The sequence below is a fragment of the Serinus canaria genome, chromosome Z, assembly GCF_022539315.1.
Source record: "Serinus canaria isolate serCan28SL12 chromosome Z, serCan2020, whole genome shotgun sequence".
Lineage (NCBI taxonomy): Eukaryota > Metazoa > Chordata > Aves > Passeriformes > Fringillidae > Serinus > Serinus canaria.
In genome coordinates this window covers 75135466-75274964 of record NC_066343.1, presented here as the reverse complement: position 1 = coordinate 75274964, position 139499 = coordinate 75135466, and the positions used below count along the sequence as shown (strand labels likewise).

At 51.9% G+C, this 139499-nt stretch overlaps 4 protein-coding genes and 3 long non-coding RNA genes across 48 annotated transcripts; 3 read left to right on the top strand and 4 right to left on the bottom strand.

Moving 5' to 3' along the window:
* Positions 1–21331: 21331 nt before the first annotated feature.
* WDR7 (WD repeat domain 7) lies at positions 21332–59397 on the bottom strand. Of its 25 annotated transcripts, none has more exons than XR_007780409.1 (29): positions 59267–59397; positions 54784–54952; positions 54016–54122; positions 53517–53595; positions 53224–53398; positions 52576–52652; positions 52193–52312; positions 51721–51866; positions 51233–51335; positions 50978–51119; positions 50448–50696; positions 49784–50004; positions 49083–49278; positions 48096–48310; positions 46143–46906; positions 45339–45427; positions 44033–44151; positions 43379–43502; positions 42750–42863; positions 37112–37333; positions 35271–35457; positions 32035–32152; positions 31320–31469; positions 30992–31074; positions 29209–29308; positions 24433–24537; positions 22915–23642; positions 22815–22834; positions 21332–22635 (listed from the first exon to the last, which is right to left on the bottom strand). XR_007780409.1 is itself a non-coding variant. In XM_050986606.1 (28 exons), the coding sequence occupies exons 2-28, from the start codon at positions 54937–54939 to the stop codon at positions 23439–23441; spliced, it is 4446 nt and encodes a 1481-aa protein (XP_050842563.1). In that variant the 5' UTR covers positions 54940–54952; positions 59267–59397; the 3' UTR covers positions 21332–23438. The 25 variants fall into 25 exon arrangements, 5 of the variants coding, with proteins under 5 accessions (XP_050842563.1, XP_050842559.1, XP_050842558.1 ...); XR_007780406.1 differs by having other exon boundaries at positions 21332–22714; positions 22815–22854; positions 22935–23642; XR_007780410.1 differs by having other exon boundaries at positions 22935–23642.
* Positions 59398–60076: 679 nt separating this feature from the next.
* On the top strand, positions 60077–65038 carry TXNL1 (thioredoxin like 1). The gene is made up of 8 exons (XM_009099653.4): positions 60077–60300; positions 61422–61518; positions 61825–61998; positions 62244–62366; positions 62737–62806; positions 63318–63490; positions 63707–63811; positions 64791–65038. The coding sequence occupies exons 1-8, from the start codon at positions 60203–60205 to the stop codon at positions 64818–64820; spliced, it is 870 nt and encodes a 289-aa protein (XP_009097901.3). The 5' UTR covers positions 60077–60202; the 3' UTR covers positions 64821–65038.
* A 138-nt stretch (positions 65039–65176) lies between these two features.
* LOC127061015 (uncharacterized) lies at positions 65177–66684 on the bottom strand. The gene is made up of 3 exons (XR_007780412.1): positions 66558–66684; positions 65967–66200; positions 65177–65904 (listed from the first exon to the last, which is right to left on the bottom strand). It is a non-coding gene; the product is annotated as an uncharacterized LOC127061015 (long non-coding RNA).
* On the top strand, positions 66545–68550 carry LOC127061016 (uncharacterized). The gene is made up of 2 exons (XR_007780413.1): positions 66545–66685; positions 66862–68550. It is a non-coding gene; the product is annotated as an uncharacterized LOC127061016 (long non-coding RNA).
* Positions 68551–69647: 1097 nt separating this feature from the next.
* On the bottom strand, positions 69648–72928 carry LOC127061092 (uncharacterized). The gene is made up of 3 exons (XR_007780545.1): positions 72484–72928; positions 71976–72099; positions 69648–71673 (listed from the first exon to the last, which is right to left on the bottom strand). It is a non-coding gene; the product is annotated as an uncharacterized LOC127061092 (long non-coding RNA).
* Positions 72929–73075: 147 nt separating this feature from the next.
* LOC115485154 (skin secretory protein xP2-like) lies at positions 73076–75423 on the top strand. Of its 18 annotated transcripts, none has more exons than XM_050987349.1 (7): positions 73076–73258; positions 73317–73378; positions 74094–74213; positions 74277–74396; positions 74455–74691; positions 74751–74813; positions 75056–75423. In XM_050987349.1, exons 2-7 carry the CDS (start codon positions 73348–73350, stop codon positions 75421–75423), a joined length of 939 nt encoding a protein of 312 aa, XP_050843306.1. In that variant the 5' UTR covers positions 73076–73258; positions 73317–73347. The 18 variants fall into 18 exon arrangements, 17 of the variants coding, with proteins under 17 accessions (XP_050843306.1, XP_050843308.1, XP_050843300.1 ...); XM_050987351.1 differs by having other exon boundaries at positions 74036–74213; positions 74335–74396; XM_050987343.1 differs by having other exon boundaries at positions 74036–74213.
* An 881-nt stretch (positions 75424–76304) lies between these two features.
* On the bottom strand, positions 76305–110432 carry LOC127061099 (uncharacterized). The gene is made up of 7 exons (XM_050987379.1): positions 110361–110432; positions 109657–109941; positions 109268–109501; positions 109112–109228; positions 108602–109043; positions 81177–81389; positions 76305–76342 (listed from the first exon to the last, which is right to left on the bottom strand). Exons 1-7 carry the CDS (start codon positions 110430–110432, stop codon positions 76305–76307), a joined length of 1401 nt encoding a protein of 466 aa, XP_050843336.1.
* Positions 110433–139499: the final 29067 nt, after the last annotated feature.

Sequence of the window (139499 nt, the reverse complement as noted above, 5' to 3'; positions counted from 1 at the left end):
GTTCCTGCTGATGCAGCGCCGGGGTCACTAAATGCTTTGTTGAATGCCTGCCCGCGTGTGCCTAAGTGCTTTCAGCCTGGGTGGCTGCTGAATCGGGTTTCCTGGGACAATTATTTTGAACATAAGTACCCAAAGTCTGCTAGAGTCCTTTTCTAAGTGCTTACGTTATTTTGTTTTAAAAACCTGGCATTGCATCCTTATCCCTGTGGTCAGAGCCGTCGTAGAGATGTACTTATTTTAATTATATTTGGAAAAATGCTTGCTGGGCACAACTGGCACGTTTCTCCTCCTGACTCTAAAACGTGCAGTGATTTCTCTCAGCCTGTGAGCTCTCACCCTTCTGGCAGTGCCAGGAGCCCGCCGAGCCCCAGACATGAGGTCACATCCCATCAGGAATCTTTGGGAACTCAGTCCCAACTCTCCGTGGGAGACAATGGGAATAATCCTGGTGTGCCCATGAGGAGGGATTGGGGTGTGTGTTGCTACCTCCTGCACTCACTGCTGCTCTTAGTGCAGGACAAGGGTTAGTTAAGCCAGGCCTGGCAAGGCCGGCTGCTGAAGGAGTTGCTGGGGGCTCAGGAGAGCACAGCTGTCCCTGGAACAGGGAAATTGCCAATTTTCAGGTTATTATTCACTCTTCACCCAGTTAAACCACCAGGAATTTACTAAAGGCTTCAGGATTTAAGCTCATTATTTCTTTAGTAGTTTATTACATTTTAAAACCATCCCACCACCTGTTTTTTTGTGCTGCATTAATATCTCCCATGCCAATTGCTTCACCTCCTTCCCAAGGAAACTGGAGAGATCCCTGAGTGGAGAGCCGGTTCCAGAGGCTCCTCTTTGTAGTGGAGAGAGAGGTGATGAGCCCAGCCATGTGCCCAGCACTGCAGGGCTGGAGGGCACCACGGGGATGCGTGGCACTGCAGGGACTCGTGGCACTGCCACTGGCCCAGGCTGCTGCCGTGGCCCCCGTGGGCTGGCACACGGCCGGATCCCTCGGGATGTGTCTGCCTGTCCGTGGCAGCCAGCCCCAGCAAGGACAGCCAACCCACTGTGGAAAATCCTAATGAAAGAGCTAAAGCTGGGAAGAGTGTGGAGCGATTAGTGGTGTGCATGCAGCTGAGCTTCCTGCAGATTACTCGTCTTTAGACTTAATCCTCCGCGCTGGAAAAAATCCCAAATCTCTTCATTTTTTTATGGAGTGATTATCATAGACTGCGGAATGATTGTGTAAAAATTAATCCTGGGGGATGAGATCAGGTTTGGAGCTGCAGTGTGGTGCTGGCCAGAAGCTGGTAAACAAACCTCTCCCAGAGTGAGGGCATTAAGCTCCAGTGGCTCCCTTGTTTTCCCTGCTCTTTACCCAGAGCTCCAGCTGGGTGCAGGGGCAGCACATCATGGGGTGGCCAGGGGTGCCCACAGGCCCAGGTGCCAAAACCTTTCCCCCCTGAGGTGGGAGGGGACCGTGGAGTGGGCAGGGGGCTGTGGCAGGACAGATGGGGACGTGGGGCCGTGCCCACAGCCCCAGCTCCAGGCGCTCATCCATCCTCAGGGCTCGGGTTCAAGAAGGTGCTTAAGCCCAGCATTAGGAGAGCACGCCATCCCCATCCCGCTGCCAAGTGTGATGGATCTGTAACTATTCTGAAGCCATCCATGAATATTGCATGTGGATCCACTTATTGGAGCCTCCCTTGCATGGCTGCCCGAGCCTGGTTTAATGTTGGGCTGTCAGGAAATGCAAGCCAGGGAGGAATAATTGGGGATCAGCCCTTTTGGTGCCAGCAGGCAAGGGTGGGAGGGGAGAGGCTGGGAGTGAACCAGGGGATACTGCCAGGGATGGGGCTCTGGGCTGATCTAAATCCCTGCCTCAGGTGTTCGATCCCTGAAGCGAACAGCACATGGCTTTGGGGGAGCTGCCTGCTGCCAGAGCCCTGGGCAGGAGCAAAGGGACAGGGACCACCTGCTCAGCCCTGTCTGGAGCCACTGGAGGGAGAGGTGACACAGACTTGGAATATTGCTTGCAGACCATGTTTCTCCAAGGCAAAAGCAGAGCTAGGGCACCCAGGCCGTGCTGCTGTGGTGGCAGAGCACACGGGATGAACAAGGTCAGAAGTGCTGGTGGGAAAGCAGCCCGAGAGGGGACTCTGCAGTGATTCACTCAGTCAGGAGTGGCACATTAAGCCTGGGTTAATTTTATGCATTAATCAACAAGAGAGGGAAGGTTTTACTTTTACTGGAGGGCCGGCGTCCCTCCCATTTACACCGCACGGCTCCATTGATTTCATTAGGATCTGCCAGGCAGCAATGAGAGCGGAACTTGGCCCCCTTAATTAAGACGACTGTTGCTAAAGGCAGAATGATGGAAAATAATTAACCCTGTAAAAAAACCACACGATGCTGAGAAGGAGAAATACATAATTTAGGAATCAGGAGGCCATTATGCAATATTAATTGCAGACAGCATGTCTGAACAGCACGACACACGGTGAGTCGTGCCACTCCTCACAGGGCTGCTGGAGAGGCCAATCTCGCTCTTGATGTCCAACTAAGAGCCCCAAAGTTGCCTCTCTGGAATGCATGGTGGGGTCTGGGTGCATTTGGGGGCCCAGGGTGTGCTCAGGAGAGCCAGTAGGGAGCTGCTGTCTCCACTCCCAGAGCTCCACAAATACGCTGCTTCTGCTGGTGGATGCTCAACCAATTTCATTAATTAAAGTTCTAATTGTGCTAAGGGAGCTTTGACCTCCTAGGAGGACCCTTGCCCTTCTTGGCCAAGAAAATTGGATTATTCCTCCTGGTGCTGATTGTGAGAGCCTTCTCTGCTGCTAAAATATTCTCTCTACTTCCTAATCAAATGACTTAAAAAGGCCAAACACAGAACTTTCAACAGCAATAGCAAACACACCCATTTATTAAAGCAGACACAAGAAGCAGCAATTCCATAAGCAATTTCTGGAGAAGGCTATAAATGCAAAGGGAAGGTCCACTTGTCCCTGGTGACACTTTAGGGGCTGGATACTGGGCTGTGAAGCTCCTCTGAACAGAAAAGGAACCAGCAATGCCCTGGAGATCGGGATGTCGGTCAGCCCAGGGCTGGGATAGCAGCAGGAGCAGCTGGATAATTTCTGAAATCTCTGAAATCTCCTCTTCCAGGTCTTCCTGCTGCTGCTGCTCCCATCATGTGCCCAGCTGTGTCAGTCCGTGGGGGTGGTGCAGAGTGAGGGCAGCAGGAGGCCCAGCTCCCTCAGGTGTGCACACCTGGCCAGTGGAGCAGACAGGATCGTGCCCAGGCCCTCCCCAGCAGAGCTCAGCGCTCCCCCCAGCACCACATGGGGCCTCTGCCCTTCAGCCCCCTCTCCTTAGACACTAAATCAAGGAATTATTTCCTAACTGACTGTAATTTTATTTTCTAGCTCTCGCTAATGATCTCTTTGTGTAATGTATCATAAATTACTTACAGCAAGATTTTTCTTTTACTTAGAATGGGTAAAAAATCGGCATTGGCTCCAGCCTGTGCCCCCCGTGCCCACACCGTACTGGATTTTTCCAGCTGAAGCTCAGCTACTCTCAAGCCCTAATTTTGCAGATAAACAGCTTCTATTTCATTAAATGAGCTCTGCACAGAATGTTTATCTTAGTTATTTCCAGAAAATTAATTCATAGGGCTTAATCTGTTTAGCATCTGATTAATGGGATTTTTAATCACCCATAATAATGATAATAACAGGCTTAAAGTAATAACCCAGGCAAAGGTGTGTATTTGTCTTTGCTCTGCCCGTTGTCCTGACAGCCATCAGTGCTGCACAATAACTGCAGATATTTGGCATTGTTCCTTTCAGATCTATTGATCAGGTGGGAAAACCAGGCCTATTTTGAATCCCTCTCATTAAACAACGTTTGTAAAAGCACCTGTTATCAGAGAGGGAGTTTGGGAGGCAGCACTGGAGGCTCCTGGAGCCAAACTGCACCAAACTGCTCCCTGCTGGCACACAAATGCCATTAAGCCCTGTCTCTGATAATTAAACACCTGCTGCATGACACCTAAAATCAGACTTGTTACCAGACATGGCAAGGGGCTCAACAGGGGTGTGTTGGAGTGAGGGTGTAGTGGGACAGTGACCCTGACCCTGCTGTGGCAGAGATGTTCAGGTCTGTAGTGTTTCATGGTGGGTATCTGAATCCCATTGTTGATCTGAGTGCCACATCCCCTGCTGCCATCCTCAGGGTCCCACCTGGCTATGAGCAGAGCACTGATACCAAACCCAGCTCTCTGCAGATGTGGGCAGGGCTCACCCTCCTCCTGTTGGGATTTATTCCTTTCTGTGCTGCTGCTGCTGCAGAGTGGCAGTGGCTGCTGTCCTGGCTGGGGCACCCTTCACCTTTTTGAAGGGAGAAACGCCTTTTGTGCCTCACAGAGACACAAAGCTGACTGGGTTTGGCTCTGGCAGGTGAGCAGGTCAGGGCACAGGCTGCAGCACTTCCCAGGGAGGGATCAATACCCAGCCAGCCGTGCTCCCGCTCTGAACGGGGAGAAACACGGACAGGCACGTGCTGGGGGAGGCAAAAGGCATCCTCTGCCTCTCCTCAGGCTCCTTCCCTCTTCCCAGCTGAAATTGGAAAGAAATGGATCGATCTTTGACTCTTTTCGGGGTGAGGGGAAATTGCAGAATGAAGATGACTTGAAAGAATGAGATGGATGAGAGTAACTGGAGCTCATCCTCCCCGGGAGAGGAAAATGCAGCACAAATGATGATGTTAGCCATCCATCCATCGGTCAGGGGCTTTATTCTGAGGTCCATCATGGGGGGACTGCAGCAGATCCCCCCATGCTGTGCCCTGCTGGGGCTCCCAGGGTCCTGGGGAGGAGAGGACAGCCACACCAGGCTGTGGGGAGAGGCTTGGAGCCACCTGGGCTAGGGGAAGGTGGCCCTGCCCATGGCAGGGGGTGGCACTGCGTAGGCTTTAAGACTTCTTCCAAATCAAACCACTCTGGGATTCTGTGGTTTCCCATGCCTGGGAATCCTCCTCCACACCAGAGGCAAAGCTCCAGGGCATCACCAGGCCCAGAGGTGAAGCAAGACCTGCCTCCCTTTCCCCAGCTTTTTTCCATGAGGATTCCTATTTGCCCATCAGAGACAGGTTCCCAACAGAAGCTTTCCCAGCTGTGCCACAGATGGGTGTCCCCATCACCGTGTCACTCTCCAGACCCTGAGCTCTCTGAGGCAGTGCTGGGGCAGGGGGATTCCCTGGGGGAGCAAACGCCCATGCCTAGGCACAGACCAGCTCCCCCCAGCTCCTGCCAAAGGGAGGGATGAGCTCTCCCTGGCACAGCAGTTATAAATTCCCAGCATAGCAGGTTCCAGGCTGATTGCCTTTCCTGACGGAGTCTCTCTGTAAATGAGGCTTTTCACAGATGACAGATAGAGCTGCTCCTGCGGAGCATAAATCCTGGCAGCCCAAAGTGCCGCCACAGCCTGTTTAACAGCCTGCTTCCCCCGGCCCCGAGTGCAGCTCCTCGGGATGACACAGCGCTCCGATGGCAATTCCTCATCAATTAGCCCTGTCGGCACCGCTGGGCCCCGCCGCCGCTCGGCTGAGCCGGGCACTGACCCTGCTCCGGGACAAACCTCCTCCGAGGATGGCTCCCCTCCTTGCTGCGGGCCATTCCCCTTGGCTGCCAGCTTCCCCGCCACATCTTCCTCCCCCTCGTCCTCTCTCTCCTTGCAGGCTCTCCCATGTGCCGTTTATCCCTGTTCCCGACCTCTGGAGCAGATGGCACTGCGGGGTCACGGAGCTGCCCGGGATGTGCTGGGGTCTGTGCTGTGAATCCCAACCAGGGCACCCATGGCAGGAGCACAGGGATGTCCCAGTGCAGGAACTGGCACAGGGATGCTCAGCACAGGTATGTTCTGGTGCAGGCATTGGCACAGGGATGTTCTGGTGCAGGAATGCTCCATGCTGTGCCCTGTGCCAGACTCGCATCAGGGAGCACCAGGGAAGTGCCAGGGAAGGACACAGGGCCCAACCATGGTGGTCTGAAGGTCTGTCCCTTCCTCAGCTGTACTGATTTACCCTGTGCCACACAGGCTGGATCAGGAGGCAGCTCCCTGCAGCCTCTCTCCTTAACCACAAATCCCAGCCCAGCTGGAGCCCCTCGCACGCCGATGCTGAGCCCACTGCTGAGGCCTCATGTGGAGGAATCAATTTTGCCAGCCACCCAAGGTACTTCTTCCAGGAGAAACTCGAAATTTGTGAAGGAGCACAAACATTTAGGCCATCCCGTCCCTTTCCCAAGGCAGCCGGTTCCTGCTGTTGAGCCATCGGCATTCCGGCCGAGGCGGGAGCAGCCCGGCTGTGCTCATTACTCTGCTCCCAGATGAACAGTAAGTCTCTGGAACAGTACTTACAGCCTGTAATAATATTACTGCTCGCTCTGCTACATGGTCCCTCAGTCATTTTTTCAATTAAAAAAGGCCCAATGCTCTATTAACCTTTTGCCTGCTCCTCCATCCTTCATCTGCCGGCGGCCAGGATCGCAGCCGTGTGTTAAAGAAGGCATAGATTACTGTAAAGCAGCGTCGAGCCCTCTGTCATGGCCACGATGAAGTGTCATTTGTTCATTTAAAAATATGAGCCAGTTTATCAAATTCCCCACCTCTGAACCGGTGCTGCAATCTCTTTGTTACCCGTGCAGGAGGCAGGCGGAGCTAAGCCAGCCGGCCTGCCGGGGCTGCGGGCCCGTGGCCGGGGCTGGCAGGGCTCCTGACGCCCCTTCTGCCATGGCCGGGTGTGTTCCGCCCCCAAATCCTCCAGCAGCAAGGGCCGGCAGCTCGAGTGAATGCTATAAACAAATACAACCATTTCCATGGCCCTGGCGCAGGGATGGCAGGGAGGAGCTGCTGTTCCCGGCTCTCCCGTGCCTGTGGCCGTGTGTCCCATCCCACTCTGCACCTGGAAAACTTCAGCCCGTTCAGCTTCCTTGGGGTTTTCCTGGACCCAGGGAAGGTGCTGCCGCCTGGGGGTGCACCCGATGTCCCACCACTGCCAAACATGCTGGGTTTTATCTCATCCCCATTTATTTCTGATTTGCTGCTTTTATTCCTCTCTCAAGGCACCGGCTACTGGCTCTAGCTACAGGGACTTGTTAGACAAGAGCCCCGGATGCTCCAGTTTGATTTCCAGGATCCACAAATAACAGTGTACAACACATTATTTGCTAGAAATTACCTGAAGCTCAGCCCTCTGGAGCTCACTGTGCTGTGCAGAAAAGAGACCCTGTTCCAATCAATATCCTTTCCACGGTCTCTGCCCGTCCACTGGCCATTATTTCACTGGGTTTATTTTGCTTACAGTCCCAGCTGCATCAATGTAAGAGCTCCAAGTGGCTTGGAGGTGGGTTTGGAGCTCTAACCCTCTCCCTGGCAAGGTTACATGTCCTGGAAAAAGATGATATCCATACAAACTGATTCAGAGAAGTCGAGCAAAAATGCCTGTCTCTGTCCCAGCAGTGGAGAGAGCAAAAGACCAGAGAATTTGCAGCATCATCTCTATTTTGGGCAGCACCCACATCCACCCCCTTTCCTTCCCAGCGATGTGTGAAATGGCTGGGATTAGCTGGGAGCCAAACCAGCCAGGGTAAATGGGGCTAACTCCATATGAATATTGCTATTGAGCTTTATCCTGCAGTGCCACACTGAATTCATACACTGCTCATTTACCAAAGGCCTTGGAATTTCACTCCCTAATCCCACTTGCACCCAAGAGATGTGCCTGTGTCAGTGGGGAAGGGCTTGCACAGCTTCCCCCAGCTCCAGTCTGGGGGTTCTTTCCTTATGGAGCAGCCTCAGGTTAAAGGTGCCTTGTTATCCCCTCATTTCTCCTGCACAAGTTCCCATATCCAGCTATCAGGGCATTTTCCTCTCTTTCCTTGATGAGCTAAACATGTCAGGCTCTTTCAGCTGGTTGCTGTGCAGTGTCTTTCTGGCTGCAGGTAATTTTTATGGCTATTTTCTCTTCTCTCCCCAGTTTCCAGCATCCTCTCGAGCCCTGAGTACCACAACAGGCTGTAGCACTGCAATATCTGGCTACAAGTGCCCCATGCTGAGGCAGGAGCAGCTCTCCTCCGCCTCACCTGCATTTACCCAGGGCTTCCATTAGCCCACTTTCCCACAGCAGCTTTTTGGGTATCATGTTCCATTATTTATTTGAGGACAAACACCTAAAAGCTGGATGTTTTTCAGAGCTGTTGCTCCCGGAGCGGTCTCCTCTGAGGTGTCCCCCCAGGACACAGCAGGTGACACTGGATCTCCAGCTGCAGCTTTTCCTGGTGCCCCCCAGCTCCTCCAGCCTCCCCTGCTCCTCTGTTTGCTGCTCCTGCTTCTCCCTGCATCCCTGCAAGCGTTCAGGATGGGAGCTCTAGTGGAAGGTGTCCCTGCTCACGGCATGGGGTGGGACTGGATTTTCTGCAGGGTCCCTCCCAAGCCAAACCAGCCCCTCCCAGCCCCGGGATGCCCGGCTCCTTTCCTGGGCTGTGTCCCGTCTCGCTCGTAATCTCTCTCTCCCCGAGAGTTTATGTGGATTAGCAGGTCCCGTTGTGTTATCCTTGAACCTCGCTGATCCCCCAAGGACGGCTCTAATGGGATTGTGCCACCTTTTCCAGGCTGGATGTGCTTCCTGTCCCTGCCACAGGCTGCTCCCGGTGCCCGCGGGCTCTCCCTCTCCCAGCCGTGCTGATCTCCCTCCTTTCCCTTCTTGGCCCCCAGATTTATTATTCTACAGTGATTGCGTTGAATTGCATTTGAAATCAATTAGCACAGGTACTCAGAGATGAATGTTCATGCTCTGAAAAAAGGTGATGAAAACATACCATTTAAATAGAAATCAATTTCCCTTTCATGTATATCTTCCTAGCTGCTGCCCGAAATTAATAGTTTTTAGATATTTGTGTGGGAGAGGAGAGGCTCCCCTCGTAAAGCACTTCCCTCTCCTCCTCCTCCTCCTCCTCCCCCCGGCTCCCGGGCTCTCCCACGCCGCTTCCCTCTCCGCCACAGGGGCTGCCGAGCAGGAGCAGCTCGGCGAGGAGCGGCTGCAATTTCGTCCTCCCTGCTCATCTTTTCGGGCCATCATTAGCCACTTCTCCATGGGAAACTCTTTAACTGGAGCACGGATAAACAGCGGGGCCGCAGCGCAGGGACCCCAGGCAGTGCCGGATCTCCATCTCAAGCCCGAGCGCCAATTACCCTCCCAGGGAGAGCGAGGCGGGGATCAAGGGATGGTCCCTCCGGAGCCGGGCCGGCGCCGTCCGCCCCGGCACTGCCGAGCACGGGGGAGCCCCCGGACCCCAGCAGCCCCAGGCACCCCTAAACGGGCTGGGGTCCCACCTTGGCTCAGCTCCGGTGCCACTCGGGCTTCAAGCTGGGGACAAAAGCCGGGAAAAATGCCCAGAAACAAAAGCACCTCTTTGTTCAGGGCTGCTCTGAGTGAGGAGCCCGGAGACCCGGCTGAGCTGAGGGTACCCCTGCCGCTGCAGCCTGGCCTTGGTGGCTGTACTCATCCTTGCCTTTCCAGCCACCCCAGTAAGATGTGCCTGGAACTCTGTCCCACTGAAATGCCACAACTATCCCAAAGCCCAAATAAGTGCATGAGCCAGCTAAAAAGAAAAAAAAATTGCTTTTCTTGCTAAACTTTTCTGGAAAATTGTGACCACAGGATCCTTGTCTCGTGCTCTGCAGATCCCCTGAAGGAGGAATTTCCCCTGGGCTAAAGCAGCTCTGAGCAGTCAGGAGATGACCTTTGATAGGGTGCCCTAAAACTGACCTGTCCCCTCAACCCTGGCTCTTAATGCCAAGGGTCTTCCCAGCCTGCTTGTCCACAGGGACCAGCACTTTAATGCCATAATCATTTCATTTATTATCTTCTTTAGGCTACAAAATCTAATCCCCAAATTTAGGCAAGCATCTGTCCCCCTCATTTCCCACAAGGCACCAAATTATCGCTCAGCCCCTCTGCTACGCCCTGATCCCTTCAATCTGGGTTTCTATCAGTGTTATTATTAATCTCCTCCTCCAATCATTTTCCTCACCATCTGCTTTCCAGCAGGACTCCCGTGCTTAGGGGAGGACCCTGAGCCCTGGGACTCCCTGCTCTAATCCTGGCCGTGGCAGTGAGGCGGTGGCCACCCCGAAGGAGCCGCTCCCGTGACCTCCTTGTGTCCCAGGGTGGAAGTGGGGCAGCAGGAAAGCTGAGGTGCTGCACTGCTGCTGGCCTCTCACGGGGAAATGCAGTGCAGGGGCCAATTAGGTCAATATTTTTAGGAAATGGGGGCAGTTCTCCCAATGGGGAAGTGGTGAGGTGTCCTGGAGAGGCTGTGGGATCCCAGGCTGGAGGTCTGGGCCTGCTGTGGGACTAGGGCTGATCCAGGTGCTCAGGAGCAAGCCCCGTGTTGGGATTATTGTCTGTGGGATGATGCATCTCCAGCTCTGAGCTCTTCCCTGCTCATTCCATTCTCACCTTGGATGAGCTGGAGAATTGATGTTTCCCATCCACTCTGGATGCCTCTGGACCCCCTCCCGCACCCTCAGGGCAGCAGCAGCAGCAGGCAGCCACTCTCTTGGGACAGAGGCACATTCCCTGATCCTTGAACCGGGCTGTGCCCATGTGGTCGGGCAGAGATGCCCCAGGGTCCCCTTTCCCTGTGCCAGGACCCCCATCCAGCCTCTGGCAGCAGCTCAGGAGTGCTAAAGGCACGGGGACACCTTGCAGTCAATGCCCTCATTTACATGTTTCATTTTTAGATGTTTCTGAACTCTGCCTGTGAATTCTCTATGAGAAATCAGGTTTTCAGCTCAGCCCCTGGTTGCACAGGTCAGGAATAAAACCCCTTCACATCCTCTGTGTTTCTGGTCTCCAGGTATTGATCGCCGTCTCCATTTTCCCCGCTCTCGGCTTGATTCCTGCCACTGCCTATTTTTGGTTTATGCTTCCTGCCAGCAGATCCTTCTGGAGCTTTTCTCAGGCTCCTGCTTTGCCTCCCACCGGCCCTGCAGCATCTCCAGCCCCCCCAGGCCCTCCTGGCTGGCTCCCCGTGGCCCCAGCCCTGCTCCTGCTCTGTGCCCATGGAGGGGCTTTGGGAGGTTGGGATCGGGTTTGTAGTTACAGCACATGTTCATATTTTAACGCAGAGATTTCATTCACCTCCCAACCAACCCCTCTGCTTTGCTAGGATTTGTATCCCACTCTTATTTTTAGATCTAGATATTTGCTAAAAGTATAGATTTTCACCCTTCTCTCGGGCTGGCAATCACTCTGTGTGGGTAGGACTGCAAATCGGAGTTATTAAATCTTTACATATCCAGGACACCATGCTACAGGCTTATTTGGGGTTCTGTTTGCTAGCAGGGTGTAAATAGAGTCTGAGGTATCCAAATCCCTGTCCTCCACCCCATCCATTTGTTTTGCCGTGACTGTGATCTCTTTGATTTCCCAATTTTTCCCTCCCTGTGTTATTTGTTACCCTCTCAGACGAATGCAGGCTGGCAGGCTCAGAAATCAATTCAGCACCGGAGTTTCAGTCTCAGAAGAGCTGTGTGGGGATGGCTGCCACCTTCCCAGGATGGCTGCTGACAGAAGATAAATCGCCGTGGATTTTTTGCCAACGTGCCATATTTCAAACTCATAATCAGTCCAGCATCACCCTGGGCTTCCTTCAGCAGCTCCTTCCCACCGCGGGTGATTTATGGCCCCGGGTAGCGACACCAATTGTACATTTCTAATCCTCTCTTGTATAATTTCTCTTTGCTGCATTTCCTTAATTACCCTCTTTCTGACCTTCCTTTTCCTTCCTTACCCTGCTTCCAGCTTGCTCCTGGGCTTCCTTGCCCTCGCTTGACTCCTTCATTTAATTCACGGTGTGAACGGGGTTTATGAGCCCCTCAGCCCTGGTGACATTGGGGTTTTGGGGTGGCGTGTTCCTGAGGCTGGAGCAGAGGTGGGAGCAGCCCCTTGCCAAGCTGGATTAGGGCACATTGCCTGGAAAAGCAGCACAGCAAAGGAGGTGGACAATCTCTCCTTTGGGCTGTTGAAACCATCCCAACATCCCTTCCCTGTGTGTGAAGGACTCCTGGTCCCAGCGCTGGCATTTGTCACCTCTGCTGTCAGCAATTCCAAACAGTGAAAGCCATGGAGGCATCCCCTGTGCAGGGGATCTGGGACAAAGCACCCTCTGGTCCCAGTGCTGCAGGGACACAAATCCATGGCCAGGTGCCAGCTCTGGCATCCTGGAACAAGAAGGGCATAGAGGAATTACAGAACCTCTACAGGCTGGGAAAGCCCTCCAAGTTCATTGAGACCAAACGTTCCCCCAGCACGGCCAGGGCCACCACTGACCCATGTCCCCAAGTGCCACCTCCCCAAAGCTTTAAATCCCTCCAGGGATGGGGATGCCACTCTGGGAAGTGCTGGCTGGGCTGGGGCCTGAGGGCAGAGGGAAAGCACAACAGTTAACTTTAAGCAATCACTGGAACATCTTCTTCATAATTAATAAATGGGAGATGTTACTGCAGCTAATCAATAAAGTTGTTAGAGGGAATTGATCGCAGGGGGAACTCTTTTTGTGGGTACAATTTTTCACCTCTGTGGAACAAAGGGCTCCCCGGGGTGCTCTCACTGTGATGGGCACCGGGAGCCTGACCCAAACAGCCAACGAGGGAGAGAGGATCAATTAATTAATTAATTAGTTCATTAACACCCTGAGAGCCAGCGGTGGGGCAGAGACGGGTGGCTGTGCACGTGCCACTCCTGGGGTGACGTGGGGCACACTCAGTCCGTGCCACTTGTGCCAGCACCCCTGGAATGCTCACGGCAGGATGTTTTCCCAGCTCCCTCTTGGCTGGGTCAGCTTTTCCGTGACAATCCCCAGTGCCAGGCAGGAACTATCTATCCCTCTAGCAGGGGCTTTATGGGGTGATAATGAGCACAAAAAACCCTGGGACTGACGCTTGACCTGAAAGGATTTGCCTTGGGAGATGAAATTTAAAGAGCTTGTTTTGGATTCTCTGCTCGTTCGGGGTTTTTTACTGGTTTGGGGTTTTTTTAAGTGGTTTGTTCCTTTTCCACTGGAGAAGCCGTTTGTGCCCCGGCGTGTTTGGCTCCTGAACAATTCGATGTCATCTCTGCATCCTCAGCTGGAGCTCCGTGGCCCGGGCTCCCAGCCGCTCCTGTTCTCACACGGCAGCCCAGGCCCGAGCCCGGGGCAGGGAGGGACAACCCGGACATGCTCCCGGGGACAGGGCAGGGGCCGGCAGGGACAGCTGTGCTGCCCCACGGCAGGGCCATGGGCACTGCGGCCGTTCCTGCTGGCCTCGAGCACTTCCAGGATAGGCCATTGATGAAATCCAGGTGAATATTCTTGGCTGTACGTGCCCCAGGTGGCCGGTGCCAAGCCGCAGGGCGCAGCAGGCACTGACCGGGATGTCCCCGGAGCGGCAGCCGCGCTTCCCGGGCAGCCAGCGCAGCCAGTTATTGCTTGTAATTAACTCCAGCGAGCAAATCTCCTCTAAATCAATCACAGCCTGACTAATAAATAAATCTTGGCTCAATCACTACCTGTAGAATGTGTAGGCAAGGGCGGGTGTCTCTGATTTACCGCTTCCTTGTGCTGGGCTGGGGAATCACGGACTGCCGGCAGGAGGGACACGGGGATCCGAGTGTGATGCATTATTTAAAACTTCAGAGATAATAAAATTCTGGAGGAGACTAGCCCATTAGCTCAGCGTCCCCATTGACATTTCTCCCACTGTATTAGGCGCTGTGTTAATGATTTTATATTCCCTTCTGACTCCCCACTCATTTTTCTTTGTCTTTTTCTCATTTTAGCGGGGCAGTGGGACATGTTCCACGGTGACATCCTCCGTGGCCCCTCGGAGCAGAGCACGCACCCCTGGTTTGACTGAGCTCCTCTGCACCCCGCAGGTACCAGCTCAGCATCACACGTGCCTTTGCAATTCCCGGGCCGTGTCCCTTAATCTAATGGCTAATTCCAGGAATCTGTCACTCCGTAATGGGCTGTGCCCCCCGGGATGCGCCAGGCTCTGGTGCTGAGACGCTGAGCAGGGAGGATCCCGTGGGGTCTCAGATGAGAGGGAAGCTGGCTAGAGTTCCCTCATTAGCTCATTAACTCACTAATTGTGGGGTATTTGTAAAACCCAGAAAATGTCCTGGAAATGGAGGGAAAGGAGGGAGTCGCCCAGCCAGGAGACTCGGTGGGAGGTGGCACCTGGACCCAAAGCCGTGGATGTGCTTTGCAGGGGAAAGGAGCTGGGTGACCCCGGCCCGTGGTGAGAAACCCGGTGGAGCCGGGCGCATTTGCCAGCCAGGGAATGCCACGGCTCAGGTGGTGCGGGGTGGAGGAGCAGAGCAGGGGCAGGAGCCGCTGGAAGGGACTGTGTCCCCTCAGACAATGCAGCCTCCACTCATATATTTTTCATCTCAGTCGAGGGTACAGTGTCAGCCGATGACCTTTGTCACACCCCAGTGCTTTCTGGGATGTAAATTAGGGCCTTTTTTCCCCCCCATCTGGACAGATAAGACGGACTCTGACTCGCCCGTCTCGGAAGCCGATATTTATTGTGAGCCCACCGCTCCTCTCAGCAGGTGGACAAAGATAATACTGTCATTATGTGCTCAGAAAATGCTTTGTAAAATTTGGTAAAGTCCGCTAGATAACATCTGCCTCGAGGACCGCTCCGCTGTAAACAGGCCTTGGAAAAATAGCACCCACTGCTTCTCCCCGGGAATATCGATTTTTGGTGTTGGAAAGGGTCAAATTCAAATCGGCGGCACAAAGAGCGGCTGCAGCTCCCGCTTTTCACAAAGAACAAAGTGCTGCGGCGGCGGGAGCGGCGCAGGGCCGGGCCGGCGCCTTTCCCACGGGAGCGGGCAGCTGCTGCCCGCGGGGACCGTCCTGTCCCGCAGCGTCCCGCCGGGAGCCGCGGGCAGCCCGGCCCGGGGGCTGCGAGGGGCCCCGGAACAAGGCGGCCGCACCTGAGCCTCGGCCCGGCACGGGGAGCTCCGTGCAGCGCCGCTCCGGGGCTGGGCTGGGCGGGACGGGAGGAGGGAGGGCTGCCCTGGCTGCCCCTGCACCTCCCTGGCAGCCGGCTGGTGACAGGGACATTCCGCCGAGGGCTTTCCCCGTCCTGCCGGGGCAGAGGAGTGTGGGCATCAGAGGTGCTGGAACCTCAGAGCGGTGCGGTGTGCCCCAGGTGTGTCCCGTCATCCCCTGGCACCCGCACTGGGCACCTCTGCTGTGTCCCAGCAGGGAACAAACCCCAGCCAGCGCCCCAGGCACGCTCCTCCAGCAGAGGGACTCAGCATTTCCCAAATCCCTCCTTGCTGTGTGCAAACCAAGCCCCTGACTCGCAGCACCACCCGGCAGCAGAGGGTCCTGGAGCACTGACAGCATCGAGTCAGCCCTGGAAATTCAGCAGCCGAGCTCTTGTCCCCCAGGAGTGCCTTGGACACAGCTCTTGCTCTAACGGGAAGCAAAAGCCTCGGCAGCAGAAAAGAAAATGCAGGAGTGGCACAGGCTGTTGGAAGGGAAGGGTTTTACCCCAGGAGCACGTGGCAGCTCCAAATCCCCTCCATCCCCAGGGCATTATTTATTCATATTCCCCGTGTACAGACCGGGGGGCTCGGGCAGACACAATCGATGGAGAGCACAAAAAGGGAACCTGGGATGGGGGCCGGGCTGGGGAGGGAGGGGATCTTGCACAGCAGGCCCTGGAAGCAGGATGTGCTATCCAGGGAGGAACATCCCTGGGCAGGGCAGGGCAGGGCAGGGCATCCCCATGGCACAAGCAAAGGAGAAAAGGAGGTTCAGGAGGGACCTCCTGGCTCTCCACAGCTCCCTGACAGCAGGGTAGAGCTGGGTGGGCATCGGGCTCTGCTTCCAGGGACAGGAGGAGAGCTGGAGGAGCAAGGACATGGCCTTGGATCGTTTGGGCCTCCCCTGCCGGTGAGAAGTGGGCTGGGCCCTGCCCACAGGATGGGGAGATGATGCTCTGTGGTTACACACAGGAGGGAGCTGGCACCTTGTAAGGGAAAAAGAAACGTGCTTCCCACTTCATGAAATGTAACTGGAGGCTTTGGAAAAGCCAGTGGGCTCCATTTATGGCTTTGGGATGGCTTTGAGAGCCAGATCCTGCTGGGAGCCCGTTTGGGTTAGAGCTGCTTGTTCAGCACATGGGGTGGTTTTTGTTTTTGTTGTGTGAGAATTAGCACACAGCACTCAAACCCCCATTTTCCAGAGGAGGCTGCTCCAGACATGCAGGGATGCAGGTGAGTGGCTGGAGCAGGCAGGAGGAAGGCAGGGTGACAGTGAGGACACACTGGGGTGTGCCCCTTGCTGAGTGGGTTTTGGCCCCTTAGGGCAGCTGTGCACAGCTGTGTGTGACAGGGACAGCCTCCCTGTCCCTGTGGGTGCACACCCAGGGAATCTGCACCTCTGATCCTGAGAGCTATCCCGCACAGCTTCATCCTCCATCCCTGTGCCCTGGTTCTATCCCAGCAGGTGCTGGGTGCTCTGAGCCTGGCTGCATCCCTCACTCCCTCCCTGGATGGATGTGGGAACAGCAGCTCCCAGAGATGGTCCATCTTTCACCTCCAAATCCCCAGCACTGCAGCCACAGAGCCAGAGAGGGGCTTTAAGCTGGTTCAAAATCCATCTCCCAGCTCATTATTATGCCGGGCAATTTTTCATTCATCGGGAATCCACGGCAGCATTTTAATGTGAGAAGCTCCCTGCTCTGTTTCTCTTCCCCTGAAGAAAAATAGCTTAATTTCTGCAGTTTGATAGATTTTCCTGAGCCTTCAAAAGGTAGAGAAAGACTCTTGAAAATCGGTCGTTGAACTATCCACAGGCATTTTATAATGGCCGTAAATAGGCCTGGACTGAATAGCTCTCCAGGCATCAGCTTGAATGGTGTCCTTGACACTGTTATTATTATCCCCACGGAGAAAAAAGGGAAAAAAGAAAGGGAAAGAAAGTCTGGGAGCCTCTCCACACTGCAGTTGGTGTGTCTCTAGGCTGGAAGAGCTAAATCCCCCCCGCTGGATCTACACCCCCGGAGATGTGCTGGTTTTCACCTCCCAGAATTGTCATAAATTTCATGGAATTTCCTGCATAAAAGAAAAATCAATGAGCTTGAGAAATTTTGCAAACTCTGGAGCAAATGAAGTACAAGAAGTTTATGGGAATTTATTTTTTGCCTTTTTGCCCCTTTGCCCACCTAAATCTGTGGCTGCTTTCCATCAGGGAATTACTTTTGTAACTTCCAAGCTGTTGTGTCCCACTGCTCTTTGCTGGCGAGCAGCTTCAGCAGCCTCAGCCTCTGACCCCCAGTTTTGGGGGGTTACTTTTCAGGGTGACCATTTTCAGCACCACAGAGCAGCTCGAGAAGTTTCCAAATCCCATTTGGACCCTTCCTCGCTGCACCTTCACCACACCTGTCCTTCTCACCTTAGATCCTGTGGGATTGTGTCACCAGAGACACTGCAGAAAGGCTCCAGGTTAATCAGCAAGAACAATTTTCTCAGCTTAAATAGGGTGCTTTCATTTCTTGAAAGCCACTCTGATTTTTCCAGCCCCCTCACAAGGCAAAAATAGCGTGTCCTAGAAATGTCACTGGCGTATGGATTCCTCCATATGGAAGAAGAGCTCGGTGAGGGGCCGTGTCTCTCCTGGAGCAGCCTCAGAGCCCTCCCCGTGGGGTGATGTTCTGCCAGGCTGGGGGCTGAGCTGGAAGTCACAGAATTCTGGGATGGGTTGGGTTGGGAAGGAGCTCAGAGCCCATCCAGTGCCAGCTCTGCCATGGCAGGGACACCTCCCACTGTCCCAGGGTGCTCCAAGCCCTGTCCAGCCTGGCCTGGGACACTGCCAGGGATCCAGGGGCAGCCACAGCTGCTCTGGGCACCCAGTTCCCTCCCCTTCCTCTGGGGGCTAAACCAGAATAAATAAATCTGCATTTTACCCCTTGGCCCGTGCTCAAACACAGGAAACAGCTCAGCCTGGGGCTGGACTCGGTCCCCGCTGTGGGAACAGAGGAGAGCACGGCACTGCTGCTCTGCCAGTGCTGCTTCATCCACCGCTGCGTCCTCGGGGTGCCCTGCATGCCCTGGGTCCCCGCAGGTCGCCAGCAGCTCCCCGGGGCTGGCTGCCCCTCCTGGCGCTCGGCAGGGCTGGCAGCGCAGCCGCCCTTCCCGGCACCGCGGCGCTAATTGCTCGGCTTCGTCAGGGAGCGACAGCCGCGCTCCCTCCGCGCCGCTCCCCGGGGGCTCCTCTGCCGCCTTTCCTGGAAGTGTTTCCTCCTCCTCCCCTGCAGTTCCGCCTCCATCCATTATTGATGCCAGGGGTGCGAGTGCCGCCGCCAGCGCTGGAGCCCCCCCTCCCCTTCCTAAATCCACTGCTGTCCCAGGGAGGTGGCTCGGGACGCATTTTAAGCCCTGCCAACCTCCTGGCTTGCCGGGAAACCCAAAGTCCCCGACCCAAACTCTATATTTAATGCCCCCAGCCCACCCAGTGGTTACATAATTCCCAGCTCAGGGCTCGGGGCAGCAATGAGCACCCGGAGTTTTTAATTGTCTGCCTCCTCCCCGGCAGTGCAGGAGAACAGACAGAGCAGGCACGAAATGAATCCCACAAAACCACAGCTGACAGGTTTAAAAATCTATTTTCCTGCAAGGATCTACGGGAAGGACGGGTGATTAATGAAGACTATGAAGAAAAGGTTTTATCCAGCAGATTAATTTCAACGGGTGTTTAAATCCTTAGCAGAGGTGGACAAGATGCTCCGAGGAGCAGCTGGGGGGGCTCCCTGGGCACCTTCCCAGCAGGGCACGGCATTCCAGCCAGCCAAGGATCCACGTCCCCCCAGCAGTGCCTGCCTGTCCTTGTCCCCCTCAGGCACCTCCTTTGGCTGAGTTTGGGTGCAAGAATGCAGTGTTTTACCAAAAAAGGGGAATATCTGTTACCCCCCACATGTGTTTCCCCTGCAGGGACACCAAGGAGAGCAGCAGAAGGAATTTGGCATAGATGGAGGTTGACCATTTCCAGCTCCCACGTTCAGGAGCAATTCATTATCCAAACCTCCAGTTTGACAGAAAAAGGTGTTTAATCTCTTTTAATCCCTCAGGACCCAGACCTCTGAGCTGGAAGCCACGACCTCCCACATCCCACGGGACAGGCCCCAGGCACAGAGGATTCCCTGTATCCCAGAAGTGCTGCCCAGGGAAGCTTTGCTGCCAGCTGCCTCTGCAGGTGGGCTCCAGATCCATCCTGGAAGGAGGTGAGCTGCACCCTGCCGAGTCCCGGCACGGTTTGGAAAGGACCTTCAAGACCATCCAGTCCTGCTGGGCTGCTGGCACAGGCAGGTCTCCCACAGAGAATAAATCCCAGCACTGCAGAGGGAATGCATAAGCTGTCCCTGACAGGCAGTGTGTGGTTCTGAGTCCGTGAGTCCCCTTTATTCTCCTTCCCAGTGCCCCCCATCTGTGTCTGACAGAATTCCATTAGGAGCTGTGTCCCTGCCCGTGGCAGGGGCTGGAACTGAGCTTTAAGGTCCCTTCCAGCCCAAAACCACTCCAGGACTCCAGGATTCTGTACCCCCCTCCCACAGCCGGTGCTCCAGGAGCAGCTGATGGCTCTGCACAAGTGAAACCCACAGAAAATTGACTCTGAAAGGAGCAATCACAGCAGAGGCGGCTGCAGCCCTTCCCATTTCCCCTGGCAGAGCTTCCCCCGGGACCGTGTGCGCCTGACCCTAAACCTTCCCCATTTTCCAAGCCAATGCACTTGATGGGAACTGATCTCTGTGCTCCCCACGGCTCCCCTGGCATGCCCGGGCTGGGACACGGCCGCTTTCGGCTTGGCTGAGTCCTGACTCCACTGCACAGATTGGATTGGGGCTCTGCCTTCATTTGCTCCCAGTCCTTGCAGGCATCCTCACCTATGGAGCACGGGCTGCTCTGTCCTGTTCTGCTCTCCTCGGGAGGACAGGAATTTCCCTGTCTCCTACAGAACAGAACTCTGTGCTGGACAAAAGCCCAGGAGGGCCAAGGAACCCCTCTGGCACCCTGGGACCATCCCTCTCCCCATCCTCTGCCTCCTCCCACCAGCAGCACCACCCTCACTGTTTGCTCCTGGACTAAAGGGCATTTTAAGCCGTTTTCTGTCTGAATCCATTGTTTTATAAAAAAGCCAAATCAAACCTTGCAAGGGGTGAAGATTCTAGCATCACTTCCAAGCTGGAAGCATCGGTTTCCTTTCACCGTGTTGTAAACTGTGAGTAGCTCTGCAGGAGCGAGTAAATGCCTGTTTAAGGTTATTTACATCAATAAATAAATATTTACCCCTTTTTAAGCATCTCCAGCCCTTGCAAACAGGTTTCCAATTTACAAAAATCAATTAAAATCTGATATTAGAATGCACCAGCCCACGGTGATGTTCCCGGAGATGTCACTCAGCCTCCATTCCAAGCCTCACATCAGCATTCCAAAAGCTCTGCTGCTGAAAGAGCAGAAAGTTTCACCTTTTAATTTTTCATAGCGGATTAATTTTTAATTTTCAGACATCAGAGAGAGGGGGAAGTTCCCCAGGAGCCTCTCCCGCTTCAAAGCGCGCTCCAGGCAACCGCTGCATCCAGTGTCAATTTATCACACCAGAGGCTCCCTTCCAGATTTTTCCTGAGGTTTTTTTTGTTGTTGTTGTTCAGACAAAAGTATGAATGCTGAAGTTTCCTACAGGCTGGGAACAGCAGCAAAGCCTCTTCTGCTGCCTGCTCAGCTCAGCTGGAGGAGCAGAAGGGCCGTGGCTGCTCCAGCTCTGTAGGGAGGCGCTTCACTGCTCCGAGCCGAGGCTGCAGCCAGGGAGCCTCTGCAGGCACTGCCTCTGCCCATCCCTCCCTGGATCCCCCTGGCACTGCCCACCCAGCCTCAGGGATCAGGGATCACACATCCACACAGTTCCTGTGGGGTTTGAGTTTGGAGTCTGAGCAGGTAATTCCCGACCTGCTCTGGAGTGTCCCATGGCACAAGGCCTTCCTCTGCTGGCTGCCATGCCCTAGGAGCAGTGGGCAGCCCAGATTCCAGATTCCAGCACAGTCAGTGCTTCAGTGCACTTAATTCCTCTGGGGAATTAGGTCCCCAGAGCTGCACAGGGACTGGGGACAAGGCAGGGAACGAGGACCCAAACCATCCCGGGGTTCTGCTCTCATCCCAAAGGAAATGGGGGAGATTCCTGATGAGGGGGCAAAGAACCATCAGCAGGAGATCACCGACACCCATGCACGTTTCAGTCCAGTTTTATTCCACAAGCATATTTACACCAGGAATGTTGATCCACAGAGGGCAGGGACTGGTGGAGAAGCAGACACTGGGACCATCCCAGGGTGACTTCTTCCCCCCCTCTCATCCAGGGACACCTCCACAGGCACAGGGATGAGGCCAAGCAGCGCCAGGGACACGCAAAGCTGGCAGCAGGGATGGGCAACAGCCCTGGCACACAGCCACCTCCAGCAGCTTGAGTTCAACCCTCCTCAGGCCCTGAGCCCCCTGGCTGGAACTCTGCTGGAACAGCACAGAGATATGGAGCTTCTGGGCTGGCTGCAAATCCCACCTGGGCACTACACACATCACCCAAAGCAGAACAAAACACATTCATTTCCTCTTTTGGAGCCATGTGAAAAATGAATTCCTTCGTTTTTGGAACAAGTACCATGATTAGCTTAGGAGGTAGTGCCAGCCTCAGGTCTGAGCTCTGCGGCCAAGGAAAAGCTGCACAAACAGAGATACTGAAATAAAAGGATTTGAGAGATTTTTTTTCTCTTTGCCATGAGCAGAAACCAGAAAATTTCACACAGAATATTCCACAGAATTAGATATGTAAGAAGGAAACACAGTCACAGCGAGTGTCACACAGGAATATTCCTACTGAAGGAAATATTTCAGTACATCCAGTCAATAATTCATTTTTTCCACAATTTGGATCATTTTTTCCATTCAAAATGGCCCCCTTTGTCCTTTACTTAAATAAATACCTGCACCGGTGGCAAAAACCACCTTTCTATATAAATACTGCTTTTTTCCAAGTCTGCCATTGAACAGGATTTTTAAATTATTTATTTACACGTGGACTCTCATTTTTCCTTCAGCCTGGGCACAGCAGCACTTCCAATCCCCTCAGGAAGGAGCCTCCACCCCTTGGGATCGGCCCAGGCCACGGCCCCACATTCCAGCCCCATTCCCAGGCAGGTCCCTGGCTCGGGGGGCAGCGTTCCGCGGTCACCAGCAGCACGTCCATGTAAACACGAGCCTTTTTGGTAAACACTGACATTCGGGGAGGCTCCGCAGGGAAAAGGGCTCGGGTGATATCCAGCGCCGAGGGGCCGGGCTCAGCCGGCTTCGGGAGGAGCTGCTCCTGCTCCCGCTGTGCCGGGCACGCTCGGAGCGGAGCGGGGCGGCCCCCGCGCCCTCCTCCTGCTGGAGGCACGGCCAGGCTGTCAGTGCCACCAGCCGGCCGGCAGAGATGGGCCGGGCCCTCAGACCCGGGCTGGGCTCCCTCACATCCCGGCTGAGCCCCTCAGATCCCAGCTGGGCCCTCAGATCCCACCTGAGCCCCTCAGACCCTGGCTGAGCCCCTCAGATCCCGGCTGGGCCCCTCAGATCCCACCTGAGCCCCTCAGATCCCACCTGAGCCCCTCAGATCCTGGCTGGGCCCCTCAGATCCTGGCTGAACCCCTCAGATCCCGGCTGGGCCCCTCAGATCCCACCTGAGCCCCTCAGACCCTGGCTGAGCCCCTCAGATCCCGGCTGGGCCCCTCAGATCCCAGCTGAGCCCCTCAGATCCCGGCTGGGCCCCTCAGATCCCACCTGAGCCCCTCAGATCCCACCTGAGCCCCTCAGATCCTGGCTGGGCCCCTCAGATCCCACCTGAGCCCCTCAGATCCTGGCTGAACCCCTCAGATTCCGGCTGAACCCATCAGATCCTGGCTGGGCCCCTCAGATCCCGGCTGGGCCCCTCAGATCCCACCTGAGCCCTTCAGATCCCAGCTGAGTCCCTCAGACCCTGGCAGGCCCCTCCCAGGTCCCAGTGCTCCCTGGCACGGTTCTGGCATGGCTCTTGGTGCCCAGCAGGCTCACCCAGACCATGAAGTGGTGCTCCCTGCCCAGCCCAGCCCAGGCTCACCCAGACCATGAAGCGGCGCTCCCAGCCCAGCCCAGGCTCACCCAGACCATTCAGCCATGCTCCCAGCCCTGTACCCAAGCTCACCTAGACCATGAAGCGGTGCTCCCAGCCCAGCCCAGGCTCACCCAGACCATTCAGCCATGCTCCCAGCCCTGTACCCAAGCTCACCTAGACCATGAAGCGGTGCTCCCAGCCCTGCCAGGCTCACCTAGACCATGAAGCGGTGCTCCCTGCCGTCGTGGGCCATGAGGATGATGTTGCGGTTGGAGGTCCAGATGAGGCGGGCCAGGCGCAGCGCGGTGTGCGAGCCGGGCGAGGCCGGCTGCACCGGCGGCACCTGGTAGGTCTTGACGCAGCGCAGCTGGGGTGCGGAGTTGAGCATGCCGATGCTCCCCAGGAGGGAGGTGTTCATCTGGGGGACACAGCCCGGCCCTGGGGTCAGCAGTCCCCGCAGCCCGGAGAGCACGGCAGCGGGCTCTGACACTGCCGTGCGGCCCGGCAGGAGGCTGCACTGAGGATCAGGGGGTGCTCTGGCTGGGAAGGCACCTCGGAGCTCACCCAGTCCCACCCAGCCATCCTCACCAGGTTCTCCGAGCCCTGTCTAACCTGGCCTTGGACACCCCCAGGGATCTGCTGGCTTCCACTCTTGGGAAACAGGCCGAGCACTGCTGGTGCCAGCTCCAAACTCTCCATGCCCCCACGTGCATGGCAAGCCTGGGGTTTCTGTGCCCAGCAAGCCCTGGCAAAGCCCGGGGTGTTTCACTGCCACGCCCGGAATCCCTGTCCCAGGCACCCTTGTCCTGGCTCTCCCGTGTCAGGGTGTAAATCACGGCATCCGCGCGAGCCCCGCTGACATTTTCACCATTTAAATCATCTTGAGTAATAACCCTTTTAGGATGACTAATGCTCCTGATTTTCCTGCATTAATAATCGTGCCAAACAGGACACGGAAGGGAAAAATCACCAGCGCACGAGGTCACATCTGAGAACTGCCCGGAGGTTGTTTAACCCCTTGTGTCTGGGCTGGGAGGGATCTCCAGGATCGCCTCATTCCACACCCTGCCATGGGCAGGGTCACCTTCCACCACCCCAGGCTGCTCCCAGCCCTGTCCCGCTGTCACCTTCCCTCCCTGGGGATTTTTTCCCTGCTGGAGCCCCTCAATGGCTGAAAAGAAGGGATAGAACCCCCGAGGTGTCCTCACCTGCCAGAAGCAGAGGTGGCTGTCAGAGTTGGAGTAGGTGGCCAGGTACCGGCCGTCGGGGGCGAACGCCACGGCAGTGATGGGTCCCTTGTGGCCATGGATAGTCTGGGAACGGGGCACACAACAGCACTGTGGCACAGCCACCAGCTGGCAGCCACACAACAGGAGCCCCCCACGGAAATGTCTTCCCAGAGAGCTCCTCTCCCACTGCAGCTCCCCCAGAAAGCATCAAAAAGCCCAGGTTTGCATTAAACCCAGGATGCCACATGATATTGTCCTGGAACAGCCCATTCCCCCCTGGATCAGCACTACCAAACCCCATTAGCAGTGCCCATGCCCGGGTTATTAAAAGCCCTGCTGGGTGTGTGCACCTGGAATGAGGCTGAGATATTAACAATCCATTAAGATATTCATTTATTCCTGGTGGGAAAGGTGAGGGAACCCCAGACCTCTCTCTCTCTAATGGGATCCCCACAGTTAATTAGTTTTAGCCCCATCCCACTCTTTAGCACTTAACAAGCACGGAGCACTTGTCAATAAAATATGTTTTGGTGAGACAAAGGTAGAAATCAATAGGAGCAGCACACTTGTTGCTCTTTTTACTCCTGGAACACGTTCCAAGAAGTACAAACCCTTCAGGGAATCCAGCTGCTTTGTTATTTAAAGGAAGTGCTTCTCTAATTGATGCTAATCCTTCCCAGCCAGGATTTTTGTGCTCTGAGCTTGTGTTTTCCACCAGGAGGTGAAGCAGCTGCTTCCAGCTTCCTTCTGCCTAGGGCTGGAAGGGGAAGGGAACTCTCCTGGGAGCCTCCTGCACCACAGCATCCACTCCCAACAGTTATCCCAACAGCCCAACTCCAAGGCCAGTGCTTGGGAAAGTCTCCACTGAACTGCACTGTGCCACTAAAGGTGATGTGAAAATCCCACACTGAATCAATCTTATATTAATAAGTATTTAAAATTAATATTTTAAATTGATAATGCCCTGCTGGAGACACCCACTGATATCTGATCCCCTTCATTATCTGATAATTCTGAATTCCAGGGGTTCCTTCCATAGAAGGGGCAAACCTGCAGCAGTGGGAAAGCAGCAGTGGCTGGCAGTGCCAGCCTGGGACCCCTGGCAGGGGACACCCAGGGGAGGTGACTGTGACCCTGCCCAGGGCACAGGGACACCCAGGGCACAGGGACAGCCCCTTTAATCATTTGGTTTCATAAATGAATCCATGAAAATCCCTTCCTCTGTTGTTTCCATGTTTAGAAAAGGCCTTTATCCAACTGAGGGTACACTCAGGAATTCCCTGTTCTCTGAAATTTCAGGATGTGCTTTCCATGAGCAGGAAATGCAGGTGTGGAGGGAGTGCAGGACAAACACCTTTAAAGCACTGCTTTCAAGAACATCTTTTATCCTGTCATTAATTAAGGCGAGCCACAATTCATTCCAAATGGAATATTAAATCCTTTTCTGCCCTCCACATAAATCAAACTTTGCCAAGGCATTCAGGACTGAAATAAAATCAGCCCTGCACAATCCAATTAATGCTCGGATTGCTGGGATTTTAATTCTGGAAGGACCCAGGACCAAACAGTATTGATTCCAGCCCAGGCTTAAAAGTAGTTTTTGCTTTGAAATAAACCCAAAATAACTTATGTTTCTCTTTAATCTTCCCGTGCAAATGACCCAGGTTTTAGGTACAGAAATTACATTTATTTCTGAAATGCAGCTCTAAATATTTATGATGAACCCCAAGATTTAATCAACACAATTGGAATATTTCAGAGTCTCTCCTTATAGACCCAAGTATGGTCATAAAGGAAAAGAAGATCATGAAAGGAATTAATTGGGGGATTTTGGGCCAGACTCTGGCACTCAGCAAGAATTTACCTGGGAAAATAGGAATATTTTCCCATCATCCCAAAAGCAACTATCAGGTATCCTAAAATTCATTACCTGCAATGTCTCTCTTTAGCGTTTAATTTGATATAAAACAGCATTTTTAGCACAGCATTTTCCTGTGTTACTGCACCTTTAAGTGCAGGATTTTTACCTGTGTGTAATAATTAGGAATCTTACACAAAATATTAAAAATGTGGTTGGAACTTAACATTATTTTAGTGTTTAACTGGGCAAACAGAGCTCGTGCTCAACGATACCTTAATCCCGTTGCCTAATCCTTTTAGTATGGTTATCGAGGAATTCTAGCTGCAATTATTAATCCAAGGGTTTATTTTGGGATAAAAATTGCCATCGGTGCTTAATCCCGTGGCCGTGGGGTTCCGAGGCGGGCAAACAAAGGGCACATTTCCAGGTGGAGCCGCTGCTTTCCAATTCCCTGCGCAGCATCAATTATCTTTATCAAATCCCAGATCTCATCTCAGCCCCGATCAAGATGGAGCCCCGCCGGAGCAGGACTGCCAGAGCCAGGGAGAAGCTGGGGAGGGAGGAAGGAAGGGATCAATAGTCATCATCGCATTGTGCTGCAGCTCAGGGAAGCTCCACCTTCTTTTTGGGAAGCGGCCGAGTTTAACCTCTGCCTCACCTGAGCCCGGGGCTGTGCTCAGGGCAGGAGGGACTGGGAGAGCCGGCTGAGCCCAGGGACAGCCCGGGCCAGGGATCTGTCCCTGTGCTCCGGGATAAAACACCAGGATAAAATCCTACTGAACCTGGTGGGGAAATGGATCCCCAGCCAGCAGGGACAGCCTCACACAGAGCCCTGACCTCCCACCTGTCCAGGTGTTCCAAGAACCTGCCCCAAACCCACTGCTGCTCCAGCTGGGAAAGCACTGCATGGATCCCACAGCAAACACTGCTGCTGCTCATTCCCAAAATTACAATGGAGTGAGCCTGGGAGGAATTCTGAGCTTCAGAATGCAATCCCTCCAACCTCTGCAGGGCAACGGGTGAGGGGGAATATGGAGGGGGAATATGGAGGGGGAATATGAGGGGGAATATGGAGGGGGAATATGAGGGGGAATATGGAAGGGGATGTGAGGGGGAATATGGAGGGGGAATATGTGAGGGGGGATATGGAGTAGGATTGTGTGAGGGGGAATATGGAGCAGAAATATGGAGGGGGAACATGGAGCAGGATTGTGTGAGGGGCAATATGGAGGGGGAATGTGTGAGGGCAAATATGGAGCAGGAATGTGTGAGGGGGAACATGTCAGGGGGAATATGAGGGGAAATATGGAGCAGGATTTGGAGGGGGAATATGGAGAGGAATATAGAAGGCTGCTGCCGTGGCCATGTGGGATAGCACCTGAACTCAGGGCATGGATCCTCCTTGGAATGGGGGACAAACCTGGCTTCCAGCTGGCTCCCAGAGGGAGAAGCCCTGCTGAGGATGGGCTGGGAGAAGAAGCCCTGCTGAGGATGGGCTGGCTCCCAGAGGGAGAAGCCCTGCTGAGGCCAGGCTGGCTCCCAGAGGGAGAAGCCCTGCTGAGGATGGGCTGGCTCCCAGAGGGAGAAGCCCTGCTGAGGATGGGCTGGCTCCCAGAGGGAGAAGCCCTGCTGAGGATGGGCTGGCTCCCAGAGGGAGAAGCCCTGCTGAGGATGGGCTGGCTCCCAGAGGGAGAAGCCCTGCTGAGGCCAGGCTGGCTCCCAGAGGGAGAAGCCCTGCTGAGGATGGGCTGGCTCCCAGAGGGAGAAGCCCTGCTGAGGCCGGGCTGGCTCCCAGAGGGAGAAGCCCTGCTGAGGATGGGCTGGCTCCCAGAGGGAGAAGCCCTGCTGAGGCCGGGCTGGCTCCCAGAGGGAGAAGCCCTGCTGAGGCCGGGCTGGCTCCCAGGCAGTTTATCAGGAGCGTCATGGAGACGGGTGAGGAGCGGAGCCATCGCAGCAGCGGCCCCGGGTCAATACCCTGCGAGCTGCAGTGGGAATGAATAATCAGCAGCCAGCCCTGGGAGCTGCCAGCAGCTGAAGGACAGATCAATGGCCAAGGGAAGGGCACTGCCCGGCCCCAGCCACCCCAAGGAGCCAGCAGTGCCCTGTGCCATGTGGGGACAGCAGCCACACCCGGGGAGGGCTCACAAACTCAGGTCATGGGAGGAGGGGCAGAGAGAACCTGCTTTGGATGTGGAGTTATGGAAAAATAGAGTCAGTGTTTGCATTTGCAGTAGTCATAATGCAGTCTACTAACACAGTAAATTTTACTGAGGGGAAACCCCATCCTAGATAAATGCTGATTTATTTTTTGTTAATAAGGGGGATTTTTGATATCCATCATCCTGTTGATCATTCCAAGTAATTTCTCAGTCACTTCCTACAACCACCTTTCTCAAAAAAATTAAAATTACCTGGAAGGGGAAATTACACAGCTTTTTCAGCTGCACCATCCTCAAGTTATTCCATGTTTTTGAGCAGCCAGAAAAATCTGCCATTGTGAGAAACTACGTGTAAAATTGGACTTGGAGGCAGGAATCTGTATCCAACAGAGGGTGCTCATGAATAATAACCCTGAAAAGGACCCGTCCTACTTATCCTGGGGGTCCCTTTGGTCACCCCCAGCCCTGTTTTCCACGGTTAATTATTCAGAAAAGTAAGGAACTGTGAACATTGCCCAGCACAGACTAAACAATTCAGAATTTTTGTGGAAACACCCCCCAGACTTTAGCCCAGGAGACAAGGCTGAGGTTTGAATCCAGTGCCAGGGACGGGAGGCAACAGCACTCGCTGTCCTTCAGTCCTGCTGTTCCCTGGGTGTTCCCCTGGTGCCCAGCAGCTCAGCACACTGCCCTGAGCGGGTGCCCCCTCCCAGGGGTGCCCCCAGCCCTGCTCACCTGGCACTTGCCCGTGCGGATGTCGTAGAGTGCCACGGAGCCGTGCCGCGCTCCCACGGCGATGCGGTGGCTGCGCTCGTAGTAACTCACCATGTAGAACCTGGGGACAGCAACGGGCACAGGCTGGCACACCACCCTCACCTGGGTGCCATGGCATGGGGCTGGCACACCACACTCATTTAGGATCCCAGTGGGTAATTAACTAAGGGCTGGAACTGAGAGGTGATTTAAAGATCCACTCTCTGCTGGTTTAACACCTGGCATTCCACAAAAGCAGCTGATGGTTGGTATGTTACCATGGAACCTGATGAGATTTATCCATCAGATTGATCTATTTCTTTGGGAATAATCTATGGGATAGCCAGCAGCTCCCTGGATGGCCATGGGCGTGCCCTCCCTGTGCTGGCACACCTCAGTACAACTGGTGAAGTGCCCATCCCACACCCTGTGTGGCTGAGGGCATTCCCGTGCCAGTCAAACAGAAAGGAAGGGAAGTGGAAGGAGAAATAAGCAAACTCATCAATTTTTGATGGGCATAAAGGAAAGGGAAGAGGGGGATTGGCCATCCCACACTCTCTGCTCCAATAACACCCTTGGGGTAAAGGCTGCAATAGCCCTGACACCCAGTGTGACCATGGAGCATTTACTGCAATTCCAACAACTGCAAAATCCATGGCATATCAACACTTCGAAACCCAGGAGACACTAAATCCTAATTGCAAATCCAAACCCTTGGGGATATCCCTGTGCCTTATCACAGGAGAGCAGACCTGTGCAAGTGCCAGCTGCATTCCGAACCATGCTGGAATTTTGCAGCTACATTTTCCTCTTCCAAAATGCACCAGAAGTACCTGGAATCAGTCTCAAAACCCGAATTGCTGAGCACATTTAGGGCTTCAAACAGCCACCTTTCAGACTTGTGGTTCCTGGGGATCCCCAGTGCCACAGCAACTGCAATGCTCTGCAGGATGGCAGCTGGCAAGGCAAGCAGGACGAAACACAGGGAAAACCAGGAAAGAATAAAAGAGAAGGAAGAGACTCCCTGGTTTTTGTGCAGGGAAAAGGGCAAATGCAGCTCAGCTGCAGCTTTGTGTGGCGGTGTGTCCCTCCCTGAGGTGTGACCGTCCTTCCCTCAGTCTGCTCTCGCTGTTCTTTGGTCAGGGATTGGCCACACACGTGTTCCAGCCCAGCACAGGGAAGGCTGGGGTGTCAGAGGGAGCCACCATGGGATGCCAGAGAGTGCTTCCCCTGGGATCTCTGCACAGAAATCCCCCCCTTGCTGGGGCCTGCTGGCAATTTCTCCATCTCTGGGTGCTGGATCACTTTTACACTGGCTATAACCAGGAAATATCACCAGAGAATTTAAAATGGCTATAAATATACACAGCAATAGGGAGATTGGGCACTAATTCCCATTCATCCTTCCCTTGATGTTTTAAGGGAAGCCACTTAAAGCATCAGGAAGGAGGAAGATCATCTCCATCAGGATCCAACCTGGCAACAGGATAATTGTTCTTTCTGTGAAACTATTCCATATTTTAATAGGTTATTAAATTAAAATGTAATGGCTGACAGGTGATTATTAGAATTTATTGGCCGGACCAGTTTAAGAGGATGGCTGGGATATTTATTCACATTTAAAGATACTGGAAATGCTCCCATTTCATAAATCACCTTTTACTCTTTCTTGTGTCACCTAAAAGACTGTTTCACTCTTCATTAAGAAATATATCCCGCTGGTAATCCTATCATTCACTTCAGTATTCCCAGAGGAAGAGCTCACCTGCAGATGGCTGGAAAACATTCCTGAAGACCCTTCTTCTTAACTAAAGATCCTTCCAGGCAGTACATGATGATGTCCATCACCTTGGAAACAAAAATTACCATCAGCTGACAATCAAGGTCTGAAGGTCATCCCATCCCAAGTTCCAGCAGATCAGGTTGTTCCAAGCTGTGTCCAGCCTGGCTTTGACCTCTTTTTGCTTGGGATAATTTCCCCCACAACGTGATTTATGTCATGCAATTTAAAGTTTGGGAAATATAAAGCAAATCCTTTCTACTCCCAAAGCCCACATGGAAAGCAGCTCCTGGAGTGGAGTCAGCCTCCTCACCTCCACCAGCAGGTCCACGACGTCGGAGGGCATCTTGTCGATGAGGATCTCGATGACGCGCAGGATCTCGCCCTTGGCGCGGGCCAGCGTGCTGGTGTGGATGTTCTGCTGCGACTGCGTGTTGGCCGCCAGCGCCGTGTGCCTGTGCACCTGGGGGAGGAGCAGGGCACCACTGGCACCTGGGAACAGCCTCCAGACCAGCGGGGCTGCCCTTGAGCCCAGCACCTCCATGGTCACCAGGACCAGCGGGGCTGCCCTTGAGCCCAGCACCTCCATGGTCACCAGGAGCAGCAGGGCTGCCCTTGAGCCCAGCACCTCCATGGCCACCAGGACCAGCAGAGCTGCCCTTGAGCCCAGCACCTCCATGGCCACCAGGACCAGCAGGGCTGCCCTTGAGCCCATCACCTCCATGGCCACCAGGAGCAGCAGAGCTGCCCTTGAGCCCAGCACCTCCATGGCCACCAGGACCAGCGGGGCTGCCCTTGAGCCCAGCACCTCCATGGTCACCAGGAACAGCGGGGCTGGCCTTGAGCCCAGCACCTCCATGGCCACCAGGACCAGCAGAGCTGCCCTTGAGCCCAGCACCTCCACAGTCCCCACCAAGCCCTGTGTGTCCCCGAGCTCAGCTGGGCTCTGGCGCACGCCGAGCTCCCAGCCCCGCCCCGAGCTGCCCACCCTGCCCAGCCCGAGGAAAGCCCCCGGAGGCCCCGCTCACCTCCTTGGCGATGGTGGTGATGAAGGCGGGCGGGCGGGCGGTGGCGATCAGGGACAGCGCGTGGCGAGCCGAGCGCGCCGAGTCGGCCGCGGGGCTCAGGGGCAGCCCCATTGTGATGCTAAACGGGAGCGCACAAAGGCAGGGACAAAGGGAAGGCGCGTTAGAAATATAGAGTGAAAAGATTAGAACCAGCTTATAATGTCAGTTCAAGGTCACCGGGAGCACTCCGGCAGTTCCAATATAATGGACTCCCAACAAAGAGCGGTGATTAGGAGTCAGGGTGTTCCAGCATCAACCCCAAATCGAATAATTAACCATGAAGATTGAAAACAGTGAGTGCATCTGTCCAAAGTGGGCAAAAGGCCTTGTTAACAAATTATCTGTATGTGCTGAATACATATCACCCCACGGAGGCCCACGGCGTCCTCCCAAGGATTTATGGTTTGGTCTTTTACAGTATTTTAAACACAGCCTGAAAAATCCCCTGGCCAGAGTAATTCTCCTTAATTCGAGGCTTTTACTCGCTGTGACAAGATAAAAGCAAAAAGCAATAAGGTGGTAAGTACCCAGTCTCTGCAAAAATAAAATCTCTACGTGCCCTGCACATTATCCAAAAATTCCCCAAAATGTAGGAGCATGGAATCACAGGCTGGTTTGGGTTGGAAGGGGTTTTAAGGATCATCTATCCCACTCCCTGCCACGGGCAGGGACACCTTCCACTGCCCCAGGTTGCTCCAAGCCCTGTCCAACCCGGCCTTGAACATTCCAGGGATGGGGCAGTCACTTATTTTTCTGGATAACCTGTGGAAGGGGTTCCTCCTTCTTCCCTGTGCTCTCTGACTGATTTTTTTTTGGGAAGAGAATAGCAGGAGTTTATAATCCCAACCATTCCCATCACTGCACCAATTAGAATTCCCAAATGTGAAACTAAACAAAGTCTCTACCACAAGGTGATGATGTCCCCTTTGGCCTTTCCTTGGAAAACCACATTGAAAAGTAACTTCCAGACTCCTGTGCAGGTGTTCCATGAAAAAGGGACAAGCCAGGGAAGGAGTATCCCAGTTAACTTGCGGAGGAGGTTCCCAAAGGCAGCAAACCCCTCGTGCCTGTCTCACTCTCCCAAGGCTCTGTGTCACAGCAGCAGGATGGAACACAAAGTGTGTATTTTCCTGGAAAGCAACAGGCTTTTAGGGAGTTCCTTCCCTTGGAAGGATGTGACAGGGGAGAGCTTGGGTCAGCCCTGCCAGGGGACATTGCAGCCAGGACAAAAGCACCAGGGTCAGACAGATAAAATGTATGGATTGATCCTAAGGTGATGTGCTAATCTGTTCACAGCAGAGAAAAGCCCAGAGAAGCTGTGGCTGCCCCATCCCTGGAATTGTTCCAGGCCAGGCCGGATGGGACCCAGAGCAACCTGGACAAGAGGAAGGTGGAGCAGGATGGTTCCTGCCCATGGCAGGGGGTGGAACGGGATGATCCTAAAACACCCCCAACCCGAACCATGGCATGAAAATCTGTGTGAAATGCAGCTCAACTCAGAAAGCAAAAACACAGCCAAGACATCAGAGCCTCCAAGTGCTGGGAAAACTCTTTATCCTCCCAGCTGAGCAGTGTCCCTTGGCACAGCCTAACCAGGGAACCAGGGCGAGCGGAGGAGTTCCGAGCACCTGAGTTTTGCCTAACAGCTCGGATATTCCCTTGATTCAGCAGGGAAAAAAGAACCCCACTCGTTTTCCTGGTCAATAAATGTGATTTCTTCTTTTCCATCTAAAAGCAGAAGCTTGACATAAAAGCTCTTTAATAAAACCTCCGGGAGAGGCGCCGGCAGCTGTGTGCCGTTATTGTGTCCGCGGCAAATCCGGCACAAAGCGGGAGCTCAGCGGGGCTCCGCCAGGGTGAGATCCACACTTAACCCCTGCCCACATTGTTGCTCCATTTCTTTCCATCTCCCTCCATCCTGGATCTGTCAGGAATGTAACAGGCCATTTTCAATCTAAATCTTGTTATGGATTAATAAGCAAACGCTTTCGCGCTTATTATGCAATTTATCATGAGGAAAATTGCGCCGGGCTCCTCAAGGCTCCACGCTGATCCCTTCATTTATTCCCTGCTCTTTGCAGGGAGAGCCAGACTAATCTTCCTGACAGCTCAGGGTGGAATCAGCCCAGCACAAGGACTCGCTGAAGAGCTGTGGGCACTCGGTCCTGAAGTTGGGATTTAGGAGGGGCTCTGGGAAGGGACGAGGTGGTGGTGCCTCCTGTCACACTACAAGGCATAACTGCAATTCTGACAGAAAACAATGGTAATCCAATTTGTCCATATTTCTCCTGCCAACACAGGCCAAGGATCCCTTCTTTGTATGCTGAGGAAATTAAAACTTACATAAAATGGGCTTAGAACAATGTCAGAGCCCTCAAGGCTGATGGGTGTGGAAACACATTTCTGGGATTGAAGCAGCCCTGGGTGGCTCCTTATTGCAGGTGCCATTTGTCAGAACCCAGGACATCCCTCTAGCTCCCCTGGATGGCTTGAGCCCCTGCCAGGGGGCTCAGAGACCTTGGCACAGAGCCCAAGACCCCTGTGCCTTCGATTTCAGCCCATGGAGAAAACAATTACCAGCTTTGTACAAGCCACAAGAGTTTGAGTAGAATGTTAGTGAATTTATCACCGGGTGAAAATGTAGAGTTTTGGGGTTTTTAGAACGGGGGTTCAGGAGGCAAGATGGAGGGATTTGGGTGTGTCTTGTCCTTCTTCTTGGCCTCCATCTTCTGGGTGATGGTGGCACTTTTGGAGTGGTTTAGAGCAGAAGCTCACTGTCTAACACAGGTGATGGGTATTGGGAAGTTACTGTGACTAATGTACACATAGATTTTAGTGTAAGATAACGCTGCCTCTGAGGTGGGCAGTGTGCCTCAGCCTCACCTGCCAGACAGACCTCAGCAGGTCAGAGAAAGAATGTAATAAATAAAAAATAACCAACAACCTTGAGAACAAGAGCCAAGGAATCCTGACTCCTTCTTTGGCTGCTGGGCTGGGAACAGAGACTCTCTAACAGATCTCGGGGTCACCCTGACCACAGAGACCCCCGAGACCATTTCAATTCTGTGTTTGACAAGGACCATTTCACGGAATCCTATCCTGGTCTGCCTTGAAAGGAACCTTAAGGTTCCAGGCCTTGTCCCTTTGCAATATCCACCTCTCCCTGCCCCCCTGCCAGGGGCTGGCACGGTACCCACTTGGCCAGCTGCTTCTCGGCGTCGGCGCAGAGCTCGAGCAGCCCCATGAGCACGGCCGACACGTCCATGTAGGGCTCCCAGACGGTGAAGCCGCGGCCGATGAGGTCGATGGCGGTGCGGCGGATGGTGCTGTGCGCCGGGAGCCGCGCGCTGGGCGGCTGCAGCAGCAGGAACGTCAGCGCCTTGCCTGCCAGGGGTGGTCAGAGGGGATGGCATGGAGGTCAGAGAGGATGGCACGTGCCCCATGGGCACCCAGGGTCAGCCCTGCCATGGGCACGACGCCTTCCCCCAGCCCAGCCCGCCCCAAGCCCTGCCCGTGGCCAACTGCACCCAACACAGCACTGTCACTACCTAGGAACTAACAGGAAATGTATTTTGGGGGCAAAACCAGAAGTGGAATCCTAAATCTTGATCCAGGCTCTGCACATTTTGCAAGTATTTATTAATGTTTAATTGAACAGCCTGCTCTTAAATAAAAGCAATTACTTACCCGTGAATGGGGGAGGGCAGCGCTCGACGATAATTTATCGTTATCTCTCCATCATTATTTATTACCCCTCAATAGTGCTTCTCGTGGTAAAGATAATTGCTGATTTTATCAGGTTTTTCCTCACCTGTCCTCAACAAGTTGCTTGTTTTGTTTATTAAACAAGCCTCCTGTTGTTTTTAGGAAAAGCCAACAGAGTTTTTCTGGTTAATTCACACCAACCAATCCCGATCCATGTGAAACAGCTTCCAAAATTCCTTCCTGTCCTGCCACCGGCTTGATTTTCTGCCTCCAAACCAAACCCTCATTGAAAGGTGCCCTCAGCACCCAGCAGCAGCAGCTGTGACCCAAAGGCCCAGTGCCAGGGCGGCACATCTTTGTTTAAAGCTTTGCCCGGCCCTAAGCCAAGGAATGAATATTGACAAAAACATCCCGGCGCTAATGAGTTGTTCGTTAGGGCAATAAACATGTCACATTAGAGTCGGGCAGACGAGGTAATTAGCCCTGGGAAAGCTCTGGAAAAGCTCAGCACACGCCGGGATCATGTGCTGCTGCCCGTTCACCTTCTCCACACAAAAGTGCAGGTGGGCACAGCTCCTTCAGGCAGCCCCCCTGCAAGTGCTGTTAAAACAGAGTTTTAGTGCAGGTGCCTCATTCTGCACGGGCACATTTGCTCCTTACATCACTTTATTCACCCAGATGTGCCCAAATGCTCCAATCTATCCCTTACTCTCAGGGCACAGAAGGCCCTGGGTTCCCAAAATGTCTCTCCCTGCTGTGGAATCTCTCTGAGCACACGGCTCCAGGCAGCCTTGTTATCCCCCGTTTGCCAATGGATTTTTTAAAAATGAAATTATTTGCTGGGGAAAATCAATAGCCCAGGCAGGAATGAGCCACTGAGAACTCTGATCAAGATCCAACTAAATCCAAATGATGGACTCCAAGGATAGGATTTAACTTGATTGTGACCCTTTCTAGATGATTTTTTTTCTTCTCCCTGATTTTCCACAGAGAGACAGAAATTTTGGAGAGCTGGGGGAAAGAGTTGTGAGGGATTAATGCAGGTGTCAAGCTGGAATTTCTAGAGAATTCCACCCTCTCCAAAAGGCACTCCACGTCACTGGAAGGCAGAGAAACACCCTGCAGTCGATGGATTTAAGCTTGCCCAGAGAAGCTGTGGATTCCCCAGCCCTGGAAGTGCCCAAGGCTTGGCTGGGTGAGGCTTGGAGCATCCTGGGCCAACGGAAGGTGACAAAAAACCTTGTGGTAGAATCCTCAGCACCTCTTACCGCCCATTCCCACTCCCTGATCCCACTCTTTTGCAGGAAAACTGGGGAGGCTTGGGGGTACTCACAGGTGTGCCTGGCCAGGGAGTAGTTGGATCCCCCACTGGTGAGGCCGAAGCCCTCGGGGATCTGGCTGGAGCTGCGGGGCCGCGTCAGCAGCTTGGGCGGCTCGATCTCGGCTCCGAACTCGGCGCCGATGACGCCCAGCAGCACGATGGCCGTGGCCTGCTTGCGCCTCTCCTCGTAGGACGTGGACACCTTCTTGGGCTGGGGCAGCCCTGCCAGGCAGCCTGCAGGGACAGCCAGGGCAGGGGGTCAGTGCTGCAAACAGCAGGTGTGACACACACGTGTCCCCGGCGCCGCGTCAGCGACGCGTCAGCTGCGTCCGAGGGAGCGCCGGTGGGGACATCGTTCCATTCGCCTCTGAAAACCCCCAGGCAGCTCAAAATATCCCTTCCAAAGCTGCCTTCAAAATATCCCTTCCAAAGAAAGTCACCAGCAATTTCCAGCTTTGTTTGCCCAGTGATATGAGATCCTATGTTCATTCTATGTCTGCTTCTCGTTCGCTTCAAATTGGAATTTTAATTGTTTTTAAAAGATGGAATTTTTTCAGGAGAAGTTCTTTGCATTGTGTATGAAATAAAAGTATCTTTTTGATATAGGATCCATCACCACACCCAACTCCTATTAAACGTTAGAATGTTTAACTTGTAGGATAACAGGACACACCATAAAACCAAACAGATATTTTCATACAGCCAAATGGAATTTTAACAATCACGAATGTTACATAAAAGTGAAATATGTGTTATTAGTTTAACATAGTCCAGGGATTCTCAATTCCATTAAGCAGAGGAGTTTGGTTTTTTATTTGGAGTAAAATCCCAAAATTTGGGAAGAAATTATTGGAAGGAAACCACAGTCACTTATTCTGACAAATAAAGTCCACTCTCACCTAGATGTTAATTTCCAGCATCCTGGGAAATTCCCTGCCATTTGCTCCAAAACAGAAGGAAGTTTCAATCCTTCCCAAGAGCTGTTTGCTGAGGAGTTGGGAGGCATCACCTGCCACGGCATGAGGCTGCTGGATTAATGAAGGCTGGATTAATGAAGCACACGGGATGTCTCTGTTAATGACATCCACGGGGCTCCAGAGCAAAAGAAGGAATTAACCAAATTTTAGGAGCTGTGGTCAGGCAGCCCCGCCAGCCAAAAGGGAGAGAAAAACAAGGGAACCCTTAACAATGGGAAGGGAGGGAGAAAAAGGGAAAAAATCGATAGCAACTGCCTTTGGAGAAGGAAGGATGCAAAGGGGCTGGAACAAAGCAGGGCAGGAACAGCTGGAAGTGCCCAAGAGCCGTTTGTGCCGGCTCTCTCTCGTTAACACGTGCGGCGTCCCAGCGATGTCACAGCCCGATGTCACAGCCCCCCGCAGTGCCCGCCCATGCCAGCGCTGGCCCCGCAGGGTGCTCCGTGCGGGGACACCGATGTCACAGCCCGATGTCACAGCCCCCCGCCCATGCCAGCGCTGGCCCCGCAGGGTGTTCCCTCCCTGCCCTGCCCGGGCTCTCCCTGCGGGAGCGGGAGCCGCAGACGCTGGAGCAGGGCCGGGTCAATAGGCCAGGGCTGACCCCTCCAGCCGCGGGGAGAAAGGAAAAACCAACACGTGTTGGCTTCCAGCAACAGCCAGTTAACCCTTCCTGCATCTGCAGGGAGCACCCTGCACACCACGGAAGGGTTTGGGGTGCAAGGGATTAAAGGATCATCCCATCCTTCCATTAGCACAGTAATTATCCAGCCTGGCTTTGGACACTTCCAGGGATGGAGAATCCTCAAGCTCTCTGGGCAACAGAATCTGTATCGAGAGAATTTTCATGTATGGACATGGAATGGCAAAAAAAAATCCTGAGCTGAGCTCCCCCTGTGCCAAGACATCCCTCCCTTGTTAACCCCACAGAAATTCCAGCCAGGACAGGCTGGGAAAGATCCATGAGCTTGATCCTCAGGGCAGGATTTTCTGCCTCAGAAAGAAAACAGCCCCCAAAATCCCCCAAAACTCCATGAAATGAAAATCTAAGCAAGCCAACCCCTCAGACAGAGCAGAATCTCCTCTGGAAGCACACCTGGAAGAGGAGCCCTCTCATGTGGCCCTGCCAATTTGGTATTTTGTCCCCGTGCCACGTGCCCCTTTAATCACAGCCCGGGCTGACACACAGATCCATTTTCCTGACAGCACCCTTGATCACCTATCACAGGCAGAAAATTAATAACCTCCAATGGCTCCAGCAGGAAAACACAAGCTGTGGTGCCAGAAGGACAAAAACCACTGGGATTTCAGCTGGAAAAATCCCAGTTCAGCTCGATGGAAAGCCAAAAGAATCCTCAATATTCCCATCCCAAGCCCTATGGCCCAAGGGTGATGGAAGCAGGGCTGGGCACAGGGGGCAGTGCCCAAACCCCCTGGTTTGCAGGCTGGGCACAGGGGGCAGTGCCCAAACCCCCCTGGTTTGCAGGCTGGGCACAGGGGGCAGTGCCCAAACTCCCCTGGTTTGCAGGCTGGGCACAGGGCAGTGCCCAAACCCCCCTGGTTTGCAGGCTGGGCACAGGGGGCAGTGCCCAAACCCCCTGGTTTGCAGGCTGGGCAGAGGGGGCAGTGCCCAAACCCCCCTGGTTTGCAGGGCTGGGCAGAGGGGGCAGTGCCCAAACCCCCTGGTTTGCAGGCTGGGCACAGGGGGCAGTGCCCAAACCCCCTGGTTTGCAGGCTGGGCACAGGGGGCAGTGCCCAAACCCCCTGGTTTGCAGGCTGGGCACAGGGGGCAGTGCCCAAACCCCCCTGGTTTGCAGGCTGGGCACAGGGGGCAGTGCCCAAACCTCCCTGGTTTGCAGGCTGGGCACAGGGGGCAGTGCCCAAACCCCCCTGGTTTGCAGGCTGGGCACAGGGGCAGTGCCCAAACCCCCTGGTTTGCAGGCTGGGCACACGGGGCAGTGCCCAAACCCCCTGGTTTGCAGGCTGGGCACAGGGGGCAGTGCCCACACCCCCTGGTTTCAGGCTGGGCACAGGGGGCAGTGCCCAAACCCCCTGGTTTGCAGGCTGGGCAGGGGGCAGTGCCCAAACTCCCCTGGTTTGCAGGCTGGGCACACGGGGCAGTGCCCAAACTCCCCTGGTTTGCAGGCTGGGCACACGGGGCAGTGCCCAAACCCCCCTGGTTTGCAGGCTGGGCACACGGGGCAGTGCCCAAACCCCCCTGGTTTGCAGGCTGGGCACAGGGGGCAGTGCCCAAACCCCCCTGGTTTGCAGGCTGGGCACAGGGGGCAGTGCCCAAACCCCCTGGTTTGCAGGCTGGGCACAGGGGGCAGTGCCCACACCCCCTGGTTTCAGGCTGGGGCTGGAGCCAGGGCTCAGGCTGCAGTTCACACCCAGCAGCACGTGGCTGCCCAGCTCCCCTTAATTGGCTTTGCACACTTCTGGGGGAAATGAATTTCAGCCCAGCTTACAATAAAAGGATTAAAGCCCCAGTGAGTTGTGCAGGTTGAGCTGTGGGTTAAGGAGAGGTGCATTACAGAGCCAAATCCACCCCAAAACTCAACCTGAGCCACCAAATCCCTGCCCTGAACAGCCCTGGGATCTCCCTGGGGATTCCCACCACGCTTCCAGCAGGCTCAACACTGGGATTTACTCACAGGCATCAAAACCACCTGGAAATACAGAAATCCTGGAACCAGCCATTTCACATGGATAAATGATTTGCTCAACACAGAGAGAGAATTGTGAGGACTCTCTCCAAAGAAATCAGAAGTGAAAATATTGTCTAGGAATGCCAGTGACCACAAGGAAAACGCAGGAAAAAAGGAGAATATTTTATAAACCTGGGGTTCCTGGTGCCCAGGATTGGGATGGGGCCATTCCTGGCTGCACAGTTCCCTCTGCTGGCCCTGCAGAGCAGGGACCTCGGGAGCCTGGCTAATTCCTGGAGAATTTGGGAATTTCTCCCTGACAGCCCATCCTCTATTATGTCTGCCATCATAATTCAGTGCCAGTTCCAAATTGTGCCAATGCAATCATTGCTCTGGAACATCTGGAAATTTGGAATAATTTCATGGCAGAGCTCATTAAAGTGCTGGGAGCTGTCATGCATTAGAAATTACCACTTAATTGCTTTAATTGCAGGTAGAAGATGTGCCTCTCCACATTTTCAACGAAGGTTTTGTGCAGCCATTCCCATCTCCTGCACTTCAGTGGAATTCTCTGCTCCTTTTTCTGAGGGAATGTTGCACTGTGCGTGCTGCAGCAGCCTCTGGGAACACAAAATGGGTGAGGATGCTGCAGCCTTATTCCAGGGAACTAGGCAGAGACAAAATGGATCCTGAGCTGCTCAGCTGGGCAATATCAGGCACCTTTTAGCCAGGGTTCAAAGCACTGGGCCCATCCATCAATATTTCCCTCCCAGGGGACATTTAAAGGATGTTGGGATCTCAATAAATGATATTTAATACTGGATTTGGACTTTAGTGACAACTTCCCAACAGGATCACTTGGAACAAACAAGCAAGACTTCATTTGGAGTTGTTACAGCCCAAATTCCAGTTAAAATAAAAATAAAGAATGAAACAAGCCAGCAGCACATTCCTGACTTTAACACCACAGCTCCACAGAGAGATCCCAAAAGGAAAAGACAGGAAAACTGGGAAGTTTTAATGCCAGCAGTCCTGGGGCTCATGAAACCATCCCAGCTTGCTCCTGCCTCACAGCCCTGAGCCAGCAGGGAAAAATCACTGCAAAAATGGTTGGACACAAAGAGAGCAACCTTCTCCCAGAAAATTGGAGTTTTCCAGAGCTCCACAGCCCCCCCCAGGCAAGGAACTGGCCCTGGAGCAGGCTGGAACTGCTTTGGTGGGGCTGGGACCTTCCCTAACAGATGAGTGGGGCTCACTGGGAGACATCTGCTCCCCTGGCAGATGCCCAAAGCTTCCCAAGCCAGCTTTTGCTGGAATTCATTTGAGGTTCCCCAAAATCAGGAAGTCAATCATTTACACAATTCAAAATGTACCCTGAATAAACCAATTCACCAAATCCCCAAATTCTGAGCACTGGAGCCAGGAGAATTTGTGCCCAACTGGGAAAAAACGCTGCTGCCCACGTGTGAATTATTTAAACAAAACATTAGGTCTGTTTTTAGGTACCCAAAAAAGCCTTTCAGGCATTAAAAGGAGATTTGAGGACAGACCAAATTTTCTGAGTAACTTCTGAATAAAAGCCACTGGAGTGTATGAAGGATTGTCAGCTAAAATGTTTCCCTGTCCCTAAGGTCTGAGGTGCAAATGATCCTTTTAAGGAATGCTCTTGAGAAGTGAAAGCTTTGGGGGAATCTCAAGTTGGAAAAGATCCTATTGAGCAGCAATCCCATCAGAGAAAGAAACTGAGGTGAAGCTGTCTCAAAACTCTTATTTCTGCCTCTATTGTCCCAGTGCAAATCTCGCTGCATCCCACTGAACCCAAAGTTCAGGATGCAGCCCCCTTGAACTGATCCCCCAGCAGGAGAAATGATTTGGGGACAGTTCTAAAGAGTGACAGACAAGCACAGAAAGCCTTTATTCCTGAGGAGCTGCTGCTGGCTGGGGGCAGCTCTGAGAGCTCCACACGCAGTGAGATGGAGCCACGTTCATTATCCTGGTAACATTAATGACTGAGCGTTAATGAGTGCTCACCTGCTGCAATGTCATCATCCACCAGGTCGTGCTCCTCCTCCTGCACCTTGGCCTCTGCTCCTGAGGGATCTGGGGGGGCACTGGCACTTTGAAGGGCTTCTGTGGTCACTCCAGCTGCAGGAACAACCCAACACCCCAAATCAGGCATCTGGGGAAACAACTCCCTGCTCCTGCAGCAGCCAAACTTCATTTCATCCCTCCTTCATTCCACTCCTGCCTTGCTCTGGGCTCCTTCACCTCCAGAAACAGCAACACGTGCTAGTTTTGACCCACAGGAATGATTTCCAGTCCAACTGGGCTCACAGAAACCCAAACCACACCCTAACACCTTCCACTAAGATTTAATGGTGTGATTAGACACTCTAAAATCCCTAAAGGGACACCTCTGAAGGAGGCCTTTAGGGACGAGGAGCCAGCACTGGAGGGGTGATTGGGAATGTGGGGTTCCCTCAATGGGTGAGTGGGAACGTGGGGCTCCCAGGCTCTGTCCCAGGATGGATGAGTGGCAGTGTGGGGCTCCCAGGATGGATGAGTGGCACTGTGGGGCTCCCAGGCCCTGTCCCAGGATGGATGAGTGGCAGTGTGGGGCTCCCAGGCCCTGTCCCCCCGTGTCCCAGGGCGCTCCTTACGGGAGATGACGCTGTCCATGTACTGGGGCAGGTAGGGGGCCCAGGTGTCGATGGTCTCCTTGCGGCCCGCCTGCTCGATCCTGCGCAGCTCGGCCAGCAGCAGCGCCTGCGCCGCCTCCCGCACCTGCAGGGACAGCACAGCGTCACACACAGCTCCCAGGGCTCACACAGCACACTGTGACACCGAGCTGCAGTGCCGTTCCTCAGGGCTGAACCGGGCTGGAACTGGAAATATTCCTGCAGCACGCACACACAGCTCTGATGCACTCAGTTTCAGCTTTCCTGTATTCCACATTCTGTCCTGCATTAGTGTGCAACCCTGAGCTCCACAGAAAGAGCTGGCAAGTTCAGTCACACAAACAATCCTTTTCCAGCCCCAGAACCAGCACTGACACTGCTGCAGCTTCAGTGCCATAAAGTACAAACAACAGGGAACTGAGGAGAGCAAAGTTCCCTTCCCTGGGAGGGTGGGACTGCATCAGCTGGAGCTGGAACTGGACAGTGAACCCCAAGATGAAATAGTAACGAGCAACAGTAAATAATAATGAGCAAGAATCTCAAATAAAACTGCAGGACCACTGCTGGCAGTGGGATTTTCACGCCAAGGGACCATGGAACCATGGAAAAGCAGCAGCCCAGGAGGGCTGGGCTCACCTCCAGGCAGCGATCCTGCCACCTGCGGGCCAGCATCTCCAGCAGGGGCGGCCGGAACTTCTCGAGCCCCAGCAGGTCGGGCAGCATCACGCAGTGCATGGCAGCCAGCTGGCTCCAGCCTGGGGGAGCACACAGAGCCAACAGCACACATCATCCAGGCACTGAACACAGCCCCAGAGCCCAGCCACAGCCACCTCTGCTCACACTGCACCACCCACACACAGCAAACGGGTTCTGGCCTCCTTTAAACTTAGGCAGATAGATGCAAGCACAGTTTATCCTTATTAGCACGTTGCTATCCTTGCATTCCTACCACAGCTCTGCCTAGGTAAAACCAGGAGAGAAATCCAGAGTTCAAATAAAAGTATCCCATATTCTATGTCCAATATTCAATTGAAATCTCCATCAACAACACCAAAACTCAGATTTAAGTGGTGTGAAAAGCTTGCCCCAGGTACCCCGTGTTCAAAGAAGAATTCCCTTAGAAATCAAATCAAAAGAGCAATGAGGAGGGATTTCAGCTGAAGTAAGGACAAGTAGAAAAGTGAGGAAGGAATACCTTCGTTGACTAAGAAACAGGAATGGAAAGCAGAAGTGTCAGAGTGCCCAGATTCCGTGCTGGAAGCAGCAGCAGGAGCAACTTGCAGAGGAAAGAAGAAGAAATAAAAGAGAGAAAAAAAGAGGGAAGTGAGGAGAGCAGCGGCAGAAAAACGGGTTAGTATCACTGGAGAATGGAAAAAAAGGGGAGCCTGTGATGATCTTCAACTTAAATATTCAACTTAAAAATAAAACTCGGCTTCAAAATAATATCCAACTCAAAAAAATATCCAACTCAAAATAATATCCAACTTAAGGAGAATTCCAGGTTTTCCAAGAAGGAAGAGGTAGACATGCAGCTGCAGAGGAACATGGAGACAGTGAGAGAAACTGAGATGTTTTGAAAAGACCAAAATGCATCTAAATCAAGGGATTTTAAATATGTTTTTAGGCAGGTGGCTTTGGTTTGACTGTAAGTTAAAAACCCAGGAGCCTTTAGCTCCAGGCTTTAAAGCCTCCTCAGAATGTGTGGGAGCACTTGAAACAGGCAAAAACTCCTTGTCAGGGAATGATGCCAAGGCAGAATCAGCACCTTGTATTGGTTCCTGAACAAGTCCTAATCCCCACTAATTTCATGGTGATTAACACTGCATTACTGCATTGCTCTGTCCTGCCATGCAGTAATTTTATCTCTTGACAACAAGGTGTTCAATTCAGTGTAACAAGATGCAATAACAGATCCAAGGGGTGCAAAGGAGGTGGTTTTTACCTTGTTTGATTTGCCCTTGTGCTGCATGGCTGGACACGGGAGGGGGCGGCTTCACCTTGGCCATCTCGGGGGTGCCCGGCCTGGGTGGCCTAAACATGAAACATCCATGGAGAGACACATCAATGGAGGCCATCCAAACATCCATCCATCCATCCATCCATCCATCCATCCATCAATCCATCCATCCATCCATCCATCCATCCATCCATCCATCCATCCATCCATCCATCCATCCATCCATCCATCCATCCATCCATCCATCCATCCATCCATCCATCCATCCATCATCCATCCATCCATCCATCCATCCATCCATCCATCCATCCATCCATCCATCCATCCATCACCCATCCATCCATCCATCCATCCATCCATCCATCCATCCATCATCCATCCATCCATCCTTCCATCCATCCATCCATCCTTCCATCCATCCATGCATCCATCCATCCATCCATCCATCCATCCATCCATCCATCCATCCATCCATCCATCCATCCATCCATCCATCCATCCATCCATCCATCCTTCCATCCATCCATCCATCCATCCATCCATCCATCCATCCATCCATCCATCCATCCATCCATCCATCCATCCATCCATCCATCCATCCATCCATCATCCATCCATCCATCCATCCATCCATCCATCCATCCATCCATCCATCCATCCATGCATCCATCCATCCATCCATCCATCCATCCATCCATCCATCCATCCATCCATCCATCCATCCATCCATCCATCCATCCATCCATCCACCCACCCAGCAGCAGGCAAACCAACCACACCACGCCCTACCTGCTGGGCCCTTTCTTCATGTGCTCCCCGATGAAGGTGGCGTTGGTCATGCTCATCAGCGTGTTGGCCAGGGAGATGACGGACAGCAGGTGCTGCGTGGTGACGGCCCGGGACACGCCGTAGGTGCCCTTGCCCGGGCCCTCGCTCACCGACACCTTCCTGCCCAGCTGCTGCAGGGCCGCCCCGCCCACGGGCTGGTTGTAGCCGGGCAGCATCAGGGACATGTGGCCGCCCCGCGACAGGAGGCCGAAGGACACGGAGCAGTGCGGCTTCAGCATGCCCAGGCGATCCAGGCACAGCTCGTCCAGCACCGAGTTGAGGCCCCAGGCGTGCAGGCAGGACATGAAGAGCTTGGCCGTGTCCATGGTCAGGTTGTACTCCAGCAGAGTCAGCGGTTTGGATTTGCTGGAGCGATACTCCGGGTCGCCGTCTTCTCTCCTCTGCCTCACGGCCTCCTCATCCTCGTCTTCGTCATCCAGGAGGTGCTCCTTGATGTTCTCCTTGATGGTCTCCTTGACCTGCTGGAAGAGCACGGCCGCCCGCTTGCCGGCCAGGAAGGAGCCGCCCTTGTCGGCGCCGCCGGGCGCCTTCTGCAGGTTCTCCGGGGACACCAGGGCGGCGCTGGGCCGCGAGGCCTCCTCGGTCAGCAGCTGGATGATCAGCGCCTCCACGTCGAAGAACAGCACGTGGATGTCCGGGTCCGTCAGGTTCGTCTTGATGGCCTGAACCATCAGGGAGTTGTGGGAGTATTTGGGTAAATTCCCCTGGAAACCAGAGAGCAAAGGAAATTGACACAAGGGAAGCTGTGGGTGAGCCCACAAACCACAGACATTCAATTTCCAAGTGTTTATAGATAAACAAAGCTCTCCAGGTGAGACACGAGTTCACACTTCCTTCTCCTGAGCACTGCGAGAGTGTAGTTAGATTCCAAGGAACAGCAAAATTGTTATTAAGCTTAAAACACACTGAATATTTCATATTTGGGGGGTGAACTATGGAATCAATACATGGCATTGGGAAAGCAGCTGCTCAGATTAACCCAGACCTGCAATTGATCACTCCCCTTCAGTCCATCTTCTTCCTCCCAAGGGGGAAAAGGGAGGAGGCAGGGAATGAAGGTGCTGAAGAATGAAAGAAAGGAGACTGGAAACCAGAACATTACCATCAGCTTTGAAGCATTACTCTCCCTAATCCCTTCATTCCCAGCACCCTCACTGGATGAGGAGCCCACACATAAAAGCCTGCAGGTACAAATGCAACATTCCCAGTTCTGCCTGGATCCAGCAGGAGCAGCAGCAGAAACCCTGAGCAGACATTTCTGTATGGAAACACGCTGGTGGTGCTCTAAGGAGTGCTCCCACCACGGGAGATTTCTCTCCCAAGAGAAGGTGACAGCAGAAGGCAAAGAAAGGGATGCACGGAGAAGCTGGGAACAGAGCTCTGCTGCTCTCTGCTGGATGAGCTGTGCCAGGGGAGCTCTGGGCTGGATACTGGGAACAGCTCCTCATGGAAAGGGATAGTCCAAACCCGGGGCAGGGCTGTGGTCCCATTCTTGGGGGAATTAAAGCTGTGTGCATGTGGCACTTGGGGACACAGGCTGTCCAAACCCAGGGCAGGGCTGTGGTCCCATTCCTGGGGGAATTAAAGCTGTGTGCATGTGGCACTTGGGGACTTGGAATAGTGCTGGCCTCGGCAGTGCTGGGGAATGCTCAGATTTATTTTAGAGGGTTTTTCCAGCCTAAAGCACTGCAAGAGCCCAGACTGTGTAACTCAACCTGCATAAAAGCAGAGAGTAGGACACACACTGAGTGGCATCACGGACAGCAGCATAAACTGGGGAAGAAGCACAAACATGGCTCATGGTTCTGGAGAGCTCTGGCTGAGAACATTCTGGTTACTAGGACAGAAACTTCCCACATTTCCTTTCCTTCTGGGCAATCACAGCACACCCACCTTGTCTGAGGCCTCAGAAGCCAGCAGGTTGGTGGCCAGGGTCTGCAGCTTCTGGTGGGCCACGTTCTTGAGGGCAGCCAGGCTGCGGCGGGTCATGGCCTGCTTCAGGTTGACGGCGGGGTGGCTGAGCGCGTCCACGGCCGCCGGCACGGCCTCGTCGCAGGCGCTCAGGATCTCCACGGCCGTGATGCCCATCACGCAGCGGTCCAGCGCCCCTGGAATGGGGACAGGGACAGCTCAACATCCCCCCTGGCAGGGGCAGGGACATGTAACTCCTGTGCTTCAGCTGGGCTCTGAACGAGCACTCCTGGCAGGGTGGAATTCCCTACGTTTCCACGGTTCACAAAGCCCCCAGTGTGACTCTGTGCTGAACAATTGATAGTGTGGTGATAAATTCTAACAGAAATGTGCCAGAGTGTTTGAATTCTCCCTCTGCTGGGGAAGATGAGACAGGAAAGCCTTACAGATATCACTGCCTGGCAAAAGATATTGAAATTATAGAAACTATAAGCGAGATTGAAATGAAAGCAAGCTCTGAGATCCCTTAGTTACTGAACAACTGGAAAACAGTGGTGGGGCTGGCTGAAGGTAATCCCCTCGTGATGAAACAACACCCTGCCCTTTGCAGACAGCTCCAAAGGGCAGAGCAGACCCTACCAGCTTGGCAGAAGGGCCCAAAGAGGAGTTTTTAGGGTTTAAAATGCAACACAGTGTGGTCATGTAATGATTCTTACAGGCTCTCTCTCTCGCTCTCCCATCCTCTTTACCACACTCTTCACTTCTCTTTACTGCCCTGAGCTGTGGCTGGCAGCTCCCAGCAGGACCCTGCACTTGGCCCTTTGCAATAAACCCCAAATTCCACACCCTGGCTGCAGAGATCTCTCATCTCCATCCTACCCCTGCCACTCCTACATCCCTCTGACAGCGTTGGGAGCAGATCCACAGTCTATCCAGGAGAAAGGGGTTAGCCAAGAGGTCTGAGCTCACCGGTGTCCATCTGCCAGACGTACACGGAGCCGTCGGAGCAGCCCACCACCAGGTAGTCATCAGCTGGCCTCCACTTGATCACCTGGATGGGGAACAGGTGGCGGGATGCCAGCATGATGCACTTCTTCTCCCTCAGGCTCAGCAGGCCCACGGAGTGATCGCTGGCAACAGAGCAAACGCAGTGCTGGACTCGGGCCTGACCAAGGGAAAAGAGAAAAAGCTTCATCACAATGCAGAGGTGGTATTTTAAAAACCTTTCCCCCAAGGGGCCTAGCCCGGTGACCAAAATCCTCTTTAATGGACAAAAATCAGGCACCTACACTGATGTTCATACTCACTGGGAACAGAATTCCCTCACCAGAAATTCCCTTTAATCCATCCTTTGCACATCACAAAGAGAAAATGGGTACTAAACCTCATTTTGCTAAGCAAACCCCAGAGTTTTCAATCAATGGCACTTTGTTCATTAAATTCTATTTATTCAGCTAAGTTTCAAGAGGCAAAATTGTCCCTAAACCCTGGTTTTAATAGGTTTAATAAAGCCTCTATTTTCAACCCTTTATAGAATTAAAACATGGTGGAAGAAACCATAAATAACAGAATAATCAAGCTCTTCTTTGTGAAGAGTTGGCTCAGTGATACATCCCCAGCACTCCTTGTTGCATTCCCAAGGAGCACTGAGGTTATCCTGGAGAACTCACACTGCAGTTTTCTGGTGGAACCAGCAGCTGGGTGATCTCTCCGCCGTGGACACAGAAGATATGTTTCATCTCTCCCGAGAAGATATCCCAGATGATGACGGAGAAATCCACCCCTCCTGAGATGAGGTACCTCTGGTCGTAGCGGGAGGACACCTGGTGAGGGTACAGCAGACACGTGACCTTGTTCCGGTGGCCTCGGAGCGTGCGGTGGGGGGGCCAGCCTGGCCGGGGGAGCAGGGGAAAAAGCACAGGAAAAGAGAGGGAAAACAGAAATTCAATAAACAACTGGTTCCCGAGTGTTTGTTATGCACTCAGACCCCAAACTATAGTGTCACATGGAACCCACACATCCAAGAGCAGCCCTAGCCTAACACAGGATCCCACCAGGAACCCTGGCAGGTTTCCCCACTGAGACTTCTACTGGCACATCAGCACCCAGCACTGCAGTGAGACGCAGCACAGGAGATGCTCCCTTGCCTTATCTTTGCTCCTGCCTCTCAAAACCCCTGCAGAAACACCCCACACTGACCCCCCTCCAGCTGCAGGGACTGCCAGCACAGGGGGGTGAAGCAGATTTCTGGGCTTCCTGCTGCTCCCCCTGCAGCAGCTGCACGATGGCAGCAGGTCTGTGGGGTTTGTGCATTGCCCCCATGCACAGCCGTACCTCGGCGCAGCATGTGCTCCCCCTGCAGCAGCTGCACGATGGCGGTCTGCGTGGCGGGCACGATGACGATGCTGCCGTCCTCGCGGCCGCACACCAGCCGCCCGTGGGCCGGCATGTAGACGCTGGCGGTGACGCGCAGCGGCTCGCTGGCGTTGGCCACCATGCTCAGCTGGTCGATGATCCCCGCGGGCCGCGGGCTCAGCTGGTCAAAGGCCTCCTGCAGGGACCTGGACGTGGTTGCTTGTAGGCCTGGGAAGGGAGGGGAAATGCCAGGGCTGAGCTGGGAGGTACTGGGAGCTGCAATGGGACAGTGAAGGTCTCCCCCGCCCACTGTGGCATTCCCTACTGGGAATGAAGCCACTACCAGAATAATGCTAATTAAGATTTTGAGCAGATCTGTCACCTCTGCAAGGAGGTAACAATTAAAGCCCAACTTTGTGTTCTGTGGGAGAGCCAGCAGGCTTCATCCAGCAGGCTTCACGCAGCACAAAAGCACAGAAAGCATTGAGATCTGGCTGTTCATGAGGTACCTTTGGCACCCTGCTGCTGCTCAAGGGTGTCGGGCACGCTCCAAATGCACAGCCTCCCTGAGGAGTCCCCTTGGATTAAGAGCCTGTAGGAAAACTCTCTCTGGCCACAGAAGAAGCGAGTCACTGGAGGACATATCAGGAGCTGTTTGAAAAATAAGGAACAAGCTCAGAGCAGGCACAAAGCAGGTGCTCAGCTCCGAGCTCCCTTCCTTTCAAAGCAGGACCAAACCTAACAGGGCCCCTAAAAAGATGTACCTGTTTCTCTGCCCTGTCCAACACGCTGTACAGCAAAGGTGGCATCAGGTTCTCCACTGCCTTCCCCACATCCCTGCGGAACGAATCGCTGGCTGGGAGGCAGCTGGGGGCAGGAACAGAGAAAGGAAATAATAATAACATTTTATAATAACATTCCTTGCATTTAAAGAGTGATTCCTACAGCAGGACATGGCTGCTGCTCCCATGCTCTGATGATATGAGGGTAAGGAAGGAGTTCCCATATGATTTATGTGGGATATCCACGATAAAACACTATCTCTACCCAGAACAAACACATCTGCACACCATGAAGATGTCAGAAAGAAAGTCTTGGATTTTATTCCTGCCATTTTTAAGCTCTTTGATGTCAAATTTTGAATTAATTTTATAGCTTTGTATTTACATGTCTTCCCTTACTGGACAGTAGCTCTTCAATAAACTCAAATCAATCAAAAATTAAACAAAGGAGGTATTTTTCTGTTGAGTACCTGGCTGGTAATTTATAGATGAAGCTCTGTCCATCCTCTGTCCATACAATCACTTTATCAGCTGCCACAAAGTCCCCACCAGTCCAGGTCTGCTCATTCTCACTGGGCACTGAACATAAGAGGGAATAATCTCCAGCATCAAAGACCTGAGAGGAAACAAAGTCTGTGGTTACTAACCAATTAATGAAACATTAGAATGCCCAGGCAGCAGCTGATTTGGGGTTCAGTATCACAGAATCATGGAACAGTTTGGGTTGTTAAAGACCTTAAGGGCCATGTTGCTCCAAACCTTCCCACGGGCAGAGATTTGGGTTAAATATCTAGAAATACAATAAATACATGTATATTTACACTAAATACATGTACATTTCAAAGCAGAGGTACACTGCAGAGACCTGGAGCACCTCCCCCGGGATGTCTGATGTGGCTCAGAGGGGGTTCCTGAGGGAGCAGGCCCAGGGCTGTGCCTTACCCTCCAGTACTTGGAGCAGACGACGAGGAGCGAGCGCTGCGTGAAGGCGCAGAAGGAAATGCTCTGGCAGTTCTCGCAGTAGATGGGCTTGGACTCCTCCTCAAACACCGGCGTGGTGTCCTGCAGCACACAGAACCAGCCCTCAGCACCCAGGAAATGCCAAATGACAGGGAGCTGGACAGAACCCCATAGAAGGAATATTCCTGATAACTGTATGGTCTGCTCAGCAAAATATTAACCCCAATCACTACACGGTACAAATAAAAAACTGAGTTGGAAAACTGGACAGAATCCTACACTTCATTTGGAAATTGGTCAGAATATCAGGACCAGAACCCTCCATCCCACCAGGAATTGCCACTAATCCAGCAGCCTGTGCCTACCTGCATCCGACTGACTTCGGAGGTGATGATCCAGACCTTCAGGATGCCAGTCACGGACACAGCCACGACAGTGTCCTCTGGGAAACACAAAATGAGCCTCAGGCACAGAGAGCTCCTCACCTGGGCACAGCTGAGCATAAATGAAAGCCTGATCCAAGCATTCCCGGAGCGTGTGCTTCCAGATGGAATGGTTATTTGTCAAGATGGAACAAGGAATAAGTGAAAGGCACTAGCAGGAAACCCTTCATAGCAGAGCTCATTGCCAGCTGTCCCAGCAATTTATTTGTTCTGGGGATAAGAGCTGAGCTTTCCCACGCCAGGATTTTGGGAATGCCCAGTTTACAGCTTGCTGAGCCTTAACTCAAGAGAAAAAAATCCCGTCCTTTAGTCGGGATTTTCTCCTCAGTGTTCCCCACACCTCTCAGGAATTCCACTCTCCACAACAGGAACACCCCAACAAGACACTCGTCTGCCAGAAATTAAAGCCCACCAAACTCACACAGTGAGCAGAACCAACCCAGTCTGTGCCCAGGTGACACTGCAGCTGATCCAGGATTCCCAGGGAAGCAGTGCCCAAGGCCAGGCTGGACAGTGCCTGGAGCAGCCTGGGACACAGGGGAAGGTGTCCCTGCCACAAGAAACAATCACCTTGTGTCCTGTTGGAGCGGATGATGGCCATGGAGCTGATCCAGTCAGGAGAGATCTTGGATATCAGCGAGTAAAGAACCTCAAGGCTGGTTGCATCCACCACCAGAATTTCAGGGTAATGCCCATGGCACAGGAGCCTCCCTTCCCGCTGCGTGCCGACCGTGAACTGGTAGAACTGCAGGGATGGGGGCAGACACAGATTAGAATCCCTGCAGGACAGGCATGAAACCATCCAGGCCCTGAGGTGTGTTTCCCAAAGCCACTTCCCTCCCTGCCACTGCTCCCACGCTCACCTGGATGCCCGTGTGTGCACAGGCCAGCTTGGTGAACTCGATGCACCTCCCATCGTTCACATCCCACAGGCACATCTCCCTGAAACACAGGGAAAACACCACATGGAAAACAGGCCAGGCTTCCAGCACTTCAAACCCTTCACACTGCAGGGAACTTCCCTTCAACCATTTATTAGGGATTAGGTCAGCTGTATTTAGAGAAACTCAAAATCAACTGGACCTTCCAGTCCTCCTAAATCCACACAACCTCCTGTTTGCTGTGAGGATAAATTACAGAACCTGCAGGAGTTCAAATGAGCAGCCATTACCCCCTTCTACCTGCTTCTACCACTTAACTGCTGCTCTCTGATTAATAAATCAAACCAATCAAAAAATAAAATGTACTTGCTGAGGAATTTTCTCTTGAGGATAAAAATCAAACACAATGTTGAATATATGGATAAACTGGGCACAAATTCCCATTATTGCACTTAATAATAATAAACACTTGGAAACTCACCCACTCTCTGATGCACTCACTATATATTGCTTTTCACTGGAAGCTGAGGCCTTGGATAAACAAGTAACTGAGGCTGTATGACCAAAGAGCAGAGCTCTGGGATTGATCTGGGAGCAGGGAAAGAAAACAGGGAGTCAAAATCACACAAATGACCAGAATATCCATATCCCAGCTTTCTACTTCATATGTTATATATGCATTAATATGTGCACACACAGTTACTTAACTCAGCAGTGGATGGATCATCTTGGAAGATTTTTTACTTCACACAGGAATAAGAATTTGGGAGGAAAAAGCATTTTGCAAACTGCTCCAAAATATTTACAAATCAGGAGCTGAATTTGGCTCAATTCAATTTAAATTGAGTTTGGCCAAATATAAAAGACTGTGTTGCACATTAAGAGTTTTTCCCATAAATCCATAAATAAGGGGAGACCTCAGAGCCCCTTCTAGTGCCAAAAGGGGCTCTGAGAGAGCTGGAGAGGGACTTGGGACAGGGAATGGAGTGCCAGGAAAAGGGGGAATGGCTTCCCACTGCCAGATTGGGTATTGGGAAGGAGCTCCTTTTCACAACACAATATTAAGCAGCTCAACTAGAAAACAACCAGTTTGCAGCATTGGAACGAGTTTAAAAAGGTGCTGCTCCTGTAGGAAGCCCGAGAGCCAAACGCGCTCTTTGTAAGGTGTAAGCGCTGTGGGCAGGGCGGAGCAGCTGCCCGAGCACGGGGAGAGGCAGGACAGGCCGAGGGGGCATTGTGCCTCCATTACCTGCAGGTCAGGAGCCAGGTCCCAGAGGCAGATCTGCCCGTCGTGGCAGCCGGTGACGATGACAGAGCCATCCACGAGCAGCAGGGAGGACACGCAGTGCGTGGGGGCGCGCCGGCCCCACAGCACGATCGGCAGCACCAGGCTGTTCCCGGCCATGGCCGCCGCGCGCCTGCAACCCCAACAGCGCACAGCATCAGCCCTGCCCGGGCTGCTCCTTCCCTCACGTCTCCTGCTCCTTCCCTCACGTCTCCTGCTTTTTTCCCCTCATGTTTCCCGCTCTTTTCCCCTCACGTTTCCTGCTCTTTCCCTCTCAGGTTTCCTGCTCTTTTCCCCTCACGTTTCCTGCTCTTTTCCCCTCACGTTTCCTGCTCTTTCCCTCTCAGGTTTCCCGTTCTTTTCCCCTCACGTTTCCTGCTCTTTCCCCCTCACATTTCCTGCTCTTTTTCCCTCATATTTCTGCCATCTTTTCCCCCTCATATTTCCTGCTCTTTTCCCCTCATGGTTTTGCCATCTTTTCCTTCACATTTCCTGCTCTTTTCCCCTCATATTTCTACCATCTTTCCCCCTCATGTTTCTGCCACCTTGTCCCCTCCTGTCCCTGCCGTTCTGCCCCCTGATGGTTCCCACCATTTTCCCCTCACATTTGGGAGATCCCAGGATGCAGCAGATGGGGAGCAGCAGACGGACAGACAGACATGACCCCCCAGGTATGAGGCAATGGTGCTGTTTATTTACATTATGGGGGTGGGAGCGAAGGCTGCAGTCTCTCAAAATCCAAAATATTATCCTTCAAACCAAGAGTAAAAGGTGAGGGCCGAACAGCACATCCCTGAGCACACAAGGATTTTTGCCCAAACCCCTCTTTTGAGAGTAATTTTGAAGTTACAAATGTTTTAAGCCCTGAGGCTGAAGCGGTTTTTATTCCCCTGATGTTGTTATGTCCCTGCTACACAGACGTTCATGTTGGAATATGGAATATCCTGCCTTAGGTGAAATCAGCCTTGTATAATCCACTGACAAACTGGGTGCTGGCCACTCTCCAGCAGGAAATGGGTCCAGCACTATCTTTACAGCAACGTTTTGGATATTCTGAACATATTGACACAAAAAACACTGTGGAATTTCACTTGTCCCTGGGCCAAAACGGTCTCAAAGACTGGGAATAGAAACTCAAGTTGTGGCAATAAAACCCACTTGAATTTGCACAAGATTTAAACCCCACAACAACCCTCTGTTTATGGTAGCAACATTCCCAGCTTGCCCAGCACTTCCACGCTTTTAGAACTGAGGTTTTCTTATCGGTGAAAAGGTCGTGTTAAATTAATAACCAAACACTCCTTGTGGATTATCTTGTGGAGGTTTCTGCTCTGGACTCACCCCAGCTCAAAGCAGAGCTCTGATTTAGAGGAGCATGAGCACACCAAAACAGGCAGGATTCGGGGAAGAACTATTTTAAAGGATGTGTGGTTTTGTGGGGTTTTTAATAGCTATATCCACGGGGTTTTCACAGGTCTGTAAACCTGTTTCACAGCACTTCAGAGGGAAAAAATCTGAATTATGACAGAAAAATAAAAGGTCACTCCGACCTGCACAACCTGTGCCAGCACCCGGATCTATCCCAACAGGAATCCCTGTCATTTCTCATGCCTGTAAAAGCACAGGAGTTGTTGCTCCGTTTGGTGAGTGCTGCCACCCTCTGCAGCCAGAGAACTGGAACGTGACTGTGTGCGTGGAAAAAAGGGGGAAGGGAGCGAGCAAGGGCAGGGTAATGAATGGCTAAGGATTACACATGGCTCCCGGGAGGCTCCTGACAAGCCAGCGATCAGCTCTGGGGTTTCCACAAAATCCACAGCACCGAATCAGTGATATCACATCAAATGACCCTTCCCAGGGAAACAGCTCTTTTCTGGCAGCCCAGTGGCCCATCCTCACTAAAAGCTATTTAATTAAGAGCTCGAATGTGATGATCAGGATCAATAAAGACCAAAAATCCAGTGTTTCTGCCCATTGCAAACCACACCTGGCCCTGCAGAGTTAATTGTTATGCAATGCTGGATCAATTGCTCTGTCTAGACCATCACAACACAGGAAGAGAAATTAATTCAGCATTTTAAACAACATTTTAAATAAACCAAGAGCTACAATTAAACCAGGCTTCATTTGCAGGGAAATCATTATAGTAATGGAATAAAAGCAGGAATAAAGTGTCCAGATGCAGCAGAACAAAATGCAAATATCAACAACAAGAACAAAACCGCCCACAGCAAACAGAAATACCCAGTCCATTTCTGTGAGGAAACAAACCAAAAATGACTAAAGCAGAGCTGAGAAACACCAACGAGCAACACAAAAATCCCTTCTGCTGTCCTACTGCTCCCAGTTCAGGGAACAGGTCACAGTGTTCTTGTGTCACTGGGCTGTCAAAAACAGCTGCATTTTTAAATAAACGCAGAAAGTCCCCTGCTGGGGCCAGCATTGCTGCTTGAGATCCTGCACTTAACAACTCTGCATTTAAAGCCACTTGTGAGCACTTCCCAACCCACACACTCTGAATAAAGAGAATTTTCAAAAGGAACGTACAGGAGGGTAGCACAACACACAAAAGCACTAGGACACAACTAACCCTAAGAGACACCAGATTTTCCATGCAGAAACCACATTACCAACCCCCTGACAGTCCCATTTCAAAGGCAGCTCTCAGAATATTTCACAGCAAGGCTCTGGGAGAGAGAGGAAAAACAAAAACTACCTCTTTCCTTCTAGTTTTTGACTGTGGCAGCGTAAGGCCTTCATAAAGAACTTCCTTTTCAGGAAAAGCCACATCTTAATTCCCCAGGAATTTGGATTGCAGAGCTCAGCCCCAGCACACACCAAGTGCAGCCCCTGGCAGCACCAAAATCCCTTTTTGTCTGAAAACAATCAATAATTCCATTTTTTGACATCAGTGATGACAAAGTACAGGAGCAAATCAGCACTGCCCCAGTGCCAAAGGGGCCCAAAAGCAGGCAGGGAATCACTGCACACCAACTGCCACCACTCAGAACTGCCCCAAACCCTCTGTGTCCTGCTGAAAAGGGAACTTGCAAACAGAAAATGGAGATGCCACGAGCGCAGTTCCTCCTCGTAATACTTGTAAATTTGTCTCTGTCCACAACTGCCAAAATCCTGGTTTTCCTCCCCAAACACAATGAAGCAGGCACGTGGAAAACACCTTCCAAAACCAGGGTTTTTAAAATATTTCAACAGAAAGCAATTATTTAAATGAGGAAATGAATCAAAAAACTGTTAACTAATGTGTTAACCTGGCAGAACAACCCAGTGACTCTTTGAGCTGCTCTGCTTGAAGGTGGCACTTAGGCACATGTAATAATCCCGGATCAGTTCCTATTTCAGTAAAGCCACTAAACTGATTTTTCAAGTACACTGAATCCAAGACTCAGCCAAACCCCTTTGCAAGCTGTCTACCCAGAAATCCCCAGCGTGGATTTTTTACAGCCAGAAAAGCCCCCAGACAGAACAAACCCACGGGAGGAAGAGGTGAAACAGAAGGAACCGCACTTCTGTAGCTCTTCCCAAATATTTGTATTTCCAGCAAGGAATGAACTCATCCCAGGATATGTGTGCACACTCCAATAATCTGCCCCCAAAATACAAATAAACAGCACTAAATAGTGTTAAATAGTATAACATAGCTATGAATGGGCTATTTATGCATTTTAGGAAAATGCAATGATTTTAAATTTAATGACAGGTTAGACTTTCTAGTTGTTACTTAGGGATGGAGAGAAGGGACCTTTGAGGGAGGGAGAATACAATGAGAACACCTTCCCTGGGTATGCAGGAGCTTCCAAACCTACACAGAGAACAAAACACTAATTTGGGACACGAGACTGGAGTTAATTAACACCTTCGGAAGCCACTTGCAGGTTTTCCCGGTGCTTAATTTGATGAGACACTGAAGCCACAGTAATTTCTCCTGTTTCGAACTGTCACAAGGGACAGTTATCCAAAGCAGCTGGAACGCTCCAAATCCCATCCCTGGGTGCCGAGAGCACCCGGTCTGGCATAGGAAAGGGAAATAAAACCGGGGAAGGCGGCGAGGTAGCAAAAAATCGGCATTAAAAGGAATTTAATCCCCCCAACGGATCCATTCCTGCCAGGAGCCTCTCCTTAGGTTAAGCTCCGTTAGCAGCGATGGAAACCTCCATCCATTAATAACCCGGTGCTCGCTTTGAGCGGAACCCTGACGGAATTCCAAACCCCATCCTGCTCCGTTACCGCTGTCCCGGGATCTCTGGGTTCCCTGGGCTCCGGCCCGGCCGAGTGTCGGTCCCGGAACGCCCGGCTCCCCGCGCCTCCCGCTGCCGCAGCCTCCTCAGCGCTCCCGGCGCAGCGGATGCTGCGGGGCCTGCGGACAGCCGCGGGCTCGCCCCACGCTCCCGCTGGCAGCCAGCCGCTCTCCTGCCCCGGTCCCCGGTCGCACCTGTTCTGTCCCGGTGTCAGTCCCGGTGCCGGTGGCTGTCCCGGCCCTCACGTGTCCCGGGCGCCGCGGCCCCGCCGCGCTCGGTGCGGCAGCGGCCGGATGACAGCGCGTCCCGCGACACTGACGCAAAGCTCCGGCCGGCGCGCTTGACGGCAAGGTGCCGCCGCCGTGGAAACCCCCGGGTGACGCTGAGGGCGCGCAGGGAAGCAACCGGTGATTACTTGCTTAAAAATTCATAAATTAGCGATTGCTGCGAGGCTTTTGAGTTACAGCAGGCGAGACTAGAATGCTGGGGATATTTCTGGTGTTTAGCAGAAAACGCGGAATTATGAGACATCTTGAAGTGACATTATGTTGTGTTCTAAAGTACGTTGGGAAATTGTCGGGAATGACGCTGCAAATGGGAGCGGAGAAACTCCTGGATTTAATTTTGGTTTTGTTTTGTGGTGATTACTAGCACTTATCTCTTCTTTCCCCCTTTTTGGCTTCAGCGTTTATTTCAGAATTCTTTTCCGTATCGCGACAGCGCGACTTTATTAAAAAACCATAATTTAAGTAAAGTGACAAAAATTGACATCAGTTCTGCCTGCAAGACAGAAGGGCCATCCCCATAACGTCACCAAAAAACCGAGTTGAGGACGAAACTAATAGTACATTTTTATGTTGATATTGAAAGTCCCGTCTCCCCTCACGGAATTCCCGCGCTTGCCCGTTCCCAAAATGGCCGCCGGGGCGTCGCGCCCTCACGGCTTGCCCGTTCCCAAGATGGCGGCCGGCGGCGTCGCTGCTCCCCGCGCTGCCCTGCCCCAAGATGGCGGCCGGGCGGGAGCGGAGCGGGGCGGCCGCGCCTGCGCCCGTCCTAGCGGTGCATGCCGGGCGTCCTGCCCGCCGTGACGCTGCACATCGCACCCGGCACCGCCACCGGGGCCCGCGGCCATGGCGGGCGTGAAGGTGATCGCCAACGACACCGAGTTCCAGCCCGAGCTGAGCGCCGCCGGCTCCCGCCTGGCCGTGGTGAAGTTCACCATGAGGGGGTGAGTGAGGGCGGGGTGCGGCTCCTGCGCGCCCCTCCCGCCTCAGGCTCCGGGAAGGGCTCCGCTGTTCCCCTGGTTTTATTGGGGGTTCCCCGGCGCGGTTTGTAGCGTGAGGGGCGCTCCGGAACGCGTCAGTGCAGCCACAGCATCAACGCCTTTCTAAGTTCCGTGATTTTTAACACCGTGTTCCCGGCTCCTGGGATAAATTCCCGGTTTTCCCGCCGAACCCACTGCCCGCGGACCAGTCTCAGGCGCTCTGAGGGAGCGGGGGCTGCGCTGGTTTAAAGCCCCGTTAAAGGGCAGGAAACTGATGGGAACAAGGCACGGACAACACTGAAACCATCTAAAAACTTGGGAAAACATCTTTTGTCCCATAAAACTTGGTTGGATCCGCACCCCTTTTGCCCAGGACAAGTAGATTATCCTTTTTCCCCTGCTCAGCAGGGCGGTGCGACTGTGGTGAAATCGGAACGAATTTGTCACCAAATAAACCTCGACATCTGAATTACTCCCGTTAATTTATGAAATTAGGGAGAGTAGTGATAATCTCGGGGCTTTGGGGGTTCATAGGGCACCTCATTATTTTGTGGCTGCTGCCTCTTAGTTATGTGTGGTTTTTTGCCAATTTTCTACGTCGGGTTTTTTGTATTCCACTTTTTGTTTCTCTTTCTCAGTGAGAAACTCCCTTTACAGGAATTGGTGCAGCTGAGCACTTGCTACACTTTTGTAAAAAATACACATTTTCATCCAAGGCAATGCAATGAAACCAACTCTGTCCTCCCAGGGCCAAATAAATATGGGAATAACTGGTTACAGGCGTAAATGAGATTTATTGTGGGAACAATGTTGACCATGAAATATTTAAGTTGTATGTCAATATAATTTTTTCCCAGGATGGACTAATGATAGGAGTATTTTTTTTGCCCTCCTTTGTAACACTTTATTGTAAATAAAGACAATAAATTGCAGATTCCCAAATGTCATCCTTCATTGTATCAGCAGCTGGCAGCCAGGTAGAGAGAGGCTGATTTTCCAGCAGGCTCTCAGGAAGAGCAGGAACTTTCTAATCCCAAAAAAGAAACCAGGAGTAGAATTGAGTGGGAATGTCCCTCTGCCCACAGGTGCGGCCCTTGCCTGCGGATCGCGCCCGCCTTCAACGCCCTGAGCAACAAATACCCACAGGCAACGTTCCTGGAGGTGGACGTGCACCAGTGCCAGGTGTGTGCTCCAGAGCCCTCCTGCTGCCCAGGGAATGGGGAGAGGGGAGGGAAAGGCTCCAGAACCTTCCTGCCTGGGAAAGGGCTGGGGCAGGATGGGACAGGAGAACCAGGGAATGGAGAGGGAAAGGCTCCAGTGGTGTCTGTGCCTCTCGCTGTGCCTGCTGCAGCACAGGAGCCCTACCAGTGACCTGTCCCAAACCAGGAGAGCTAAATCCCTCCTAGGGAGAACTATGGGACTAGGTAGCTGTCAGTGGTGCAGGTGAGACTGACTGAAGCACTGATGGGGTCTGACATCTGCTCCCAGGGCACGGCTGCCACCAACAACATCTCAGCGACGCCCACGTTCCTGTTCTTCCGGAACAAAGTGAGGATCGACCAGTACCAGGGAGCAGATGCCGTGGGCTTGGAGGACAAAATCAAACAGCACCTGGAGAACGATCCTGGCAACAGCGAAGACACAGACATCCCTAAAGGATATGTGAGTATCTCCCCAGAGCTTTATGGGGATGCTTGTGTAGCTCGGGTGTTGAAAATCCACGGTTTTCAAATAGTTGGATTTCAGGCAGTGCTGCCCAAGAAAATCACTTGTCTGGGCTTTCTTTCCCAGAGAAAATGTAAATATTGACATGTAGATGTTTCCTAAGCATGAAGAATCTCCCTGGTCATTCTGTGTGCCATGCCGTGGCTGTCCCAGCTGTGAACAGCTGTGCTCTCTGTCCCCAGATGGATCTGCTGCCCTTCATCAACAAGGCTGGCTGCGAGTGCCTCAACGAGAGCGACGAGCACGGCTTCGAGAACTGCCTGCGCAAGGACTCCTCCTACCTGGAGTCCGACTGCGACGAGCAGGTGTGCTGGACATGGCTCCAGGGGTCTGCAGGAGAGGGTGTGCTGGCCATGGATCCAGGGATCTCCTCCTGAGGGGCTGGGAGCCTGCAGGAGAGGGTGTGCTGGCCATGGATCCAGGGATCTCCTCCTGAGGGGCTGGGAGCCTGCAGGAGAGGGTGTGCTGGCCATGGATCCAGGCACAGGAGCATTTCCTGGGCAATAAGGGCAGGATGTGTGGAGCAGGGGGCAGTGCCCACATTCTATTCCAGAGCTGCCTTTTCCCTGTCTCCTGAGCTGAGTTGGTTCCTAGTGCAGAAACCAGTGTGTAACTGTGGTTTTTTTCCTCCACAGCTAAACCAGTGTGTAATTGTGGTTTTTTTTTCCTCCACAGCTGCTTATCACTGTAGCTTTTAGTCAGCCTGTCAAGCTTTACTCTATGAAACTTCAGGGGCCAGACAATGGTGAGTGCTGCAGGTAGAATTATTTCTCTGACTGACAGGCAGAGATTTGACATACAAATCAAAGGATTTCTTATAGATTGATGCACCAAGTATTTCTTATCGTTTGATACACACAGAGAAGTATTTCTTATACATTGATACACAAATCAAAGTGTTTATTGACAACTAGAAGGATTTGTTGTAAAAGTATTTCTTATCATTTGATGCACACATAGATTTACTGTCGATTGATATGCAAACAGTGGTTGTAGTTTGACACACAAATGGAAATATTTCTTGTAGATTGGTACAGAGATATTTACTCTAGTTTGATACACAGGTAGCAGTGTTTATTGCAGTTTGATCTACTCATTAGAAGTATTTATAGTTGGTAGCCTGCAGAGAGACACCTGGCTGCAACTGCAGGCTGCAGTGAGATTCACTGCAAGCTTCCCCATGGCTTATAGTAGCCCAGTGTGCCCAATCTCCTGGCCCGGCTCCTGCCATTCCCACATCCCTGTCTGTGTCCCAGGGCAGGGGCCCAAATCCATCAAGATCTTCATCAACCTGCCACGCTCCATGGACTTTGAGGAGGCGGAGCGCAGCGAGCCCACGCAGGCGCTGCAGCTGGGCCCCGAGGACATCCGGGAGGATGGCATCGTCCAGCTGCGCTACGTCAAGTTCCAGAACGTCAACAGTGTCACTGTGAGTGCCACAGGGGGAGTGTCACTGGTACTCAGAGCCCAGGGGGCTGGCACTGCTGGGCAGTGTCACTGTGAGTGTCACTGGTACTCAGAGCCTGGGGGGCTGGGTCACAGCGCTGCTGTTTGCTCAGCTCACACATCTGGAGCAGCTGTGCTGTAGGTATCAATGCAGCCATGCCATGCCAATCCTTTTTTTGGCTCTTTTCCCCCCGTGCAGTTGTTTGTGCAGTCCAATCATGGTGACGAAGAGACGACGAGAATCACATACTTCACATTCATTGGCACTCCAGTGCAGGCCACCAACATGAACGACTTCAAACGAGTGAGTGCCTTGCTGGGGGAGCAAACACTTGGGGACACCATTGCTGTCACACTCAGGGCCACATGTGGGGCTTTGTCCTGGCTTTTCCTGAGCTTTCTGCAAGCTTTCAGTGATCACCTTGGTACAAAGAAATGGAAAGAGCTGAACACACGAGGGGCTGCCAAATTGGAGTTTAGCTCTTGATCCAGAGCCTCTCCTGCCTCATCAGCTCAGCCTTCCCTCCTCTCCCTGCTCCTTCAGCCCCTCTCTTTCCCAAATCCTGTCCCATTTCCCAGGAGCTGAATGCTCAGGTCCCCCTTTTGCACATTCTTTTCCAATTTTTTTGGCCATTTCCCATTCTTTTCCCATTCTCTTCTCATTATTTTCCTTTATTTTTTTGCCATTTCCCATTCTCTTCCCATTATTTCCCATTTTTTTCCCAATTTCCATCTTTTCCAATATTTTTCCCATCTTTCCCCCTTTTTCTCCTGTTTTTTCTACTTTTCCCCTTTTTTTTGCCTCTTTATTCCCATTTTTCCCCCAAATCCCCATTTTTCTCCTTTCTCCCCATTTTCCTGCCTTTTTTCTCCCTTTTTCCCATTTTTTTTTTCATTTCCTCAACAAAACCATTTTCCCCCTGTACAATACTTCATTTTTCCCCCCCCAAATTCCCCTTTTCTCCCCAAAATCCCAACAAATGGGGATTTGGGGTGGGGGAAAAAAGGGAATTTTGATGGGAGAAAAAGGGAATTTCGGGGAAAAGAAAAGAGAATTTTTCGGGGTGGGAAATTGAGAATTTTGGGGTGGAAATGGGGATTTTTGAGGGGATAAAAAGAGGAAAAGTGAATTTTGGAGGGAAGGAAGAAAGAGGAATTGAGGGAGGAAGGATGTTTCTGCTGGGTGCCAGGCTGGCCTGAGCTGGGTTGAGGCTGTAAGCCCGGCCTGGCTAAGCCCAAAGCTGAGCCTAGCCTGGGGTTCACTGTGCTCTTTCCTCCCACAGGTAGTGGGCAAAAAGGGAGAGAGCCACTAGGAAGGACAGAAGGACAGAAGGACAGCCACTGGAAGGCCCTCTTCCCTCTCTGCATTCCTGGATAAGTGCTGACCACAAGCAGGGACTGTCCCTTTGATTTGCTGCCATTCCCAATAAATCATTGCTTTAGCTGGAGCTTCTTCCTCATCTCCTCCTCCTCCTCCTCCTCCTGCTGCTCCTGCTGCTGCTGGATGTGTAAATAAAAGCTCTGACTTTTGCCCAGGTGCATTTTGTCCCTGCAGGAACCTTGAGGTTCCCAAGGCTGCCCCCAGAGCTGCACGTGCCAGTGGGGTTGGAGCTCCAGCCTCATCCCTAAAAGCACAGCACAGGCTCTGGCTGACATTTGGGGTTCATCCCCCCCAAACCCTGCAGAGCAGGAACCCCAAAACCCCAGCACAGAGTGCAGGCTCTGGCTGACATTTGGGGTTCATCCCATAAACCCCAGCACAGAGTGCAGGCTCTGGCTGACATTTGGGGTTCATCCCATAAACCCCAGCACAGAGTGCAGGCTCTGGCTGACATTTGGGGTTCATCCCATAACCCCCAGCACAGAGTGCAGGCTCTGGCTGACATTTGGGGTTCATCCCCCCAAACCCTGCAGAGCAGGAACCCCACGGGTTCATCCCTGGGAGCAGAGAGGAGGAACCTGATTTGTGTCCATCAAATTGATTTGTGGCCATTTCTTTGCATTGATACACAAAGAGAAATATTGATTAGAGATTGATACAGAAATAGAAATATTGATTAGAGATTGATACAGAAATAGAAATATTGATTAGAGATTGATGCACACAGAGAAATATGAATAGAGGTGAGTACAATATGTTTATTATAGTTTGAAACATAAATAGAAATATTGATTATAGATTGATACAGAAATAGAAATATTGATTAGAGATTGATACACACATAGAAATATTGATTATAGACTGATACACACCCAAGTGTTTATTATAGATTGATACCCAAATAAAATATTGATTATAAATTGATACACATATAGAAATATGAATAGAGGTGAGTGCAATATGTTTATTATAGTTTGAAACACAAAGAGAAATATTGATTATAGATTGATACACACCTAGAAGAGTTTATTATAGATTGATACACAAATAGAAATATTGATTATAGATTGATACACACAAAGTGTTTATTATAGATTGATACACAAATAGAAATATTGATTATAGATTGATACACACAAAGTGTTTATTATAGATTCATACACAAATAGAAATATGATTAGGGGTGAGTACAACATGTTTATTGTAGTCTAAAACCCAAAGAGAAATATTGATTATAGATTGATACACACAGAGAGGTGTTTATGGTAGATTGGTATAGAAATAGAAATATTGATTATAGATTGATACACACCTAGAAGTGTTTATGGTAGATTGATACACACATAGAAATATTGGTTACAGATTGATACACACCTAGAAGTGTTTATTGTAGGTTGATACATACATAGAATATTGATTATAGACTGATACAGAAATAGAAATATTGCTTATAGATTGCTACACACAGAGATATATTGATTAGAGATTGGTACACACCTAGAAGTGTTTATTGTAGAATGATACAGAAATAGAAATATTGATTATAGATTGATGCACATATAGAAGCGTTTATTATAGGTTGATACACACATAGAATATTATTAATTGATCCAAAATTTATTGCTGTTTGATGCACAAATAGAAATATTGATTAGAGATTGATCCACACCTAGAAGTGTTTATGGTAGATTGATACACACAGAGAAATATTGATTATAGATTGATACACACATGGAAGAGTTTATTGTAGATTGATACACACATAGAAATATTGATTATAGATTGATACACACAGAAGTATTTATTGTAGATTGGTACACACCTAGAAATATTGATTATAGACTGATACAGAAATAGAAATATGAATAGAGGTGAGTACAATATCTTTATTATAGTTTGAAACATAAATAGAAATATTGATTATAGATTGATACAGAAATAGAAATACTGATTAGAGATTGATACACACAGAGAAGTGTTTATGGCAGATTGGTATAGAAATAGAAATATGAATAGAGGTGAGTGCAATGTGTTTATTGTAGATTGATACAGAAAGAGAAATATTGATTAGAGATTGATACACACCTAGAAGTGTTTATTATAGGTTGATACACTCATAGAGTATTATTAATTGATCCACACTTTATTATAGTTTGATGCACAAATAGAAATATTGATTAGAGATTGATGCACACATACAAGTATTTATTATAGATTGATACAGAAATAGAAATATTGATTAGAGATTGATACACACATACAAGTATTTATTATAGATTGATACAGAAATAGAAATATTGATTAGAGATTGATACACACCTAGAAGTGTTTATGGTAGATTGATACACAAATTAAAATATTGATTGCAGATTGATACACACAAAGTGTTTATTATAGATTGATACACAAATAGAAATATGATTAGGGGTGATTACAATATGTTTATTGATACACAAAGAGAAATATTGATTCTAGATTGATACACACAGAGAAATATGAATAGAGGTGAGTGCAACATGTTTATTGTAGTCTAAAACCCAAAGAGAAATATTGATTATAGATTGATACACACAGAGAGGTGTTTATGGTAGATTGGTATAGAAAGAGAAATATTGATTATAGATTGATACACACCTAGAAGTGTTTATGGTAGATTGATACACACATAGAAATATTGGTTACAGATTGATACACACATGGAAGAGTTTATTGTAGGTTGATACATACATAGAAATATTGATTATAGACTGATACAGAAATAGAAATATTGCTTATAGATTGCTACACACAGAGATATATTGATTATAGATTGATACACACAGAGAAATGTTTATGGCAGATTGGTATAGAAATAGAAATATGAATAGAGGTGAGTACAATATTATAGATTGAAACACAAATAGAAATATTGATTAGAGATTGATACACACCTAGAAATGTTTATTATAGGTTGATACACTCATAGAATATTATTAATTGATCCACAATTTATTGTGGTTTGATACAGAAATGGAAATATTGATTAGAGATTGATACATACACAGAAATATTGATTGGAGATTGATACACACAGAGAAATATTGATTAGAGATTGATACCCAAATAGAAATATTGATTAGAGATTGATACCCAAATAGAAATATTGATTATAGATTGATACAGAAATAGAAATATTGATTACAGGTGGATACCCAAATATTTCTTGTAGGTTGATGCACAGATAGATTTCTTATTTATTTCATATTTATTCATATTTATTTCATATTTCTTCTTATTTATTTCATATTTCTTATCCCAGACTGACCTTCTCTACACAAATCTGTATTACCTATTGATAATTGATTGCTATGCAGATTATCTATTAATTATAGCTGGACCCACTAATTGTTTATTCTAGATTGACACAGAAATGGGAATATTTCTTATAGATGTACAAACATTTAGTGGGAGAAATCTTTCAATTTGGTTATTTTATTTTGACACACAAAATTAAAAATTATTTTTTAAAATTATTTTAAAAAAAGATTTAAAAATCAGAGGAATGGAAAAATAGAAAAAAGATTAAAAAAAAAAAAAAACAAACCCAGAAAAATAAAATAGAAAAGAAAAACCAAAATGAAATAAAGAGAAATCAAAATGAAATAAAGAGGAATCAAAATAAAGATAAATCAAAATAAAATAAAAATCAAAATGAAATAAAGGAAAACCAAAATAATAAAAAATAAAGAAAATACACCAAAAATCAACCCCACCAAATAAAAATGATTTCAAAATGGAATAAATAATTTAAAAAGAGAAATAAATAGGAAATCCCATAAAATAATAAAAAACCCATCGAATGGAAATAGAAATAATTCAAATTAAAATTAAATTAAAAATGAAACCTCCCCCAAAAATAAAAATAGGGAAAAAAACCCGACGAAAAATAAAAATAAAATGAAATTAAAATACCCCAAATTTAAAAAGAATAAAAATAGCAACAAAAGCACAAAGAAAAACCCACAAAAAATAAAATTTAAAAGCAGTAAAATTATAAAAGCTCCCCAAAAATGGAAAAAATAATTGAAAATTGAAATAAAAGCAGAAAAAACCACAAAAAATAAAAATAAAACATTGAAGTAAAATTAAAAATAACAAAATAAACCCAGCAGAATAATCAAAATTTAAAAATGGAAAATGAATTCAAAATAACCAAATGTTCAAAACCTTCCCAGGAAATATTAAACATAAAATAGAAATTAAATCAAATAAAAAACCCAAACAAAATAAAAATGAAAATTGGTTTAAAAGATTTTAAAAGGAAATCATTTGAAAGAAGGGAAAAAACTTTGAAAAACCCTAAAAAAATCTCCTGAAAATGAGAAATGAAATGAAGAAATTAAAATAAAATAAAATGAAATAAAATAGAATAAAATAAAATAAGAAAATAATAAAAATGAAATGAAATGAAATGAAATAAAAATTAAACTAAAATAAAATAATAAAATAAAAGTATTTAAAAATAAAATACTAAAAATAAAATAAAATAAAATAAAATAAAATAAAATAAAAATAAAATAAAAATAAAATAAAAATAAAATAAAAATGGACCCCACAAGGAAGAAAAATCAATAAAGTTGGGATAGAAAAAAATAAATTGAAATAAAATGAAATAACATAAATAAAAAATAAATAAATTAAATAAATAAAATAAATTGAAATTAATAAAATAAAATATAATAAAATAATAAAATAATAAAAATAAAATAAAATTATAAAAATAAAATAAAATAAATTAAATTAAATGTAAAGTAAAATCAAATTGAAGTGAAATAAACATTGAAAGTAATGAAAATGAAAAAAAGGGAGGAAATAAAATATTAAAAATAAAAATGATTTTAAAAAATTAAAGTAAAAAATTCCAAATAAAATAAATTAAGAAATAATTTAATAATAAAATAAAAGCTAAAGTGAAAGAAAGGGATCAAGAATTGAATGAAAGAAAAATAAAGTAAATTAAAAGAAATAAATTAGTGATAAAAGGGAATAAAAAGAAAGTCAAATAAAAACTAAAGAGAAATAAAATAAAATAAAAAATAAAAACCAAAGAAGTTTAAAAAAGGAAAGTGAGGGAAATTAATAGAAAATATTAAAAAAATTAAAAATCAAATGAAATAAAAGCAAAGAAAATGAAATAAAAATGAAATAAAAATGAAATAAAAAATGAAATAAAAATGAATTCAAAAGGAATTAAAAATGAAATAAAAATGGAATAAAAATGAATTAAAAAATGAAATAAAAATTGAAATAAAAATGGAATAAAATGAATTAAAAAATGAAATTTTATTGGGTGAAGTGAAATGAAAATGGATGAAAATAAAGTGGAGAAATTTAAAAATTGAAATCAAATCAAATCAAAATCAATTAAAAAATGATTGATGGATCATTCATTAAATAATTAATTACTAATTAATCCCCTATTGGCCGTTAATTAATAATTGCCTGGTTAATAACCAGTAATTAATTAGCCAATAATGGCATGAATTAAAGCCTTAATTGGCTCATTGAATATTAATTAGGCACCATTTCTTCAATGCCTCATTATTAGCTGCTCATTAATAATTAATCGCTGATTAATAATTAACTGGGCCAATAAATATTAATTACTAATTATCAATTAATTATTCCGCCGTTAATATTTTATTTCCGGGTTAATTGCCAATTAACGATTCGCATTTAATTACCTCATTAATTATGAGGCAATTAATCATTAATTGATTATTAATTATTAATAATTAATAATAATTTAATTTCTTCTTGATTGGAAATTCATTTCATAATTATTAATTAATTCAGGACCGGCAGAGTTAATAATTGGCGAATTAATCCGCTAGCTGATTAATTAATAATTAGGGAATTCTCTAATTAGCTAAGGGATTTTAAACCTAATGATTAATTAGCTAATTAGTGATTATTAACTCTGAAATCATTCGTTCCATAATTATTAGTTATTAATAGATCGTCATTAATTGCTTATTAATATCTAGTTAATTAGCAATTAATAATTAATTACCTGATTATTATTTAGGTAAAGAACTAATTAATGATTTAGAAGTGATTAATTTGTCATTATCAATTAATTCTTTATTAATTAGTCTTTATGCCACGATTAATTATTGATCAGTAATTAATTATTGATGAACCACGAGGAATTAATAACTCATTAATAATGGCCTAATTAGGAATGAATAATTATCATTTCAAGTAGGAAATAATTAGAATAAAATCATTATTTGTGGAATTATCTTTAATTAATTAGCTGCTAATAATCGCATCATTAACAATTACCCCTTAATTATAATTAATAATAAGAATTAATAATATAATTAATACTAATAGTTATAATTAAGAAGTAGAATGGCTGGCTGGGAATTAGTGCCTAATAATTGAATTAGTAATCGATTAATAGATTTAATTAACACTATTAATTAATCATTAATAATGGATTAATATTTCATTGATAATTCAGGATTTTAAGGAATTAATGACGTGAAAATTTTTATTTTTTAATTTTTTTTAACCTTTTTTGGTTTTGTTGAGGGTGATTTTATTGGATTGGAATTGATCATTAATGATTTTAATTAATGATTTAATTAGCATTAATTAATGAGGGCGGTCCCTGCGGCTGCTGTGAGCGCTCCGCTCCACCAGGGGGCGCTGCAGGCCGCGAGTGCTGGGGACACGCGACACCCGTGAGTGTCACCTCCCCTTGGGACACCCGTGAGTGTCACCTCCCCTTGGGACACCTGTGAGTGTCACCTCCCCCCTGGGACAGCTGTGAGTGTCACCTCCCCTTGGGACACCTGTGAGTGTCACCTCCCCCCTGGGACAGCCGTGAGTGTCACCTCCCCCTGGGACTGGCGTGAGTGTCACCTCCCCCTGGGACAGCTGTGAGTGTCACCTCCCTGGGACACCCATGTCACCTCCTTTTGGGACACCTGTGAGTGTCACCACCCCTTGGGACAGCCGTGAGTGTCACCTCCCCTTGGGACACCCATGTGTGTCACCTCCCTGGGACACCTGTGTGTGTCACCTCCCCCTGGGACACCTGAGTGTGTCACCTCCCTGGGACAGCCGTGAGTGTCACCTCCCCTTGGGACACCCGTGAGTGTCACCTCCCCCTGGGACACCTGTGAGTGTCACCTCCCCCCTGGGACAGCCGTGAGTGTCACCTCCCCTTGGGACACCCGTGTGTGTCACCTCCCTGGGACACCCGTGTGTGTCACCTCAGCCTGGGACACCCATGAGTGTCACCTCCCTGGGACACCCGTGAGTGTCACCTCCCCCCTGGGACAGCCGTGAGTGTCACCTCCCCTCTGGGACAGCCGTGAGTGTCACCTCAGCCTGGGACACCCATGAGTGTCACCTCCCCTTGGGACAGCTGTGTGTGTCACCTCCCCCTGGGACAGCCGTGAGTGTCACCTCCCCTTGGGACAGCCGTGTGTGTCACCTCCCTGGGACACCTGTGAGTGTCACCACCCCTTGGGACAGCCGTGTCACCTCCCCTTGGGACACCCATGAGTGTCACCTCCCCTTGGGACACCTGTGAGTGTCACCTCCCCCTGGGACACCTGTGAGTGTCACCTCCCCCTGGGACAGCCGTGAGTGTCACCTCCCCTTGGGACAGCCGTGAGTGTCACCTCCCCCCTGGGACACAGGACACTTGTGTCACCTCCCTGGACACACCTGGGGACACACAGGACACTTGTGTCACCTCCCTGGACACACATTTGTGTCACCTCCCCAGGACACGCTCGGGGACACAAGGCACACATTTATGTCACCTCCTTGGGACACTCATTTGTGTCACCTCCCCGGGACACACTTGGGGACAGGAGACACAGGTTTGTGTCACCTCCCTGGGACACTCATTTGTCCCTGACTGTGTCCTAGGGAGGTGACACAAACCTGTGTGTCCCAGAGAGGTGACACAAACCTGTCCCCTGTCCCTGGAAAGGCCTCAGAGCTGCAGAGAAGGAGCAAAGGCCCCAATGGCTGAAACCCTCGGTGGGCTTGGAATTTTACATTTCTATTTCTAGTTTTATTTTATCTTATTTAATTTAATTTAATTTAATTTAATTTAATTTAATTTAATTTAATTTAAATTAAATAAATTTTAATTGTTATTTTATTGTTAACATTCTTCCCACCGAGATCAGCCCTCCCAATAACTCACACGGACACAGGAAGGGGAAAAGGGAAGGGGAAATTGGAGGTGATTTCTCAATTTATTTCATTTTAATGTTGATTAAAAAGAGACAGAAAAGCCCCAAATTGGGCACGAATTAAATCAGGCAGGGATGGAGAGCAGCCATTGTCACCCTCTGGAAGGTGGCACGGGCACTGCCTGGCACAGGGATGGAGAGCAGCCATTGTCACCCTCTGGAAGGTGGCACGGGCACTGCCTGGCACAGGGATGGATGGAGAGCAGCCATTGCCACCCTCTGGAAGGTGGCACGGGCACTGCCCTGGCACAGGGATGGATGGAGAGCAGCCATTGCCACCCTCTGGAAGGTGGCACAGGCACTGCCCTGGCACAGGGATGGATGGAGAGCAGCCATTGTCACCCTCTGGAAGGTGACACAGGCACTGCCCTGGCACAGGGATGGAGAGCAGCCATTGTCACCCTCTGGAAGGTGACACGGGCACTGCCCTGGCACAGGGATGGAGAGCAGCCATTGCCACCCTCTGGAAGGTGGCACGGGCACTGCCTGGCACAGGGATGGAGAGCAGCCATTGCCACCCTCTGGAAGGTGGCACAGGCACTGCCCTGGCACAGGGATGGAGAGCAGCCATTGTCACCCTCTGGAAGGTGGCACGGGCACTGCCTGGCACAGGGATGGAGAGCAGCCATTGCCACCCTCTGGAAGGTGGCACAGGCACTGCCCTGGCACAGGGATGGAGAGCAGCCATTGCCACCCTCTGGAAGGTGGCACGGGCACTGCCCTGGCACAGGGATGGAGAGCAGCCATTGCCACCCTCTGGAAGGTGGCACAGGCACTGCCTGGCACAGGGATGGAGAGCAGCCATTGCCACCCTCTGGAAGGTGGCACGGGCACTGCCCTGGCACAGGAGGGATGGAGAGCAGCCATTGCCACCCTCTGGAAGGTGGCACGGGCACTGCCTGGCACAGGGATGGAGAGCAGCCATTGCCACCCTCTGGAAGGTGGCACGGGCACTGCCTGGCACAGGGATGGATGGAGAGCAGCCATTGCCACCCTCTGGAAGGTGGCACGGGCACTGCCTGGCACAGGGATGGAGAGCAGCCATTGTCACCCTCTGGAAGGTGGCACGGGCACTGCCCTGGCACAGGGAGGGATGGAGAGCAGCCATTGCCACCCTCTGGAAGGTGGCACGGGCACTGCCTGGCACAGGGATGGAGAGCAGCCATTGCCACCCTCTGGAAGGTGGCACAGGCACTGCCTGGCACAGGGATGGATGGAGAGCAGCCATTGCCACCCTCTGGAAGGTGACACGGGCACTGCCTGGCACAGGGATGGAGAGCAGCCATTGCCACCCTCTGGAAGGTGGCACGGGCACTGCCCTGGCACAGGGATGGATGGAGAGCAGCCATTGCCACCCTCTGGAAGGTGGCACGGGCACTGCCTGGCACAGGGATGGAGAGCAGCCATTGCCACCCTCTGGAAGGTGGCACGGGCACTGCCTGGCACAGGGATGGAGAGCAGCCATTGCCACCCTCTGGAAGGTGGCACAGGCACTGCCTGGCACAGGGATGGAGAGCAGCCATTGTCACCCTCTGGAAGGTGGCACAGGCACTGCCCTGGCACAGGGATGGAGAGCAGCCATTGCCACCCTCTGGAAGGTGGCACGGGCACTGCCCTGGCACAGGGAGGGATGGAGAGCAGCCATTGCCACCCTCTGGAAGGTGGCACAGGCACTGCCCTGGCACAGGGATGGAGAGCAGCCATTGCCACCCTCTGGAAGGTGGCACAGGCACTGCCCTGGCACAGGGATGGATGGAGAGCAGCCATTGTCACCCTCTGGAAGGTGGCACGGGCACTGCCTGGCACAGGGATGGAGAGCAGCCATTGCCACCCTCTGGAAGGTGGCACGGGCGCTGCCTGGCACAGGGATGGATGGAGAGCAGCCATTGCCACCCTCTGGAAGGTGGCACGGGCGCTGCCCGGCCCTGGCAGGGATGCAGAGCAGTGTCCCTCGGGGTGACCCCTCCGTGCCCTCTCCCCTGGGAGCACCCCGTGCCGGTGCCAGCTGGGGGTTGGCATTGCTGCCAGCCTGCCCGCGCTCCCCCCATCGCTAGGCAACGGCTCCAAGCCGGTTCCTGCGCTCCCAGCTGGCACCTCCCACCATGTTCCCGCCGCGCAGGGGATGCGCAGCCCCATTTCTATCTTTGGGTGCCAGCGCACGGCGAGGACGGGAGGAAATCGCTGGCACCGAGCGGGCGGGGTGACACGGGGACCCCGCGCCTGGAGCTCCTCGCCGCGGGGCCGGGGGCTGCCGAGCCCGGGCCAAAATAAAAAAAAGTTGGGAGGGTTTTTTGGGATTTTTTTTTTGTCACATCCCAACTGGGAGGCGCTCAAAGAAACAAACACTTTTAATGGAGCATATGCGGGAGCCGGAGAAGGAGAAGCCTCACAATGCATCTGCTGCGGGACCAGAAGGCTCCGCCGAGGTGTGAAGTGGGAGGAGAAAAATTCCGAGTGGATGATGCCAGAGAAGATCGCAGAAATATTAAGCAGAAGGAATGTAAACACGTGGAGCTGGGAGGGCTGGCACAAAGAGCCACGGGCTTGGGGACGGAGCCTTTCCCTGCGTGTCCCTGCCTGGCACGGGTGGCACTCCACGAACCGACAGTCCCCACGATTCTCCAGGGCTCCAGCAGAGCTCTGGCACTCAGAGCTCCATTTCCCATAGGGAACAACACTGGAAACACCAACCTGGGCTGCTGATAACGGGAGGGCTCCTTATCAGTTCGATATCACCTCATTAGCCCGGCTCAGAGCTGGAGGCACGATCTGGAGCCCTTAATTCTCTGGAATATTTTCCATTTCCAGAGCTGCCTTTCTGGCATGAGCTCAGAGCTGGAAGCAGGATCTGGAGCCCTTAATTCTCTGGAATATTTTCCATTTCCAGAGCTGCCTTTCTGGCATGAGCTCAGAGCTGGAAGCAGGATCTGGAGCCCTTAATTCTCTGGAATATTTTCCATTTCCAGAGCTGCCTTTCTGGCATGAGCTCAGAGCTGGAAGCAGGATCTGGAGCCCTTAATTCTCCGGAATATTTCCCATTTCCAGAGGTGCCTTTCGGCCGCCCTGTCCCACAGCAGCCCCCGGCAGGAGCGGGATGTCCCGCCCGGCTCCCCGGGGAGGCGGAGCCCAGGGCCTGCGGCTGCCGGGGCAGCTTAGCCCGAGGTGGCGGCCTCGGAAGAGCCCGCGGCATCTGCCGAGGTGGCCGGGAGACACTTTAATGTATTCTCTGACCTTTGCAGGGCTCGCCAGCTGCAGCTGCCAGGCTGCCCAAGGGGGCTCTGCCCTGCCGGGGACGTGCAGCTCCCGGCTCCCTGACCAGGCAGGGAAGGAAGGAAGGAAGGAGCAGCTTCCCAAACGCTCCATGGCCATCGTTGTGGCACCTGCAGGGGCGCGGCTGCGGCAGCCAGGCTGTCCCCAAGCCCTGCCGAGCGCCGAGCAGGAGCCAATGGCTCGTGGAACAGGGAATGACAATTCCCGGCTCAGCAGCCTCCGAACGCAGCCCCAGTCCCGGGAAGGCGGCACAGCCGCCTCCTTTGGAGGCTGCTCATTACAGGGAGAGGCTCTGCGCTCCCACTGCTCCAATGCTGCGATTGGATTCCTACAGCAATTAGTGCGCCATCCTCTAAATGCCGCCTTTATCCCGCGCACATCATCCGGCAGCGCCGCCGCGGCTTTCCTGGGAATCGGGAGCGGGAACGCGGGGGCTGGTGGGAAAAGCACGAAAAGAGGAGAAACTTCCAGCCCTGGATCCCAGAGATTGCTCCAGATGGAAATGATCCAGCCCTGGATCCCAGAGATTGCTCCAGATGGAAATGATCCAGCCCTGGATCCCAGAGATTGCTCCATGGGAAATGATCCAGCCCTGGATCCCAGAGATTGCTCCAGATGGAAATGATCCAGCCCTGGATCCCAGAGATTGCTCCATGGGAAATGATCCAGCCCTGGATCCCAGAGATTGCTCCAGATGGAAATGATCCAGCCCTGGATCCCAGAGATTGCTCCAGATGGAAATGATCCAGCCCTGGATCCCAGAGATTGCTCCAGATGGAAATGATCCAGCCCTGGATCCCAGAGATTGCTCCAGATGGAAATGATCCAGCCCTGGATCCCAGAGATTGCTCCAGATGGAAATGATCCAGCCCTGGATCCCAGAGATTGCTCCATGGGAAATGATCCAGCCCTGGATCCCACAGATTGCTCCATGGGAAATGATCCAGCCCTGGATCCCAGAGATTGCTCCATGGGAAATGATCCAGCCCTGGATCCCAGAGATTGCTCCAGATGGAAATGATCCAGCCCTGGATCCCAGAGATTGCTCCAGATGGAAATGATCCAGCCCTGGATCCCAGAGATTGCTCCATGGGAAATGATCCAGCCCTGGATCCCAGAGATTGCTCCAGATGGAAATGATCCAGCCCTGGATCCCAGAGATTGCTCCAGATGGAAATGATCCAGCCCTGGATCCCAGAGATTGCTCCATGGGAAATGATTCAGCCCTGGATCCCACAGATCTCCAGATGGAAATGATCCAGCCCTGGATCCCAGAGATTGCTCCCATGGGAAATGATCCAGCCCTGGATCCCAGAGATTGCTCCAGATGGAAATGATCCAGCCCTGGATCCCAGAGATTGCTCCAGATGGAAATGATCCAGCCCTGGATCCCAGAGATTGCTCCATGGGAAATGATCCAGCCCTGGATCCCAGAGATTGCTCCAGATGGAAATGATCCAGCCCTGGATCCCAGAGATTGCTCCAGATGGAAATGATCCAGCCCTGGATCCCAGAGATTGCTCCATGGGAAATGATCCAGCCCTGGATCCCAGAGATTGCTCCAGATGGAAATGATCCAGCCCTGGATCCCAGAGATTGCTCCAGATGGAAATGATCCAGCCCTGGATCCCAGAGATTGCTCCAGATGGAAATGATCCAGCCCTGGATCCCAGAGATTGCTCCATGGAAATGATCCAGCCCTGGATCCCAGAGATTGCTCCAGATGGAAATGATCCAGCCCTGGATCCCAGAGATTGCTCCAGATGGAAATGATCCAGCCCTGGATCCCAGAGATTGCTCCATGGGAAATGATCCAGCCCTGGATCCCAGAGATTGCTCCAGATGGAAATGATCCAGCCCTGGATCCCAGAGATTGCTCCAGATGGAAATGATCCAGCCCTGGATCCCAGAGATTGCTCCAGATGGAAATGATCCAGCCCTGGATCCCAGAGATTGCTCCAGATGGAAATGATCCAGCCCTGGATCCCAGAGATTGCTCCAGATGGAAATGATCCAGCCCTGGATCCCAGAGATTGCTCCATGGGAAATGATCCAGCCCTGGATCCCAGAGATTGCTCCATGGGAATGATCCAGCCCTGGATCCCAGAGATTGCTCCATGGGAAATGATCCAGCCCTGGATCCCAGAGATTGCTCCAGATGGAAATGATCCAGCCCTGGATCCCAGAGATTGCTCCATGGGAAATGATCCAGCCCTGGATCCCAGAGATTGCTCCAGATGGAAATGATCCAGCCCTGGATCCCAGAGATTGCTCCATGGGAAATGATCCAGCCCTGGATCCCAGAGATTGCTCCATGGGAAATGATTCAGCCCTGGATCCCACAGATCTCCAGATGGAAATGACCCATCCCTAGATCCCAACTTTACAGAACTTTCTAACATCTCCAACATGAGATAGAGCTCTCTGGAGTCACCTCATTTCCCCTGTAATTCCACCACAATTCCATGAATTCCAAACTCTTTGGTTCGAGCCGCTGCTCACGCAGAGATCTCCATCTGGATCAAGTCCAGGCACTGAGCACGCTTTGGAAAATCCTCCCAGGGCCAGGAATGATGAGGTGTGAACAGCACCCAGCCCTGTAAGGAGCCGAGAGGCTCTGGAATGAAGGAGTGAACGCCCTCCCAGCCCGGAGCAGGACATTCCCGCAGCAATCCCTCTCATTTAGCAGCTCATGCAGAGCCCCTCTGTCCGAGGCTCTGTGTGCCCCTGTGCCACCCGGCTTGGGGACAGGCTGGGCACTCTCCCCGTGCCCCTCGGTGTCCCAGCAGCTGCTGCCCGTCTCCTCCCCGCAGGTATCGGCAGGGATTAGTGCAGCTTGGCCTGCTCGGCAGCGCCAGCAGAGCATGTGGAATTGCATTACCCACGCTCCAGCTCGCCGCCGTGCCGCTGCCTCCATCCCCTCCTTCCCTCCTTCCCTCCCGCGCTCATTTTCCAGCCCGTGGCCCCGTTCCAGGTAGGAAGTCGCACACACCTGGCAGCACCTTCCAGCTCTCTCACCGGGAGCCCCCAATTTGCAGCTGGTTCTTTCTGGGAAAACTGCTGCTTTCCCAGCCCATCCGGGACTGCTTCCAAGAATCCCTGCAACGGCAGGGGGTTCTGGGGATGCTTCCTGCACTCCCGGGGGCTGTGGTGGGTGAAAATTGTGGAATTGCCCCTGGAAATCCTGGGAATGAGCACAAAGGCTTTGAAGGAGAGCCTCATGCACCTCGGGCACACCCCCCAAAATGCACCAAGATTTAGCGTGTTCCAAACTCGCCCCCACACTTCCTGACTGAGTGTCCTGGATTAAACCAGCTTTATTTCACAGCTCCATCCTAGGAAACCCCGGGATTTGCCTCCATCAGAGTTGTATGAAAAAACCAAACAAGTCTCAGTCTCAGAAGCTGCTCCAACACTGTGTAAGTTTTTCTCGGGATGACGCTGGGCTCTAAGCACAGCTCTGGTTTGGAGATCCCCACAACCGACAGATCCTTACCCAAATCAAGCACACGGCCTCGCTGCCACCCCGCTGACCAGAACCCGGATTTGGGGGTGTGGAGCCCCCCCTGGCTGGCACCGAGCCCCCCTGTGCCCAGCCTGGCAGCAGAAAGGAGCTGCACAGCCCGAGGGCAGCTCCCGGCTGAGCCCAAACCCAGGCGGCTTAAGAGACTGTAAGGCCTTGGATCTCCCTTTGGAGCGGGATTAGAGGGTGTTTGTCCTCCAGATTCACACCAGAAGGAGCCAACTTTAATCTCCTGCAGGGCCTTGTTATCCTCTTTTCCGAGACTCATCCCATGGGATGTGCAGCCTCTCCGGAGGGGGGAGCTGGGCCCAGCTGGCCCTGGGCCCGAGGTGGAGCAGGGAAACTCTCCCTGTTATGTGGGGAGGCTGGAAAACCTCTCCGTGGATCTGCTTTGGTGGGAGCTGCCTGCAGCAGTTTCAAAACATCAGGACAGCTGCCCGTGACACAAAGGTGCTTCCTTCACCCCTCATTAATTTTTCCAGGGATCTGGTACTTGCTATGGCTAAGGGACAAGGGGAAGGATTAATCCCCATCTTGCTGGTGGAGATCAGGATAGAGTGAGGAAGGAAGGGGAGCTGTAATGAGAGCCATTCTCACGTAGTTATGTTTGAAGAATCTCAAAGTACCGTTCTTCCATCCTCTGCAAAGGCACGGAGGATTTCTAAAGGACACATCACGGTTTTCACCCCTCATTCCAGCATTCCCCAATGAGAAATTCCAATGGCAACAAAGCAGGGAACTCGCTGTGCCAGCGGCAGCCTTCGAACGGATGGCTTGGCGAGGGAGAGGAGGGAAGGAAGCACTCAAAGCTCTCATCAGATGCTCCGAAAATTATTTCAGCTGCTAAAAATGCTAAACAAATTTGGATTTCAAAGGCCATGTTCCAAACCCTTCCCCTTTGATAATTGCTTTTTTCGTTTTTTTGAAGCCATCTGTCATCGATTTCATTCCAGCCTCAGAGGGCCGATGTTCCCCTCACGGGACGGGGAATGCGGCAGCTCCCCGGTGAGAGCTTCCAGTGCCCCGGGGGGCTCGGGGAGAGCTGCCCAGGGACTTTGGACAGGGCACGGGATGCCTGGACGATGGGAGAAGCTTCCCTTCGACGGACGGGCCTAGACGGGACATTGGGAGGCGGCGCCTGCCCGTGAGGGGGCTGAGCCCCGGCACAACGCGCCCACAGCAGCGGCTGCTGCCCCGTCCCTGGAAGCGTTCCAGGGCAGTTTGGAATTACCTGGGCCGTGGCAGGTGCAGGTGTGGCATCGGGTGGTTCCAGAATCCGCCTCCATGCCGAGCCGCCGGTGGCTCCGAGCTCTCTCCGCGCCGCCGGGGCCGCTCCGCTTCCCGCCGCTCCGTGAGGGGAAAGCCGGGGCAACAGCGCCCCCTGGCGGCCCGCGCGAGGGCGGGAAAATGGCGGGAACGGCCCCGCTGTGAGGGGACAGCGCTGCTGTGAGGGGACAGGGCCGCTGTGAGGGGACAGCGCTGCTGTGAGGGGACAGGGCCGCTGTGAGGGGACAGGGCCGCTGTGAGGGGACAGGGCTGCTGTGAGGGGACAGCGCTGCTGTGAGGGGACAGGGCCGCTGTAAGGGGACAGCGCTGCTGTGAGGGGACAGGGCCGCTGTGAGGGGACAGGGCCGCTGTGAGGGGACAGACCCGCTGTGAGGGGACAGACCTGCTGTGAGGGGACAGCGCTGCTGTGAGGGGACAGGGCTGCTGTGAGGGGACAGCGCTGCTGTGAGGGGACAGGGCTGCTGTGAGGGGACAGGGCCGCTGTGAGGGGACAGCGCTGCTGTGAGGGGACAGGGCCGCTGTGAGGGGACAGGGCTGCTGTGAGGGGACAGCGCTGCTGTGAGGGGACAGGGCCGCTGTGAGGGGACAGGGCCGCTGTGAGGGGACAGCGCTGCTGTGAGGGGACAGGGCCGCTGTGAGGGGACAGGGCCGCTGTGAGGGGACAGCTCCGCTGTGAGGGCAGGGACAGCTCCTGAGGGCAGGGACAGCTCCTGAGGGCAGGGACAGCTCCTGAGGGCAGGGACAGCTCCGCCATGGCAGGGACAGCTTCACTGTCCTGGGCTGTGCCACCTCCTCAGGACAGAGACAGCTGCACTGTCACCTCCCCATGGCAGGGACTGCTCTGCTATGGCAGTGCCACCTCCCCATGGCAGGGACACCACCAGTGTCCCAGGCTGCTCCAAGCCCCATCCAGCCTGGCCTTGGGCACTTCCAGGGATCCAGGGGCAGCCCCAGCTGCTCTGTGCCCCCCGTGCCAGGGAACAATTCCCTCCCCAGATGCCACCTGAAGATGGATGGATGGATGGATGGATGGATGGATGGATGGATGGATGGATGGATGGATGGATGGATGGATGGATGGATGGATGGATGGATGGATGGATGGATGGATGGATGGATGGATGGACGGACGGACGGACGGATGGAACCAAGAGAGGTCTCCTGAGGCTGTTGCTGCAGCTACAGGGAAAAGTAGAAGCTTTCTGACACCACAGGGATGTCCACAACAGCACAAAGCCTCCCAGTTTCAATTCCCAGCCCAGCTCAGCCCCTTTGCATCTCCTCCTTCCTCCTCTCCCCTTCCAGAACCCTCTGGAGTTTTGCTGCTTGGCTCCTTCCATTGCCACCCCATTGCCATCGCCATTGCCACTGCCATTGCCGTTGTCACTCCCCATTGCCATTCCCATTGCCATTGTCACCGCCATTCCCACTGCAGTTGTTTCCCAGAACTTGCATTTCCACCCCTTTCAAACGCATTCAAGTCCCAATTAAAGACATGAATGCCTGCTCACAAATGCAAATCAGAGCCCCTCTCCAGGAGAAAATTCCCCTTTCCCTGCCTCAGCCCGGGCAGAGCTGGGTGCAGGAGCATTATCCATAAAGCCTGTAATCCAATCCAGCCCTTCCTACCACACTTCCCCAGTTTTTTTTCCGGATATTTTCTATTTTCATCCCATGTAATACACAGTCTTGGCATTCCTTATCACTCCCAGCCATGCCTTTCGCTATATTTTTCATGTTTGTTCCAAATTCCAGGGCGGTGCATCCTCTGTGCCTCAGACCAAAGGCCTATCGCCGCTCTCATCACTTTAATTAACCCAGGGCCAGGCAGGGCACGTGTTGGATTGGGGCTCCAAAGGAGGAGAGGCTCCGTCCCTCCTGCCAAACCCCGGGCTGGGAGCGAAATGCTCCCTTCCCGCTGCATTCACTGGGATTTTTGCAGGCATTGCTTGGAAGATCCCTTGGAATTCATCACCTCCCAACAAGCAGAGAGTGAAATTTGTATGAAATGACTCCGGAAACCAAAATTTCCCAGCCTGGCAGCATCTCCAAATGATTTCCTCTTGTAAGGGCTTCCCACTAAAGGCACTTCCAGGGGCAGCTGTGGAACGGGAGCCCGGCACAGGGAGCTGCTTCTGGCTTGGGAATTCCCTCCAATGTCCCTGGGGCTTTGGGAATTTCCTCCAATTCCTATTGGGAATTTCCTCCAATTTCCCAGTGGCTTTGGGAATTTCCTCTAATTTCCCTTTGAGAATTTCCTCCAATTTCCCCAATGGCTTTGGGAATTTATTCCAATTTCCCATTGGGAATTTCCTCCAATTTCCCAATGGCTTTGGGAATTTCCTCCAATTCCCATTGAGAATTTCCTCCAATTTCCCCAATGGCTTTGGGAATTTCCTTCAATTCCCATTGAGAATTTCTTCAAATTTCCCCAATGGCTTTGGGAATTTATTCCAATTCCCATTGGGAATTTCCTCCAATTCCTATTGGGAATTTCCTCCAATTTCCCCAGTGGCTTTGGGAATTTCCTCTAATTTCCCTTTGAGAATTTCCTCCAATTTCCCAATGGCTTTGGGAATTTCCTCCAATTCCCATTGAGAATTTCCTCCAATTTCCCATTGGGAATTTGCTTCAATTTCCCAACAGCTTTGGGAATTTCCTCCAATTTCCCAACACCTTTGGGAATTTTCTCCAATTTCCCAACGGAAGCTGCTCCTTCTCTGCCTGCCTCCTCGTGGCTGGAATGTTTTCCCAGCCCAAGTGGATTTGAGTTATTTATTGGGAATGCATTTTCCCTGGAAATGAACGCCGGGGCTGTAATTTGGATGTAATGTTCCCCCAAAGCCATTCAGGCAAAATCTCTTTTTAACTGTGCCTCATTACCAAAATCCGGGAGCAGCCAGCGGAATGCTGATGATTTCCCTGGCAAAGGGGGAAAAGCATCAATTCTTTCTAATGGGATCTTTAATAATAAAAAAGAACATCATCATTACTACCCAAAGACTGATGGCTTCCATGGGGCTTCCTCGCCGGCATTCCGTCGCATTCCGCCTCCGCCGCGCTCGCAGCGTTAATTATTGGAGACTAATTAGGCAAAATTGCAGTGGGAGCCCTAATGAGGGCGGGGCTGCAAACCCCGACCTCCAACGGCCTCGCCCTCTCTGGGGACCCCAGGCTGGGGTCACTGGGAGGGTCCCAGGGTGAGGTCACCTCCCGAGGGACATCTGTCCTGGGCGCCAGCCTCCTGCAGGACAGACGGACACGCTGCAATCCTGCCCCACACACTGTGTGTGACACTGCTGTCACCCTCCTGGCTCCATGGGTGTGACACTGCTGTCACCCTGCTCCCTGGCTCCATGTGTGTGACACTGCTGTCACCCGTGACACTGCTCCCTGGCTCCATGTGTGTGTGACACTGCTGTCACCTGTGACACTGCTCCCTGGCTCCATGTGTGTGACACTGCTGTCACCCTCCTGGCTCCCTGTGTGTGACACTGCTGCCACCTGTGACACTGCTCCCTGGCTCCATGTGTGTGACCCTGCTGTCACCCCCCTGGCTCCATGGGTGTGACACTGCTGTCACACTCTGGGCTCCATGTGTGTGACACTGCTGTCACCCTCCTGGCTCCATGTGTGTGACACTGCTGTCACCTGTGACACTGCTCCCTGGCTCCATGTGTGTGACACTGCTGTCCCACCTGGCTCCATGTGTGTGACACTGCTGTCACCCGTGACACTGGGCTCCATGTGTGTGACACTGCTGTCCCACCTGGCTCCATGTGTGTGACCCTGCTGTCACCCTCTGGGCTCCATGTGTGTGACACTGCTGTCACACTCTGGGCTCCATGTGTGTGACACTGCTGTCACACTCTGGGCTCCATGTGTGTGACACTGCTGTCACCCTCCTGGCTCCATGAGTGTCCCACAGGCTGTGTGTGACCCTGCTGTCCCTCCTGGCTCCATGTGTGTGACCCTGCTGTCACCTGTGACACTGCTCCCTGGCTCCACGTGTGTGACCCTGCTGTCCCTCCTGGCTCCATGTGTGTGACCCTGCTGTCCCCCCTGGCTCCATGAGTGTGACCCTGCTGCCACCGTGCAATGATGACCCCAGTAATTATTCATTCATCCCAGTTAATTTGTCACCGATGGAAGGCAGGACCCCCACAGTGGAATTGGGGGCCCAGGGCCCCCCGAGCCCCATCCTGCCGTGCCCAGGTTGCAATCCTGGAGCAGCTCTGCCAGCAGGGTCCCTCCCCGAGCTCCCGGAGCTCCTCCCCGGCTCCCGAGCCCGGAGCGTCCCCGGCACCCCCGGGGCCTTCCCGGGACGCAGCTGCTGCCCCGGCCCGGTGCGAGCTCTCCTCGCTCCCTCCATCCTCCTGGAATTAATTAAGGGAAAAGGAAGGGAAAGGCCATCTCTGCCACTGCTGGGAGCTGCTTTTGCCTTTCCCCAGGCTGTTCGGGGCTGCCACAAATATTTGGGGACGGTAATGAAGTGGAGAGAGGGAGAAGCAGCCGGAGTTTTCCTGCAGCTGCCGCTCCCCCTCGGAGAGTCGCGGCACCATCTCCGCCGCTTTTCCCCTCATTACCTAAGAAGATTAAAGGCTTTGGGTTTGAAAAGTCCACTCTCTCTCTCCTCCGCGGGTATTTAGAGGGTGTAATTCCCGATTAAGTTTCACTGCAGCTTCCCGGGGAGCAGAGCTCCCTGCAGGAGGAGCGGGGTGAGACGGGCTGCCAGATCTCGCTGTCAGATGTGTGCCACAGCCTAATGGGATTTACATTCCGGAATAATCTGCCCCCAAAGCTCTTCCCATCGCACTTGTTAAGCGTCTGGGAAATAATAATAAGGAATAAAAGTCAAGCGCTGCGAGGGGGAGATAAAATCACTGCCTGTGGAGGGGCGACCCTGAGCAGCAGCTGGGATCTCACCAGCGGCTTCACCTTGCTCCTGGAATTTTAGAGCACCAAAACTTCCCTCCATCCAGCCAGGATGAAAATCCAGCCAAGGAGAGGCTGACAGCTCCTGCTCTTTGTGCTGCGAGTTTTGGAGCTGCTGGTGAGGAAATCCCACCTGCAAATCCATCCCTGATCCCTCCAACTCTTCCGAGTGTGTTCCCGACCCTGGAACTGCACCTGAAGGTTCACAAGAGAACTGGAACATTGACAGGAGAACTGAAACAATGACAGGAGAACTGGAACATTGACAGGAGAACTGGAACATTGACAAGAGAACCCAAATTTCACCTGAACATTGATAAGAGAACTGGAACATTGATAAGAGAGCTGAAACATTGATAAGAGAGCTGGAACTGCACCTGAATGTTCTCAAGAGAACCCAAATTTCACCTGAACAATGAGAAGAGCACCCAAATTTCACCTGAACATTGACAGGAGAACTGGAACCATTGACAGGAGAACTCCTGGAGGAAAGCTCAGCCCGAAACCCGGAGGGATTTTGGTGCCACACCGAGGAGAGGAAGCAGAGTTCACCCTGTTGGGTTTGGCTCTGCTAAGGAGCAGATTTGGGGCTGGGATTTAGGGGAAAACTTCCCTGAATTCAGGCAAGGAAAGAGCTCCAAATGTGGTGGTGGGGCTGGAAATAACTGCTGGCTCTGCCTGTGCCCGGTGAGGATGGAGGGCATGCCAGGAGGGCACTGCAGCACCCAGGGGTGGCAGTGCCACCTGCTCCTGCAGGGCTGGCACCATGGAAAGGGCCAGAAGGGAGCCACGGATCAGCCAGCTCCAGGGCAGGATGGCACCTGCTCAGCCAGGCTGGCACCCAGGGCATGGAGGGGACGTGCTGTGGGGTCACTGCCAGGGCTGGGTGACAGCTGGGTGCCAAGGTCACTGCCAGGGCTGGGTGACAGCTGGGTGCCAAGGTCACTGCCAGGGCTGGGTGACAGCTGGGTGCCAAGGTCACTGCCAGGGCTGGGTGACAGCTGGGTGCCCAGGCTGGCCCTGCTGGCTCTGCTGGGTGCCCAAGCTGGCCCTGCTGGCCCTGCTGGCCCTGCTGGGTGCCCAGGCCGGCCCTGCTGGCTGCTGTGGGTGCCAGGTGCCCATGGGCACGGCGCTGGGAGCGGAGCTGTTGCAGACACAGCCAGATTGGCAGCAGATGGTACATCCCACTCTCGGAGAAATATTTGAAAGGGCAACCAAACACAGCAGGAGCCATTTGCCAGCCCACACGGCTGGGGAGGAAAGAACCAACCTGGCTCCTCTGGAAGCACTGGGCAGAGCTGGAGGTGCCACCCAAACAGTGCCAGCTGCTCCTTGTTGGGCCAGAGAACCAGAGGCCACATCTGGAGTGTTGGGAGAGGGAAAGAAAAGCATCTCCTGCTCCTCATGCCATCCCTGGGGAGGAGAGGAGCATGGCCAGCCCTCCTGGGTCACCCCCCAGCAGGGGTGGCAGTGCCAGCCAGGGAAAAGGGGCACGGGGCTGAGCTGGGGGTGCTGCCAGGTGAAATCAAGAGCCAGGAAAAGCAGAACCAGAACCCAGAACCAGCCCAAACCATCCCATAATTCCCTCCAAAAAGGCCCAAAGGTGCCCAGCAAGGCTGGCACAGCACCCAGAGCAGGAGCAGAGATCCCCGTTTGCCTCTTCTCTCTCGGCTGCCCACGAGTGCAGCCCAGCAAGTGCTGACTGGAACGTTTCCATTGTGGAGATTCTGCTCAATATGCATATCTTAATTGCATTAGTCAAAATAATTAGCTAATACATTTTTGCATAACGACGAGGTAAGCAAATATCACCCGAGCTCAGAGCTTCGTGCCTGAGTAAATTTGGGAAATTAATCGACTCCCAATTTCCTAATTACCTGCCTTTTCTTCCAGCCTCCACCAATGGAACGCTCCTGCCTTTTGTCATTTCAGAGCTGCCTTGGAAACGGTTGGAAAACACCTGGATTTGGTTTTATTCCCACCTCAAAAAACCCACCAGGTCCTGGGGGATGAGGAGACCCTGGATGTCCCCAACCCCACCAGTTCTGGTGACACAGAGACACCCTGGATGTCCCCAATCCCACCAGGTCCTGGTGGCACAGAGACTGGTCTCTGTGCCCGGGCACTGCCCTCTCTGGGGTGGCACGGTGCCCATGGTGAGCTGCCAGATGCCAGGGGAGGTGACAGAGCTGGCCTGAGTGTGAGGGACACCGCGGGTGCCAAAGGGAGATGTGACACGGGACAGAGGTGACAACAGGTCCGGCGGCGCGGGAGGCGGGGACAGAGCCGGGGGAGAGGGAGGGGACACGGCACAGACAGCGGGACACGGCACAGACAGACAGTGGGACACGGGACAGCCCGGGCGTGGCCGCGGTGGCTCCCGGGGGGTGGCGCGGTGACAGTGGCAGCTCCGGGGCCCTGCGGGGAGCTTCATTTTCTGCCTAGGTGACTCTGCCAGCCACGTCTCGTGCTCTACTTAGCATTTCGCCTCCCCTGTCACCGTGCCATGTGCGGGCACAGATGGCACCATTTATCTTTCATCCCCTTTGTCACTGGCAGCCAGGGAGGGACACGGGACAGGGGACATGGGACAGCTCCCTCAGCCCTGCCCTGGACACCTCCAGGAGGTCCCTGAGCTCCTTTTCTCCAGGCTCAGCCCTGCCCTGGACACCTCCAGGTCTGCCCCAGAACCATCTGAGATTTACCCTCAGCACTCCCTGGGCTCTCTGACCTCCCAAATTTGATTTAATTTCCACCAGACAGCCCTAAAACCACGTTGGGGCTCTTCAAGCTCCCAAACTTTGCAATAATTTCCTCACAAATGGGTCCCTGCTCGATAACTTCATTTTCCCAGCTTAATTAAAGCAGCAGCCTTGCCTTGTCCACCAAAGAAAGCAAAGAGTTTTCAAAAATTCCACTCAATTATACTTATAAATCTTGCCCAGGTAATGAAGATATTCTTTGGAGTGCAGAAGAGCTGGACACTTATCTTCCTCCCCAAGATAAACCAGCCCATCCATATAATGCATGGCTGAGCCTCCCTGCTCCCAGGCCTGAATCCCATTTTCTATTAAATAATCATCATGGTAATTAATAGAGTGGTTATTTTATCTGCCTAATCTGGTTACAGCCATTTATCAAAGGCATATAAATGAGGGCCTTCATTAGGAGTTTCCAAAGGGCCCAGAAAATGGAATTTTCTCTCCAACTTAATAAGATCCTTGACTTCGTGGCAATCCCAGGAAGCAAATCCAGATTTGGTCGGGTTTTTTTTTTTGCTGTCACACTCAATTTGTTCATTTCTCAATTCTCCATTAGTTTTGCTGGGCTGGAACTACCCGAGGGAGGGGATGGGGACAGGGAAGTGACAGGGACAATCCCTAAAACCCCTCCCAACCCCCACTGACCGCTGTTTGAGAGGAGGGAAGAGATTTCCAAAGGAAAACATTCCAAGGTGTCACCGCTGAAAGGGAGCTGATTAATGACAGCCCGGCAGATAAGTGGCACTTGAAGCGACTTTCCCCGGTGACATAATGTCCCCTCCGATTCATGGCAGGGCCATAAAACACCTGGATGGAGGCGAGCAGATGTTGCTTACTCTCTCCTTACTCCCAGGAGTAACTCGCAGCATCTCCAAAGGAGCCCCCGAGCCACTTCCAGAGGTGTGGAGAGAGTTGGAGAGGGAGGATCCCGCCTGTCCCCTGGGCTGTCCCCTCGCTAATCCGGGAGGCAGAGCCGTCCTTCCCCCGGGAGGGCGGGAGCTGCAGGACATCTCCTGACCCTCCTCCTCCTCCTCCTCCTCCCGGCTTGTGTCACCTCCAACCATCCCAGACCATTCCAGCCAGGATTCTTTAAGGAGCTCTGAGGGATTTCCCTCCTTGTCACCACCCCATTAGTGCCACCAAATAACCTGGAATGACCAACCCCTTTTGCCTTGGTCTTTCTGTCACAAAATTCAACAGCAAAGGGAAAAAACCTCTTTTCCTTCACTCCTCCACCGGCTCCAACAGGCAAAAATCACAATTTGTTCTGGGGTTTCCCCCGTGTTCTCCTGCAGATCCCACTCCAACCACGACAACATCCTAGAAAAGGAACAAAAATCATGTCCAGCTATCAGGGCTTTCCTCAAGATCCTAAACCATTGCATCCATAAGTCAGAGAATTCCATTCATTTCAGCCTCCTGAGATGAGAGAAGAAGTTCAAGTTTCTGGTGGAGATAAATAAGATTTTCCTTCCAGCAGTTTAACAGCTGCACCAAAAAACAACCCAGAGAAAGGGAGAAGTGAATCCATCCATTTTCTGCAATCAGTGGCAGGTGCAAGTCAAGGGCATGGCCTTTAGCAGGACCCAGGGCTTGGCCAGAGCTCTGCCAATTAATCATCCAGCAAAACGCACTCGACAGCTTGGAGAAGGCAGCGATTCCTTTTCCCATGATTGCGCCGCTCACTCGGCCCTGCCAGTCCCAGAGAGCGGCAGAGACTCGGGGGGAAGCTGGGAAAGGTTTGGCTGTTGGGGACTTGGAGCATTTTGGGCTCAGAGCTGGCTGGGGAAGGATTGCCCTGAGCTGGGAGGGAGTGAAGCTCTGCCAGGTTTCTCTTTGGAAGGACAGAATTCCCTCGTTGGGTTCATCCCCCTGGTTTGTTGTTGCAGAAGGCACAGCTGGAGCTCCAGGGGCACCCAAAGGGATCAGAGCTGCCTGCACCCCCCAGGCTGAGCTGTGTCCCCCTAAAACTCACCCGGTGACACCCAGAGGGACAGCTGAGGGTGAAACCCCGGTGCTGCTGGGATGTGCAGCCCGCAGAGAGCAGCTGAGCCCTCCCTGCTCCCCCGAGGCTGTCTGTCTGTCTGTGTCTGTGTGTCCCAGCGGGCTGGCACATGGCCCTGGCTGCTTTCTGTAAGGGCTGGCTGCAGCTGCTATTTTTAGGCCCGTTAATAAAAAGGATTGCTCGTCATTAGAGCGGCTTAGCAGGCACAAATCACAGCCCTGGTGGAGCTTGGGGGAAGCGAGGTGATCCATCCCACTAATCCCTAACAAAGTCCCTAAATCCCAGCTCCAGGAACTGGGTTGGAGGCTGAGACCTCTCCTTTCCTCCCTGAACATTTCCTATCAGTGTTCCCATTTACCTCCCAAACCCAGAGGCTGAGCCCTGCAGCACCACCTAAAGCCCAGCTTAACTAAGTCCAAGGTGGGAACAGCACCGGGAATTTCTGGGATCCCCTTTCCTGCAGCCCTTCCCACTGTCCCTGTGCCTCCCTCAGCAGCTCCCAGTCAGGATTAAATTAGGATTACATTGCTCAGCCTCTAAAAAAAGCCCAGGAAAGGATGAAATGTGGGATTAAGAGTCTGGGGAAATCTCCTGGTTGCTGGAAGATCTTGGTAATAGGGAGATTTTGGGAAATTAGGAGTTTGAAGGGCTGCAGAGCAGCCTGAGCTGGGCTTACAGCTAAAGCCTCTAATCCCTGGGATTCCCGAGTCCAGAGAGCTGGAAGGTGCTGCAGGATCCCCCTTTTTCCAGAGCTGTGGAATTTTTATAGGATGGGAGCACTTGGGGTGTTCTGGAGCAGGCTGGGCTGGAGAAAGGTGTCCCAGAACCCTCAGAAGCCCTGACAGGGCCACCAACCCGGGAGGGGACAGTCTGTGACCTAAATCCAACCCCAATCCAGGCCTAACCCTGCTTCCCTGGGATGGGATGGATGGATGGAGGGATGGATGGATGGATGGATGGATGGATGGATGGGATGATGGATCCATGATGGATGGATGGATGGATGGATGGATGATGGATGGATGGATGGATGGATGGATGGATGGATGGATCCATGGATGGATGGATGGATGGATGGATGGATGATGGATGGATGGATGGATGGATGGATGGATGATGGATGGATGGATGGATGGATGGATGGATGGATGGATGGATGGATGGATGGATGGATGGATGGATGGATGGGTATGGATGGACATGGAGGGGCATGGATGGATGGATGGACATGGATGAGTATGGATGGACATGGATGGATGGATGGGTTTGTATCTCCATGGATGGACATGGATGGATTTGTATCTCCATGGATGAGCATGGATGGATTTGTATCTCCATGGATGGGCATGGATGGATTTGTATCTCCATGGATGGGCATGGATGGGTTTGTATCTCCATGGATGGGCATGGATGGGTTTGTATCTCCATGGATGGGCATGGATGGGTACAGATGAGTTTGGATCCCCATGGATGGGTATGGATGTGCCAGGGGCTGGGGCCCAGTTCCAGATCAGCACTGGACACTCTCTGGGAATTGGGGAATTCCAGATGTTCAGGATCTCCTTGGCCCCAGCTGTGAGGGTTTCACTGGCCAGGACACCTGCAACTTCCTGATTCGTGGAATGAAATCTGGAATTTATTTGGTAGCTAAAAGGAAATACCCCCTTAATTCCGAATTAAGAATGGAGCCCCAGAGTCAGGGACAACAGCAAGCCTTGTCTTTTTCCTTGGAGTTTCCCTTCAAAGGTTCAATTTCTATTTCTGCTTACGAGTGAATTTTTTCCTTCTTGTTTAAAAGAACAAAAAATTAATCAGCTGTCAATGCAGCAAATTTCAATTCTCCATTCAGCAGTGTTTAATAAAGCCATTCCAGAATGCTGCATTGAGCAGGAGGAGAAGCCAGCCCACTCCACGCAGCTCTGCTCTGCTGGAGGACTGGCACTTGAGTGCTCCAGATGAAAGGCTCCCACTTTTATCCCTGCAACTCCTGAAACTAAAGGGCTCCCAGGGAATAATTGGCTCTCCAGAGGAGCAGAGGGCTGAACAATGTCCTCGCTGCCTCTCCAGCTCTCTCCCGCATCTGTCTCCGCTTTGGAGCAAGAAATTCAATCACGGGACCTACAATATTCTCCCTTTACACTTTGCTCAATTCTAAATTCATCCTAAATTCCCAGAGCTGCGGGGAAAGGCGAGGGAACAGAGGCTGATTGTCCTTCCTGCCCGGGATGTGCTGAGGGCGCCCCGAGCAGGGTGGGAGCGGCCCCGGCTGAGCTGGGCTAGAGCCGGGCACGGCCGGGCTGCTGGGGCTGACTGGAGCCAGCCCGCCTCGCTAAACCCGGCTCAGGGCACACTCGGGCTGTTAGACCCGGCTGGATCCCTCGCTAAACCCGGCTCAGGGCACACTCGGGCTGTTAGACCCGGCCGGATCCCTCGCTAAGCCCGGCTCAGGGCTCGGTGCCAGCAGGGCTGGGCCGTGTCGAGCGCGATCTCAGCGCTCGCTGGAGCTGAAACATCCCCGCGCTGGCAGCACGAGGTTCCCGCACTCCTGGCCTACTTAAGCCCTGTTTTAAACGGGGTTTTAGCGTGGTGAGGGCTGAGTGACACCCTCAGCACCGAGGTGGGATGGTTTTCCACTCTTTTTTTTCCTTTTTTTTTGTTTCCCGGGGAGGTTTTTGAAGCTGGGAAGTGGCTGAGCCTCCCCCCCTGCTCTGACACCGAGGGGTTTTGTGTCTGTTTTTGTTCTCGTTCTGGATGGGAACCGGAGCTGCTCTGCCTGGCCACAACTCTCCAAACAGGAAACCTGCCTAATCCCAAAAGGATGCAGCTTCCCCCGCCTGCCAGGAGTCCTAATCGCTCCCAAATGTCCCCGCTCCAAGCCCTTCCTACCTGGGCGTGGACATCAAAGGGACCACCCGTGTCCAGCGGCGCTCTCGGGGCTGCGCTCCCAGCACATCTGGAGCAGCTGGAGCTGCGTGCACAATAAACATCCAGCCTGAGTGCTGCGATTGCTGGCAGGGAAGGCAGAACTGCTGCCAGCCCTGTGCCTTTAAACACCAGGAATAGATTTTGTTGGTTTTTTTTTTTATTCTAGTACTGACAAGCAGCGAGCCCCAGATTTCGAGAGGTCTAAATGTGACTTCCCTCTGCTCCAGTGCTTCTAGAATATCCCTCGCTTTCTCCCCAGCAAGCTGACGGCATGTGAAAGTCGTTCTTATTTTTACCCTCCTTCTCCATATGAAGAAGGCAACACAGTCCATTTGCTGCGAGCCCCTCAGCATCTGCTGATTTGTCAGTTCGATTTAGCTGAGGAACCTTCACGGTGCCTGCTCTCCATTCCTGCTCCTCCACCGGGGGCACCGTGTGCCAGCCTGACATGTGCCAGCAACGCCGGGCACCTCGAACCTCCCTGGGCACCTCCAGCTCCTCAGCAGCCACCCCTGAGCTCCTCTCTGAGCAGGATTGGGGTTCCCCCTGAGCCCCTTCCCACCCCCCTGAGGATTCTCCAGCTCCATTCCCTTCTTTCAGGATTGAAGGTTTGGCCCTGTCCTGCTCCTGGAGGGTGACACAATCCAGGTGCCATCAGTCTTGGATTCATTTTTTTATCTCCTTTATGCCATCCTTCAGCCTCTCTAGCAGCACTTTTATTTTATGGGATTGTTTGTGCCTCTAATCCTGCCTGGGCCTCTCCTTGTGGAAAACCAGAGCTGCAGGATGGCCTGGAAGTTCTCAGCTCCAGCTGCTGGACCTGTTGGGGATGAGCAGAGCTTGGGGAACCTTCCTTGGATTCTGCTCCTCCAAAAACCACGGAGCGAGATATAAAATAAATCAAATCTGGGGATCTGATTTCCCTCCTCATCCGCGCTTTTTAAAGGCGAGCTGGCCTTTAAGCCTTCAATTAATTGAACAAAGATTTCCAAATTGTTCAATTGGTTTCATTAGGAAGTGTATAATAGAATAATAAAGTAAAACAAATGATATAAAGCAGACCCACTAATTAGCGGTACATGATTGATACAGCTTTGGACGAGGCATTTGATCTCCAACAAAATGCAGTTCCTTGTTAAGAGGATTTTTAATTGATGTGCAGAGAGGTATTAGATGATGTTGGAAAATAATTACTCCAAAGCTACTCATGCATTTGGCTGAACATAACAAATGAAGTTTGGGCTCTGGATCTGGCGGAGTGGACACGTGCTAATTAATAACGAGAGGAACAAGCATCTTCCAGGGGCTTTAACCCAGTGTTTACCAGGAGATTGCCTCGCAATTATCGCTCCATAATGAGCTCGTCACGCCGCCCCAACGCGCATTACTCAGATGTCAGCGGGGACGGGCGCGGCCCAGCCCCGGCAGCGCCCCCGGCAGGGGCGGCACCCGCTCGGGAGGGCGGCCCGGGGACACCCGGAGCGCCACCGAGGCTGGGGACACCCGGGCTCACCCCGGCATCTGCCCTGCATCCCACCGGGGGGGGTCCTGGAGAGGGCAGGGTCGGTCAGCCTGGCAGTGCAGCAGCTCCCAAATCATGGAATTCCCACTGGGAATAACAAACCTCAGTGGGAATAACAATTCCTGAGAGTCCCAGACCAGGCTTGGAGCATCCTGGGCCAGTGGAGGGTGACCCTGCCCTGCTCTGGGTCTCTTCCCAATTGCAGCCCCTAAATCATGGAATTCCCAGTGGGAATAACAAACCTCAGTGGGAATAGCAAACCTCAGTGGGAATAACAATCCCTGAGAGTCCCAGGTCAAGCTTGGAGCATCCTGGGCCAGTGGAGGGTGAGCCTGCCCTGCTCTGGGTCCCCTCCCAGCTTTGGGCCATCCCTGGGCGTGGCTCCTCTTCACCCCCAGGAGCCAGAGGTGCTTTCACCCCTTGAAACTCAAGGCTCCATCCTCTGGGCCCTTGGGAACCAAAGGAACTCTTCCCACTTTGCTGCCTGAATCCCACAGTTGTGGTTTGGGATGCACAGCACCCGATTTAACCCTTTTGGTTCCGGGCAGGGAGCAGGCTGGAGGTGCCAGGCTCCCCAGAGGATCCCGATCCCGGCGCGTGTGACGAGCGGTGCCGGGAGTGTCACTTCTCCTCCCTCCCAGTGACACTTCCCCGCCGTGGCTTTCTATTTGTACTCCAATGTGTGTTTGGTGGGTTTGAGCACTTGTCACTGGGTTTATTTTGGGCAGAAGGAGGAGAGGATTTGGGGAGCTAATCAAGAGTTTGCCAAGTTTCCCAGCAAGGCCCAACCCTGCTCCGAAGCTCTCCCTTCCTCCTTTGCCACCTCCTCCTCCTGCAGGAGTTGATCAATCTGTTAATTAACGGTGTTTATTCTGCTGCTGGCCCCGCCTGAGCCGTGCCTGGCTGATTATATGATTAGGCAGCGATGATAACGCATGTGGGAAAAGGTATTTCTTGTGTGTGTGTGTGTGGGCTCCCCATCGCTATGGAAACAGGCAAATATTTGCAGACCTCCACTCCTGATTAATACCTCCCCGATTCTATAAAAGGGCTGGGAAGGAGAATTCCCGGCCACAGATTCGCTCTGTGTGCACCAGGCTCCTCCAAGCTCAGCCTTTTAAGGCCCCTCAAACCCGGCAGAGCTGCCTGGGAATTATTTTTAAACCTCTGCAGGAGCAGCACCTCTGGATTGTTCTCCATCAGGAGAAAATCTCGAGGAGAATCCCTTGGGATTGTGGCTCTGGCAGAGCTCAGGGAGGAGGAGAGCAGGTGGAGGAAGGCTGAGGCTGGGCCAGGCAGGATTCATCGCTCTGGAAGAGGGGAATTTGTCTCCAGGCATTCAGAAGTTCTTGACAAGGCTCGAGGTTTAAGGACTCATCCACAAAATTATGGGATGACAGAATGCCCTGAGTACCTTGGAGATCTTTTTCAGCTTGTGATCGATACTTTGAGTGCCAACATCCCACTATTGAGGCTGGGATTCCTTCTCCATCACAGCCTGGCAATTCCTGGGAATGTTTCAATCCAGCAGCAATTAATGCATGGTGAAACACTCCAGGTAATTATCTAATGAGCCCCGAATTACCTGGAGTTTCAAGCACGTTTCAAGCAGGGAAACAACTCCGGGTGATTTTGGGGTGTGAAGCTCTGCTGTCCTGCAGAACCCCCCAACATTTCTGAGCTGGGAGAGAGCTCAGAGCTGTTCTCTGACAAAAAAAAGCCCCGAGGGAGGCAAAGCCCGGCTCCACCCTCCGACTCTCGGCCTCGCCCGCAGCTCTGGCAGCCTCTGGGCCACCAGGTTTGTGCTGTGCTGGCCCTGCTGGAGCTGCTGAGCCAGGCGAGTCCCCCCCTCTGTGCTGCCACCTTTACCTTTGAAAGATGCTGATCCCCATTTTCTCCTCCCAGCTGCCTGCTCCGGGAGAGTTTATATTCAATTCTTGCTTCTGCACGAGGAAAAAATAAAAAATTAAAAAAAAATAAAATCAATAAAAAGCGTACCAGAGATTGAAAGAAGTGGCAGACTTCACACAAAATGGGATTTATGTTCTGCAGAGGGGAAAACATCCAGCAAAGCAGAAAAGGAACTTCGATTGTCCAGCCCATGAATGGCTGTCCTGCTTTAGCTAGGCTGAAAACGTTATTAAATAACATTTATTTAGCACTTTATTAGCGAGATAAATCATCAGCATTTCTCCTCCTAGCAGGGAATTTAATTTAACTGAGGCTGCCTCAGTTTCCCCCAGCGCTGGACGGGGCACCCCGGAATTCTGGATTTATCCCACAAAGCCAACCCTAATTAAGGCCGATTAATCCCACCAAACCAGCCCTAATTAAGGCCGATTTGTCCTCCAAAACCAGCCCTAATTAAGGCCGATCTGTCCCACAAACCAGCCCTAATTAAGGCAGTTTTGTCCCACCAAGCCAGCCCTTACCGGGGCTGTGAACACACCTTGGCTCCTCTCCGCCTGCTTCAACATTCATGAGCCCTCATGAATATGCAAATGAGAGCTAATGGCGGCCGAGCGGGGCTGAGCATGGGCTGAGTTCGTGGGACTTGGCCTTGCCTTAATTAATCCCCGTTCAATTAAGGCAGAACTTGGAGGTTTGGGAAGAGCTCTGGGCTGGATAAGGAGCTCTGGATATTCCAAGGATTTCCTATGCCTGGAACACCGAGGGGCTTCAGCTGGAAACTTCTGGAATCCTGCTGCTTCCTGAGGAACCCAGAACATTTTTAGGCTGAGAATTCCAACAGTTTCCAGGCTGGAGATCCCTGAAATCCCAGCAGTTTTCCAGCTCTCTGAAATCCCAGCAGTTTTCCAGCTCTCTGAAATCCCAGCAGTTTTCCAGCTCCTGAGGATCCCAGCAGCTTTCCAGGATCTGCTGGATGCCCCCAAGGAATGGGAATGTGCTTTGTGTTGATGTTGATTTATTTTATTTGATTTTATTATGGGATCTGATTCCCACACCTCTGTAATTAGTGATTATTTCTCTTTTTTTTTTTGTGTGTGTGTGCATTTTGAGGCTGTGCTGCCAAGGGGTTCTGACACTCCAATCTCTGCAGAGTTAAAAAAATGAAATAAAACCAGGATAATTTCCTTTTTTTCCCCACCTTACCAGGAAGATAAAGCAGCAGCAGTGCTGCATTTGTGCTGCAATTTTAGCCATGTTGATAATCTCCTTTTGATGCTAATTAATTACAAGTCATCATCCAAACCGATGAAAAGCACGATGGCTGCAGCAGGGATTTTTATTTTTGTTTTTAAAATCAAAATAAAAATCTTGTCTTTATGTATTTGTTTATTTGCCACGGCAAAAAAAAAAAAAAAAAGTCATTTATATTCATGGGCAAACAGCTTCAGCACGTGGCACTCCCAGCTCCAGCTGCTGTTCCCTGCTCCCAGGGGTAAATCCCAAAGTCCAGCCCTCCAAGGGATGGATGGGGTGTTTGGGAATTGGGAATGAAAAGGAAATACCATTTATCTGCAGTTCATATCCAGCCAGAATGATTCCCAGATCCATTCCCAAAGAAAGGGAGAAATCACATCCCAAAGTTCTGCTTGTTGTGGATTTTTTGGGGGTGGGAGGAAAGGCTTCATTTCCCAGCTGGCATTCTGGAATGTTCTCCTGGCTTTGCACTGAAGGGCTGAGGCAGGTTTTGGGATCCTGGGGGATGGCTCAGCCATCATTTGTGAGCAGCCCCAAATTCCTTGGCAGCTTCCAGAGGGGACAAACAGAAACTTTTGGACACCAACAAGACCACGGGGATTGAAAAGGAAATCTTTTCCTGATGATTCCACGGCACGGTGACATCAGCACACCTGGAGCTCCCCGTGCCACATCTGCATAATTTATGCTAATGAGAAGGGGCGGAGCTAGGACTAGCAGAGGTGCTCAAGCTCCGCGGCACGTTTTTTGTTAATCAAATGATCGGGAATTAACAGGGCTGCAGTAATTGCCTTGTTAGATGGAAATGAACGCGGGATCGGGAGTGTGACTCACTGTTCCAACCACATTTCGATTGTTGTCGGTACAATTAGGATTTGGAATTTACAAGTGCAGGAGAAGAAGGGCGGGGGGTGTTTATTTTATTTAATCAATCGCTATAGCAACGGGAAAATTCAACGGGAGATGTTCCCTCTGCCACGTCCGGGGGGTTTGGACTCCTTCCTCAAGTTCAAAACTTGGAGGAGAACTCAAAGCAGCTTTTTCAGCAGCTTACCCCGATTCCAGGCTGCTCCATCCTGGGGAATCTCAGCTTCCCACCAGGTGGGGCAGAGCTCCTGGCAGTGAGGGATCCTCCTCTGGAAGGGAGAAAAGGATAAAGGGAATGAATTGTCCAGGAGTGCTGGCCCCAAACCAACAATTCCCAGCTGGAGAGGGAGCTGAAAACATCCCTGAAATCCCCGCTGGGGGAATGTCAGGGCTGCTCCTCCTCCTCCTCCTCCCGGGAATTCTGCTTCCCCCTCGGGGTCTGTCCTGGCCAGGGGGAGCCGCTCCCTGCTCACCTTCCCTGGGATTGTCCCACCCTAGAGCTGGAAAGGTGCTGGGATCCTCAGGGAGCTGGAAAAGTGCTGGGATCCTCAGGGAGCTGGAAAGGTGCTGGGATCCTCAGGGAGCTGGAAAGGTGCTGGGATCCTCAGGGAGCTGGAAAGGTGCTGGGATCCTCAGGGAGCTGGAAAAGTGCTGGGATCCTCAGGGAGCTGGAAAGGTGCTGGGATCCTCAGGGAGCTGGAAAAGTGCTGGGATTTCAGGGATCTCCAGCCAGGAAAGCTGCTGGGATTTCAGGATCTCCAGCCTGGAAAGCTGCTGGGATTTCAGGGATCTGGAAACCTTCTGGGATTTCAGGGATCTCCAGCCTGGAAGCTGCTGGGATTTCAGGGATTTCCATCCTGGAAAGCTGCTGGAATTCTCAGGAGGAGGAGCTCAGGCTGTGATGCCCACCCTGGAGGTTGCCAGGGCTGCCCACGAGGGTGCCATCCCTGCTCTGGTGGCCAGGCTGCTCTCGGTGACCCTGGCACTGCCACCCTGCCAGCCCAAGGCCTCGGGAAGAAGGAGGAGGAGCCGCGGGTGAATTTCAGCTCCTGCAGGAGGACAAAGCTCATCTCCCTGGGAACTGATCCCGATTTTTTGGGGAAGCAGCACCGGGAGCTCCCATCTCCCTGAACAAACACAGGTTGGGAATCTCAGATTAAGGCTCGGCTTTAATTGCAGCCGGAGGAGGTGGGAAAGGCAGGATTTCCATAAGGACAGAATTCTCGGGATATTTACGGCCCCATTTAGCTTTGCCTTAAAAGGGGAGGATTTTGTTAAATGCTCCTACAAATCTCCTTTACCCTTTCCTGGAAAAGGGCAGCACCATAACAATTGTTAAATTGATGTCTGAACGTAGAGCTCCTCACACCTCCTGCCTCCAGCTTTTCACCCTGAGCTTCCTCCATCGGAATTCCCGGGATCCACGGGGGAATTTCTATGCGATTTTATCAGCAGAACGCGCTCCTGGAATCTTTTGGAAGGGCAGGAGCTGAGGTTGGAGCAGCCCTCCGACCTTAGGAGCGGGGATTCCAGCTGTGCCAGCGCCTGGACACCTTTCCCAGCGAGCATTTCCCCTCCAGCCCCACCTGCAGCAAAGGCACGGAGGGTGCAGGAAATGTCAGAAGCGCTAATCGCTGCCTGTTCCTCCCTCTGCCGAGCCTGGGCAGGGCCGAGCCCCAGTCGGGGCTGCAAAAGGCGCTCGTGTTTGTGCCGAGAGCCCCGGAGAAAGCGCCTCTCGCACGGCACTGCCAGCAGCATCTCCTCGGGGAGAGCCGTGCCTTCCCAGCCGAGGCGTGTTAGCCTGACATTTATCACAGTTTGCTTTTTGGAACTCCTGCCTCGCTTCTCTCTCTCTCTCTCTCCCTGCTTCCCTCAGCCTCTGCTGCTATTCCGGGCGCTGCTTTCCCCGCTCGGGTCACACCGGGAGCGGCACCTACCTGTGGATCGGGGATGGGGAGGTGTGGGCGTGGGAATGCGGCTCCTCTGAGCCGGGAGAATCCCGGCAGGTTTAGCCCGGGGCTGCCTGCAGAATTCCCGGGATCCCGGCGGGATCCTGTCCCCAGGTCCCTCTGTCCCTGCTCTGTGGCAAGCCCTGCCCCCTGTGCTGTCCTGTGTCCCTCTGTCCTGTCCCGTGTCCCTCTCTCCTGTCCCCATGTCCTTCTGTCCTGTCCCGTGTCCCTCTGTCAGTGCAAGCCCTGTCCCCAGTGCTGTCCCATTACCTCCAATCCCTCCAGACTCCCCCCAGACAAGCTGGGAATATCTCAGTGCCTGTTTCTTCATCCATTTGCTCTTTCCATCCTTCCTTTTCCTGAGGTGGCTCCAACCCATCCTGCCTGCCTGCTCTGGATGGGTTTTTAATCCAACAGCTGGAAAAATATGAAATATTGAATCCAAAATATGAACTATGTGAGCCCAATCCATCCTGGATGGATGCTGGGCCCTGGAATGTGCCCCTGTGCCCACCCTGCCAGGCACCACCTCCCTCAAGGAGCTCTAAACCAAGGTTTAGGGTGGGATTAAACCCCCCAAGAGTCTCTCTTGAGCAAGGGATGAGCAGCTCCAGCTCCTCCCAGAGTAGCTTTCCTAGAAAAACTTGAATTTTTGGGATCTGTGGCTGGACCCAGGAGCCGTGGCTGTGTTTTCCCCTGAGCTGTGCTCTGTTTGGAGCTGGAGGCTGAGTGTTTGTGGCATTTTTTGATGTTTCCATGGGGATCTCTATAGAAACAAACTCTGCTACCCCTTCATTTATTAATTGACTTTGTTAGGGAACCAAAGGTAAAGCTCAGCTCTGGAGAAACAATGCCTTGAAAGAGAATTGCCATCCTCCTTTTCCAGGGAAAGGCCTTGAGTCTGTGGTGAAAGGACAACATTTGCAGCTCATTTCATCCTGTCAAAGGCATGAGATTCCACAAGGTTTCCTTTGAGAGTGAGGAACAGCAGCTGATGGGTGCCATAACCACAATTCCAGCCTTCCCTGCCACTCTGCAGCTCCCCAGGGCACAGCAGGGATTGGGGATGGCACAAAGTCCCTGTCCCCTCAGCCCTGTGGATTGTGGCACAGCCAGGATGAGCTGGAGCCACCTGGGTTTGGTTTGGAATCTTCCAGAGGTGCTGCAGTGATGAAATCCTTGAGTAATCCTTGGAATCATTTCTCTGCTTTGGAAAGGAACAGGAGGAAAAATATATTCCAAAAATATATTCCAGGGATTGATTTTAGATGGGAATGTTTGAAATTGTATCTTTTAGGGAGTGAGGATTCTTTGGAAGGGTTCCTGGGTGAAATCCAGGGCAGAGGATTTATCCCAGCACCAATCCTAAACCCCATCCAGGCTGGCCTGGAGCACATCCCTGGGGACAAAACCAGGATGATCCTGGAGGAGCCACCATCACCCAGCTCCAGTCTGGAGGAAAGATCTGGAACTCCTGCAGATCAACTGACACCTCCTGCCCTACTTAAAACTGGGGCAGATCTCCCAAAATGTTTGGGGATGAAAAGCTGAGGAAGAGGTGACACCTGTGACAAGGAGCTGCTTCTTCCCAGGTGACAAAAGGCACTTCCCACATCCTCCCAGGTATTTTGGGAGCTCTGGAGCCAAGAGCTTGGTCAGGACACTCTGAATCGCTGGGGAATTATGGGATGTTTCAGGCTCTGGAAGGGATTTTGAAGGATCAGCTCATGTCCAGCCTGGCCTTGGTGCCACAGGTGGGATGGAGGAGCAGGGATGGAGCAGGGATGGAGAAGGAGCAGGGATGGAGCAGAGAAGGAGCAGGGAAGGAGAAGGGCAGGAGAAGGAGCAGGGAAGGAGCTGGGCAGGACCATCAGATCTGTCCCTGGTGTCCTGGGAGGGGACAGCTCCCTGTGTCCCCTCTGTGCTGCCATGGCAGAGCTGTCCCTGGTGTCCCATGAGGGGACAGCTCCCCGTGTCCATGGCAGCAGCCCCAGGCAGCAGTGGCCCCCAGCTGCAGCCCAGGGATGGCACAGGATGCCGTGTCACACATGAGTGACTCCCGGGCTGCCCAAGTGACAGATGCATTTCCTCGACTCCAGGCCGGGCTCCAGCACAAACCACTCTTCATTTATCAATAATTGGGCTTTAATTTCATTTGGCAGTGCTGGAGCAGCATGCTCAGCTTCCTCTCCAATAGACTCCTGCTAATTAGGCTGGCTTTGGGCATCAATCTCTTGATTGGAGTCTCTAATCATCAGCCCAGATCCCACTTTTTATTTTTATTTTTTATTTTTTTTTTGTGCACAGGACGTGGTGGCTTTATCCATAAGTCATTATTAGCCATCATTTCATGGCAATGGGAATTGTTGTGTTATTGATGGCTCTGAGAGGCAGGAGAAGGAACACTTTGGTTCTTTGGGCACTCTCTGGAATGAGAAATTCCCTGTTCCACACCCAAAGGGCATTTTTGTGGATCAGAGGGGATTTAAGGCAAGGGTTTGGAACAATCTGGTCCCTCCCATCCAGCTCCCCTCACTGCCCAGGTGACAACAGCAGAGTGGAGGGGTGGATGTGCTGTCCCTTCTCCCTCTGTGCCACCCTGAGCAGTGCCAGGCTCAGCCCTGGCACCCATTTTCGCTCAGGGCTGATTGTTGTGCCCAGATGAGCTCTCAGAGTTTTTGCTGCACCATCCAATCCAATCCAGGTCATAATTGGAACCCAAATTCCTCCTGGTTTCAGCCCAGTAACTCCAGTGAATTCAGCTCCATTACCCACCAGCTGGGTAATGGTGTCAGAAGAAATGAAATCTCCCCTGCCCTTGGTGGCTGGGGATTATTAAAGATCTATCCCAGCAATTCTTTGGGATTGGAAGGCACTGCAACTCCTGGAAAAATGATGGAGAATTCCAACCTCCCTGCTCCAAACCCCCGGATTTCATGGAGAAAGCAGCTGCATTTCAAAGTCCTGGGAGATAATTCCTCACCCTGCCACTTAAAAAAGATTTGTTGCCAGGTTTCCACTGGTTCAGGGGTCCTTAACATTTCTTTTGGCCTATAAAGAAATTTTATCGTTTGCTAAGAGTCAGGAAAATTGCTGCATCCATCTCGGAATGTGGAGCATTATCTGATGAATAAAATCAGCCTTGAAAGGTGGAGTGGAAAGTTGTCAAGTTTGTTGTCCTTGCAGGACCCGTTTGCTCAGCCAGCCTGTCCCCCTGGGCAGGGAGGTGTCACAGATGGCTCTTTGTGGTCCCCACCCTGGGGAGGAGTGGCACCTCAAATGTCACCCTGGGGCTGCCCGGTGCCACCCTGCAGCTCCAACCCCATCCCACGGATCGATCCCTTCCTCATTCCCAGACTTTTCTGGGCGGTTACCATGGCAATGCCTCGCCTCAATGGGGTCCTTAGGAACTTGTTTACCATCCCAATTATAACATTTTCCAATCGCGGCTCTTTCTGACAGCTCCGTGTCTCCCATCTGTGCCTGATCCCATCCCTAACAACGGCCCGACAGCCCCGCCCGGAGCTGCCTGCAGGGGGCTGTGGCCACCCGGGGAATTCTACTGGGAATTCCCAGCTCTTTCCAGTGGATGGAGAGATGGAACAGCCTGAGGATCCACCAAGGAACCTTTTCCCCCCTCTCTGGTCCATCCAGGCTGAGTGTGGACATTGTAGGGTTAAGGAATGTGCGTGGTGTGTTCTGCACCAAAATTCCCCCAAATTCTTTTAGCAGGAAGAAGGGAAGAGAAAGCAGAGGCTGTCACACACCTGCCAGTGGTGACAGGAATGGATCCCTCAGCCCTGCAGGCAGGAAGGTGCTGACATCCACCAGGGGGAAGCTGCAGCCAAATCATTTCAGGCTGGAGATAAGCAAAATTCCACCCAGGAGCTCATCCCAAACCCCTGAGGGACACAAATCCCATCCAGGAGCTCATCCCAAACCCCTGAGGGACACAAATCCCATCCAGGAGCTCATCCCAAATCCCTGAGGGACACAAATCCCATCCAGGAGCTCATCCCAAAATCCCTGAGGGACACAAATCCCATCCAGGAGCTCATCCCAACCCCTGAGGGACACATCCCAGGACTCTCCCAAAACCCTGAGGCACAATCCCTCAGACATCCCACCCTGAGGGACACAAATCCCATCCAGGAGCTCTGGATCCTGTCTGGATCATCTTTCAGTGGAGCATCTCCAGTGGAACATCTTCCAATGGAACATCTCCTTCCAATGGAGCTTCTCCTTCCTGTGGAGCTTCTTCTTCCAATGGGACATCTTGCAATGGAGCTTCTCCTTCCTGTGGGACATCTTCCAATGGAGCTTCTCCTTCCTGTGGAGCTTCACCTTCCTGTGGAACATCTCCTTCCAGTGGAGCATTTCCTTCCAGTGGAACATCTTCCAATGGAGCTTCTCCATCCTGTGGAACATCTCCTTCCATGGAGTTTCTTCTTCCAATGGAGCTTCTGTGTCCTGTGGAACATCTTCCATGGAGATTCACCTTCCAATGGAACTTCTCCTTCCTGTAGAACATCTTCCAATGGAGCTTCTCCATCCAATGGAGCTTCTCCATCCAATGGAGCTTCTCTTCCAATGGAGCTTCTCATCCAATGGAGCTTCTGCATCCTGTGGAACATCTCCTTCCAATGGAGCTTCTCCTTCCTGTGGAACATCTTCCAATGGAGCTTCAACTTCCAATGGAGCTTCTCCATCCAATGGAACATCTTCCAATGGAGCCTCTCCTTCCTGTGGAACATCTTCCAATGGAGCTTCTGCATCCTGTGGAGCTTCTCCATCCAATGGAGCTTCTCCATGCTGTGGAACATCTTCCAGTGGAGCTTCTCTATCCAATGGAACATTTTCCAATGGAACTTCTCCTTCCTGTGGAGCTTCTCCTTCCAATGGAACATCTTCCTGTGGAGCTTCTCCATCCTGTGGAACATCTCCTTCCAAAGGAGCTTCTCCTTCCTGTGGGACATTTTCCAATGGAGCTTCTCCTTCCTGTGGAGCTTCTCCTTCCATGGAGTTTCTCCTTCCAATGGAGCTTCGCCATCCTGTGGAACATCTCCTTCCAATGGAACTTCTCCTTCCTGTAGAACATCTTCCAATGGAGCTTCTCCATCCAATGGAGCTTCTCTTCCAATGGAGCTTCTCATTCCTGTGGAACATCTCCTTCCATGGAGTTTCTACTTCCAATGGAGTTTCTCCTTCCATGGAGCTTCTCCTTCCTATGGAGCTTCTCCATCCTGTGGAACATCTCCTTCCTATGGAGCTTCTCCTTACAATGGAGCTTCTCCTTCCTGTGGGACATCTTCCATGGAGCTTCTCCTTCCAATGGAGCTTCTCCATCCAGCGGAGCTTCTCAACCAATGGAGCTTCTCATTCCAGTGGGACATCTTCCAATGGAGCTTCTCCTTCCAGTGGAACATCTTCCTATGGAGCTTCTCCTTCCTATGGAGCTTCTCCATCCTGTGGAACATCTTCTTCCAATGGAGCTTCTCCTTCCCATTGGCACATCCTGGGTTTGCCCAGCTCTCCCTGTGCCCTTCCCAGTGGCACCCCCCGGGTTTGCCCCCTCTCCCTGTGCCCCCGGAGGTGCCAGGGCAGGGAGTGGCCGCTCCTTCTCCTTGGGGAGGAGCATCCATCGTTCCCATTGAGCAGCTGAGGAGCGAATCCCGAATCCCGGAGCGCCGCACACGGAGCTCCCGGCACATCTGGGCCACCTCAGCCCCATCCTCCTCCTCTTCCTCCTCCTCCTCCGGCTGTAACTATTCCCTGACTGGAAACTAGGGGGAAGAATTTCACCGGGATGGGATGGGATGGGATGGGATGGGAGGGAGCTGCCGGGAAAAGGCGGCTGTGGCTCGGGGAGGGAGCCGCTTTCCCCCCTCTGCAAGTCACAACTTTGTCAGGCTGTGAATTCCCAAACCCCGCGGGCTCCCCCTCTTTTCCCGGGTGTTTCCACAGCTCCGGCTGCTCGGGAAGGGAAGAGGGGGAGGGTTGGGAATGGCATCCTGGCAGGGATTCACCTGGTCCCGGCAGCTCCTGCTTGTGACCTTGGGGTGACTCCGCAGCGCTCCTGGAAGGGAGGAGGAGCCGAGCCCGATGGGAAGCACAAGGAACCCCTGGGAGAGCTGCGAGCGCAGCTGCAGGGAAGTGAAACCCTCTGGAAAAGCGGCAGATCTGGAGCTGCCTGCAAGGCTTCCTCCTCCTCCTCCTCCTCCTCCTCCCCCTCCTTTCCCGCCGGTTCCAAGCAGAAGGGAGCCATGGTGACTTGGCAGGAGCTGGAGATCCGCCTTTGGAGCATGAATCAGCCGCAGCAAAGGAACATTTTGGGGAGGATTGATGGCAGAGCACGCTCCCATCGGATCTGCTGTCACAGATAAAAAGGGTTGCAGCTTACAGCCCTGGAAAATTGGAAGCAATTCCCTGCTGAGGACTCGTAGGGATGCTGCCCGTGGAGCAGGAGGGTTGGAAAAGCAGCTCCAAAAACTGTGCTGGGAGATCCTCACAGGGAGATCTTAACCCACAGAGAAATTGGGAATGGTTTTATTTGTGGGAAAGAATTCCTGCTTTTCCATCTTTTCCCAGTTCTTTCATTTCTCCATGTAAAAATTCCTATTTTGTGATGTCCACAGATTTCTGCTGTCCAGAATTCCAGTATAAACCCAAGAATTCAGGGAATATTCCCATCCAACCCAGGCTCCACAAGGATCAAATTCCAAGTGATTCAAACCTCAAACCTGCCATGGGATCTGTCCCACACCTGGGAAAAGCTGAGTTTCTTCCAGGAGGTTCAAGCTGAAATGTCTCCAGTTTGAAATGAGCATCTTAATACATTGCAGAAAAATAATCAGGAAAAAAATAAGAAGCTTGAACAAAAAATAAAAAAACTGAGGAAGTTTGCACCGAGAAATTTAAGGAAGATTGGGGGGGGGGGAAAAAAGGAGAAAATGAAGAAGTTTGTCCCAAAATGAAGAAGTTTGGTGTAAAATCTCCTCGGGAATGGAGCTGCAGGAAAGCAGCTCCCTGAACATGTTTTGCCTTTCCCAAAGCTGTTCCCTAAATGTCACTTTTATCGCCTCCTCTCCCAGCCTTTATGACCATATGTGTTTTGATGATATTCACAACGTGCTGGTGCCACACAAGATGCAAATGCAATTTCCTGCTGGGATGGCTCAATCTGCACAGCCACAATCCAGGGACACAAAGGAAGGAGAGGTGCCCCAAAAAGGGAATTACCTGGGACAGGCTTTGGGGGGCCCAGGTGGCCTCCAGACCTTCCTCCTCCTCCTCCTCCTCCTCCTTGTGGCATCAGCGAGCTCAGAGTCACCTCCAGGGAATCCAAACTCCTCCTGAACTCTGGGATCACCTCCAGGGAATCCAAACTCCTCCTGAGCTCTGGGATCACCTCCAGGGAATCCAAACTCCTCCTGAGCTCTGGGATCACCTCCAGGGAATCCAAACTCCTCCTGAACTCTGGGATCACCTCCAGGGAATCCAAACTCCTCCTGAGCTCTGGGATCACCTCCAGGGAATCCAAACTCCTCCTGAGCTCTGGGATCACCTCCAGGGAATCCAAACTCCTCCTGAACTCTGGGATCACCTCCAGGGAATCCAAACTCCTCCTGAACTCTGGGATCACCTCCAGGGAATCCAAACTCCTCCTGAACTCTGGGATCACCTCCAGGGAATCCTGAGCTTTGGGATCACCTCCAGGGAATCCAAACTCCTCCTGAGCTCTGGGATCACCTCCAGGGAATCCAAACTCCTCCTGAACTCTGGGATCACCTCCAGGGAATCCAAACTCCTCCTGAACTCTGGGATCACCTCCAGGGAATCCAAACTCCTCCTAAACTCTGGGATCACCTCCAGGGAATCCAAACTCCTCCTGAACTCTGGGATCACCTCCAGGGAATCCAAACTCCTCCTGAGCTCTGGGATCACCTCCAGGGAATCCAAACTCCTCCTGAGCTCTGGGATCACCTCCAGGGAATCCAAACTCCTCCTGAACACTGGGATCACCTCCAGGGAATCCAAACTCCTCCTGAACTCTGGGATCACCTCCAGGGAATCCAAACTCCTCCTGAGCTTTGGGATCACCTCCAGGGAATCCAAACTCCTCCTGAACTCTGGGATCACCTCCAGGGAATCCAAACTCCTCCTGAACTCTGGGATCACCTCCAGGGAATCCAAACTCCTCCTGAGCTCTGGGATCACCTCCAGGGAATCCAAACTCCTCCTGAGCTTTGGGATCACCTCCAGGGAATCCAAACTCCTCCTGAGCTCAGAGTCACCTCCAGGGAATCCAAACTCCTCCTGAGCTCTGGGATCACCTCCAGGGAATCCAAACTCCTCCTGAGCTCTGGGATCACCTCCAGGGAATCCAAACTCCTCCTGAGCTCTGGGATCACCTCCAGGGAATCCAAACTCCTCCTGAGCTCTGGGATCACCTCCAGGGAATCCAAACTCCTCCTGAGCTCTGGGATCACCTCCAGGGAATCCAAACTCCTCCTGAGCTCTGGGATCACCTCCAGGGAATCCAAACTCCTCCTGAACTCCACATCCTGTTTCCTGGTGTCCTGTTAAAATCTTTCTACAATTAGGAGGGTCTGGATTGTCACTGCTTGTTCCTGTTATAATTCCAGAGTTCTGGAGAGGGGTTTTGGGATCGATAATCTGGGATAGAAGCTCAGGAAATAAAAAACATCCCAGAGGGAATCATGCAAAGCAGAGCAGAGCATTCTAAAAATAGGAAGAATTGGGGAAAATCCAATTTCCTGGGGAATTTTAAACACATTGGGGCTGGTTTTTATTCCCTAAATGAGGGGAAAAAAGGGCAAAAAAGGAATTGTTATCCTTAAAATATTCATCCCAGGGCTCCCAGCCTGACACGTGGAGAGGCTGGCAGGGAAATTCCTCGGGGCTGCAGGAATGACTCAGGAATAATTAATGGCCATGAATTATTCATGGATCCTCCGGGAGGGCAGGGAATTCCCACCTTGATAACCGGGGATCGTGCCCTGCTGGGGAGGGAATCCCATGGATCCCAAGGGCTGGGAGTGAATCCCATGGATCCCAAGGGCTGGGCAGTGAATCCCTTCAAACCAATCCCTTTTTCCCATTTATTGTAATCCCTTGGGGGGATTTGGGATGATCCAACCTGGGATCATGACTCTCCTGGACACAGGGAAATATTGGGAGTTTATGGATTTCTACCTGGAAAGGGGAATTCACTTGAAAATATTAAAAAATTCCCACTCAAACCCCGAGAATTAATGGAATTTGACAGGAATAATCCAGGATCCCAGAAGGATGAGGCCAGACAATGATGTGGAATTTGGGCTGAGGTGGAGGAGATTCCCCCTGGATGTCTCCCTAATCCCTGATTTAGGAGCTTTTGTGTCTCCTCCTAAGGAAGCCCAGAACAAGAGGATTAAAGGGAAGAACTCCCTGAAAATCCCCATGGAATTGATCAGGGCTTTAATTCCCCCTGATCTCTGTGTGCTGGGAGATTCCTCATCAAATCACAAGGAATTCCCAACAATCTCAGCCTTTGGTCTCTCTTTTAGGGATTCCAGGGATGGGAAATGAATTTTTATCCCACTGGGGAAAGGCTCTGGAATCACAGGGAAATGGGATTGGAGATGGGAATGGGAGGAAAAAGGGCCAAGGATGCTGGGATGGGCTAAACTGGGCTGAACTGGGCTGAACTGGGAGGGGTTTGCTGCCCCAGGATGCTCCATGGGTTTGGGAATTCATCCCTTTGGAATGGAGTTAAAAAACAGGGATGGAACTGGGATGGTTTGTAATTCCCAGTTAAAAACAGGGATAGAACTGGGATGGTTTGTAATTCCCAGTTAAAAACAGGGCTGGAACTGGGAGGGTTTTAGGTCCCAGTTAGGAGCAGGGATAGAACTGGGATGGTTTGTAGGTCCCAGTTAGGAGCAGGGATAGAACTGGGATGGTTTTAGGTCCCAGTTAGGAGCAGGGATAGAACTGGGATGGTTTTAGGTCCCAGTTAGGAGCAGGGATAGAACTGGGATGGTTTGTAATTCCCAGTTAGGAGCAGGGATAGAACTGGGATGGTTTTAATTCCCAGTTAGGAGCAGGGCTGGAACTGGGATGGTTTGTAATTCCCAGTTAGGAGCAGGGATAGAACTGGGATGGTTTGTAATTCCCAGTTAGGAGCAGGGATAGAACTGGGATGGTTTTAGGTCCCAGTTAGGAGCAGGGATGGAACTGGGATGGTTTGTAGTTCCCAGTTAGGAGCAGGGACAGAACTGGGATGGTTTTAGGTCCCAGTTAGGAGCAGGGACAGAACTGGGATGGTTTTAGGTCCCAGTTTAGCACAGGGACAGAACTGGGATTGTTTTGTTTGTGTTTTCCCCTGGGATCTGAAATTGGAATATCCTGGAATTTGGGATTGGATTTTCCCCTGGGATCTGAAATTGGAATATCCTGGAATTTGGGATCCCCTGGGATCTGAAATTGGAATATCCTGGAATTCTGTGATGCCTCCAAGCAGGGAATTCCTGCTGCAGCTGCTGCAGTTGGAAGTGTTGTTGTTGCAGTTTTATTTCCCTGCACTCCGTGCCCTGTCCTGGTGTTTGGAGCACGGATCTTTCTGGAAGGCTCCTGCTGGAGAGCAGGGATGGCTCGGGGAGGTTCTGTCTCCCAGAATTCCCGGCTTTGCTGGCACAGGATCAAAAGATGACAAACATCCTGCAAGAGGAGACAGAGCCTTCATTGTTGTTGTTTGGGGGGGGGGGAAGGAAATCTGCACGTTCCGAGGTGGGGCTGGGATTTGGGATCAGCCATTCCATTTTCCTTGTGGATTGATAATTCTGAATTAAATCTCCATCTGTAGGGATGGAGAGCAGCTGCTGCTGGAAAATGTGAAAAATATCTTTGGGGGACAGGGAGGGACATCCAGGAGGATTCCCGGGGTTGTTGGATGGGCTAACCCGAATCAAAATCCACCATTTCCCCACCCAAAGCAATGGGAAAAAGCTCAGGAGCGATTGGAATCATCCAAGCCTCCCTCTGTGCCCAGCTCCCGGCAGCCGGCGCTGCCTCCTGCCAGACGGGAACGGGAGCCAAACTCTGCCCCCAAAAATAAAATAAAATAAAATAAAAACCACCCAAAGAACACCTTGCTCATTCCCAGAGGAAAGAAACTGGCCTCGGAATTGCGCTGGGGGAAGGGTGGAGGGAGGAGAAATTGATTTGGGAAAGGGTTGGAATTCGGAGCTCTTTTTTTGGCAGCTCCTCCCAGCACAGCCCGGCCCTGGAGCGGGGATGGGAGCGCTCGGAGGGGCTGAGCCCGCAGCTGCCATCCTGGTGCCACCCCTGTGCCACCCTTGTGCCATCCTTGTGCCACCCTTGTGCCATTCTTAGTGCCATCCTTGTGCCACCCTTGGTGCCACCCTTGTAGCCATCCTTGTGCCACCCTTGTGCCACCCTTAGTGCCATCCCAGTGCCATCTTGTGCCACCCTTGTGCCACCCTTAGTGCCATCCTTGTGCCACCTTTAGTGTCACCCTTGTGCCACCCTTGTGCCATCCTCGTGCCACCCTCGTGCCACCCTTACTGCCATCCTTGTGCCACCTTTGTGCCATCCTTGTGCCACCCTTGGTGCCGCCCTTGTGCCACCCTTGTAGCCATCCTTGGTGCCATCCTTGTGCCACCCTTAGTGTCACCCTTGTGCCACCCTTAGTGCCACCCTTTGTGCCACCCTTGGTGCCACCCTTGTGCCACCCTTTGTGCCACCCTTAGTGCCATCCTTGGTGCCACCCTTGGTGCCACCCTTGTAGCCATCCTTGTGCCACCCTTGGTGCCACCCTTTGTGCCACCCTTAGAGCCATCCTTGTGCCACCCTTAGTGCCACCCTTGTGCCACCTTTGTGACATCCTTGTGCCACCCTTGTGCCATCCTTGTGCCACCCTTGTGCCATCCTTAGTGCCACCCTTGTAGCCATCCTTAGTGCCACCCTTTGTGCCACCCTTGTGCCACCCTTGTGCCATCCTTAGTAGCCATCCTTGTGCCACCCTTAGTGTCACCCTTGTGCCACCCTTGTGCCACCCTTGTGCCACCCTAGTGCCACTCAGGGCTCAGCTGCTGGCTGCCAGCTCCATGTGAATTTTCACCCTCTGCTCCCAGCTCCTTCTTCTCTCCATGGTTATTCCAGATATTTAATGGAAGTGCCCAAAGCCAGGAACCTTCTGGAATGTTCTTTCTCACCTCAGCTCTTCCCAGATGATCCCTCCTGGGATTCCCCCGTTGCCAGGAACTCTGGATTGGTTGGATTTCAGACTCTCAGCTGAATCCCGGTGGAATTAGCCCTAATTAAGGACACTGTGAAGGCTGGCAGGGGCAGAGGGAATTACACCCTTTTCCTTTATTAATAAAATTCCTTAACGACACTGGGAATTGCCATTAGGCCCCACCGTTCCTGCCTGGCTGTGGAAATAATCTTTGCTATGCTAATCTAGCACAATTTTCTTTTCAATGTAAACAAATTATGCTCTATTAATATGCTGTTCTCCTCGCATAGTTAATTATTGTAACAGTAAGGAATAAAATGCTCGGGATTTGGGATGGGAAAAAAAGGGCTCCAGAAATAATTTAATAGGGAGCTAATTATGCACAGAATTCCAATGTGGAAAATGTGTTTGTCATTGCATTAAAAGGTTCTTCTGTTCAAATAATTGGAATTTCAATATTGTGATCGATGATTCCCATCCACTCCCTGCTTGCAGGTGGCTCCCTCCGGATTGGGATTTGGGAAGGAAGGGAATAAATAATTCCTGGCAGCTCTGGGTTTCATCCTGCTGGAAGGAGAGAAGGAATTTCAGAGCTCTGAACCCATCAGGAATGGAAGGAAAACTCCACCACGGGAAGGGTTTGAGGGTCACCAACCCTGAAGTCTCTCACAAAACAACCTGAACAAATTCCAACATTATCCCAGAACATCTTGTGGCACAAAGGAGAGAATTCCAAATGGCTAATCTCCAACCACCCACACGAGTTTTGTCTCTCTTTAACACCTTTCCCCCGTTGCTAAGTCTCGCATCCAAAAAATCCGGGAGAGGAGACACTCGGAATTATTCAGCGAGCTTGTGTGGAGCAGCTGAAAACAGGCTGGGAATTGGAGCTGGGAAATGCTGATTATCTTTAGGGAATGCCGATGGGATTTAGGGAATGTTGATTGTCCTCAGCTCCAAATGAGTGACCTCACTCAGTTTCTTTTCGAACACACCTGAAGTGAAAATTGCCTCACCAATTAACTTCGAGTTTCACCACAAATATAATTCCTTAAGCAAAAAAAAAAAAAAAAAAAAAAAAATCTGCTTTATTTTAAAAATAAAAAAAAGAACAAAAAATAATAAAAAAAGATATGTCAGAACCCAGCTACCCTGCCAAAAATTCCCCCCAAACAGCTTCCTAGCTTTTAAGGGCAGAGCATTTGAGATATCTTTGCAGAGTGCTGGCTGTTTGTCTGACAGATGTCTGCAATGTTCTGGGAGCTGGAGTCATGCTCCGAATGTAAATAAGATTATGGGCCTTGCAAAAATTCCCCTTTTTCATCGGATTTACCTCCACACCAAGGTGGGGTTTTTTTTTCCACCCCCAAAAGGTTTTTTCTCTCTCTAGCCCACAAGGAGGATTAACATTTTTTTGCTTTGTCAGTTAAATCCTCAGGTTTGTCCTTTCATCCAATGGTCGCTCCAAAGGATCCAGCTGTTGGAGCAAAAAGGACAATTCCTGGCTAAAAATAGAAATTCTTCACTGGGAAACATCATCTTCCTTTTCTTCCCCTCTGGAATGAATAAAACTCTCAGCACTGGAGTTTCCTGAGGCCTGGCATGAAGATAAAGTAAATTCCCACCTTGGGGAGCACGGAGCCATTCCTGCTGTCCTACCAGCAATTGCTCATTTCGCTTTTTTTCGCCACCTGCTACAAAAATTCATTCACACAATTGCGACAAAACCTTTTTTTTTTTTTTTTTGGGTTTTTTTTGTTTGTTTTTCAGAGCTTTGAGCCACCAGATTTGCCCAGGGGGCAGGAAGGTTTTGTTGAACACCTCAGCTGGGGGATGGCAGGGCAGGACATTCCTTGGGGCAGCGCTGGAATTTGTCACTGCAGTGTGACAGGGACTGATCCTACACGGAGAGGGACAGCGACAGCGGCGGGAACGAGCTCTAATTCAATTAATCTGTAAATCTTGTACCATTAATGAGCTCCTCGGCTCGTTCTCACATCGGATCCTCCTTCTTGAAGGGATTTTTAGGGGATTTTCCCCCTTTCCTGTCTTGTTTTTCCCGAGCTCGGGTGTCACACGGACACTCTCCAGCTGTTCGGGAACCATGTGTCAACATTATTTACCAACCCAAGGCCGTGATAATGATGGGATAAAGTGCGGGAAAAGCTCAGGGAGGCCAGGATGGCCATCCATACTTAATGAGAGCTCTCAGCTCTGCGAGCGGAGCGCTGGAGACACGTGGGAGAGTAGCTCAAGCTGTCTGAACGGGCTGCTGGGCTGAAAAATTCATTTCCAAATGGGTTCCAGGGTTCCCAGCAGATGGGGGAGAGCACGGAAATCACGAGCGGTCCTTCTCTGCCGTTTAACCCCACCGCTGCCGAGCTGGTTTTTTTGGGCACACGGCTCCTTTAAAGGCTCAACACCTGGATTTTTATTGCCGCAGCATCACACGCGGCACGCAGATGTGGAAAGCCGGAGCTGCTCGGAATGAGAAAAACATGCCTCGGAAAAGGAAGGAGGAGGAGGAGGAGGAGGGGGTTCGGCGAGAGATCAAACCTCGATCTTTAAAGACTTTCCTTGCATCACCTTGGGCTCCTGCTGAGCGCTGCTCTCTCCACAGCCAGTCCCAATTAATTCCAAAGGTTGCTGCGAGTCGGAGGGATCGGGCCCTGCTCCTCTAGGTGGGATGTGGAGAAGGATTTTTCTCAGCTTTATCCCGTCCTGAATGGAATTTTTCCCAGCCTGGCTCGGCTCTGCCCTAACCAAACATCCCTGGTGGGCACCGCAGCCCTCCCAGATTGGCGGGCATCCAAACCCGGCGCAGCTGGGAATTGTTAGCAGAGGAATAATAAAAAAGAGAGAGGTGGGGGTGCCACCTGAGCGTGCCCTGGGACACTCCCACCCTGCTCTGAGGTTTTCCAGCCCCATTTCTCCTAAAAGCAGCACAGAATTTGTTCTTTCTCTGCACACTGACCTGACCCCACTGCCCTTAGAGGGGTTTCTTTTTTTTTTTTTCTCCCCCTGAAGTGTGAGCTCATTTGAAAATTCCAATTTCTCCAATAATTCGCTGCAGCTGCCGAGATGTTCCCGTGCTTTTGATCACTGTTATTAATGATGTGCTGTAACATATGCAAGCCTTGCAATCCCAGCTACTCTTTCTTACAAAGATCGCTCTGTACTTCCCCCTCCCCTCCCTTTTCCCTCCCTCCCTCGGCTCTGATGGAGCTCATATGTTTTAGGAAGTTCATCTCGGAGAATTAGGAAATGTGTGGGCAGCTCCTCTGGGCCACAAAAGACATTGGAGGAAGAAGCTGTTCCCTTTGATTCCCCAAAGAAAGATTTTGGCTTCATTTCGAGCTCTGACTTTGCTGGTAAAAATGTTGTGGCTCCTTCCTAATGTTTGTCTTATTGACTTCCATGTTTTCAGAGAGGTTTCCAGCTTTTTTTATTTTTGTTATTTTCATTTCTCACCCACTCCCAGCAGCCCAAACGGAGATCTCAGCGCTGTAAACACCACTTGCAGGTAAATCCCGTGACAATTTAAACCACCAGAAGGTGAAAGCCGGGGCTGACACCGCTCCCAATCCAAGCTGCAAACCGGACAATTGTCACCGGTTTGCACGGACAAACCCCCCCCAAATGAGGAATTCCTTTGCTGAAGGTGACACCGGTGCCACTTGCAGGAGGGCACAAGGGAGGGACATCTCCAGGTGTCCCCTTGTCCACCCTCGGGGCCCAGCTGTGACTCTCGAAACAAAAACCCCCTGGATGTTATTTCTCCAATTCTCTGCCGTGTTTGAACCCCAAACTCGAGGCACCAGGAGCCTGTGGAATATCGTATTCCCTACATTTCTCAGCCGCGAGTCGCAACAACCGTGAAAAAAAATAACCCAGGCTGCGCTTTCCCCCCCCTTCTCCTCCTCCTCCTCCTCCTCCTCCTCCTTTCGGGTGTTTTTTTCCAGCAGGGCGAAACAGGTGCTGAAATGTGAGACCCTACTGAGGGATTTCCTCGGCAGGCAGCGCGGACCTGGAGCGGGATGTGCTCCCAAGGCTGTCGGAGCAGGCTGGGAGCGCCGCGAGCGTCGCGCTGTCGCTTTAAGAAAAAATAAACTCGGCTCTGAACTACCCAAAACCCTGCCATTTCCAGCCTGGGCTTGATTAATGATTTTTCTATCTAATAAAAGGTTCACAAACCATCTGTTTTTCTCCCTAATGCCTTGCCCAAAGGTTTTTCGTTCCTATTTCAGGCTTGGGGCCAACTGACATTCCCCTCTTTTTTTTTTTCCCAGCCTTGTAAACAAACCCTTCTCTCTTTTTAATCTTCCAGGGCTGTTTCCTACCCATCGTTATGCATATTCATTGCGAGTAAACATTTTTAGTGTCTACACTTAATCTCTTCCACTGGCAATTACTGTTCTATGCTGTTTTGTAATGCAGAAGGGCCAACGCTTTCCCTTCTAATAACAGCTGGGTCGCAGATGGGGCCTGCAGTCATTGTAGAAAATAAAAATTTACAAGATGCCAGTGGAATTTATTTCGGTTTTATGGAGTCACAGGAGGAACCTTTCTGTTCTGTGCCTTCAGTGCAATCTGCAGGCACAAGGCAGGCTTTTGACATTTAATCAAAGGGGGGTTCAGGTAGGGGCTGGAGCGGCACGGCAAGAAAGCAGGTGGATCCTATTAGGCAGTGCCATGGTTAATTTATTTGGGAGTGATTGGCTGAGGTGCGTGCAGCCAAGCTTTGACATCCTGCCTGTATCTTCTTTAGCATCCTGCTCCTGAGCTGGGGATGGTGGCAGCGTGGCACCGGGGATGGCATGGCACCCTTCTATGGGGCACCGTTCTATAGGGCACCATCCTCGGGGCACCCTTCTATGGGGCACCATCCTTGGGGCAGCATTCTATAGGGCATCATCCTCGGGGCAGCATTCTATAGGGCACCATCCTCGGGGCAGCATTCTATAGGGCACCATCCTTGGGGGCAGCATTCTATAGGGCACCATCCTTGGGGGCAGCATTCTATAGGGCACCATCCTTGGGGGCAGCATTCTATAGGGCACCATCCTTGGGGGCAGCATTCTATAGGGCACCATCCTCGGGGGCAGCATTCTATAGGGCACCATCCTTGGGGGCAGCATTCTATAGGGCATCATCCTTGGGGCAGCATTCTATAGGGCATCATCCTTGGGGACACGCTCCTATGGGGCACCCTTCTATAGGGTGCTCTCCTTGGGGCACCCTCCTATGGGGCATCATCCTCAGGGGCATCCTCCTTGAGGCCACCCTTCTATGGGGTGCCCTCCTCGGGGGCACATTGCTATAGGGTACCCTTCTATGGGGGCACCCTCCTCAGGGTCACCTTTCTATGGGGCACCTTTCTATGGGGGCACTTTCCTCTAGATTGCAACTTGGTTTGGGACAACACTCTCCTCTGGGATGGCACCGTCCTTTGGATGGCACTGTCCTCAGGGGCACCCTCCTATGGATGGCACCCTCCTATGGAATAGCACCCCCTTCTGGGGCACCTTACTATGGGATGGCACCCTCCTCGAGGGCACCCTCCTTGGGGACACCTTTCTCCAGGATGGCACCTTCCTCTGGGACAGCACTCTCCCTATGGGGTGGCACCCTCCTTGGGGACACCCTCCTATGGGATGGCACCTTCCTCTGGGACAGCACTCTCCCTATAGGATGGCACCCTGCTCTGGGTGGCAGTGCCAGGGATGGAGGCTGGCACAGCCTGGAGCCAGAGCAGGAGGTTGCCCCCAGGGCCATCAGCTGCCTTGTCCAACCCCTGCATTTCCTGACATTTTCCTCCTTTTTCCTTCCTGGAAATCCCGACCCAGACATTGCCATGAGATGATCTCGAGGGGTCCCTTCCAACCCAAACCATTCTGGGTGCAAGGAAACCAAAACTTCCACCTTCAGCTCTCCCAAGGAGTTTGTTCTTCCCTGGCAAACATTTCCCAAAGGTTGGATTTGGGAAGGGGGGGGGGGGAAGTTATTATTGCTCAAACTTTCCCTCCTCCTTCCCAAAGCTGCTCTTGCTGATTTTATACTCAAACTCTGTGGAGAAGATTGCATTTGGTACATGAAATACCAGAGATGAAGGTCTTAGTGGCTTTTAATGAAGAGGATAAATTCTCCCAACTCCATTTCCCTTTTTCCCAAGCCTTTCCCTTCATTTACAAACTCCAAAGCTGCCAAGGAGTTTGTTAATCTCAGTGAAACGCTGTAAATATTAGTCAGGATCAACTAATCCCAGTCCTGGCCTGGGAGAGGGCCCAGTGAGCAGCTCCAGAGTGGATCTCTGGAATCCCAGTGGGGAGAAACTTCCTCGAGGATATTTGGGATGGGAACAAAGTGCTGATGCCACGGAAAAGCTCCCTGAGGCAGGAGGAGGCAAAGGGAGCAGGGGTGGCAGAGAGGAGGGCATGGACACCCAGCCCGTGTGGGTCACCAGGAGGGACAGCCCACAGATCCCAGCCCCATCCCCAGATCCCAACCTCATCCCACAGATCCCAGCCTCATCCCACAGATCCCAACCCCATCCCTCAGCAGGCACTTTCCCTGGCACAGCAGGGGCTCTGGAATCTGGCTGCTGCTTCCAGCCCTCTGGAAGAGGCACGTGCAGGATGCAGCCATCTGCACAGCAGCTCTCAGGCTGCCATAAACTCCCTGGAAAAGGGACAGAAACACTTGGACAGGTGGGGATGGCTCTTTCCCCAGCCTGGGCACAGGAACAAATGGAGTCAATGCCATAAAAGAGGATGGATGGATGGATGGATGGATGGATGGATGGATGGATGGATGGATGGATGGATGGATGGATGGATGGATGTGGAGCGGTTGCCTTCTGGGTGGAGGTTGTTTTTCATGGCCTGCTAAAAGGGACTTTGGAAAGGGATGAGGTGGAGAATGTAAAATCCAGGGTTGTTTGTCAAAGCTGGGAATGTCTAAACAGAGCCCCCAAGGAGGCAGAGTCGTCCAAAGCATCCGCTGGAGCACCTGGATGCTTTGGAATCAGCTGCTGGCAGGGTCTGGGGGGGAATTTTTGGGGAAGGAAACAGTGAAGTATCAACAGAAAAGTCTGAATCCCAAAAATCTCATCCCACTGGCTCGGGTTTTCCCAGAGAAGCTGTTCAAAGGCAGGCTAAAAAAGGATGAAAATTAGGTTGAGCCATAGGATTTCCTCTAAAAATTCAAGATTAATGAAGCCCTCCATGAAATGATGGCCATTGTCCATGTGTTGCAATGGATGATGTGGAGCTGGGAATGAGGGTGGGCTCAGGGACATCTCCAAGTCCTTTCCTTTTATTTGAAGGGCAGAAATTTTGGGAAGGCGATTGCAGAGCATCAGGGGAGGCGGCTGCACAAATCCTTTCCCTCTCCCTATTTCCCTTCTGCCTTTGCCCATCCCTAAATCCATTCTCCAAGAGCTGCAGAGCCCCGTCTGCCCACGAAACCGAGGGAGGTTCTCCCCTTGCTGACACATCCCAGCGATCCTTAGGGCTGCTAAAAGCAGGCAGTGCCTGCTGACATCTGCTCTCCATCCCCCTGCGCTCCCAGCCCCGCTCTTTGCTGGCACCGAGCAGCACCAGCGGCTCTCTGCGAGGCTGCCGAGGGGCGGGAAAGCCGGGCCGGGCCGAGCCCTGCAAGCTGCAGCTTTTGTGGCTGTTTCCCTTCCCTGCCCTCCCCTCGGTGCCCTTGGCACGGCCCCTGGGCTCTGATTGCGGCGCTGATTGAGCGCCACATGCCCCGCGCCGCCGCCGCCGCCTCCCGGGCGCTGATTGCGGCCACTCCGAGGGAGGCTCCGGCAGCTGCGGGCACCCGGTGCCAAGTTGTGCTGGCGGTGGCCTCTGGGGGTCAGCTCTGTCCCTCTGGCAGGGAAAACTCTTGGGAAGTTTGTGGGGAAGCAGGAAGATTCCAGGCTGTGTCTGAGCCAGGATTCATCCAGGAGCAGCCCTGCCTAGTGGAAGGTGCTCGTGGGACAGGGTGGGATTTAGGGTCCCTTAAACCCAAATCATTCAGGGATTTCACAGTTCCATCGAGCCATTGCAAGCCTAAATTCCCAATGGTCACTTAGAAGCGAATCCCAGAGCCTCAGGAGGCTTTTAGGAATTCCCAAGGATTTGGTTGAATCAGTGATCTGCAGTAATTTAATATATTTGCAGTGCTCTCTTCTTTAATACTTAATGAGTGATGATTAGGTTTGTGTATCAGAGCTGAAATCTGCAAGTTAGGTGGCAATTAATGTTTGAAGTGCTCCGTAACTCCAGATATAATGATCCTATTTGCCAAGTAATTATGGAATGGATGTGCCTAATAAACAGTGACACTCCCGTGCTCACCTGAGGGAAAAATCCAGGTCCAGGGGACAGGACAGGACAGGGCATTGAAACTTTGGCAAGGGGGAGGAAGAGTGGAAAGGAGGAGAAGTGGAAAAAAGGCTCTCAGGGAAGGTGGGGCTGGACAAGGGTTTGGAGCAGCTTGGGATGGTGGAACTGGATGAGTTTTGGGGTCCCTTCTGAGCCAAGCCATTCCATGATTCTGTGATTATCCCAAGGACTGGGTACCCCCAAAAAGGCACTGGTTTCCCCCTCCCTCCCTCCCTGCTCTCGGCAGAGCAGAGTTTGTTGGCAGCAAGGGGATGATGTAACCCAGCAGGGCCTGAGCTCCCTCTTTTCCATTACCCCACTTCCTCTCTGCTAATTCCAGCCTGGCCTCGGTGCTTAATTAGCCAAAAGAACCATTACATAACCCAAAGAAAACAGCCCCAGAAGAAGGGCTGTGTGCCACCCGGCCCAGGAAAATCAGGAATCAAATTCCACTCCCTGAATTCTTTACACTATTCCTCCTTGCCAAAGCCAGGCAAATATTCCACTCGCTCCTGGTTCTGCAAAGCTCAGCTCACAATGGCTCTTTCAGCAAGCACGGACTGAGCTGCACATTTCACACGAATAAATATTCCAGGGGGATTTTATTATCCCAAAAACCAAGGTTAGATGGAGTTTTTGGGAGGAAGAATGAGGCTGAACGAGGCATTTCCTCCCAGGCCAGTGGAGTTTAGGAGCAGCTGAGCTCCTGCATAAACACAACGAAGCGAACTTGTTATTCTTTCCATTTCATTCCCACCTTTCCTTGAGCTGGGGAAATGAACAAAGCAATGTTTTATTTCTGTTTGCTGGGATTTCTAGAGTCCAGTGCTCCCTGTGAGTGCTGTCTCAACCACTCCACTCTGCGCCATCCCAATGGATCATTCCATCTGACTCTGGGAAAACCAAAGTGCTCTTGCCTTTTTGCACTTGGCACAGGAGTGTTTTCCCTGCATCTCCATCCTCCGGCTAGGTATCCCAAAATAAACTCCTGGCTACAGCTCCAGGCAGGAATTGACAGCATGAATCATGCCGGGCAAACGTCATCCCAGCCATGGGAACAAGGATATGTGGGAATTCAGAATCCAGCAAACAACTGCAGCACAGAGCTCTGCCAAACCTCAGCAAGCTTCCCCTGGCCTGTGGGGAGGGTGGCAGTGATGGTGCCACCGGTCTCCAGGTGGCATTCCCAGCTGCTGGGCTGGCATCCCTGCTGCCATCAGCCTTTCCACTATCCCAAGCTGGCCTTGAACCATTCCAGGCCAGCCACAGCTCCTGAGAGATGCAGGAATGGCTTTTCCCCCCTGGGTGGGTCTGGAGGAACATGTGGCAGAGCAGCCACCTTGGAAGGTTTGATTTGGGGAAGAGCTGTTTCGCTCTGGGAAGTTGATCCAACCTCCCCAGACACCCCTGGGAGCAAACAGAGACAAAGCAGGAGACACTTGACAGAGGAGCAGCTTGTGGCTCGTGGAATCAGCCAAGCTGGAAGCAGTAAGCCAGCTCCAAACACAGGGAATGTGCTGGGAGTGGATCTTTATCCCACTGAAACATCCAGGTGTTCCAGAGTCTCCTCCTGACCAGCTCAGGAAAGCACCACGGGGATCCCGAGGCAGCCACATCTGAGAGAGCAGTCCCAGCTCTCTCCCCTTCCCGAGTTTTTCACCTACTTGGCCGTGTCCCAGAAAGAGCCTGCACACAAGTGAGAGACCCTGGAGCTCGAAGCCTCTCTAAAGCTGGCAGCGGCGCTAAGATTAGAGAGCGAGAAGTGTGAGGGAGCTGAAAGCCTGTGAATCCTGCTAAGGATAGAAAGGCACGAGTAGGAGGCAGCCAGAGCCCATCCCGAGTTGGATGGGATTTAGGGATAGGCAAGGTAGTGCCTGGCAGGCAGGGATCTGATAGCCTGTTCCCTAAATAGGCATTTCCTGTGCCGGGAGGGAGCTCACACCCCTGGAGCTGGGTTATCCAGGTTATCCGGCATTCCTGCAGCGCTCCGAGCCGCGGGATTGCGGTGCGGGGTCTGCCCGCAGGCACGGGAGAGGCTCGGGGAAGGTGGGAATGCTGCTGCCTCTGGCCGGCTGGGACCCCAAATCCGGGGGAAATCCCAAATCCGGGTCCTTAAAGCTGCTTCAGGAGAATCACAGAGTCCCAGAATAGTTTGGGTGGGAAGGGAAGGGACTTTAAGGATCCTTTCATTCCACAATCCCAAGCTCCGCCCAACCCGGCCTAGAACACTTCCAGGGATGGAGAGGGATGTGATCCACATTCCTCAGGAAATGTCAGCTATCCCAAATCCCACAAATCCTACAAATCTAGAAAGTGCTACTCTAACAACCCCAGAGAAATAAAGACAATTACAAGACCTAAATTGTGTGTGTGTGTGTGTGGGGGGGGGAATCAAATTTCCAGTTGCAAAGTGGACTTGGAAATATTTTAAATCGAAATTCCCAAGCTTGGAATAAGGTTAAATAAAATATTGCCCTGTCTAGTTAATGGACAGGTGAATTTCAGGATTTAGGCCAGGGATTGGGGATTTGGAAATGGGCTCTGCTTCCTTCTCTGCCGTGTTCTGTGAGCAGAACTCAGGAGAGCTTTGCTTCACCCAGAGCCCCCCAAATCCTTCCCCAGTGTTATTGTTTGCAAAACGTTGGATAAAATATAAATGATGCTTTCAATTGAAACCAAACCTCACACTGTTCCCAGCTTTAATAACAGTTTTGACAGATGAGATTTCCATCATCTGTTTTTGTCTTTGTCAAGGCTCCTCCAATAAATGCTCTAAACTAACAGATGTGACTATAAAGGCTGAGGCATCAGGAGCTGAGCTTTGTCAAGTGCTACCAGAGATAAATTAATTCCTAGTTTAAGCTTCCACTGAGCACTGGAACATCCCTTTCCCCTGGTTTTGGTGCCTGACCTTGGGCAGGTTTCACACCCAGACAGAAACAGACCCTGGGAAATCCCAAGGAAGTTGTATCAGCGACTGGGGCACCAAACAAGGCACCAGGTTAGCCAGGAACCTATTGGAAATCTGGTATCCATCCGAAGGGAACCTTTCCCAGCTCTGTTGGAATTCACAGGTGAATTATCTGAGTGCTAAAGGAGCTTTTAGGTGACACTTTGAGCTCCTGCAGCCTGATTTCCTTCCCAACATTCCTGCTCATTCCTGCCCTGTGATCTCTTTATTCCCTTCCCTCCCCAACCCCACATCCATTTAGGGCCCTTTGGGTGCTGGAGCAACAGGTAGGCCGTGGGTTTTTTTCCCAGCAATTAGAATTTCCACTGGGAGGAGGAATACACATCCATTGTTTCATCCTTGTCTCCAGATTTTCCTCTATTACACCAAATAATAAATGAGACATAATTGGGTCTGGCCTCCTGACTCCCACTCTTGCAAAGGCATGAATAAATGAATTAATCACAGCCAGCAGGGTGAGGAGAGCGAAATCCACGAGAGGGGGGGGATAAAAGGGAGGACAGAATAAAAGTCCTGATGTCAGAAAAATTCCAGCAGGAAGTGATTTGGGAGCATTGATTTGATAAGTGAACACTTCAATAAGGCTTGGGTAGAGAGAGGTGGCTCCTCAGAGAGTGAGGCTGAGGTGGAGCCAGGAGGAATCCTCCAGCTGGAGAACCTGGAACCCGTCTGGGGATTGCTGTAAAACCCCTCCAGCCTGAGTTTTGTTTGATGTTGGAGTGCCCTGAGTGAGTAACTCCTGGTGGCTGCAGCTCTCTCCAAACTCCATTCAATTCCTCCTCCTATGGAGCCATAAATGCCGTAATCTGGATCCCGAGAAGGGCTCTAAAGCTATCCCACAGGATCCTCGTGCTTGGAACTGATGGAACATTAGTGTCAGGCAAGACTATTATTTGAGTCTCAATATAATTAATAAAGCTTTTCTCTCCCCCTTAGGAACGTGGTAAATCTCCCAGTCTTGTTTGAGTTCGGCTCGAGATTTCCCCACCTCGCGCCGAAAAGAGGGACACGGGGAAAAAAAACAACAAAAAAAGGATGGAAAAAAGCCTTTAAATATTTAACAGTCGAAACCCGACATAAATTGGAGATTTGAATAAAAAATCAGCCCAAGTATATTTGTATGAAACTGGTGAACAGAAGGAATACACATGCTCCGAGGAATAGATTTTATGCCAAACATCAATCAATCCCCGGCTCCGAAGCCTATTTATAATACTGTGGGGGTTCTGGACGGTTGCACTTCACACTGGGAGGACCAATCCATGACATTATCTGCTGAACAATTGAAAGCTTTTACAAATAATTAAAACTCTGCTTGGAAATGGGGATCTCGATGCAGCTTTTGTGGCTACGGCAGAGTGTAAATAATGAGTGGTTAATGTCGGATTTGCTCCACCGTCCTCTCCCTGCTTTTGGGGCATAAATGTGGATTTACTTGCAGATTTCCCTTCCTTGTCCTCTCAGCTTTGTCCAGGAGAACGGGGTTAGGTGGGGTTTTGGGTGGAAATTCCTCGCTGTGAGGGTGGGGAGGCGCGGAGAAGCAGCGCTTGGACGAGGGTTTGGGACAGCAGAATGTGGCAGGGGGTGGAAGGTGGAGCTTTAAGGTCCCTTCCAAGCCAAACCAAGCTGGGACCGCACAATTCCTGCCCTGAGGAAGTTGCTGGTTCAGTCAGCAGGGAGAGTTGCTCACATTCCCGAGGAGGGGAAGCCACCAGAGCGGGCCGTGCCCACTGAGCCCTCCTGGCCTGGCACCGAGCCCGCTGGGAGCCGAGCCCATCCTCGGGCATTCCAGCCCCGGAGTGTCAGGCCGAGCCTAGAAGAGCTGGGATTTGGGATGCTCGGGCAGCCTTAGTGAGCTCAGCCCCGCTGTTCCCCGTGCAGGGCAGCGCTGCCGGTGCTCACCGCGGATCTGCCGGCCCGCGGTCCCGGCGGGTGCTGGGTGCTGGGTGGCTGCGTGAGGCAGAGCAGCAGGGGGAGCTCAGACATCCCATTTGGCTCTCTCCAAATGTCATTCCTTAAGACCTTCTGAGCAATTAAACCAAATTTAGCAGGAATCAATCATACAGACGCGAGGGTGGGAAATAATGAAGATGGATGTTGTTTCAAGGCTTCCAAGAGTTCCTGCCGGAGCTAGATATCATCCTGAGTAGGATTAGATTATCCAAGTGACCTTAGGAGTGTTCAAGTGTCCTCCCAAGTCCCTTTCCCCCTTCTCTCCCGAGGTAAATCCTTCCCTGGAGCGCTGCTGGCATGCCCGGGATGCACGGAGGCAGAGAGGAATCCCTGCCAGAGCAGGAGGAACACTCTGTTCTCCCAGCTCTCTTTCTACCAGCAAAAGAAATCTTTTGCTTTGAGATTGAAAATCCTGCTCCAAAATCTCCTCTTCCCAGGTGTGGGGGCCAATATATTTCATTTCCCTCTAAGTTCCCACTGGGATCAGGAAACAGGTGGGGTTTCAAACCTTCTGAAGACACCAAAGTGCTTCTTTACAAAGTGACTTGCAAAGCAAAAATATGAAAAAAAAAAGAAAAAGAGAGGTTTGGGTTTTTTTTTTCCCCTATTCCCCAGGGATTTTTGAGCATATGAAGCACAAAAATAATCACAGAAATGACGCAAAGGAAGAAAAAACCCAAGGATTTAGTCGGAGTCAGCAATCCAAAGGCAGCTCCCTGCTGCTGCTGCTTCACCCCCACGACACAGACTGGATTGAAGGGACTCCAAGCCCATTTTTAAATCCCTGGGAGCTGCTGGGTTGGAAACCTGGGGCTGGGGGAAGGTGATGCTGCTGAGGAAGAACAACTTTTATTTTGAATGAATTCGAGTTAAATCCAACATGGATCATTCCATGCCCTGATCTTCCTGGCCCCTTCTGGAGGGGCTGGGAGCCTCCCCTCCCCTTCCTGCTCTTGGACACACACAGCCTTGAAATCCAACACGTGTCTTCCAGACAAACCAGCCAGGATGTCTGTGTCATCTCCAGCTGTTTCACTCCTCTGCTGGAGCTTCAAGAAGTAAATATTGAAATAAAAACCCCCCTGGGCTCTCCTAAACCAATCCAGATCCCTTTCTCCCACCTCTGTGGAGCACGGTGTCAATCCCTTGGCACCTCACTTATCTCCTCCCAAAGCCTCAAACCAGGTTTTTGCTCCAGAAATCGGAATTTTCGTCAGGAAATCTTGAAATTAGGAAAAAGCACCCCTGGGAGAAGCAAGCAGGATTCCAGTCAGGATCTGCTGGTCCTTGTGTTTTGCTCCTGCCCACAGGCAGGGTGTGCTGGGAGTGCCTGTGCTGGCCAGGGAGGAAAAGCAGAGCTCGGTGGCCAGCCCTGATTTTGGAGTCTGCTTCCCTGCACAATTCCAAGGGATTTTCACAGAGCAGCTTTTGGCTTCAGGTGCACGCTGCACATTTCCCCAGGGATTTGGTTGTTTTGTGTCAAGCTGAAACAAAAGTGGCAGAAAATCAGCTGAGCTCTCTCTGGGCTCTCACTACTGTGGTGGGAAAGGAGGAAACTGACTTTTCCTTGGGAGGAATGCTGCTGCTCTTCCCTAATTTCTCTAATGACATTTGATATTATGGTGATGAGTGCAGTGGAAAATACATATGATAATCATTATAATCAAGCACATGTGTCTGGAGAGTGTAATAGGTACATTCTATAAATTAGAAAATAAACATGTGTTAAGGAACGACTTTTAATATTAATTTCCATTTTTAGAAAGCCAGGCCCCTGATCCAACTGGGGATTTTAGAGAATCCTAGGATGGCTTGGGCTGGGAGGGACATTAAAGCCCATCTCCTGCCACCTCCCACAGCCCCTGGGTGCTCCAGTCTGGCCAGGGACACTGCCAGGGACAGCCACAGCCTCGGAGGGGAAAGGTGCCTAAATCCCAAACCCACAGCTCTCCTGCCCAGCTGAGGCTCATGTGATAACTCAGGGGCAAAACATTCCAGTTCCTCAGCCACCTAAAAACTGTCAGGAGGGGAAGCATTCCCTGGGTTTGGAATCACAGCCTGAAGCTCCAAATACTCCTCTAGACTGGGATTTGAGCTTGCAGAGGGATAGGGGTGCCCAAAGAGTTCCAGGCTGGACAGGGCTGGAAGCAGCCTGCTCTAGTGGAAGGTGGCATGTGCCCTTCCAAGCTGCCCCATTCCATGATTCTGTGATCCCGTGGCTTTGGGACGAGGAGAAGCACAGCACTGGAAGGTGCAGAGTGACTCCTGAGGAGCAGAATGAACACAGCAGCCAGGCCCTGGGCTTACTTGGCCTCCCAAAATGCCAGCCCTCGACTGGAGTGCCTCTCCCGTGGAAGCCCTGAGCCTCTCCCGCTGCACAGCCGATTGATTTTAGGAGTCCTCCATGGATATTGTGTGCCTATACCATCACCAGGACAAGCAGGAGGTGCACAGAGTCATTGCCTGCCGAAGCCAGTTGTCCCATGCTGTGCCCTATGGGAAGCCACTGATTCCTACACTTGGAGCAGGGACAATGCAACTTAATCAGAGTGACAGGAAACAGGCAGCAATTACAGTGTGCAGCTACATCTGCTGGGTTCCACTTCACTGAAGGAAGAGTTATCTCAATTTTAATGTACAGCCCTTTTTCATGTTTCATTTAACCTCTGCTGTATTATTAACCGCATCAAAATATAACGGCGCTCGTTAGGAAAGGAAGGGAAACCGAGAACATTTGGGAAAATTTGGACTCTTCCCCCTTTATTTGGAATTTAACAGCCTTGGGTTTTTACTTTGGTGCCCCATTCTGCAGTCTCATTAAATAGAGAGGTTTGTTTGCTTTAAATACCGAGCACAGCCCCGATCCTGCTTCCTGCAAACTCCACGGCACCGGAAGCAAGATGGGACCTGCTGATATTCCTTTTCCTGAACTGCCACAGTGGAATGAAACCTCCCCAATAGTTTGCCTGAATTGTGCTGCTAACCTTGAAAAATTCTCATTGTTAGGGGTTTTGCTGGAAAAGCAATCACTGGGAATTCTTCAGAATCTGGGAGAAGGGGACCAGGTTTCCCTGAGCTCTCCTCGCACTGGGGAGTGCTCAGGGATTGAAATCATGTCCCAGTATTGTCCTCATTTTACCACCAGGGACAAAAGTGTCACTTGGGAATCACCTGGCATGGAAACAGGACCAGAAATCCTGGCTGCAGCCTTTGGGGCAGAGAAGGTTCTGGAATCCTGGAATGAATTCTGGAATGGTTTGGGTTGGAAGGGATTGGAAGGACCGGGGACACCTTGCCCTGTGCCAGGTTGCTCCGAGCTGGCCTTGGATCACTCAGCAGGAGTGAGGGACACTGGAGTGGATCACAGGGATCATTTCCCACTGGAAGTCTCAGGGAAAGCTCTCTGGGAATGTTCTCCTTTGTTTTGGAGCCAATCCCTGCCAGGATCCATCCTGGGGGAGCTCCCAGTGCCAATCTCAAATTCCCTTTGAGAGCGGACTCCCCTTCCCTGGAAGTGTCCCAGGCCAGCTTGGATAGGGCTGGGCTGGTGCAAGGTGTCCCTGCCCGTGGAATGGCACTGTCCCTACCATCCCTTCCAATCCCTCCCAGAATAAACCAGGAGTACCCCTGTGAGCTGTAACCTAAATCAAACACACAAAAGAACTCCCGAGAGTGGAGAACAATGAAGAACCCACCCGGAGGGGGTAATCAGCAGCCTCTGAGGAGTCTTTAACCTAACGAGGACATCAGAAGTGAAGTTGCTGAAAGGAAGGTGCCCACCAGCTCCCCTCTGAAGCACCGAGTGCTAATTGGAAGGAAGTTGGAAAGCTTTCTGCCAGGATCCTGTAATAAGCTTCATTAGGCCGTGGGGACGGCGCTGAGCTGCATATTAATAAAAAGGCAGGCAGGGAAACTGGGGAGCTTGGGCTGGGATACTGGGAAGGAATTCTTGCCCTGAGGAGGGGGAGGCCCCGGGCACAGGGTGCCCAGAGGAGCTGTGGCTGGGCTTGGAGCACCCTGGGGTAGTGGCAGGAGGTGATCTCCAAGTCCTCCCTACCCCGAGGCAGTGTGGGATTCCATGGAGTGTCACGGGAATGTCTGCCCTGCTGCTATCCCATCAACAGCACAGGTAGGTGGGTGTGTGCCAGGAACAGCACCGAGGGAAACTGAGGAAGGAGCAGCTCAGCTGGAGGTAAAATCCAAACCAGACCTGAGAACTCCCATTGCCTGAGGGTTTTGGGAGCGCAGGGCCTACAGAGGCTGTTGGTTGAGGCTCGGAGACTCGTGAGGTGTGCTAAGAACTGAGCACAACTGAAAGGCTCCTCCTGTTGAGCAAGCCCATGGATTAGATATGAATTATCCTGTTTACATTTCATTTAGTTTGATTTTCTCTCTATTTCCTATTTTCTAAATTAGATAACCCTGGCTTGATTTAAGGTAATTCGCCTTTACCGACTATTACTTAAGGCTAAGCATTTGCAAAGCCATTCCGGGAGAGGAGGAAAATTAAACCCTGCAAATTTAGGGTTTGGAGAACAAAAGGAACGCAGGGATGGAAGGGAAGTGATGATGAATGGGGAGCTGGCAACGCCTCAGCCCCAAGAGCTGCCTTTGACCGATGCCACGAGCTTTTCCAGACACTCTGGAGCTTCCTTTGTGCATCCTGGGCTTAAAAATTTGATGAGGCCAGCTCCTCGTGTATTTACCACCAGTACAGCAACAGGGAGCCATAAGCAGGAAAATGGAGTTGGATGATCCCCCCTTTTTTTTTCTTTGGGAGAGATGATGGGCTCTGATAATTTCACTGCCTGCTTTTATTTCCACGTTGCATCTGGAAATGGGGAAATTCAGTTTGGAAACGAAAAAGGGGGAGGAGGGAAGTGGGGAAAAACACAAGACGTGGGCAGCAAAGCCTCTCTCTGACACTGCACCCTGAAAACCTCTCCCAGATGAATGTGGGATCTCTTTAGGAGCTGCTAATCTATGCAAAGCAAATTGTTTTGGATTTGCCCAGCCCATCCCTGCCCACCCTGTCATTTGTAACTGCTGCCTGTGGTGACAGAAACTCTTCATCAAGCTCTGGGCTACACACACACACACACACACCTCAAACTCATTAAAAGCAGCCAGGTTTGTGAGGACACACCGCCACTGAACCACCTCAGCAGCCTGATCCCGAGGGTTTTTCCACGGGACAACCCTTCCCAGGGCTTCCTGTGCCTTGGGAGGATGGCTGGGATCCACTGGGGGCAGGGCCTGGTGGGAGGTGTCCCCTGCTCCCTGTGCTGCCCGAGCACCCTCCTGTTGGAAAGCAGGATGTTCCACCCCGCACACAGACAAATCCTGCTCAATCCAAATGTCTCTGAGAACAATTTTCGCCTGGAGAATGTTCCTTCATTCCCATCTGTGCAGATCACAGTTTGAAATGCTGCCTGCACTTTCCAAACCCTTGCTTCACCAGAAAAAAAATAGCCAGAGCAAACGATATAAAAAAAAAAAAAAAAAAAAAAAGAAAGAAAACAAGGAAAAATCCCAACCTATCCAATAGAATATGGAATGAAAAATAAAGGAAGGAGGTGCTGAAGCAATCAGTGCTCCTCCATTTGTTTTGCTGCCAGGCCCAGTGAGTTGTCCCAGTTCCCAAACTGGGGTTACACACATCCCAGCATACCTCGGGAATGCCACTGAGTCCTGTCTCGATGGCTTTCCCAAATAAATCTCGGCGCTGCCTTATATTAATGAACTGTCACAGTTCCCATTGTTTTCCCAGGGCCTTGCAGCTGCATTCTTTCACAGGTGCTTGGCAAATCCAAACGAGCCTGGTTTGGGCTTTCAGGAGAGGCCCAAATCCCTCCTCCTCCTCCTGCAGATTACTGCGGAGTTATCCATGTGGAAAACACGCTTTTACTCTCCCTGCCCCGACCCCTCACCTTCCTGGTGATGAAACCCCAATCTCAGAATCCAGGTTTGGGTTGGCAGGACCTCAAAGCTCCTCTTGTGGCACCCCTGCCATGGCAGGGACACCCTCGAGAGTGCCAGAGTGCCCCAAGCCCTGTCCAGGGATGATGCCAGAGCCACTCTGGGTCGCCCAGAGCAATATCAGCAATATCAGATGTGTCCCCTGGAGCCTCAGAGCAGACCTGGAAAGGCTCATCCTAAGGATCTCCTGGCTGCTGCACGCAGGGACAGGCACGGGGCCGTGTCCCTGCCAGCTGGGGACAGGGCAGCTCGGTGACAGCTGAGTTTCCTTGGAAATGATCTCATTTATCACAGAGCTGGACACTCAGCTGGTGGAAATCCCTGACTTCTTTTCTCTTAATCCCTCATTTCTTTGCAACCTTTTCAGCTCCCTCTCTACAGACATCATCATCATCAGTGGAGCTGAGCAGGGCCCTAGAGTTCCTGCTGGGAACCAGGAGCTTTTTTAGGGAGATCTCCACACATCTCCGTGGCTGCTTCTGGCAGCCCGAGGTTCTGAGCCCGCGTCTGCAGCTCTTCTGAGGGAGGGGATCCTGTGTCTCCTGTGTGGGAGGCGGCCCAGAGACACCGCAGAGAAGCGTCTGTGTCTCCCAGACTCCACCTGGAATGTCTGGAAGCTGCAGCCAGGCTGCTCCAAGGCCCGCCCAGCCGGGCTGACTTCACACCCATCCCCGGACATTCGTGTCACTTCACGTCATCGAGGAAGATCTGACTCCAAATGGATCAAATCAGAGTCAGGTAGGTTGGAAAAGAGCTGCAGGATCGCGGAGCACCCCCAGTCACCAGCCACATCCAGGTGCTCCCTGGCCCTTGGATACCCCCAGGAATGGGGGACTCCAGCAGCTCCTGGGCAGCCCCTTCCATGCAGGAATTCTGCCTGAACCTCTCCTGGCACAGCTTAAAGCCATTTCTTTGAAAAGGAATTCGTTTCCCTCCAAAACATTGAAACCAGTTTGCCACGAAAATGAGCTCCAGTTCGTTTCAAACAGACCAGGATTTAAACCCAACCTCAATCTCTTCACTAAGCACAAATACTTGTATTTTTTTGGTAAAGTTAGATTATGTCTTAGGCTGCTCCCAGGAAAACAAAAGGTTGGCATTTCTATGGTTTAATAAAAGGAGATTAATATGGAAGTGAAACGAATCTACTGTTAGAAAAATGAGCAGAATCAAAATCCATTTAAGTGAAACCTGCAGCTCTTTATATTGCAATCATAATACACTTAGAGGAGCAGCTTCCCTAAAAACTGGCCTTGTCACCGATAGCCCTTTATTCTTCCCTCAGTGTTCCTTGTCAAGCAGCTAATTCAGGCAGCTAATTGGGACAATAACTAATCCAGCCACGTACTCCCCCAATTATTTCCTTCTTCATCCCTCTCCTATTCTCATTCCCATGTATTTTTTACAGCAGCTTTTAATTCAATTAGAAGGACAAGCGAGGGGACTCAGCCCGAGGGTCCCCCGCCACCGACGGGTCCGGGCTCCACAGCAAACAGGGATACCAGAAATCAGATATTAAACCAGATAGAAAAGCATTTACAACGAAGTTTTGCAAAGGGATTTGAAGGATCATCCCCTGCCACTGGCAGGGACACCTTCCTCTAGCCCAGGTGACTCCAAACAGTTTTCCAGATTTACAAAATCTGAACAATTCCTGCTGAAATCTTGATCAGAGATTGCCTGATTGTCTTTTCCCTATTCCTGTCATCACAACCCATGGATTTCCATAATGACCTACATATGCCCATTACAAAAATTGAAAATACATGGAAAATCTCTTCACATCCCCTGCACCTCTTGGCCTTTTCCCAAATCCACTGTTTTCTCCCTAATGGACTGCAGTATTCCATATCCATTAGTACAACCGAAAATGATGACATTTCACTTTAATTGAAATCAAACATCCCATTTCATTAGGGAATTAGAAAACAAACCAAATTTTAATCGGAATTCAGGCAAATACAGAAGAATATTTTCCCTCCTCCATGGAAATCTGCAGTATTTCCGAGGCGATGAATGAAGGCCGATCTTTGCAAAGCTGTACTGAAATTAGCAAGTTTACATTCCCCTCTAAGCCAAACTAGCCTCATGTTGACACCATAACAAGGAAGCACAAAGAGAGAAACTGCATGGGAATTACAAAGGTTTTCTTGCTTCATTTTCCCACTTGTTTATTTTTGGGAAGTGCAGAAACAAACACTTTGGTGACTGGGGGGTTTACCCTATAAAATTTATTAAGTTCAGCTATATTCCACTTCTGTTTTATCACAAAACCCAGGGTGGCAGCTCGGGATCACATGGACTCATTCATGGCATCAGCTACTGCAGCTCCAGAACACCCACCAGCTTATTTTCACAATTACCCTGACAGAATCAGGGAATGGTTTGGGATTTTAAGGACTGGTCAGATCCATCTCCCTTGACCACTCGTCCAAGCCCTATCCTAACTTCCCTTCCAGGGAAGGGGAGTCTAATAAAATATCCTGGGTCTGCTCCCTGTGGATTCCGAGGTGGCCAAAGGCTCCCCTGCTCAGCCAAGTGTCCCCATGGAACTCCTGTGGCCTGCTGAAAACAGGACATACGGGGACACTAGAAAATCCAGAGGATTAGAACTGGAAAATGAATAATACCGGGGCCAGGGTGGCAGTTGGGTTAGCCCTTTTCCTACTTAATTTCCAAATAAAACTGCACAGCCCGTTAGTAACCAAATCCATCATTAATTTGAAGGCAGCATCCCTGGAAGTGTTCAAAGCTAGCTTGGATGGGGCTTGGAGCATTGTGGTCCAGTGACAGACCCTCCCAACCCAAACCATTCCATGATTTTATATCATCCCCCCTCCCTCTGCTTTTCCCCATTCCCTTCTTTATTTTCATTTCCATCACCTCCTCGTGCACCAGCCCCGTTGAGGACTCAGCACCCCAAAAAAAAACATTGAAAAAGGAATAATTCCAACCTACCTTTTTTCGTGGGATGCTGAAGGCTGAGCGGGCTGAAAGTCTTCGAGGGTCTGATCACGGCTGAGGCGCTGAAACCCCTCACAGAGTTTGCGGATGCTGAGGGAGCTGGAGCCCCTCACGGCGCCTCAGCAATGGCGCGAAGGCGAAGGCGGGAAAACTCGCGGGGCCTCTGAGGGGCCAGGGCTGGGCCAGAGGCCCAAGGCGGCCTGCCCGAGGCTTCAGCCCCTTACGGCGGAGCGGTGTGAGCTCCCTCAGGACGGAGCGGGGTGAGCTCCCTCAGGACGGAGCGGGGTGAGCTCCCTCACGGCGGAGCGGTGTGAGCCCCCTCACGATGGAGTGGCGGGATCCTCCTCAGGATGAGTGGCACGAGCTCCCTCACGATGGAGTGGCGGGAAGCCCCTCAGAGCGGAGTGGTCCGAGCCCCTTCTGGGCGGAGTGGCGCGAGCCCCCTCAGGGCGGAGTGGCGGGAAACCCCTCAGAGCGGAGTGATGTGAGCTCCCTCAGAGCAGAGTGGTGTGAGCTCCCTCAGTGGCGGGATCCTCCTCACGATGGAGTGGCACGAGCTCCCTCACGATGGAGTGGCGGGAAGCCCCTCAGAGCGGAGTGGTCCGAGCCCCTTCAGGGCGGAGTGACGCGAGCCCCCTCAGGGCGGAGTGGCGGGAAGCCCCTCAGGGCGGAGAGGCGGGAAGCCCCTCAGAGCGGAGTGGTCCGAGCTCCCTCAGGGCGGAGTGGCGGGAAACCCCTCAGAGCGGAGTGGCGAGATCCCCCTCAGGGCAGAGTGATGTGAGGTTCCTCAGGGCGGAGTGATGTGAGCTCCCTCAGAGAAGAGTGGTGTGAGCTCCCTCAGTGGCGGGATCCTCCTCAGGACGAGTGGCACGAGCTCCCTCACGATGGAGTGGCGGGAAGCCCCTCAGAGCGGAGTGGTCCGCGCCCCTTCAGGGCGGAGTGGCGCGAGCCCCCTCAGGGCGGAGTGGCGGGAAACCCCTCAGGGCGGAGTGGCGAGATCCCCCTCAGAGCGGAGTGATGTGAGGTCCCTCAGGGCGGGATCTCCGTCAGGACGAGTGGCACGAGCTCCCTCACGATGGAGTGGCGGGATCCTCGTCAGGACGAGTGGCACGAGCTCCCTCACGATGGAGTGGCGGGAAGCCCCTCAGGAGGAGTGGCGCGAGCCCCCTCAGGGCGGAGTGGCGGGAAGCCCCTCAGGGCGGAGTGTCACGTGCCCCCTCAGAGCGGAGTGTCACGAGCTCCCTCAGGGCGGAGTGGCGGGAAACCCCTCAGGGCGGAGTGTCACGCGCCCCCTCAGAGCGGAGCGGCACGAGCTCCCTCAGGGCAGCCTGGCGCGAGCTCCCTCACGATGGAGTGGCGCGAGCTCCCTCACAATGGAGTGGCGCGAGCTCCCTCAGGGCGGAGCGGCTCGTGCCCCCTCATGGGAACGAGGCGCGAGCTCCCTCAGATCCCCCCATGGGATCGGCTGAGGGCCGGGAGCAAGAGAAACCCTTGAAGGATCTATGGGAGCCGAAAAGCCCTCATGGAGTCTGATCATGGCAGAGGGCCACAAAATCCATCGAGAGTCTGCGGGACCTGAAGCCTTTCAGGTAATTTCTGAGGCGGCTGTAACAAGTCATGGTGTCTGATGATGGTTTGTGGGCATGTGAAACCTCTCTGGGTACTGGGCAGGACAAAGGGCCTTGAAAAGCCCTCATGGTTCCGGTAAGGGGTCTGAAACCCCTCACAGGGTTTGCTGAGTACTGGGTGGGATGAGGGGCCCTGAAAGCCCTCACGGTTCTGGTGAGGGGTCTGAAACCTCTCACAGGGTTTGCTGAGGGGTCTGAAACCCATCAAGCATTGTCTAAGGGGTCTGAAAGCCTTCAAAGTGTTGTTTGCTGAGGGCTCTGAAGCCCCTCACAGGTCTGCTGAGGAGGATGGAAGCCATCCTAGGTCTTGCTGTGGGTGCTGAAACCTCTCATGGATATGCTGAGGGTGCTGAAACCCGTCATGGGTGTCCTGAAACCCCTCATGGATGTGCTGAGGGTGCTGAGACTCCTCATGGGTGTGCTGAAACTCATCATGGGTGTCCTAAAACCCCTCATGGGTGTGCTGAGGGTGCTGAGACCCCTCATGGGTGTGCTGAAACCCATCATGGGTGTGCTGAGGGTGCTGAGACTCCTCATGGGTGTGCTGAAACTCATCATGGGTGTGGTGAAACCCCTCATGGGTGTGCTGAGGGTGCTGAGACCCCTCATGGGTGTCCTGAAACCCGTCATGGATGTGCTGAGGGTGCTGAGACCCCTCATGGGTGTGCTGAGGGGTGCTGAAACCCCTCATGGGTGTGCTGAGGGTGCTGAAACCCCTCATGGGTGTCTTAAAACCCCTCATGGGTGTGCTGAGGGGTGCTGAAACCCCTCATGGGTGTGCTGAGGGTGCTGAAACCCCTTATGAGTGTATTAAAGGTGCTGAAACCCTTCACGGGTGTGCTGGAACCCCTTATGGGTCTGCTGAGGGTGCTGGAGCCTCTCCCGGGTGTGCGGAGAGCCTCCCCCGGGTGTGCGGAGAGTCTCTCCCGGGTATGCTGAGGGTGCTGGAGCCTCTCCCGGCTGTGCTGAGGGTGCTGGAGCCTCTCTCTCCCGGCTGTGCTGAGGCTGCCGACACGAAGCCGCCCGGGCCCGCTGATGGCCGAGCGCCGCCGGAGCGCCCCGGGCAGCGCCGCGGGCCCGGCCGTACGGCGGGGCTTGCGCGGGAACACGTGAGGGGCGGCGGGGTCCCTCCATCTTGTGAGCCCCGCCGCGCCGTCCCGCCCGCTTCCTCCCGCCCTCCTCCTCCTCCTCCTCCTCCTCCTCCTCCTCCTCCTCCTCGTCATTGTCTGCGAGCGGCGGCGGCGGCGCTTATAAGGCGGCGGGCATTGCCCGGATGTGAGCGGCGGGCGATGCGGCTGCCCGGGCGGGATGCGATCGGCCGCGGCTCGGCGGGGGAGGCCGCGCTGCTGAGCCGGAGGAGGCGGCGGGCGCTGCTCTAAACTTGGACCAAGTTGGGGAACGGGCGGCCCCGCGCTCCCCCGAGGGGGGAGTCGCCTGGTTTTTTTGATTTTTTTTTTTTTTTTTTGGGATTTGGGTTTTTTGGTTTTGGTTTTTTTTTAAGGAAGGACAAGGAGGGGGCAAGTCCCCGAGAGCCGCGGCGCTGCGAGCCCGTCACCATGTGTCTGTAAAAACAATAGGGCAAAAGTTGTCGGACCTTCTTTTTTTTTTTCCTTTTTCTTTTTTTTTTTTTTTTGCCTTGGTTTTGAATTTTGAAAATTTTTAAATCTAATTTATATGATTTTTCTGGCCGGTGGCCGGGCCCCCCAAATCCCAACAAAGCCAGGTGTAGTGTGCCTGTAAAGCTGTGGAATAACCCGGAGCAGGACTGACACTTTCCCTACTTTTTGGTGGTTTTGGAGGGTCACATACGTGTGAGACAATAAAGCACTTTGGCAGAAGATTCCTCTCTTTTTATTTTGATTATTTTTATTCCTTTTTCTTTTTTTCCCCCTTGGAATATTGTGAACATATTTGTGGCCATTTAAGGTAAAGTTCCAATTTGCTGTTAGACTAACTTGTCTGTGGTTTTTTTTTTTTTTTTTTTTTGCTTTCATTTTTATTT

What these genes read in the sequence shown, in the direction of transcription:
- WDR7 (XM_050986606.1), bottom strand. Translation starts at nt 54,939, where the DNA reads ATGGCCGGGAACAGCCTGGTGCTGCCGATCGTGCTGTGGGGCCGGCGC. An exon ending in ATCTATAAATTACCAGCCAG is followed by an intron (nt 51,336 to 51,720) that starts GTACTCAACAGA and finishes TCCTGCCCCCAG; the next exon opens with CTGCCTCCCAGCCAGCGATT. An exon ending in GCCGAGAAGCAGCTGGCCAA is followed by an intron (nt 32,153 to 35,270) that starts GTGGGTACCGTG and finishes GCTCCCGTTTAG; the next exon opens with CATCACAATGGGGCTGCCCC.
- TXNL1 (XM_009099653.4), top strand. Translation starts at nt 60,203, where the DNA reads ATGGCGGGCGTGAAGGTGATCGCCAACGACACCGAGTTCCAGCCCGAG. An exon ending in TGGACGTGCACCAGTGCCAG is followed by an intron (nt 61,519 to 61,824) that starts GTGTGTGCTCCA and finishes ATCTGCTCCCAG; the next exon opens with GGCACGGCTGCCACCAACAA. An exon ending in AGTCCGACTGCGACGAGCAG is followed by an intron (nt 62,367 to 62,736) that starts GTGTGCTGGACA and finishes TTTCCTCCACAG; the next exon opens with CTGCTTATCACTGTAGCTTT.
- LOC115485154 (XM_050987334.1), top strand. Translation starts at nt 73,228, where the DNA reads ATGGAGAGCAGCCATTGTCACCCTCTGGAAGGTGGCACGGGCACTGCC. An exon ending in CCATTGCCACCCTCTGGAAG is followed by an intron (nt 73,442 to 73,739) that starts GTGGCACAGGCA and finishes ACCCTCTGGAAG; the next exon opens with GTGGCACGGGCACTGCCTGG. An exon ending in CCATTGCCACCCTCTGGAAG is followed by an intron (nt 73,974 to 74,213) that starts GTGGCACGGGCA and finishes ACCCTCTGGAAG; the next exon opens with GTGGCACGGGCACTGCCCTG.
- LOC127061099 (XM_050987379.1), bottom strand. Translation starts at nt 110,432, where the DNA reads ATGGGATTCACTCCCAGCCCTTGGGATCCATGGGATTCCCTCCCCAGC. An exon ending in GGAGTTTGGATTCCCTGGAG is followed by an intron (nt 109,044 to 109,111) that starts GTGATCCCAGAG and finishes GATTCCCTGGAG; the next exon opens with GTGATCCCAGAGTTCAGGAG. An exon ending in CTGCACCTGCCACGGCCCAG is followed by an intron (nt 76,343 to 81,176) that starts GTAATTCCAAAC and finishes CCACCTCGGCAG; the next exon opens with ATGCCGCGGGCTCTTCCGAG.